The 144,179-nt window shown below is 41.2% G+C and overlaps 3 protein-coding genes across 7 annotated transcripts in view; 2 read left to right on the forward strand and 1 right to left on the reverse strand.

Annotated features, from left to right (window-relative positions):
* The first annotated feature begins 424 nt into the window (after positions 1-424).
* Positions 425-61,423, forward strand: ELOVL5 (ELOVL fatty acid elongase 5). Of its 2 annotated transcripts, none has more exons than XM_026665253.2 (8): positions 425-687; positions 42,431-42,496; positions 45,084-45,271; positions 49,760-49,837; positions 54,597-54,768; positions 55,931-56,055; positions 57,338-57,472; positions 58,783-61,423. In XM_026665253.2, exons 2-8 carry the CDS (start codon positions 42,439-42,441, stop codon positions 58,912-58,914), a joined length of 888 nt encoding a protein of 295 aa, XP_026521038.1. In that variant the 5' UTR covers positions 425-687; positions 42,431-42,438; the 3' UTR covers positions 58,915-61,423. The 2 variants fall into 2 exon arrangements, with proteins under 2 accessions (XP_026521038.1, XP_026521037.1); XM_026665252.2 differs by lacking the exon at positions 425-687 and adding an exon at positions 2,111-2,406.
* Positions 61,424-86,330: 24,907 nt separating this feature from the next.
* GCM1 (GCM transcription factor 1) lies at positions 86,331-101,821 on the forward strand. Its single transcript, XM_026665121.2, has 6 exons — positions 86,331-86,432; positions 88,057-88,309; positions 97,225-97,337; positions 99,094-99,213; positions 100,428-100,696; positions 101,794-101,821. Exons 1-6 carry the CDS (start codon positions 86,331-86,333, stop codon positions 101,819-101,821), a joined length of 885 nt encoding a protein of 294 aa, XP_026520906.1.
* An 18,271-nt stretch (positions 101,822-120,092) lies between these two features.
* Positions 120,093-144,179, reverse strand: part of FBXO9 (F-box protein 9) — a 29,572-nt gene continuing 5,485 nt past the window's right edge. For 2 of the 4 annotated variants that reach the window (XM_087945818.1, XM_087945805.1), the window contains 10 exons: positions 134,283-134,382; positions 132,095-132,222; positions 131,016-131,130; positions 127,522-127,640; positions 126,069-126,159; positions 125,014-125,109; positions 124,629-124,722; positions 123,469-123,623; positions 122,718-122,804; positions 120,998-121,278 (listed from right to left, as the gene is read on the reverse strand). In XM_087945818.1, the coding sequence (XP_087801944.1) occupies positions 121,170-121,278; positions 122,718-122,804; positions 123,469-123,623; positions 124,629-124,722; positions 125,014-125,109; positions 126,069-126,159; positions 127,522-127,640; positions 131,016-131,130; positions 132,095-132,222; positions 134,283-134,382 (1,094 nt within the window). In that variant the 3' untranslated portion in view covers positions 120,998-121,169. Of the gene's footprint in view, positions 121,279-122,717; positions 122,805-123,468; positions 123,624-124,628; positions 124,723-125,013; positions 125,110-126,068; positions 126,160-127,521; positions 127,641-131,015; positions 131,131-132,094; positions 132,223-134,282; positions 134,383-144,179 lie in introns of all 4 variants that reach the window. The other 2 variants (XM_026665258.2, XM_087945823.1) reach the window with 2 other exon arrangements.

A 144,179-nucleotide genomic window follows, 5' to 3' on the forward strand; every position in this document is an offset into this window, starting at 1 on the left:
CTCCCTATCACCGAATCTCTCGTTATCCTGCCTGAATAGCGTCAACTGAAAAGATTTGTCAGTATTTTAGGAGTGGCGTTTTTCCTTGCAAGCATCTACACTCCAGGAAAGTATGCTCTCTCTATATATCATTATAGTTGTGCTTTTAAATAGTTGTGCTATAATGACATGGGAAAATACCCGAAGCTGAATACCATACATGTAAGTACCGGGAAAACTTAAGAAAACATATGGTATTTAGGTTTCTTCGGGTATTTTCCCACGTCTTAATATTTGTGCTTATATACACATACACACACATATATATGCTTTCTAAACTTTCCCTTGGCGTCACAAATAGAAAACATGCGGAAAAAGTGGGTTATAATCCTTTGGTCGGCTCCAATAAATAAATGAAAACAAAAAACAAAAAACAGGCGAGGCACCGGCTCAAGTCACCTCATCCTCTCGCCGGCTTTCAGCGCGTCAAAGCCCCGTCCGAGGTTGTTCGGTCAAAGCAGGCGAAGGGCCCGCCTCCTCAAGGCTCGAGGCCCCGCCCGCCCTTTCCGTCGCCCCCCTCCGATTGGCCACGTCCGCTGCCGGGCGAATGGGGTGACCCGCGGGCTGCGCTTTTGCCGTGGAGAAGCGGAGCTGGCCGCCCTCGAGCCGGGCAGAGAGAGAGAGTCGTTCAGCTTGGAGGGCGATCCGGTAAGTCCGCGCTTGGTCGCCTTCGAAAGTGCTTTGAAGGCGAGGCCGAGGGAGCTCGCTCGCCAACAGTATTCGTCCTAACAGTGAGGACAATTAACCAGTGGACCAGCTAGCCTTCAGGAATCGTGGGCGCTCCATCACTGGAGGCTTTTAAGAGGAAACTATTTCAACCACTTACCTGAAATAGTATAGGGGCCCCTGCTTGACAGGGGGCTGGTCTAGGGTCCAAGGTCCCTTCCAGCTCTAGTCTATTCTATGCGCTTGGCCTCCCGTCCCGAGGCTCTGCAAGGCTGCAAGAAACAAGGGTCGGCACGTCGGTTTGCACGCATTGGCGTCCTTGCACACGTCTTTCTTCCAATACGGTGCCATCCTGTCCCGGCTTCGATCCTCCCACCTTGTTTTGGGTTTTTTTAAAAACTTCTGGCAGACATTTGGTGCACTCAGATCAAGTCGCTTAGTTTCCCGCGCTGGGCTTTTTTTTTTTTTTTTGCACGATGCCTCTGCCACCTCGGGCTGCGTTCGCCAACGCGTCCCACCCCTTTAGTTTCGTTTACTTTATTGTCGTTGCACCTCGTTACAACGAAATCGAAACACTTAATTTATTAATTTAATTATTCCTTTAGTCCTTTTTAAGAGGGGAGGTGTTTGCAACGGCACATCGATTCACAAGTTAGGCCAACGAGCTGGAATCCCACCAGGTGTTTAAAAAAACAATTAAAAAGCCAGGTTAGCAAGAAGTCGGCTTATAGGCACGCAGAGGAAGCGTGCCGTATCGATTCCTAAGCGACCTAGGGTTTGTCTGAACGTAGCCTACCCCCCCAATGCAAGACATGCAATTGCTTGTTCCCGATTTCGGCGCTCCCCACCCCCGTCCGAAAACTGAAGTTGAGGGTCAGGTGCAACGCAATCGCTTTGTTCCGTTGTGTGCGAACAGCCGACGTCCTTAAACCGCCGAAATCTTTCTAGACCGCCCTCGCCAACCGTTAATTGCTTTTACCGCAGCGCCGAACAATTACAGTCAAAACCGCACGCACACACACAAAACTACCGTCTTAAGGACGGCGAAGGGTGCAATCTTTTTTAAGGACAGTTGTGCAAGCGTGGAAACATCTGTTAAACCTAAGAGGAAAAGGACGGCTTTACTTCGGAGCAAGTGCCGAGAACTTTGTGAACTCCTCCTCCTCTCCCATCCCAGCCACCCCGCCGAAATCATTGTAGGGCACCTCTTGCAAACAGGGCATAAGCGGTGTTTCCTCCCCCCTTTGATCTTTCTCCCGGGACTTTCCATTGTCTTTCAAAAAGTACCTCGGTTCTCCTCCTCGCGCCACATCGGCGTGACGTCATAATTCGCCCCCCCTCCCGTCCTTTCCTAGATCCCTTCCCAGTTGCCTCCAAGCCGCCCTCGCGACGTCACCGTCAGCCCACAATTTAGCCGAGCTCGCGCTCCCCTCGCCTTCCCCTTCTTTCCTCCTCTCCGCGAGCGGTGCCGGAGGAACCCCGCCGCTGCTTAGACCCGCCCCTGGCCCTTCCCTGCCGGCCTCTTCCAGCGTAACTGAACCACCGCCGCCGCCGCTGCTGCCGCCTCTTCCTTCGCTGTTGCCCGGATTCATCGCTCGCTTCCTTCTAAGTTGCCCGTGGCGCGGCCGAGGACGCGCGAGGAAGAAGGAGAAGCGGGATCCTATCCACGAGCTTTTATCCTTCGCGGAGGAGCCAGGCCAGGTGGGCCTCCAGGGAAGGGAGAACCAGGTTGGGGAGGATGGACGTGCGAGCTGTTGATCCGCCAGGGCGGACACGCTCCGGGCTTCGGATCTTCTTCGCGGGGAAGAGCGGGGTGGGGTGGGAAGCCGGGTCGGAGCAGGGCATCTCCGTCTCGGCCGCCGCGCCGGCTACTTCGGAGGCTGGAGCCCTTCCTTTGGGGCGGGCAAAGTATCCCAAGGTAGGAAACCTCGAGAGCCGGCCGGCTTGCACTGATCCCGGCGTGTGTGTATGTGTGTGCGCGCGCGGAGCTGAATCCCCGCCCGACAGCCATCCAGGGGCTCACACGAGAAGCGCCGGGCGGGGTGGGGATGGAAGAAGCGGGGAAGGTTCAGGCGGGGTTTTTGCAACCGGGAAGGAGCTCCAGTGCTGTGTGCTTCTTCCTTCCCTTTCTCCCAGCCCTCCGGGACGGGCTCCACGTGCATCCGCCCTTCTTTCGCCGTACCGTTATTGCTGCCTTGTGTGCGGTGGCAAAAGGCGGCGAGGCGGCCTAGGGCGAGTTGCGGAAGGGAAGCCTGCGAACCAGTTGCTCCTGGGTTTTCTCTCCTCGACCGAAGCGGTCAGGGTTGCAACAAGGGCTGCAGGCGGCGGCGCTCCGCGAATCTCTGCCGCGGCTGGAGGTTGAGCTGGCTTGGCCGGCTGGCACTTTTGCACGCAGGGCTGGGTTGCCCTCTTAAAGCAAGGGGGAGAAAGCGAGCTCCGAGGTTTTTGGAACCACAATTCCCAGAAGCCTTTGTCGCTCGTCGGGCTGATGGGAAGCCAAACCTAAAACATCTGGAAGGGCACCTGGGATGCTGCTGCGTTTAGAGGAGGAAAAGTGCGGATGCAGTTCGGTCTTCGGAGGCTTGTTCCTTTGAACCAGATATAAATCAATCCCTGGTTGAAACTCTTCGTTGTTGTGTGATGAATGTGCGCTTTAAGGGTGGGTTGCATGCAGCAGGTAGTCTTGGATTGGCACTGGCTCCAGGGATTGGGACTTTTCTAGAATAAAGTCTTTCGAGCTGAACAGCGTTTTGCAATTAAATGATTGCAGGTTTTCTGTTCTAGATCCCAGTCCAAACCTATTGATGAGAACCTATAAGCAGTGTTTTTCAACTGTGTGGACTTTGAACATAACTCTCAGATTTTCCCAGCCATCATGCAGTTTAAAGTTGCAGAGATTAAGAAACACTGGTCTATATAGTATTCAGTCTAAAAAGAATATATTCATGTATGAATATATATTGCCTGCAAGCATTCAGTCACTCTGCAAATTCTTCCAGGATTTATATACATGTAGTCCTTGACTTACCACCATTCGTTTAGTGACCATTCAAACTTTAATTTTCATGGTGGGCGTCTGTTCGCTTCATGTATGGGTTGGAGGGGTTTGAAGCGGGTAGTGATGCAGCTGCGGTATGGCTTCTGGTCAGTGGTCATGTCTCATCCGTGTGGGTGTGAGTCTGCTTTCTACGTGGAAGTGTGGTGGTAGCATCTTGTGTGGCCCTTGTGGGTGTGGGTCTGGTGTCATTCTTCATGTTAGGTACTCGTTTGTTAATGAGGGCGGGTTTCCAAATGGCTGGTAGGCAGGAGGTATCATCTTGTTTATTCATGCTGTGTGGGTGTTTTTCTATCTCTATGGCTTCTCTGATTATTCTGTTGTTGAAGTTTGAATGGTCACTAAAATTACTGAAAATTAAAAGTACTGAAAATTACTTACGACCAGTTTTCATACCTATGACCATTGCAGCATCCTCATAGCCACGTGGCCAAAATTCAAATGCTTGGCAATTGACGTGTGTTTATGACAGTTGCATTGTCCTGGGTCATGTGATCACCATTTGTAGTAACCTTTGCAGCTGGCTTTCAACAAGCAAAGCCAGATTTGCTTAATGACTGCATGGATCACTTAACTGTGGCAGAAAGGTTGTAAAATGAGGCAAAATAACTGAACGGCTGCCTGGAAATGTTGCCCTTAATTGTGATTGTAAGTCAAGGACTACTCATATATGAATAATTTTCCTTGACTCTGGCAAGTATCCCTAGTCAACCAACACATTTATATTGCAATAGTATCCACATTTTTTGGGGTTGTGCCTTGACAAGGAATTGCATTTAAATGCATTTAAACATGCTTATGATTGCTTTTTGAAACTAAAAAAGTATCTTCCATCTAATTTGCTCTAGGGTTACAGCTTGGGTAACGCTCATGTTAAGTTTTGTTGAAGTATCCGGCAAACTTTGTTCTATGAACAACAATACACTTATAAAACTTGTTAAACATTTGTCGCTCAGATTTCATTCTCCCATCAGTCAGAAAATGCAAAAAGGTACTCCTTAAGATGTACCTATGGAAATACAGACTTAAGTTAGTCAGTGCTGTGTGGTTTAGATGAAGGCAGATATCACCCCTGCTTTCCAGCAAAGAAGAATTCTTGATTGCATCAAGGGATAACTCATTAGACCACATTGCCCAAAATGTGGTCTAGCTCAGGGGTCGCCAACCTTTTGGACTTCAGGGATCACCAAACTCAGAATTTTAAATCCTGCGGACCAGAGACCTTGGGAAAATCCCCAAAAAAGTCTGCAGGAAAATTCCCCACCCAGTTTTCCTACTGATTGATCATTCTTTATTTGGGATCGCAGGATATTGTCTCCAGATTTATTCTCGGGGGCTTTTGGCTTCATGCAAGGAAAGCAGCAGAAGTCTTTCTTTCTCTCCCCCAAACTCCTCCAGAAATGAGTCTTTGTGAGACTTGTCACACCGACGCAGCCTCTTGGAGCAGGATGCCTTGCAGTGTCCCAAAGGCTCATTACTGGCGGAGTTTGGGGGAGAGAAATTAAGACTTTTGCTGCTTTCCTTGCGTGCAGCCAAAAGCAGAAGAAGAAAGAAGCAGCCCGGTGGCCAGGCAAGTTTCCCCCTCCGCCCTTTCTCCCCTCCCCTCACTACCTTGTGTTGTTCGCGATGCAAGCCTTGTGTTCCCGCACAGCCTGCATTAATTGCTTTGGGGGTGACATTTCTCTGTGGACCACCAAAATTTTCTCATGGACTGCCAGTGGTCCCTGGCCCACTAGTTGGTAACCACTGGTCTAGCTCTTCTCTAAAGGTGAATTTTTGCATTTTGTTGGTCTACTAGTTAGTTCTACTTAATTGGGGCGTTATATTGATTGTGTGTTAGGGGAAGCAGGTTAATTTTTGAAGCAACAACATCAATTATTTTTGGATTGGCAGAATTGTATAAATACCTTGGAACAGGTGTGTTGGTACAAGTATATCAACAAATTGGTAATTTGTCTTAAGATTTTATATTTAATCGAGATATTGTGATTACTGTTATGATGTTGGTCTGTAAAGTTCTTTGAGATTTACAGAAATAGTCTGCCCAAAAGGGTGGTACCACTTATTAAATATTAAGTTGCTCTTGTTGGATGAAAAGATAGAATTCTCTCTCCTCTGAGTTTAATTGCACCTGGACTCTTGCAATGGAAAAAATTTGGAACTGCATGAATCACAGTTTTGTAGTTTTGAAAGGTAACACCATTGCTTAGTCAGCAAGAAAGCTTGGTCTCATAATATAAGATCTGTCCTGACTTCTTTAAGAGAAATCTGCTGATTGTGGAAGGTTTATTTTAATTAAAGAAGAGACCAGTAAGATAATATATTATAGACCTGAGGGCTGATCTTAGGGTCCTGTAACACCATAAATACTAGAACAACAGTATTGCTCGTGGTTGCTATTGTACTTAGGTTAAGAAAAAGCACAAGAATTGTTATAATGATGAGATAAACTTGTGATAACAGTAGACACTATATAGTCTTATTCCCAATAGTTCTAAAGATAACCCCACAAGTCATGATGTTATACAAGGATGACTTCCATATTACTTGTGGCTGGAAAATGATACTTAGATATTGTGATGGCACAAGAGCTCTGGCTGTCACCTTATCTCAAAAGCGTGCAACCTCTGTAATAAGAGGATCATGGTCACTACTAGAGATTCAGTTGTAGAACCTATCTGTCCAGATACTGGTAACCACCAGTAACAAACCAACATCCTCTGCCTCATTCTATCACTTTGATATGTGAGTTCACTTATTTTGCTCACATTTATTTATTGCTAACCTAGTAATTCATGTATAAATAAATGTCAACCATTAAAGGTCGTCTGGATCTAGAAACAGACTCCACAAGAGGACTAGTACTAAGATAGGTTCTTTTTTGAGATAGGCACTTACAACAGAATCATGCAAATCTGATTGTGACTTTCTTCTTCTCATACCTCGGTTAAGTCAGGGAAAAGCCAGTCTAAAGAGGAATAAGCAACTATTGTAGGAGTCTCTTCCTAATTCTGTCTCTCTTTCTGGGGTTCAAAGGAATGTTTTTTGTTTATGTAATGTCTTGTGAATATTTCCTCAAGGTCATGTCCAAGGTTTCTATCTCAAAGGGAGAAAGTTGCTCTTGAGTTTAAAGAGGTGAAAAATAGTAGTTCAATAGTTAATTGCAACAGACATTAACAATCAATTACGCCTTTGTTTCTGTCACCTTTAAAGTATTTTGTGTGGCTACACCCTCTTTTCTAGTGCAGCTTCCAGCATGATGTAGCCCTTAGCTCAAGAACATTTGCATACTTCTGACCTACTTAGGGATTTCTTTCAGGATCCAGATGATAACAGGCAGCTTAAAAAACTCCATGATTGGTTTCTTTATCAAAGGTATTTATTGGATTTTTGTCTTTCATTCTCAGAAAGGAAGATACAGGGTTTCCTTGAATCTATTTATGCGTTTCTGTTTCCTATCTCAATGCACTTGCTGGTTGGGAGCAACTTTCAGATACGTACTTGGAGTAGTTTAGCTACTGAGGAGAAATTGCATAATCTCAAGGTGATTAATATTTGCATAATACTTTCACAGAGGTTCAGAATGAAATAATGCTTTTGCCCCAGGTAATATCCAGCTTTGCAAAAATAAATGGCTTCATTTCCTTGAGTCTGGCTTTCGAACAATACTGATTAATAAAGTGGTATGTGGTACAAAATATTTAGCTGCTGGTAATTTTGTAATGCTATACTTATTAGATAAAATTGCAGGGTATATTGATCAGGTAGGCTAAATAAATAACATCGGACATAAATGCAATAATTTGTGGGAAGAAATCTTCACAGTGTATAGATCATGTGAATAATTTAATTTGTTGCATTCTATTTAAATTTTAGCTGTTACTCTTTATTGGTTTGGCAATAAGGACCTAATTTAAGATAATATGTTTTGAGCTAATATTAACTTGTTCTACTTTTTCTTTCTATATGAATGACAGATAGCAGCTGAACTTTTTAAGGAGGTCTGCCTTCTCACAGAAGATAAAATTGAGATGAGGCATTTGAAATTAATATTCTGGCCTACCTGAATTTAATAGAAAGAATTTGAGTAGTTTTCTTTCGCCAATGGGGAGATGTTTCACCCTTACATTGACATCAAATAAAATGTGGAGCAGGATTTGTGAGATGTGAGGAAGAAGAGAACTACTAAAACTCAGCCGAGGGATGAACTGTACTCTGTTTCTGTACAAATCAAAGTCATTTTAAGCCTTTGAATTTCTGCCAAGGAATGGTGAATGTGGAATTTTTTAGCGCCTAAGCTTATCCGGAGCTGCCAATAGCAGTGGCCCAGATCTCCTAAATTGCTTTGTAATGCACTGTATGTATAAATAATGATATTGACTTGACAAGAATTGGGAACCAGATGACAGTACTTTTGGAAATCTACATTTGATTCAGGTTTGTGTTTCATAGTTTGGAGGCGATGAAAGCAGAGATGACACACAGGAAGATGAAGAAATAGGGAGGGAGAAGAAAAGGGAAAGACTGAATATAGGCATTAGGAATGTAAGCACTGTCAAACCTTGCATGAAGTCATTTTGAACAAGCAGGCTTCTCTTCACTATTTTTTCACACCAGGTTTTATAAGACAGATTTGATAGTAGGAACAAGATCCAGGTGGTTCTTTTTGCATAATAGTAAAAATGTGATTCACTTCAGGTGTAGTCCTCAACTTAAGTTGAGGATTGCCTGTATTTTGCTGTCCTTTTAATTAAACCCCAAACAGCTGTTTCTCCCTTTCCAATGATAGATGTATTTATTCACTTATTATTTTTTTGCTTTTTTAATTTATTTTTCACACTTTTGAATCACCCGTTTCCCTCAAAGAGGGACTCTGTATAATATGCATGTATTGTAAAAATGTATAATAGACAAAGAGACTTAATCCTTCAAGATTGCAATTATTGATTCAGAGTGGTTTATATTTTTAAAGATCTTGAAGAGAGTTCTTGATGGAGCAGGGGTTTTCTTTCATAGCTTATTAGTGCATGACAATTGTAGTTCAGTACAGGCCTTAGATTGCCTCCTGACTAATTTATTTATTTATATGCCACCCATCTCACTCACACTGAAATACACAAGCTTGGGAACAGGATGGAGGAGAGAAGAAACCATACAGGTAATCCTCGACTTAAAACCATAATTGAACCTAAAATTTCCTTTGATAAGCGTGACAGTTATTCAGTGAATTTTGCCCTATTTTGTGATCTTTCTTGCCACTGTTACTAAGTAGTTAAGTTAGTAACACTGTCGTTAAGTGAATCTGATTTCCCCATTGACTTTGCTTGTTAGAAGGTCGCAAAAGGTGATCACATGACCCTGGGGAACTGCAGCTGTCATAAATACATGCCAGTTGCCAAGCATTCGAATTTTGATCATGTGACTATGGGAATGCAGCCACAGTCATGTGAAAAATTGTCATAGCTAATTTTTTTCCCAGTATCTTAGTAACTTTGAACACTTACAAAAAGAATGGTTGTAAATAGAGAACTACTTGTACAATTCAAATAGAAAAGGCATTGTCTGAGTAGGTGACATCATCGTTTGTCCCATCGTTTGAACCAAGAGTAAAGTATATTTTTCTTAAGGAATTATTGGATTTGTTCCATAGAATCAACATTGCAGAGCCTTGAAATTCTGGGGAAGTAATGTTTGATGCATAAAAATGCAAGCAATACATGCCAAACAAATTTCTATTCTGGGGAATATTGTTGAAATAATGATGAACTCTCAGGCTGATATTTTTAGAAGAAGATTATTAAGTGTAAGACTTGGGGTGATATCTCTTTCTTTACACAAAAGGTTTACATATCATCATGCTAAAGCATATCTTCCTCTTTTTTTTTGCTTTGGTATGTTGTACTCTATGAATTCAGCCATGGGGATTTTTAATCCATGGTTTTGGGGCTTGTGCAATGTATGGCTGGCTAAGTGTTATTTAATTTATAAGCCACCCATCTCTCTATCCAGAGCGACTCTGGGCGGCTTTTAATGTTTATTATATGTTGAATTGTGGCGTATCCTTGTTAACCAAACCAAACCAAACCATGTCATGTTGTGCAATGTGAGCCAAGTCGTACGTTCTGTCAACATTTGAGAAATCCTTGCCAGCCATACTAAATTCTTAACTTTGAATCTAAGCTGTAATGTCATTGGTTTGGTATTGGTATGTTGCGTTACAAAACTATGGTTTATTGCTGAACTAGCAGATTTATCTAGATTATGAGTAAACTAAAGATAGTTTAATGTTGGGTCCAGCAGCATGAAGCAGCTAAAGATAGCTTAATGTTGGGTCCAGCAGGATAAGATACCTCCCATCTTATCCTCCCTCGATGGCTTTTCCTGATCTCAGGGATTTTAAACTAAAAACTTTTGATACCAGAAGAAACTGGAAATATTGGCTGCATATGTAAAATGTCACTCAGTACCTGCTTTGTTGATATCCAAATCACAGTTAAATGTTCTTTAAAATATTGTCTGATAACCAAGTATTCAGATAATATATTTTCTCACTCTAAACAGTTTAGCTGGAATTCCACCTCCATGTGACAGCCTGGATTACCAGTGGAGCTTGTTTTCTGTTTTGATGCTATTGTGTCCAATTTCCCACTTGTTTTAAAGCTGCAGGAACTGGTAGATGCAGCTTTCCCATGATCGCACATTAAGGTTGTCTTACCTCTTACGCTGCAGGAGAACCACCAGGTAGCTAACGAAGCGGATTCTCACAATTTTATTGCCTTCACATTTTCTCCTTAACAATAAATGGCAAGTTTGTACTTCTTAATTATGCCTCTGTGATATGAGTATTGTTTTTGATACATCTACTCCTTTTAAAAAGACACCATGCACTGTCTTCATGGTAGCTGCGATAAATTGGCTAATCAGCAGGTCTTCCCAGGACTCCTTGTTTTGCGGCGATTCAGAAATACAACTGCTGTTCTGAAAATTAGAGCATGTTAACAGTGTTTCTGTTCATAAATTCATTGCAGAGAATTGAGTTGTTCCTACACCGGTTCTTAGGGTATGCAACACTTCAGATTCAGTTGCAAAAAGATGCTTCAGAGTACATGGGGTCACAAACAGCAGCATCCATCTCATGAAAAGCTCATTAAAGCTGCTGTGTCTTTTTCCAGGAACATGCAGCTATCCCCAGGACCATTTAGGATACAGGTTCCTAAACTTTCTGCCATCATGCTTCCTTTTATGTAATGACAATGTACAAAAAGAAAATCCAAATACAGGCAGTCCTCGACTTACAACCATTCCATTTAGTGACCATTCAAAGTTAGAACGGCGCTTAAAAAGTGACTTATGAACGTTGCTCACCTATGACCATTACAGCAGTCCCCTTGGTCACGTGATCAAAATTCGGCCACTTGGCAGCTGGCTCGTATTTATAATTGTTGCAGTGTCCCAGGGTCGTGTGATCACTTTTTGCAACCTTATGACATGCCAAGTCAATAGGGCAGTCAGATTCACTTAACAACTGGGTTACTAACTGAACAACTGCAGTGATTCACTTAGTAACTGGAAAGAAAGGCCATAACATGGGGTAAGCTCACTTAACAACTGTCTTGCTTAATAATATAAATTTTGGACTCAATTGTGGTTGTAAATCAAGGACTGCCTGTACCCAAATGAACACTGGTGAACAATGAAAACAATACCATGACAATTCGGGAAAGGTGGATTTATTGTAAGAATGTTTTTCCCGCCTCCCCTGGACTCTGCCCACACAGGGTGTGTGCCTCACTGTTTGGGAAAAAACTGATTGAGGAGTTTAATAGTCAATATGAACCCAAATTACCCAATAAGCAATTGTGAGTGCAAGTCTTTTGATTCAGTATTCATTTGATCTCTGCATCTCGCACTGGTTAATAGCATAGTGGTCACATTGGCTTCTCAGCTCTTTAAAGGCTTTTCTCCTGGACAACACGTTGCAAGTTTCAAGACCGGAGGAAACCAAGGACTCACTGCATCCAACTGGTTCAGGAGGTGTCAAGTTCTCTTTCATCTCTTTCATAATTCATGCCACATCTATGGAAAGATACACCTCAACACAATTCCAGGGATAACCGAGGATCATCAAGCACTTCAGAGAGAAAGCTTGCTCTTTCAAGGAAAATCAGAAGCCAAGCTTATACCTCCATTGGTTGAAGTCTAAACATGAAAAATAGGGGTCCCCAAACTTGGCAACTTTAAGACTTGTGGACTTCAACTGGGAGTTGAAGTCCACAAGTCTTAAAGTTGCCAAGTTTGAAGACCTCTGATGAAAAGGAAGCAGGTTGCTCTTCCCTTTAAGTAAACAATGTTTACAAGGTCATTCCTATCCTCTTGTTTCTTGGTAGCGACCTGAAAAGACAGGACTTGCTTAGAGCAGGGGCTCTCCAAATTTGGCAACTTTAAGACTCGTGGAGTTTTACTTCCAGAATTCCTCAGCCAGTCATGCTGACTGAGGAATTCTGGGAGTTGAAGTCCACAAATCTTAAAAGTTGCCAAGTTTGGAGGCCCTTAACTTAACTATTGAATTATGGACACTTAAAGGGCATAATTAAATGCTGAAATTGAGTGTGTTGAAAAGAACAGCTAATGATTGAAATTAGCGAACTTAAAATATTCAATAAAGAAAGTTAAAGTAAAAAGACTCGAGCGCCACCTGATGGTACAGGAAAACTTCAGTAAGTTTTAAAAAGTGTCTGGTCTTCTCAAGAGTTTGGATTTTGGAACTTAAAAGAAAATAAAAGAAACATTATTGTTATAGAACCATCCGAAAAAAGACTCGAGTATGGATTGTTGAAAATAAATTCAAAAGATATTGGCTGAAATAATATACTGGACTCTGGGATTGAATATATCTATTAAAGAAGAGGATTTTAACTATTAAGGAAGAGGAAAGAAAAAGAAAAAAGGAGAAGATATAATGGAGAAACTATTTGTTGATATAAGATTGTACTTACAAGAGTCAAGATTTGATTTGCAAGATATAAGGGGCATGATAAAAATTAAACTTGAAATGTGCAATTATGTACTACAGCAATTAGAAATGGTAACTCAGCATACACAAGAACAAAATAAACCAGAGGGGGAGGAATTCTATAAAGAAGAAGCCAACATTGAAGGACAAAACGAACAACAATTATTTAAACGGGGGAAAAGGAATTAGAATTAAAAATTTGTGGTTTGATGGGATGATAAAAGGGAGAATGGTTTGGAAAATGGATAAAGGGAGAGGGGAAAAGCAGAAAAAGGAAGAGAAAAATCAAAAGAGGGAGAGAGAAAAGTTTAATAACTGGAATGAGAAATGGAGGGGAATAAGAATGGGAAAAAGGGAATTAAGAGAAAGGACCAGAAAACAAAGAGGAATAGGAAACAAACAAGGATGAAAAGAAAGTACATTGTTCAAAGAGTGAGAGATAATGGGTCAAAAAAGGATAAGGAAGGAGATTCCGCAAGGTAATATGTTGTGATGTATAAGAATATATTGAAAATAGTATTTTGTAATGTATAGATGATTCACAAGGTGTTTGAGAAAATATAATACCGTATCTGAGAAAAATATATATGTTTGTGTTATATACTAGATAGGGAGACTGATATTAAGGTAGAATGAAGGTGGTTAGCTCGAATTATTAATCAGAGGGGACAATTACATTTACAGATAAGGATTGATAAAATGACAAATGCGACAGAAAAAAATAATATGAGAAATGACAACAGAAATGAGATGAGAATTTGAGATAACATTGTAAAGCAAGATATGAGAATGTATTAATATAACATGAATTGGAATTGGATAAGATAAGCTTAATATTTAACAATAATAAGGATGATGCAATATGAAACTAAACAAATATAATGAACAGGTAACTATGGTCATGTTTGTATTGAGATGTGAAACCTGGAACCACACTGCATGGCAAATGAGAATTTTTTATTTTAAAAATAAAATTAAAGCAGGGAGAAAATTGAATAATGGAATTACTGGGTATGTTTAACTGATATTGGTGGTAGGCATTTGGAGAGAGTTTTGAAAGGTTGAAAATAAGCATTGAAGGATTATGAATTAATGTGAAATATATGCATATGAGAGATATGATTGATATTATTATTTTTGCCTATACTCAAATGTATGATATTTTGATGCCACACTGTTAATGTATTGTTGTGCATATGCAGATTGAAATAACAAATTTGGAAAAAAAAAAAGAGAGAGAAAATATCTCAGAGAAGCCCTTCCCAAGTTCACAAGAAGATAAAAGGGAAGAAGCGTTAAGCTCATTAGTCCTGCAAGATTCTGTTACTATCGCTGTTATAATAAAAATAGTACTGACCAGCATGGCATTTCTTACCTAGGCTGGTCTATTTCTAAGGGCTAACGGCATATGATAGTGCCAGTCATGGTTTGTGCAACCATATTTTGTACCATCTATAGTTTTCAAATGTTCAAGGGTAGCCCTATGTAGAACACGCTCCAGTACAAGCAAGGTAGATTAGGACATGAGCACAATTTCCCAGTCACAAGTAGTATAAAGATGTGTGCAAGATCCCCCCTAGTAATTTGCAAGCAGGAGCTATGGATTTATGGATTTGAATTTAGGTCCAAATTAGAGGCCGTCTGATCTGAGCCGGGAATACAACTCATCCAGAATTAGAGATACAATTTCCTTGGAATAATTGGGCCCACAAACCTAGTGCCAGTCCTTTTTGAAAGGATGTATTTGGTCTGTTCCTCCCCATTTAGTCTCTGACAGCCTCTATTCCATCATCTTTAGTCCAGGGATCAGATATATATTAGAGTATCGTCAACATATGGATGATTCTGAATGGTTTGTCAATGGGTGACTTTAATCAGATGTTCAAAAAGAAAGGAGAGAGGCATTCCAAAGAGTAGAGGTCTCCAGATAAATCCATCACCAGTTGAAATCAGGGATAGTTCAGAAGGTTACGCTGGCTGATGGTTTGAAGCTGATGAGAAATCAAGGACTAGAAGGGTCCAGCCCCTAAACAATCCACAAATGGAACCAACACTTTCATTCTGTATTCTGGCTGAAGTCTCAGAGCCAAGAATTGAAATAATTGCCTTCCTTGGGGTTCTTTGCAATTATAGGCCTACCACTTCCTCCACAATGTTTCTTAGAGAAGTAAAGTTAGAGACAGGCCTGAAGCTGTCCAAGACCTCTTGAGCAACAGGCATATATAGTTTCCTGCAGAACTGACTATGATCCAACTCCTGCAACCATGGGAGACCTTAACCGGACATGAAGGACAGAGATCTAACTGAGAAGTAAAGTAGTCAGACTAGAAGTGCAGAGGGCCCTATTCAGTTCCTTTGGACTCACATTCAAATGATCCCAGATCACACCACAAGACAAGATCCTTGTCACCCTTATTGACACGGTCCAGATGGAATCTCTTGAATGAGACCTATTGGGTCTGTCAAATGCTACAAGAATTGTTCGTTCCAGGTGGTCCTAATGATCATCCTTTGACAATAAACAAGTTGCCTTAAAAAGGGATACTAGGTGGTAATTGATTGATGCAGTTAGGGGAGTGAAATCTTTTCTTCAAATTACTGCTGTATAGGCTTAAAAGTGAGCTTGACCAAGTTCCCATCAGATTTAGGATAGGTCTTTTCCCAATGGTGCTCTAGGTCAGTGTTCTGCAACCTTTCCAGCTTTGTGGACTGGGGAGGGGAGGGGATTGCTCCGCATGAACAGTGGACGAGTGTGTGCAGCTCCATTTGCGCAAGTGACAGGCACATGCTTCTGCTGCTTGTGCAAATGGAGCTGTGCGCATGCGTACCCACCACTTCCATGGCCTGGTTCCAAACAGGCCACAGCACAAGTGTTGGGGACACCAGCTGTAGATATTTCTTCCACTACTTCATCTCTGAGATCTTCATCAAATCAATAATAGACTGCAGAGGAACTCTAAACAAGAGAGCCCCCCATTGAAATGTAGTCCAGAGCCCTGGATGATGCTTCATTTCTCATGCCTCCTGGTACTTTTTCATCAAAACGATACTATCTCAAATAGTTCACATGGCAAACCTTGAAGTTCTGGCTGTCCCATAAGCTGCATGGCCTGGTGATTGCAATCTGGGTAATCATCTTGCACTTTGAAGGGTTGCAGCATCCTGTGTTCATCTGATCGCCATTTGTGATCTCTGCTGACTTCTCACAAAGTCAATGGGGAAGCCAGCAGGAAAGGTCACAAGTCACTCTGGTAAGTCTCCACCCCGCCCAGTAGCAGCCATTCCTGGCCAGCAGTGCACATGCTGTGTTGGCTACCTGCACACCCTTCCTGACTTGGCAGCTGCTACACATGGCCACATCCACACTGTGCTTCACCACCCACCCACACATCTCCCCCTTCTGGCAGTAGCCCCCTTCTGTCAACTGGCCTGCTTGTGAGCTACCTGAGATTTGCAACTTTCTGCTTGCTTCCCCACTTTGCTTCTTGGAAGCTGGCAGGAAGTTGTGAGGAGGTCCTTACTTGATGACTTGTGATCCTCACTTAACAACGGCAACAGGGACTGCCAGGATTCCCATTGCTAAGCAACATGGTTACTTGATACGACATTTTCTGACTGCATTGCTTAGCGATGGAGATTCTGGTCCTAATTACCTTTGTTACATGAGAATAAAACTAAAAGGTAAAAGAGTCCCTGCAGGTTTATTCAAGTAGTTGTTGCCCGCTATGGGGAGCGGTACTTAGATCCATCAGCATGATGTCATGGTGTGCTGTTACTTTCCCAGCAAAATGGTACCTATTTATCTACCCTCATTTGCATGTTTTTGAACTGCTAGGTTGGCAGGAGCTGGAGCAAGGTCGGGAGCTCATCCCATCGCATGGCGCTTGCGTCCTGAACTTGGGCTGCCAGCTTTCCATCCAACAAGCCCAATTGCTGGCCACCGTGCCACCCTAAGTGAGAATGACTTGTATTAAATTTAGTAATTAGTAATTTATCTGGAGTATAAGCTGACCTATATTCTTCCCCTATAGCTAGTTCTGTCTGCAATCATGTTTCGATGGAATTAATGATTTATTTTGTCTAATGCTGGAATGTAGCGTTATGAAATTCCTGGGATTTTCTGCTAATCTGTGTAAACCTTTAAATGTCACGGAGTATAAAGAAGCAACAAAGTACATAAATAAGAACAGTGCACCGATGTACCTCTGTAATAAGCATTGTGTTGCTCAGTTACGACCTGTGTCAATTAACTGCTTTTTCTCCCCCTCTCCCCATATATCAAATTGGACTCATGTTTTTTTTAAAAAAAACAACAACCCATGAATTCATTTTTCATCGGTGTTGGTCTAGACAAGAAAGACCTCATTGTCAAGCTTTCTAAGCTGCAGCGTACATTGGCCTTTTCTGTGTAATATAGTTTTTATCCAAGAGATATTGTTGAGTGCCTAATAGAGTGACTTGGCAGTATTGCATCACTGAAAATGTGTACAAGTGGGATTTGTTCAGACTGTTCCGTTTATGCAAAAGCCTGTACTGTACGATAGAGGCATGTTGTGCCTTGTCAGCTCGAAGCCTGTAAATAATTTTTCAGATTTTACATTGCTTCCTTAAATTGCTCAACTCCCAAGAACCGTTGGAGGCCAGAGGGGAGGGGGAATGCACAGAGGTAGAAAGGAACAAGTCAGGAAAAAATGGGAAAACTTGCAGGAATTTATCCAGTCTAAATTTAATCCGTCCAATATTGCATGCATCTGTATAAGGGTAGGAGCTGTAATGTACCACAGTAGCTTGCACTACATGGCGCTGTCCTCTGTGCTTGTTAAAAAATATTTTAATTAAACTATATTTTAAAAAATAGGAAACTGGCAGATTGCAAAAGGAAACAGCCTCTAACAGCATTTTTACTGTAGAACTCAGATAATGGTCGAACAGACCAGTAGAAAGCAGATTTACTGGCGTGGTAGATAATTAAGCCCAGTTTTTGATAGATGGGGCCTCAAGATTGGCCATGCTTTTCTGGCAGGCATTTTTGTGAAGAGGCAAATCTTCCATGGCATCTATTATGGGAGTGTTGTTTCACAAGACCCATAGATTCTAAAAATCACTTCCTTCATTGATAGTTGTCTAAATTGCTCACGCTTTGAAGTGTGCCAAATGGCATGTTTAACCCTCTACCGAGCTGTCATACTGGTATTTGTTCAGAGCATTCTGATTAGAACAGCACTTCACAATTTTTTTTTCTTTCTTTGCCCCAAACTGGCTATCAAAAAGTCCTTTTTACCCAATGTAGGTAAAATACTTTTCAATCAATTTAAATGTCCTTTTTGTAGTTGGGTCGCTACCCACAGAAAAAACACTTTTATCCAGGTTTGACAAGCACAGAGTTAGAATTTAACCAGCTCTACTCAAAAGCTTCAATCAATCACGCAGAAACACACACCAGATTTTGTAGGAACAATCAACAGCCTTACATTTCTCCTCTGCCTTCTTGCAAGGTGGGGTATGAAGCTTACCAGTTCTCCACCCAGTAGAATGGTCTGTTTCACTGTGGCTGTGATGAAAGTTTGCATATTTTGTTCCATTTGTTGTTTCATTTTGGTTTTAAGTTGAGCACTACTTTCTGCAGTCAAATACAAACATGCATTGCTGAAGTTCAGCAGTTGTCTCAATTGTTTTGTGTTTTGTTACCATGATCTCCAAATGAAATGGATGGGCACTTTCATAATAGCAGCCTAGCCAGACTTGAAAGTGGTAATATTGCACTGTATTTTGCAAATTTTATGTTCTCTGTTCTTCCTCAGTAGTGTGTTGATCTGATCTGACCATTATCCAGCACTCTATCAGCAGTCATTTTATCTTATCTATCCATATGCTTTTCCTTGTGAAATAACGGAAGTGGTTTACCATAGCCTTTTGCACACTACAAAGTGATGTCTTTAAAGTTGTCATTAAAGTAATCATCTACCTTCATCATTTTTCTGTATTGTTGTTGGCTAATTTAGGTGTGTAAAGTGAGATGACCTTCACCTACTCAGCATACATATTTGGTGTTCTTCATTCGTACCACCCAGGAGCATCCTCATTATCACAAATGGGATTTGAAGTGGGAATGTAGCTTCCTTTCCCATTAAATATTCACAAAAGACAATTCTGATTGGTAGACCACTGCTTTATTTCAACTAACAGAATGACACAACCGCTTTCATCAAAAGTGGTGGCTTCTGTTAACGAGGTGTACTTGAGGATAATTCCTGCTATGCTTCTCTTGGAATATGCATCTTGTTTTTCCAAGGCATTAAGAAAAGATTGTGTTTTCTAACAGATTGCCCCCCTGATAATTTCACTCTTCGCTACCTTCTGCTTTTTTAAAAAAATGCAATTTAAAGTCTGGCAAAGTTGAAAAATCTATCCCTTGGGATAGATAGCAGGTTCAATTTTCTGACTCCCCCCCACACACACACCTCAGACTCTTGAAGGCAGATCTACAGAAAGATGGACTTTGACCTGTCCTCCAAGAACTGCCTGGGAGATTGATGATTATGAACCACCACACTGTTTGCTGACCTTGAGAAAAGGGCCACTTAATGGATAGCTTTAGTGCTGATCTGTTTTCAGGGCAAAGTATTATCCTCAGAAAACTCATGCTGCTCTTTTAGTATATTTATAGTAATACCTCAGGTGATGCCCAATAGAGAGATTTCGGGTGTATAAAGATTGCTGCCCTGCCTCTGCTGACCTTGAAATTTCCACTGGTTTGCTGCCTTGTGTTGTATTAAAAAAAAACCAGGCTACTTCACTTTACCTAGTGGGTTGACACCTATAAAGCCTCTTGAGGTACTGAAAATACTCACAGAAGATTTATGTGTTTATGTTCTTGGGTAGATGTAGTTGTAATCTAAAAGCATTGGAGAAGGAGTGTTTTGTACTCCTCCAGAAATCGCTTCTAGTTTCTGCAAGGAATCGAGGAGGATTATGAATGAATCAAAGCCATTTCACACAGCCATAAATGTGTTTTGTTCGGTTTTGGCTTAGAATGTCAGCTAGTGGTGAGAGACAGTTTATGGCTCAGCCAAGAAATCATAAGAAGAAAGTCAGAAATCATGTAAGCAGATAATAGTTCTTCAAGAATGACTTTTTTTTACAGGAATTAAAGTACAAGTAGTCCTTGACTTACAACCAGTTGAGTCCAAAATTTCTGTAGCTAAGTGAGATAGTTGTTAAGTAAGTCTTGCCCCATTTTATCCCTTTTTTGTGGCTTAAATTAGAAAAGGTTATAGCTGCTTATCATTTTATAAAGGCTAGAGACTTGCATATCATTTAATAAAAGTCTAGTGTTGACCGTCTTACACCTGGGTATCTTGGGTATCTGTTTTTTCCTAAGCAAGTGCAGAATCTTACATTTCTCACCAATAAAGCAAAATTTTATTAAATAAGGCCCAACATTCAAGGTTCTTTTTGCATGTCGAGCCTGCCTTCTGAAGTATTAGCAATCTCTTCCTCACTATGCGGCACCTAGTAATAACAATATTCATGGCTCATTCTGTTGAGTTTCACCAAATCAGTAATAAAAACCTTGTTTAAGCTTACATTTCTTCTTGGGGGTTTATTAGAAACACAAACAAATCATTTGAGATGGTTATATCAAAACATCTGCCTGACTTAACATTAGCATGTTCATTTTCTTAAGCTTTCCCCAAAGCATTTCCTCTTTAGACCTTTATTTGGTAATATAAATGCTTGGGCCTCTGTGTGACTGTTCTGAACTATATTTGGACAGTCTTGACAGCTGGCAGTTCCTTTTAAATCTATGCCACAAGGCTAGTAATGCCTTTGTCGTTTATTTTCTGGTTGAGACTGGTTACCAATGCCAGTTGCATTAATTTTACTTTATATAGAGAAGATCTGCAAGAAATAATGGAGGAAGAGGAGGATGATAAGTCAGATGAGTAGGGAGCACTAAAACTCACCTTGGATCTACTTTATTATACAAGTAATTCTCAACTTATAACCATTTGTTTAATGACTGTTCAAACTTACAAAGGCTCTGAACAAAAGTGATTTATGACCTTTTTTCACTCTTACAACCGTTGCAGCATCACCATGGTCATGTGATCAAAATTCGACCACTTAGCAACTGGCCTGTATTTATGACGGTTGCCACGTCCCGGGGTCATGTGGTCACTTTTGCCACCTTCTGACAAGCAAAGTCAGTGGAGAAGCCAGATTCACTTAACAACCATTTTATTAATAGCTGCAGTGATTCACTTAACTGTGGCAAGAAAGATCATAAAATGAAGCCGAATTCACATAACAGCTGTCTTGATTAGTGAAAATTTTGGGCACAGTTGTGGTTGTAAGTAGCTGTACTCTGAGACTTTTTTTCTCTCTCATGCCATCACTGCTGAACATCTAACTCCTCCTAATGATATCATCAAGCTGAGTCCGTCTAGTATAAAAGTAGCAGCCTGTGGGAGAAACCCCCCAGCTTTGACTCAGCTTCTTTTGATGACCATATGCTGGTGTCTCTGAAAGCAGTTTAGTTAGCAGCAAAAGCGAAAGCTATCTTCATCATTGGCATAGCTCCCGGGGAACCGGTGCAGCTGTGCCTTCAGGAGAGTGGGGCTCCACTCTCCTTCATCGCCGAGGATTCGGCATTTCTTCATCCAAGGGAGACTTTAAGTAGGGAGTAACCCTTGATCCTCCACCACTGTCTTCCCTCATCGATTTCGGCCGCCACGATCGTAAAGATCGCATCAGCGATAACCGCCTCTCAGCTGATTGTTAAAACCGCGATTTTCCCTTTAATACCAATTTTGCTGTTTGGGGCCGTTTACAGCCTAAGGAGCGATTTAACACTTGCGTAGCCTGTAGCTCTTGCGAGCAGCCATTTTGGAGGCTTTTTCTTCAACCACACGTGGCAAGCGGCCATTTTGAAAGCTTCTTCTAAAGCAAGTGGCAAGCGGCCATTTTAGGTGGCATCATCCCCCAAGGCCAGCTTCTACCATTCATAAGCTCCTATTCAGGCTACTGTATAGGCAACACATAGTGAGGATCGCTTCCAGCACCTTTGTGTCTGTTTATGCATAGAATGGATCAAGACAAGGTCCACACAGAGCCTTCAGGCCTGATCTCTCAAGGCCCCCAAGCTGGCAAAAGAAAGAGAAGGAGACAACGCTTCCAGTCTGTTCAAAGGGAGGTGGCGGCCAAGATTAGGGCCAAAGCCTTGGGCCCTAAGAAAACATCCCAGGCCGAATTAAAGGCAGAAAAACAAAGATATGCAGCCTTAGAAAGGCAGTTCAACAAAACTGTTGAACAAATGAGGGGTCAACTACAACAGGCTTCCCAACCAGCCAATCCTCTAGTTGTTCAGCCAGCTACTTCTAGGGAGAGGGAACATACCTCAGCTCCTCTTAGCCACCTCCAATCCTGGTCCCCAGAGCAACCTGAAATCCAACCAGGACCTCAAGATTTGAGCAGGTCAGGTCCCAACTTCGCCTAGACTCCTTGGGATCTTTCTTCTTCATCTATCCCATCCATGGCCCAAAGCAGCTCTTGATCAAGACCAGGGGCCACTTTTACACCAACAGCAGCAGGTCTTTGGCCCCCAGATCCTCCATCAAGTGGCAGATCTTCTGACATCAACGAAGTAATCTACTTAGCCATCAGACAGCGTCTGGCAGAAGGACTTCAACACATCTTCAGGCCTTCAGACAGACCTCAGCCTTCCTTCCCAGATTTTCCTCTAGCTCAGATTCCCAAAGGTGACTACCTCGCCATGTAGAACAAAGGGCTCATCTTACCTATGCGGAAGGAGTGGACCTCACTCAGGGAGAGTATGAGGTGCAGCCCCTCCCCTGATTTTGATCTGGAAGAGGGAGAAATCTGGGACCCCAACCTCTCGGAGGAAGAGGAAGATCTGAGGCCTGATCAGCCTTTTTCGGCTTCTGTATTCAAATCCGCTTTATTCAAACCTCTCCTACACAAGGCACTGGTCACAGCCCAGTTGTCGGAGGAGAAAATTGCCCCCGAGCCTCAAGTGGTATAATCGGGGCATGGGGATTCCCTTTTCCAAACCCATTGTTCATTCGGAGGTCCTTCCTTCCCCCATCATCTTTCTTGACTTAGTCAAGGAACAATTTGCCTTCCCCGTTGCAGGCCCCCGCCCATCGTCCCAAGATAGGCGATTCTACAACGTGGGTCCTTCCTTAGCTATGGCTCTGGCACTTCCCCCAGTTGTGGCCTCCTTCTTCTCAAGCACTCCAACTGACCCTGAGGACGTACTAAAGGCAGAAGACAAATGCTCTGAACAAACACTGAAGCATAACTATCAAGCCTTGGCTTGGGCCATCCAGGCCTTGACTGCTGCATCATTTTTACAAGGTCTTCCATCCACTGGCTTTACGCCAACTTCAAGGCTGCATACCTCCATCAGACTGTAGGTCGCATCAAGACCTCAATAAGATCATAGCAACAGCAGAGTTCTCGGTGGACGCCACCCTCAACGCCGTCAAGTTCTCTTCCACATACATGATATTCTTCCGATTAAAATCGAATTCCGATTTTCATCGCGCCCCCCTCCCCCCCTTCTTCTCCTCCTTCCTCTCCCCTCGGAGGTCCCCTGAGTCAGGAGCAGGGAAGCAGCTGCCCAGCTCCGGAACTGATCCACACCACCGGCTGGAAAGGAAGGGTGTTGGTGTGTGTGTGTGCGATTTCTTGGCGCGCAGCGCTGGGTCTCTTTTGGCTGGCCCCGAAAGAGCGCACGTGGGGCGGGCGGTGGAGATGCGGGAGCGAATGCGAGAAGGAAGCGAACCTCGTTGCAAAGTGGGTTTGAAACTTGCACTCCAGAGGCTTGGAATTAGTCCGGGTTTGGGGAGGGGGAGAACGGAGAAAGGCGAGGCTGGGCTGCTCCAGGAGGAGAAGGTGGAAGGTGCCCTGGGGTCTGAGCCGCTCGCAGCGGAAACCACCCTTAGCCCGACGCGGGAAGAACGAGCGAGGTTAGCGCCCGCCAGCCCGTCCTTCCCGCCTCCGCGGCTCGGTTTTCCCTACCGGCGGGTCCTCCTTTCGTGCGGAGGGCTGTGGGGGAAGGCGCTCGCCCGAGAGGATCTCTCCCTCTCTCTCCCTGCAAGGTCAACGTCTGCGCTGCGGAGGAGGGCAGGAGGTTCCTCCTGCTTGCTGAGAGGTGAGGAAGCCGCGGCTCGCCCGGCGAGAATTGGGAACGAGGGGCAGGAGGAGGCACGCACACACCCACAGCTCACTTTCCCAGCTTTGCCCAGCCCTCGCGGCTCTGGCGCAGCCCTGGAGGGCAGCGAGCGCCTCCCCGCCGGACCCTCCGCTCATCCTGCCAGGGCCGCGCCAGAGCCGCGAGGGCTGGGCAAAGCTGGGAAAGTGAGCTGCGGGTGTGTGCGTGCCTCCTTCTGCCCCTCGTTCCCACCTCGCCGGCGAGCCCGCTTCTCACCTCTCAGCAAGCAGGAGGAACCGGCTGCAGCCCTCTCCTCCGCAGCGCAGACGTTGACCTTGCAGGAGCGGCGGGTGGTGCGAGGGGCGGGCGGGCGGGGTGGGCGGGCGGGCGGGCAATTTCTTGGCGCGCGGTGGGGGTCTCTTTTGGCCGGCCCGATTTTTTTTCAGAGGGGAATATCATGCCTGCTTCCAGGGCCATGGCGTCATCAGTGGCAGCTAGGAGACTGCAATGGCTGTGAAATTGGCAAGCGGAGCCTCGACAGAAGTGGAAACTAACTTCTGCCCCATGTACCAGTGAGAAGCTGTTTGGAGATGCCCTTGACCATTTGTTCTTGAAACAGAAGACAAAAGGAAAGTCCTTTCATCAACAGGAAAGAGGGCAGATTTCCACCCTATCCCATACCGGCCTCCTGCATTCAGGCCCGAAAACGCTTTTTGCTTCTCCAGATCTCAGAGACTGTATTCTCAGTGTCAAGATCAACTCCATGAGGCTACCGGCAGACAACAAGCTGCAGGTAAACGGCCCTTTCATGGGGGAGGGGGTCACTCCTTCCGTCGCTCTAAATCTCTTGTTCTCCCCTCCCATCGGAGGTTGTTTGGCCTCCTTTGCTTCTAGATGGGAGGAGTCAAGGACAGACGCGTGGGTACTCAATACAGTAAGGTCAGGGTTACAATTAGAATTTATATCACCACCCCCAGAAAAATTTCTGCTCTGCCCCGTTTCCCGGGACACTTCATGGAGGGCACTTATGGAATCGGCCATTAGTCACCTGGTTGATATAAGGGCCATTCAACCAGTCCTCAAATTACAACGTGGACTTTATTCTTTGCTTTTCGTGGCCCCTAAGGCCTTGGGGGGGTGGCGAGCCATTCTCGATCTAAAATTTCTGAATGAGTTTATCCCATATAGGCGCTTCAAAATGCAGACTACATTCTATTCTGGACAGCGTTTTGGAGGTCGATCTCCTCTCTTCCACTGATCTCATGGAGACATACCTCCACATTCCCATCTGGCCTCATCATCAACAGTTTCTCCGTTTCTGTTACCAGAATTCCCACTTTCAGTATCGGGCGCTTTTGGGCTCTTGTCTGCCCCAAGAGTCTTCACAAAGTTACTGGTGGCATTGGTGGCTTCACTCTGGTCTGTTCCAGTGAGGATCCAATGCTACTTGGATGACATTTTGATCCTGTCATCCTCCACCCACTCTGCCCATCTAGATCTTCAAACCACTTTCCATTGCCTCCAGTACTATGGTTTTTCCATCAACTCCAAGAAAAGCCATCTCTTCCCAACAACCAGATTGCTCCATCTGGGAGCCATCATTGACACAACTCTCTGCCAAGTTTTTCTGTCTCCAGCCTGAGGACAGAGCCTTATTGAGATCATTCAACAGGTCCAACGTCAACACACTGTCTCCCTGTCGCTGTTGTCCAAACTTTTGGGCAAAATGATCTCATGCATAGGCATCGTTCCGTGGGCACAGCTACATTCACGGGCTCTACAATGGTTCCTGCTCCCCTTTCAACGAGCAGGAACCAGCCACACATCTGCCAAGGTCCTGCTCTCTCCAGAGGTCCGCCGCTCCTTCAAGTGGTGGCTTTCCCCCACCCCTTCCAAAGGGTCTCCCGTTCAAGGAACTGGACAGACTGATCATCACCACCGATGCAAGTCTCCTGGGTTGGGGAGCCCACATGGAGGCTCTCATAGCTCAAGGGATCTGGTCCCGGTTAGACAGAACTGGGCCCATAAATTGGTTAGAACTCAGCCATTTATCTAGCCCTGAAACATTTCAGGGACAGGATAGTGGGGTCCCATGTGCTAGTGTTGACAGACAACATGGCTGCAAAGGTGCATGTTAACCGGCAGGGGGGCACAATGTCCAGGGCCCTCATGAGGGAAGCCGAAAGGTTGGGGAGGTGGGCAGAGAGACGTCTGCTGTCTATCACAGCAGACCACATCTCGGGAGTCGACAACTCCCAGGCCAATTGGCTGAGCAGGAGCCTAGTCAACCATGCAGAATAGTTCCTTTCCAGTCCATTTTCACGGATCTGTCCCTCAGGTTCGGGACCCTGGAATGAGACCTCTTCGCCTTTCCCCAAAACGTTCAAGTAAACAGATTTTTCACCAGGTTTCCTTGTCAGGGAGCGGAGGGGACCAATGCACTTCGGAGCAGATGGCCCACCGGTCTCTCTACGCCTTTCCCCCTCTTCCCATCATTCCAGCGGTCATTCAGAAGATGTTGGAGGAATGGGCAGAGCTGATTCTCCTAGCCCCCCATTGGCCCAGGAGACCCTGGTTTGCAGATCTGGTGAACCTGTCTGTAGCCACTCCCTGGAGGATTCCAGACCACATGATCTCACTACATCAGGGGACACTGCTCTACCCAGATCCCCAGTGGTTCAAGTTGACCGCGTGGCCATTGAGCGGCAACTGTAAGAGAAGCCAATCTCCCAGACTAGGTCATCCTTACTATCCAGGCGTCTCGTAAATCTTCTACAACACGTAAGTACAATGCCACCTGGAGGGTTTTTTGTCATTGGTGTCACAGGGAAGGTCTCTCTCCTACAGTAGCGGGGGTGCCACAGGTCCTCCATTTCCTCCACGATGGCCTAGACAAAGGTCTGGCTCCTAACACTTTACACCGTCAAGTAGCGGCTCTTGCTTCAGTCATCTCCTGGGATTCCTTTCCTTCCTTGTCCCATCAACCTTCAGTTCAGAGATACTTAAAAGGGGCTTCCAATCTCCACCCTCCTGTGGTTCACAGGTTCCCATCCTGGGACCTTCACAAGGTCCTCCAGGCCCTAACAGAACCTCCCTTTGAACCCCTCAGAAAGATGTCCCTTGACCTTCAAGGTGTTTTTCTTAATAGCCATCACTTCAGCTAGAAGGGTGTCAGTTGGCTGCTCTATCTATATGGCAGGACCTCTGCACTTTTCACAACAATAGAGTTGTTCTTCGTTTAGGCCCTACCTTTGTACCCAAAATAAATTCTGTATTCCACAGATCCCAAGACAGTTGGGATTCCTGATTTTTGTTCACGTCCACACCATGCCCTAGAGCGCAAGTGGCACACCTTAGATGTTAGAAGGGCTCTTAGAATTTATATCAAACGCACTTCAAAGTTTAGGCTATGTTTGTATCCTTTTCCCCTTCCCACTGGGGGAATAAGGCCTCTCCTGCCACCTTAAGCAGGTGGATCAGGGCTTGCATCGCACAGGCCTACAAAGCCAAAGCTCTGCCAGTACCACATGGCTTGACAGCACACTCCACTAGAAGTGCTGCAACTTCGGCTGCCTGGGCCACCCAGGCCACCTCTAGAGGAGTTTTTCAGAGCGGCTACATGGACATCCCCGTCTCCGTTCATCAGACACTACCTCCTGGATTCCTACGCCTCCACAAGCGCAGCTTTTGGCGGACGGGTTCTTCAGCAAGTGGTGCCTTCTTTGGAGTGAGAGACCAGACGAGGACCCTCCCGAGGACATGAAGGCTTTGGTATGTCCTATCCTGGGCTCTCGCAGCAGCATGGAGGAGAATGGGCGTTGGTAAATTTACCTGAGAATGCCCTTTCTATCTAAGCTGCTAGAGAGCCCAGCCCCTCCCTTGTTGCGTCCAGATTGTGGTAAGGTATGTTATGGTTCACGATTCTGTTTTGGCTTTCAGAGACACTCACTAAAGTCTGTCAAGTATCTTCGCCAAAGCTGGGGGGTTTCTCCCACAGGCTGCTACTTTTATACTAGACGGACTCAGCTTGATGATGTCATCAGGAGGAGTCATACCCATCCTGGGTTCTCTAGCAGCATAGATATAGAAAGGGCGTTCTCAGGTAAATTTACCAACGCCCATTCTCATAGTACTTTCTAATATATATGTATATTTTTTTACATAGTGTGGGTGTAGCATTATTGTTTATCATTCTTATTTTTCTTACTCCACCCTGTTATTGATAGTCATGAAGTATGATTATCATTATTCTGTTAGTTTGCATGAGAGCTTCGGCACCCGAGGCAAATCCCTTGTGTGTCCAATCACATTTGGCCAAATAAAGTATTCAGTTGTATTGTAAATTGACTGTAGATTTTGAAAGGGTATGTAAGTGTGTATAATTAGTGGTGTGCAGTTCACATTATTTGAATAGCTTTTACAAATATAGTATAAATATAACTCAATATATTAGAATACTTTTTGCTAGTGTAGACGTACAGATAGATCTATTCTCAAGATTCAGGTTTAATAGATTTTAGGCTCTGTTATTTTTTATAGATTAATAAACTTTTATAAAATTAAACACCTTGCTCAGTTTAGTTATATAGATTTTAAACATGTTTTATTTATATTTCGCTGGTTGTTTTATTGAACTATAGAATATCCTGGCCATTTGAATCAACCTGAAACAAGTTGATTCAACAGATCCTAAAAAAAATGGTGAAAGTTCATTATAATTCTATGTCTAACCTTGGTGTCAAATCAGAAGAAAATAGCTGTTAAACAGTCCTAGAGAAATTGATGTTATAACAGGAAGAGAATGCCTGAAATCTGGCCTTAAAGATCTATAAGCATATAAACTTGACTTTACTGCACTTTTAAAAAGTCTGGGATAATGTTATATTGGTAATGAAACATGAAATAGTTGTAGGCTTTTAAATCTATATCTGCCTTAACATATTTTTAAAAAACCTGACATTTATTCTCCATTAGAATGAAGTAGTTCTGTAATGGGAATAGTAAATTATGATGGAGTTAAAGTGGTAAACAGATCAATACATACATGGTGACAGTGTACAATTATTTAAAAAAATTTGAATGTAATTTTCCAGATGTGCCATAGGATTATTATGGTCGATCACATAGCTATAGGTTTAGCCTGGATTTGGCATTTTAGTCCACCTCTCAAATCCTTCCCGAGTACTCCAATAGGTAGAAGTTGTTGCTTGATGGTTTAAAGATACCATGGCAGGATAAAAGCTGTTCCAATTGACTGCTGATATTGTCAATGGCGAGAGTGTTCTAGTACTGCTCCAAATATTTTGGGATTGTACTCAAGGCATTTATTATTGTTGGTACATCTTGGCTTAATTTTGCCACAGTCGTTATTTACAACTATTTGTATCTTGTGGTTCTCACCAGCTCAGTTGACTCAGCCTTCCGTCCTATGGTCAGAAGCTGTTTATAAATCTAATTGCTCTTGCTATTTATATGGCAGGTACTTACCTGTTTGAATTCTAAAGCCCCAGAACACTTTAGCTTCTTCATTTTTTTTATTACTTTCTCTAATTTGTGGTCCCACCAATTCTTGCTTGCAGGTTAATGATATTTCTTGCAGATCTTCTAATCCACTATTGTGGCTACTTTGTCATGCTGTTGTTTGTAGTTGTATATACTACTAATATACAGTACTAATATACTAATATACTGTTGTATATACTACTAACAGGAGCATACAAAACATTTTCTAGACCAATACTCGAATACAGTTCATCAGTCTGGAACCCACATTACACATCTGATATTAACACAGTTGAGAAAGTCCAGAAATACAGTATTTCACAAGAAGAGTTCTCCACTCCTCTACTCGTTGCAGAATACCTTATGCCACCAGACTCGAAATTCTAGACCTAGAAAACCTAGAACTACGCCGCCTTCGGTCCAATCTAAGTATAGTATATAAAATCATACATTGCAATGTCCTACCTTTCAATGAATACTTCAGCTTCAACCATAACAATACAAGAGCAAACAATAGATACAAACTCAAGGTTAATCGCACCAAACTTGATTGCAGGAAATACAACTTCAGCAACAGAGTGGTCAATGTCTGGAATACTCTACCTGACTCTGTGGTTTTTTTTTTCCCCAAACCCAAAAACTTTAACCTTACACTGTTTACTATTGACCTCACCCCTTTCCTAAGAGGTCTGTAGGGGGCGTGCATAAGCGCACCAACGTGCCTACCGTCCCTATCCTATTGTTTCTTTTATATTTTTTTATTTTTTTTCTTATATGTATCCATGTATGTTTTTACTTATACCTATTATCTTGTAAGCACTTGACAAATAAAATAAATAAAAACCTGTACGATCTTATTGAAGCTAACTAGGTAGTTTCTGTTTCTTTAGATTCTTTGCAGAGATGGCCTTTGCTATTTGTTGCTGTCTTCTCAATTATGGCTTTGTATACCTTTGTTTTTAAGGCTTGGTCTTGTGTAGCTAGAATTAGCCCCTGGGTTTCCCAGGTCTTTTTATCTGCTTTCCTTGTTGTTATTTTTTTTTTTAATGTACTAACCATTGTAATACTTTGCCTTGCCATGTCTCTTTCCTATCCTTCATTTGGTCTTGTTTAGTCTCTCCTGTATCCAGTAAAGCATTATTATTATTTTTACTACTACTACTACTACAACATTTTCAATCCTGTCCTTATTGCCTAATACTCCTCCTCCCTCTTCTCCCTCTTCCCACAACAACAAATCCTGTGAGATGAATTGGACTGAGAGAAAGTGATTGATCCACAGTCGCCCAGCCAGCTTTCATAAGGCAGCACTAGAACTCACACATTCCTGGTTTCTAGGTAACACCCAACCTAGCTCCAAATTATTTTTAAAAAAAGATAATGATAAAGTCCCCATTGGCCTTACTATTAGTTTCTAATGGCTTACATACAGAAGCAGCACATAAAGAGTTACTGACTTTTCTCTTGACAGCCATCTGCCAAGTGCCATAGGAAGATACAAAATCTGAATGAATACACACTTAATTAACCAGATTAAGATAAATAGAAATATTAATTCTAGGGATAATGTTTCTTTAATATGGTCGATATATTTGATGTTTATTATCATAATAGTGAAGTTAAGAATATTGAACCCCCAATCATCCATAATGATTTATTGGCTGATTTGTTGGAGTATTCATGGATAAGAGGTATATTAGTGTTTATTGTATAATTAGTAGTAGTTTTTATGTAGTTTAATGTAGTCTATTTTTTCTTTCGCTATACTGACAGATCTCAAACTATTTTGGATTATTCAATTTCTGTTTTTTCAGTGTCTGAGCATGAGTTATAATGTACATTATAAGCTGATTGTGTTTGTTTATAATACTCTATTTTTACAATGAAAATAAGCGTCTAAAATAAGAATAACAAAATGATGTATTGGGAAAATCAAGAACATAAATGAAGCAGACAAGCCATAGGAAAGGGAAATCTGTAAAGTCCCTGTGTGTAAACCATTATTTATTTATTTCAGTTTTGTTAAGGGCATCCAATTTCAAGAAGCCTCCTGGCAGTGTGCAATAACTCATAAATAAATATAACTAAATAAATAAATAAGCAAGCAAGTATCAAATTTGATGAAACCTCCTGGCGGTGTGCAATAACTCTGAATGAATGAATAATAAAAATACTTCCTGGACCAATACAACATTCAGGAAAAAAACATTCAGCAACAGCTTAACTACAACCTGGGAATAGAGCCAGGTGTTATGTAACTTGGAAACCAAGGACTGTGGCAGCCATTATTGTGTTGTTGTTCCAGAGGTCAGGGGCTACAATAGAGAAGGCATGCTTCCTCAGTCCCATAAGATGACATTTTTTAGTTGATAGGATGTGTGGCCAAGTAGAGAGCCCCAGAGCCCTCTGAAGAGTTTGATCTGATGACCTGAGGAGTCATGTCTCAATAGTAAAGCCCAGTGGTGGTATTCTACCAGTTTGGCCCGGTTCGGCCGAACCAGTAGCTCCAACGATCAGCTGTGAGCGAACTGGTTCGCTCCAACGGTCAGCTGCTGGACCCTCCCACCCATCCCGGCTCTATACTGACCTTTATTTTCTGCTTTTCAACTTCAGCTGTGTCATGCGGCACAGCCAATTGCCGCGCATCAGCTGTTTTACATATAGGGCTTGCAGCAGAAAGTGAGTTGCAAACGCTGTACATGCGCAAAGCAAAGCGCACACTCACACCGAACCAGTAGGAAAAAGTTTTAAAACCCATCACTGGTAAACGCCTATCTGACCATCCTCTGTTTATTAAAAAAAACTTCTTTCAGTGAATTTGAAGGGTGAGACTTGATCACCTTCAGTAGGAAGCAACCTGTTTGAACCAGCTTCAATGGGTTCGCCCCCTTGCCTCAGTTGATACTGTCTTGTTTGTGATTTTTAAATTGAGTATTAAAAAGAGTTAAAGGCAACGGTTGCGGAGAAATTTCAGTGCCTTGCGATGGAAGAGTTAGAAACACAACTGGAATTGGAGGGAGGTGCAAGATTGCATCTCCTACAGCAGGGGTGGACAGATACGGCCCTTTTTTGACTTGTGGACTTCAATTCCCAGAAAACCCTGTCTTCTACAGCAGGGGTCCCCAACCACCGGTCCACGGACGGTACCGATCCATGGAACAAGTCCTACCGGGCCGCTGGTTTGCTGGGCGCCGCCATCTTTTTTTGATGAAAAAGTGCTTCCGGTGAGCTTTTCCGGGTAGAAAGCTCACCGGAAGCACTTTTTCATCAAAAAGATGGCGGCGCCCAGCTGATGCCGGCACCGGGTCGGCGCCCAGCTGATGCCGGTACTGGGCCACGGCCCAGCTGATGCCGGCACCGGGCCGCGGCATAAAAAGGTTGGGGATCACTGCTCTACAGCATTTTTCAACAGGAGCAGAATTCTATCTTTAACAGCAGAATGAAACAGGTTTCGTGTCTCACCTTTTGAGACATAATTATGCAGGAAGCTTTGCTTTGTCTTTTGTCATCTTCCTTATTACTGGCACTTAGGAGTAAATATTATACTTCCTGTAAAATGATTTTATTGGTTGTTCAATTTGGACTTTCACTCAAGGCTAAATGTAGATATGGAAAGGTGTAAGCGAATTGTAGCTCCAAGGCACGTAGATCCAAACCCCTCCCTTGTGGTCTTCAGATCTCTTGTGTGCAAAATTAGCATCTTGAAGCCAGGAGTTTAAATTCTTTTTTTTTTTTTTTTTAAACGCATAAAGTAGTATTTCCTAGGGACAAAAAAGAAAATAAATTTGGTCCCCAACTGTTTTGTGGGCTTGTTTGTTCTATAGCAGCCTACATTTTGCTCCCAAATACTTCATTCGGACTTAAGAAATCACAGTGGGGTGCACAATAAGGGAGCACAAATCAATGCATTCAGAACACCCTGATCCATCCCAGCAGGTGTTTTTCCTACATTGGAGCTCAAATCCATGTTATGACCTTTCTTGACGCAGTTTTTAAGCCAATCACTGCATTGATAAGTTAGTAACCCAGTTGTTAAATGAATCTAGCTTTCCCGTTGACTTTGCTTGTCAGAAGATTGCAAAAGATGATCGCATGACCTTGGGAAATGGCAACGGTCATAAATATGAGCCAGTTGCCAAGTCTGTGAATTTTGTTCACATGATCATGGGGCTGGCTGCAAAGGTCATAACTGCGCAAACCAGTCCTAAGTCATTTTTTTCAGTGCTATTGTAACTTTGAACGGTCCCTAAATGAACTGTTGTAAGTCAAGGACTACCTGTATAGCAATGTAGTGTAGAAGGGCATCATATATCTACTGCTCCTTTGGGGGTCAGAAACTGGCGCCATACCATATCTGATTAGAGCAAACATCTGTATGAATGTGCGGACCTGACGTTGAAAATTATTCAGAAAGGTTGAGAGTGCTCACAAAGCAGCTCTTGAAGTCCTAAAGATGCCAGATCTTCTTGAAGGCCTGTATGTCTGTTTCAAAGGCTGTTCTCTTTGTTCTGCACCAGGGGTGTCAAACTCACATTGTCATCATGTGATGTATCACGACTTTTTCCCCCTTTGCTGAACAGGGCATGGGTGTGGCCAGTGCTTGATGCATCCATCCCGCGGGCCACAAGTTTGACAGCCCTGTTCTACACCAAGAGTGTCTAACCTTGGCATCTTTGTGAGACTTGGGGATTTCAAGTCAGAATTTTCCAGACAGCATTGTTGAAGTCCACAAGTCTTAAAATTGCCAAGGTTGGACACGCCTGGTCTATGCATATGTGTGCATGAAGAGAAGCTTCGGTTTACTAGAGATTCCAGCTGAAATAGGGTCAGCATATGAACCTGCAGATGATGAAAGGCAATTACGTATCCTTAACAATTTAGATCTTATTGTTGACTGGAGGGGAGAGGTTGTTTGCTTATTCTTTCCTTGTTTTGGTTGTGTGACTACTCTTTTTTAAAAAATAAATACTTTATTTAACATGTTAACACAATTACAATAAAACAAAACATTCCGCTTCTTGCGACGTGAGCAAGGCAGTGTTCACTTAATTTGACATCTCTCAAGTTATGTAAAATATATAATCATTCACACTTATTACATTGATATGTAACACAAATTTTCATGCAATTAATATATTACACAAGTATACCTAATTGCAAGGAATATTACTAACTTCCATCATACCTTATTATTTATCTTTCTTCTGTTCATTTCATGCCTGCCTTCCAACCAGCTGTACCATAAATTCCAGATCTTGTAGTACTCTGTCTCCTGTTTGTTTTAAGTTCCATTGACAACCTGGTGTGACCACTCTTGAATAGGTTACCCTGCACAAGATCAAATCAAATGATGAACAGAGAGTACAGATAGTCCTTACAACAGTAATTTTACTGACCATTCAAAGTTACAACGGCAGTGAAAAAAGTGACTAACAACTATTTTTCACACTTATAACTGCTTCAGCATCTCCTTGGTCACATGATTAAAAATCCAGACACTTAGCAGCTGACTCATATTGATGACGGTAGCAGTGTCCCGAGGTCATGTGCTCCCCTTTTATGACCTTCTGACCAGTAAAGTCATTTGAGAAGCCAGATTCACTTAACAACTGGGTTACTAACCTAACAACTGCAGTGATTCATTTAACAACTGTGGCAAGAAAAGTCTTTAAAAATGGAGCAAAACTCACTTCACAAACGTGTCACCTAGCCACATAAATCTTGGGCTCAATTGTGGTTGCAAGTGAAGGACTCCCGGTATGGGTTACCATCTACATCCAAGTTGGTAGATGGAAGCTTTCATGATCTGAATAACAAATCATTAAACAAAAGAGGTCTAATTATCTTGAATGGCAGCGGCCATCCTGTTTTTCCTTTCTTCCCCTCAGTCCTCCCCAGCCTGCTTTACTTTTGGAAGGCATTTTGGACTAATTTTAGCAGTTTTGGAGAAACAAAACTTGTTTTGTAATAACAAAATCCCCCCCTCCTTCCTTGTGATTTTGAGAACTATAGGTTCATTAAAAGGACAAGAATTCAAATGTGTGCAGTAGAAAACAGGAAAGTTCATCTTAGTTCTCTTTAGGATCTTTATATTCACAACAGACTGGTGGGTTTTTTTTTTTTGCAATTTTTATTTTGCAATCTTTTTGCATGAAACTATTGCTGCAAATATTGTATTGCATGAGCAACTCCTTTGTCAGAAAAACCTCAGTGCCAAATGCATTTTTCTTGAAAATGTGTGAACGGTATTGAATAGCAGCTTTGTCTTCAGTTTTGTTTTCCTTTATATGCTTTGGTTCCTGAAAGCAGTGCAGTTGAAGGGTTTTGAATGCAAACTTTGACATTGGGTAAATACTGAAGTGCTTATAGAACAGTATACCTAAGACTACCCCACTTTGGTCAATGACAGTATTATGTAACAAAATCAATTGCTGTTCTGATTCAGAGCCGCTTATCCAAATGATCACATGAAGGTTTAGGTAGCAACCAGATGACTCACTTGGGAACTCAAAGTATCCCATTTCAGCAGGAAACAAAAATACCATCTATATCTGTATTAATTTTCAATGCGACCTTTATTATAGCTGTGTTAGCACAATGTGTTTTGTTGTGTGTTTGCCTTTGAGTCAGTCTTGACACTTGGTGATTGCCCGAACTAGTCCCTGCAGTTTTCTTGGCAAGATTCTTAGGAGTGGTTTGTCCTTGCCTCGTTCCTAGGGCTGAGGGAAAGCGACTGGCTCCCAGGTCATCCAGGTCATCCAAAACTCATGGTTCTACCATATGTTTGTTTTTTTCAGGGCCTTAAGGGGCCCGGGGCGGCGGGCAGGCGGGGGGCCAGTCCCATACCGTTAAACCATTAACAAGCCAAACTGGAAAAGATTTCTGCTGGAGTATCCGCCGTGGGTGGGGCGGGCTGCTTGGAGGGTGGGGGGGGGGTGGGGGGGGGGGGGGGGGGGGGGGGGGGGGGGGGGGGGGGGGGGGGGGGGGGGTTTAGGGGGAGGGGGGTAATTTATTTAACAAGCATAGTTGGGGGGGTTGGTTCCGGTTACAGAGCTCAAACTTTGTACCAACTGACCCACACCGGATGCACATCACTAGCCGCATGGCAAGGGAAGCCCGGGGGGGGGGTTTGCTAGCACCTAAAAAATGATTTGGCTGGGCTTCCAGGCTAGTGATTCAGTGGTGTCTTCGCCGAGGGCAAGAGCCTGTGACACAACTTTCATGACTTATGCTAGAAAATTCATTCTACATTCAAGTCCGGACCATGCATCTTACATATTCCATACAGCTCCAGTTATTTAAACTAGATATCCTATCCCCATCATACTTGGCTTCAGCTGGACCAGAATATTAACAAATATCAGCTCTGTATGTGCATATTAATATATGCACTCTCTTCCTTAGCTTTTTTTTTTTTTACACAAATCAGAGTATCTTGTGACCTTTTAAGCCTTTAGGGGTTGGCCATTTTTATTTTCATTTCCATTTCCAAAGGATATGCAAGTATCTCATTTTCTTATTAACAAAGTGGTGTCCTGTGTATATTTGATTTAAGATTTTCAGGCATTTCTGTCTTGAAGGAGATCCAGTGTACACAGTATTTTTAAAATCAAATTCTGCTTTTTTCAACTACTTTATTTTGAAGCATTTTATGTATGCTAACAGAGAGATTCTAAATCACAGGTGTCAAACTTGATCGTGTCATGTGATGTATCACAACCATATATATATTTTTTTTTTGCCTTTGCAGAGCTGGGGTGGGCGTGGCCCATGAGTGACACATCTGGCCTGCAGGCTGCCAGTTTGACAGGCCTGTACTAAATATATTTCCTTCTTAAAGGAAGTTAAAATCCGGGTACAGATAGTCGTTGACTTAACAGCCATTTGTTCAGCAGTTGTTCGAAGTTTCATGGCACTGAAAAAGGTGATTAACCACCATTGCAGCATCCCCATAATCACGTGTTCAAAATTCAGGGAATAGGCAACGGTCTTGTATTTACAATGGTTGCAGTGTTCTGGGGTTGTGTGAATTACTATTTGCAACTTCCCAGAAAGCTTCTGACAAGCAAAATTAATGGGGGAAGTCAGACCTGCTTAATAACCCTGTGATTCACTTAGTAACTGCAGTGATTCACTTAACAACCATGGCCAAAAAGGTCATAAGAATGGGTGAGACTCACTTAACAACTGGCTTGCTTAGCCATGGAAATTCTGGTCACAATCATGGTCATATCTCAAGGACTACTTGTATTCTAAACTATATGTATATCAAATATCAATTTTACATGTACCTTAAAGCAGTGGTCCCCAACATTTTGGGCACCAGAGATCGATTTGTGGAAGATAGTTTTTTCCATGGATGCAGGGCGGTGTGGGAGGAGTACACAACAGATCCTGTGTATGCACTGTTTTACTCACCTGCTGCTAAATTCCAGCTGAGTGGCCCGGTTTCTAACAGGCCATAAACCAATATCAGTCCATGGCCTGGGGGGTTGTGAATACCTCTATTAAAGGAAGTCATTTAAAGTCAGCTTGCTTTGTAAATATATATGCAGTACATCTCTGTTAATATCTCTTCCAGTAAGGTTCATCACTTGTTGACTCTATGATGTTATGTAGGTGTTGTGCAATGTTATCAAATGTTATCGTTTTTCAGATTTTTCTTATCTTTCTTTTTCCTTGCATTCTAAGTTAAAACCCTATCATTACCTGGCCATTTCTTGACCCAGCACTAATCGGGGCCCACCACACTAATGGTCTGAGCCCAACCTAGATTGACTAAGGGCTGCCATTTGCTAAGACAGACCTATGTTATATCCCAGAAAATTTATTAATGTCTGGATTAAAGACCATTTATGCACCCCCTTTTCCATTGAAAAGCATTCATTGACTGTTTGCACGACATGTTAAGTCATAGTAAATTGCTGTTTACTCAACCTGACTTTCTGGGTTTGCTCATAAACTAACTATGAGATCAGCTCTCAAAACATTTTGAGCTAAAATACAGATAAGTAAGTATTGGTTCTGTTGGTGATACAAACACAGTCAGTATGTCAAAGAGTAATATCATTACTGGGCTCAAGAGTAAGCAGAATTAAAGGAATATACTTATATGTATAATTTTTATAGATTTTTTTTTACAAAGTTAAAATCTACACATCATAAAAAGAAAAGAATAAAAAGAGAAACAGGAAAGATAGACCAAAAAGTGAATGACAATATAGATGAAAGAAAGAGAAGAAAGAAAATATGAAAAAAAAAAAAAACCTTCCTCTTTATTCTCTTTGCAACTCTTACAAATACAAGAAGTAAAAAAATCACCTGATGGCAGTGGTGGGATTCAATTTTTTTTACTACCGGTTCTGTGGGCATGGCTTGGTGGGCGTGGCAGGGGAAGGATGCTGTAAAATCTCCAGTCAGAGGGTGGTGTTTGCCGGTTCTCCGAACTACTCAAAATTTCTGCTACCGATTCTCCAGAACTGGTCAGAACCTGCTGAATACCACTTCTGCCTGATGGGCTCTAATCACCATTACTTCATTTTTTTAAGTCTAATATCAAACTTTATTATAGCTTAACATTTTAAAATAATATTTCTGTAGAAGATAAGTATGTTTTCTGTTTTTATTTCTTCCTTATAATTTGTAACAATGTTAGTTACCCGGAGTCAATAAACATGAGATGGGAAGTCATACAAATTGAACTAATAAATAAAGAAATACTTGGGAAGAATTCAACTTTAGAATATTCTTAAAAAGAATCCTTGCTCTTATTTTACTGATTCAACTCGACTATTTCTTTTGCCTTGTCAATAGGCCGCTCTCACAGTCTTGAAGGCTTATAATAAATATTCAGAGTTATCACTAGTGGAAAGTATTATTTTTTTTTGTAATCCAGTCCAATATTATTTATGTGTGATCCTGTTTTGCAAAGCAGAAATCTTCCCAGGTAGCACCTGACATTGGAAGGCTAGTGTTGAAAGAAGACCACAAAGCTTCTCCACCATTAGATACTTCCGAGATGTATTTTTGACTACTGGGTCGCCTCCCTTCCCTGATTACATAGTCATAAGATGTAGGCTTTAGCCAAAGTTAATTTGACAAGGTCAGCTCCGCTAGCCTAAGTGATGAGGCAGCTTTATATAAAGTCACAGATTGTTCTGCTGTGTTATAGTTCCGGAAGATCAAGCTGCTCCTAAGATTTGTATGAGAGCCCTCCATTAATTTAAATACTGTGGTGCCCTGTCCATTCACACACACATAAAAAAAAGACAAAGGTGAGTCAGAATTATTTATAAAACAGAAGGGCAAACAGTTGGAAAAACACCTTGCTTAATTTTTTTTTTACAAAACTCTAACTAGAAAGCGGGTTACACCTCTTTAATTTCAAGCTTTGACTTGTCAGTCGTGTGTTGGTGTTTGAAAAGAGTAGAGATGGTTTCCCATTTATTTATTTATTTATATTCATTTATATTCATTTATTTAGGATATTTGTATGGCAACCTACACTTGACTCTGGGAAGCTGAGAAAAGAAATAGGAGCAAAATAAAACACAGCCAGTGATCAAAAATGTAAATAATTTAAAACAGCATTGAAAAGCAGCTGAGAATAATCAAACTCAGCACAATCGGTATAACCAGACAACAGGCTCACCCAACTATTGTTGCATTAAAGATTAATTGTGGTCAGCGATATTGTGTTTAGAAACAGTAGTCTTACCAGTTTTTCTGTAGTTCCTAATTACCAGATTCCAAAATATTTTTGCTGAGACACCTCACACTGTTAACTATGCTTTTAAAACTCTTTAAGAAGATTATTCTCTCTCTCTCTCTCCCTCTCCCTCTTCCTCTCCCCCTTCCTCTCCCCCTTCCTCCCCCACTTGCAAAGGTAGGCAACCTAGTGTTCTCCACATTTTTTGGACTATAACTCCCATGGCCTTCAGACATAATAAGTGCTATGGGGTTATTTGTTATAAAAAACATCAAGCCATTATTACCAGGCTGCCCACCCTTCAGCAAATATCAATGTAAGATTAATTAAATCTTTTTTAACCTTCATTATAGAGAATCCTTTGTAAATTCAGTGTACAGTTTAGTTAGAACAAGTCCTAACTTTGTGTTTACTGTCAAGGGAAACGCAGCAAGTACAGTTAGTACAGAAAATACAGCTACCTATCATGTTTCTCACAAAATAAGGCCGGGCCTTTTTTTTTTTTGACCCCCAAAAAACGGCTAGGCCGTCTTTTGAGGGGTGACTTAATTCCTCCCCGTTGCATCCTCTGGTGGGTGGGCAGCGACAGCTTGGATGTTAACCACGGCATTAGTGGGGCACTTCGTATCGGGAGACCTTCTGCCACTGTTGCTTTCCCTTCACCTTTGCTGCCGCGGCGTTTAGAGCAACGCCGTGGCGTTTGGCACAGCCACGTGTGGCCAGCCAGGGCTCCTCCCTGAAACTGGAGCCCGGCAGAGACACTCGGCTTCATGTGCTCCTGTCGCCGCCTTCCCTTTGCCTTCGAAGCGAGCGCCTCCCCAACAGACCTTCCGCTCATCCCGCCAGGGCTGTGCCAGAGCTGTGCGGGCTGGGCAGAGCCAGGAAAGCTCTGCCTGCAAAGCAAACGAGCCGGGCCAACCTCAGCTTGGCTTCCTTCCCAAGTCCCTCCAGCGCGAACTTGAAGGGTCCATCGGGAGAGGACCCAAGGCAGTGATAGTGCCCACCCGTCCGTGGACAGGGAGGCGAGGTGATGGCAGTGCTGCTTCTCTGGCTGGCAGAGAGAGCCAGAAGCCGCCCGTTCTTTCCACCCCTCACCCAGCCTGTCCCCGTCCCCAAGCATCTCCAAATTTGCCGGCAGTTCCAAAACGGCATGGAACGGGCATCAGGCCAAGGCGCTGACTCGGCGGGGCTCAGCTCGGAGGAGGACGTGGCGCAGGCCATCGCCTTGCCTCCTGTCCACGGATGGGTGGCCGCTATCACTGCCTCGGGCAGCCTTTCCCAATGGCCCCTTCGGGTTCGGGCTGGAGGGACTTGGGAAGGAAGCCAAGCTTGGGTCGGCCCGGCTCTTTCGCTTGGCAGGTGGGCGCACACCCGTGACTTGCTTTCCCGGCTCTGCCCAGCTCGCACAGCTCTGGCGCGGCCCTGATGGGATGAGCAGAGGGTCCAGCGGGGAGGCGCTCGCTGCCTTGGTGAGAGCTCTGCTGCCGGGAAGGAGGGCCCACCTGTCAGCTGCGCTGGGCGCCCCAGGTGAAGCTCTTTGCACTCTGCCCGGTGCCAGGCAGGGATGGCGGCTGGGTGCTTCTCCCGGGGTGGGCCGATCCTGCGCTGCAGCCCCGAGAGATTCACCTCCCCATGTGGGGTTGGGCTACCCTCTCGGGCAGGGGAGGCTTTGTCGTACTGGTAGTAGGGTGTCATTTTTAAAAGAATTGGCTTTGCCTTTGAAGGCGAAGGGAAGGCGGCAACAGGAGTGCCTAAAGCTGAGTGTCTCCGTCGGACTCCGGTTGCAGGGAGGAGCCCTGGCTGGCTGCGCGTGGCTGTGCCAAACGCTGCGGCGTTGCTCTAAACGCCACGGTAGCAAGGGAGAAGGGAAAGCAACGGTGGAGGAAGCTCTCCTGATACCAAGTGCCCCACCAAAGCCAAAGTCAACGCAGGCAGCACCATATTCGGGTATGCAACAAAAGTATTTCCTAACGGCAAGCCCCCCGCCATTTCCCCCCATTTCGTATGTTTAATATAGGTCTTAATTTGGCTTAATTTGATTTTATGCCGATAAAACATGCTGGGCCTTCCTATTGGTGGAGGCCGTATTGTTGGAGAAACACGGTAATTGTTCTGTTCTGAAATGTTTCAGAAAGACAAAACAAAAATGTATCACGGCAGTTCCTATAAAACTGCACCAGATATTCAGAACTATAGTTAAGTCTTAATTGGGTCTCAATCAGAGACTTCTATGGGAAAAGTAAACTTTTTTCCCCTCTTCCTTTCTAGGTGATACAATGGAATCACTGGATACAACAATCAATAGCTACCTGGATGTTTGGCTTGGGCCAAGAGGTATGTATGTAGCTCATTTTGTTTTGAACTGTTAAGAGCCAGACAGGGTCTAGTCTCTGCTTGCTTTGGCTGCAACAGCTTCAGGCAGCTGGAGGGCTGTTTTCCTTTAAAGTTTTAGCCTCTCTCAGCTCTATAGTTTAAAGGAAATAAGCATGACAGCTCCTTTACCAACAAGCAGTTGTTACTCCATCCAGTTCTAAACTACAAGAAAATAAACTCCTCCTAGAGGTGGTCCTCGACTTACGAGCACACTTGACCCCCACATTTCTGTTACTAAGTGAGACAGTTGATAAGTGAGTTTTTGCCCCATTTTACAATCTTTCTTGTCACGGTTGTTAAGTGAATCATTTTAGTTGTTAAGTTAGTAACACGGTTGTTAAGTGAATCTGGCTTCCCCATTAGCTTGGCTTGTCAGAAAGATGATGGCCATGACCCCAGGACACTGCAACCATCATAAATACAAGCCAGTTGCGCTGCATCGGAATTTTGATCATGTGACCATGAGGATGCTACAACGGTTGCAAGTGTGGGAAAGTGGTCATAAGTCTTCCCCACCCCCTCAGTGCTATTGTATCTTAGTATGATCACTAAATTAATGGTTGTTTGTTAAGGCCTACCTATCTTTCTCGATTCTGGCATTCTCTCAGTCAGACTGTAAATTCCTTCTTGTTGTAACCAATAGATGGGGCATTTAATAACAAAGAGCCAGTTTAGTGTAGAGCAGTGATGGCTAACCTTTTTGGACTCCTGTGCCAAAAATTGCAAGCGCGCCAGCACACCCGTACTCGCGTGCCGGCACCCATAATGCAATGCACGCGCCCCCTCCCCACAACCCCTGTGTATGCCCGCGCAATCCTCACCCCTATCCCCTTACCTGCAGTGCCCCTCACAGCTGATTTTTCAGCTGGTTTGAGGCCTTTTTCAGCCTCCCAGAGGCTTGGAAAAAGCCTCTGCAAGGTTTCTCAGGCCAAATTATAGGCCCGTTTCGTCACTTCCGGTATTACAGTATTATAATTTGGCCTGAGAAGCCTTGCAAAGGTTTTTTCCAAGCCTCTGGGAGGCCGAAAAAAGCCTCAAACCAACCGGAAAAAAATCGGCTGTGAGGCGCGGGCATGTGCAGTGAGGTAAGTTTGCCTGCAGCTCACATACCAGCACAAATGGCTCTGCGTGCCACTTGTGGTATGCGTGCCATAGGTTCGCCATCACGGGTGTAGGGGTTAAGATGCTAGCCTAGAAACCAGGAGACCATGAGTTTAGTCTCACCTTAGGCATGAAAGCCATCTGAACGAGTCTCGGCCAATCCCCAGGAGATGGTGAATTCTACTCCACCTTAGGCATGAAAGCCATCTGAGTGACTCTTGGCCAGTCCTTCTCTCTCAGCTCAACCCACCTCATAGAGTGGGGGTTGGGGGGGAAATTGGAGGAAGAAGTATTAGGTATGTTTCCCAGCTTGAATTACTTCATAGAAAATAATAAAGTTGAGATTAAAATGATTAGGGAAGAACGGACAGCAAGGCATTTCTTCTTACACTGATTCAGTCTCTTGACCTCTACAAGTAGGATGAAATAAGTACATCCTGTTGCCTCTTAAATACACTTCATAGAATTCCTCAGGTGTTTATTAGTCTTCTTCTGTATCCACAGCCAATTAGAAGTTAGATCAGCATAATCAGCGCAGCATTTATTCCAGGCATTCAGACTATTGCATAGATTAAAATTCAGTAGTGCCACATTCCACACTGACTTTGGTATCTGAAGTATTTGCATGGGAAGCAACAGCCACTTACATGGCTTTCATGCTGAAAGCAGGACTTGAACTCACTGTCTTCTGTTTTTTTTAGCCTGGTGCCTTAGACCAAACTGGTTCTCATTTGTTTAATTGTAACAACAAATGAATGGGAATTAAGACGAAGCTCCAGTATTCTTAAATATGAACGGATAAAAGTTTAAAATTCTAACTCCTGGGAGACCACTTTGAATTGACGAGCTAAAGCAGTTCTTCCCAAGAGAATTCAAAGCTGATTATTCAAAAATAATCTTTAATACTCATTATTTTGCTGCACTGCAAGCTTTTTCATCAGTAAAACTGCAAGAACAGCAAATTGAACAGCAAGTCGGTCACTTTGTCTCATTTAAAATCCCTCTTATTAAAAAACATGATCCCATAAAGGAATGCGGGAGATAAAATTTAATGGAAAATGGAGAAATAAAAAAACAGCAGGGGCTTGCAGGTACTTTGAATCAAGTTTTTAGAAACAAATACAGTACGAAAAGTGCCATATCAAGTGCTCCTCCGGGGAACAGCATTTTATAAAGTAAAGAGAACATAATTAGTTGTACTTCCCTTAGCAACAGCACAGTTAAATCAGACTTCATATGAGAGGGGGAGTGTTGTTGCATAAATAAGAACAAAAGACCTTTTTGTGTATTTACCAGCTATTATTCCTTCAGTTTCTATGACTGAAGCTTTCCTAAAGAGATGAGAGAGGGAGGTGTTGGAATCCGGAATGGACAGCTATTTTCTAGGGTTAAATCCCTGCTGACCCAAAGCACAAATAATAGTAATAAAAATTGTTTTCTATTTCAGATCCCAGAGTAAAAGGATGGTTTCTCTTGACGAACTACAGACCTACCTTTCTCTTCTCTGTCTTATATTTATTAATTATATGGCTAGGACCAAAGTATATGCGGAACCGACAGCCGTTTTCATCCAGGGGAGTTCTAGTGGTCTACAATATTGGACTTACTCTTTTGTCCCTCTATATGTTTTATGAGGTAAGAAAGGAAAAAGTTATGCCTCAGGCCTCGCAGAAGGAGGGTGATTTTTATTTAAGCCTGCAAGACAGGACAATTCTTCAGATTAAAGAGAAGCTATACATGAATTGTATGTTTGCTGTACACTTCCACTATCTCGTAGCATATAGTTCGTGTGTTCATCTTTATTTGTATATAGACTCCACAGACTTGCCATTTTAAGAAGGGATGGCTACTGAAATGCTATTTATGAGTATTTAAAGAAAATTAAGTGTGGGGTTTAAGCAGATAACAGGAAGGGATCCCTTGCAGGATTGGTACGCTTAGCAGCTATTTGTGCAGCCAACATTCAGAAATCTGCTTGGGTCTGGATATAAACAAATCAGAACTTCCATGCTATTTGGAGCATAGCTGGTATTTTTACAGGGTAAAACGTCAATATCCTCCGGTTATCCTCCGGTTTGTGGCATGCTCTACTCTGTATTGGAATTCTAGGCCACTCCCCCCGCCCAACAAATAGGACAGAAAGTCTTTGATGTTGTCTCTATACTTGTTTACATTGCTCTTAAAGAATATCTAAATGGGAAATCTGTGTAAGATACTTTGGTTTTTCTCATATCTTTGGGGAAAGACAGTCAAAACTGTAGGATAAATAAATTTTATAGAAAAGAAAGTGAGTGGATTCCATTAAGGCAGGATTTTATCAGAGAAATGGGATGGACACTAATACAGGGTTTTTCTTGTTATCTGAAGTTTCCAATGCAGTTCTCAGTGCCCCTCCGCTCCAAGAGTTAGGGAAAACAGAAGAGCTTAAAATCTCATACTTCCTAAAGAAAAGTTTTGCACCTATTGTATATATTTTTTAAAAACCTAGCAGGATTTGCATTCATTAAGACAAACCATTCATTTGAAGGGCGTTTTTTTTGCCCATGTGAAAGGGTAGTTTTTTGGGAACTGGCAAAGAACACTGCAAATTGCAGTCACATGAGTGCAGAATGCAACGAGTCATAAAGGTCTTCCATGTAAAATCAGGTCATATGGCTGCAAGGGTGCACTGTGACCATTAAAGTTGGCTGTGGAGGTGTTACAGGCTGTAAAGCACCCATTCTGTAGCCATCATAATTTTGAATGTTCGTAAAATGACCAGTCGTTAAACAAGGATTACTTGTAGAGGAGTTTAAGACTGAATGAGGTCAGGTGATTCCAGGAGCATCATAGCTAATTGGGATTTGACCATGGATCTTCCCTGTCATAGACTTGCAATCTGACTTATATCACACAAGACAGGCTCCATGCCGTTCAAATTAAGTGAAACTTTCAAATCAACTGGACTTTCTGCTTTTTTTCTTTGAAGATATTTTGCTTCTCATCCAAGAAGCTGAAGAAGCTTCTTGGATGATAAGCGAAATGTCTTCAAAGAAAAATAAGAAAGTCCAGCTGCCTCTTAAAAAGACACCTTTGGGACAACCATAATCTGGATGACTGAGAAACTCCATAGACATGTAGAACTAGGTTTCATAAGCTGTGAGCTATACCAGGGGTCCCCAACCCCCCAGCCATAGCCCACTACATGACGGTGAGCTATCCAGAACCAGGCCACCCAAAGTGGGGGGGGGTGTGCATCAGTTGTGTGAGCAGTGGGTGAATCAGTGCGTGCACACTTGCCCATCACTTGCACAAATGGAGCTGTGCACACACTTACCCACCACTCACACAGAACTACTACCACCACCACCCCACTGGTCAGCAAAGCTAGAAAAGTTGAAGAACTCTGAACTATACTGTCAGGATTCCGGCAGTTGTCCTAATTAAATCATGAGCCTCAAGCCAAGCTTCAAAAAAATTTAAAAGATTTATTAGGAGCAACATGTCGGCATTAACCTAAATGAAGCCAACTCTGGCATACATAATTTACAGTCACCTGTGACCTTGTTTCCCCCCTTCCCCCTGGGTGTATCATAAATCAGATTCTCCAATGAAGCACATTTATGGGCTGGGTGTCATCAATCACATTCTCCAATAAAGGATTTTTGCAGGTAGAAGATCTGGTAGCCTAGCTACAATCTTTGTAGATAAGGGTAGAATGTAGTTCTGGTTGTAAACTGCTGTAATGCTCCTTCAGATTTCTCCCCTTTGTTTATGGCAACTCAAAAACAGGCATAGGAATGTTTTATGAGTTGACATTCGGCTCCCCTCACTTCTTGAAGATGACCTGTACAAAGCAAAAAATAAATTGACTGCAGGCATAGAATTTAGGGTTGCAACACCCCACCCCAGCTTGGTTGGATTTTCTGCATGGAATCTTGCTATAAGGCGATCGGCCTGGATGTTCCTATCTTTACCCAAGATGCCTCTGATAAGGGGTAGCCCGTCCACTTGATTAAATATTGGAGTTGTCTCCTGTGCCACCTCGAATCGATTCGCTGCACCTCATAATGGGTTTGGCCTATGACCACAAGGGTCTGGGGCCTCACGAGGTAGGGGCCTCAGGGTTGACATATATCACTCTTGGGAAGGTGCATATAGGGTCTAGAAGAAGCATGAAGAACCTTTTAGTTACATTGCTGCAATAAAGCCCACCTTTCACTAATTCATTGGTATTGTTTCCTTTGTTCATTTGTGTTCATTCTGGTGTTTGGATTCTTAGGGGAAGTGTGTGTACATTGATACTATACTAAAGGAAAGTATGATGGCCGAACATTTAGGAACCCCTGATCTCACAAATGTAGGTTAATAGACAGAAGCAAGTTTATGCCTTCTTAATGTAAATTGCTTCAAATATTATGGTTAATCATTTTGACTCCTTTTGAAGAGTTCTAAAAAAAAGCAATAGAAACATTGATATTGACCTGCAATTTATTTTGGTTTTTTTTTTTTTGCTCATGATTAACTTAGCTGGGGAACATAGAGGTTAGTCCAATTTAAAATTATAATTGTTTCCTGTGCACATCAGCCAAGAGACCTAAAAGAGAAGGTTAATGGGAAGCATAACAAAAGAATAGATTGGAGTATAAACTCTCATTCTATTCAAAGATAAGATATATCACATTAACATACCAAATTCCATGTTTTAAAGGGTGAGAATTAATTGTGGTGTGTTTCTGTTTCTTCTTTTCTTTTGGTAAATCAGAATGTTGTAATCTTCCACATTTTGAAATCATCAGAACCTGTTTGACCAAAGGCATCTGAAGCATGAAAGACTTAAGTATAAGAAATGGAATATTTTAATATTAAATAACTTTAATATCCTAAAGCCTATTTAATTCCAAACTATATTAAAAGCACTTTGAGTGGGGATTGTCTTTGACCCTCAGGTCAAACCTTCCTCCATGTAATATCAAAAGGTTTTTGTGAGCACCAGTTCAGACTTTGCAAGGATTATTTGTCCTTCCTCCAACTGCTCTTCAGAAGGAAAGAGAAGAAGATATGGCAGAAAGATAGAGAAAGGGTGAATCTCCCTGCTTTACAGGTAGTCTTTGACCACAATTGAGCCCAGAATTTATGTTGCTAAGCAAAATATTTGTTGTGAATTTTGCCCCATTTTATGACCTTTCTTGCCACAGTTGTTAAGTGAATCACTGCAGTTGTTTAGTTAGTAACATGGTTGTTAAGTGAATCCGGCTACCCCATCAGAAGGTTGCAAAAGGTGATCAGATGACCCTATCTGTTGTGGTTATCCGGCAGCAGGTGCGGACGGCTGAGAGCGAGGACTCAGATGAGGGGTCAGGACCATTAGGGAGTGGGCTGCTGCTTTCAGAGATTGTGGGAGCTGGCAGCAGCGATGAGGAGGTTCCCGAGGAGCCTGTGCCAAGTGCGCGGGCATGCAGGGCTGCTTGCAGGAAAGAGCAGCTGCAGCAGCACAGGCGTCTCGGGAGTAAGGCTGCAAGGTAATGGCCCCTCCAAGAAGATAAAAGCCAGCTGTGAATTGGACGTTCTTTGCAGGAAGCAAAGACATTTTGAAACTCGAGCCTCGTGGACGTTGCAGTATCTTAATTGGTATTGGAAGACTCTTGTGTTGTAAAATATTTCTAGGTAACCTTATCTGTTATACTTAGCAGCCTCGCACAGTTTTGGAAAGGCTCATGCTTATCAAAGTTAATTAGTTTGCAGCAGCCTTTTAACCGGGGATTCGTAAGAATCATTAAAAGGGTTTCTGTTCCCTTTGGTTTGTGTTTGTTTTATTGGAAAAGGGTTTGGGTCAGAACACCATCATAAATATGAATCAATTGCTAAGCGCCTGCATTTTAATCGTATGACCCATGGGGATGTTGTAACGGTTGTGTAAAAACAGTCATAAGTCACTTTTCTCCTTGCCGTTGTAACTTTGAACAGTCACCAAATGAAATGTTATAACTCGAGGACTGCATGGGGTAGGTCCTACCCCCAGTTCTTCTTTTTCTGGGTTGTCTTGGATACGATTTGGATCCTTTCATGATTTGATGGTATCACTTATAAGCACCTATTCAGGTCCTACTACTGTCTATTGACCAAATGTTTGTTTTGCTCTAGCTGGTGACGGGAGTATGGGAAGGAGGATACAATTTCTTCTGTCAGGATACGCACAGTGGAGGTGAAGCTGATTTGAAGGTAACCTTCTAAACTGATTCTGCTGCTTTACTTTACCTCTTGAAGAAGAGGGTTCCTACAGGTGTGAGCGTGCTGGTTTGCAAAGGACACTCTTCTAGCTCTGCCCTCCCAACCTGGTGTTTTCCAAATGTGCTGAGAATTCACTCCTCCTCCAATTCTAGTTAGCATGGCTGAAGTCTACTTTATATGGAAATCATCGGTCAGAAAAGGCGACTGAGCCTTTAATGTCTGTTGCCTGCTAATGCTTTGCAAAAGGAAGCAACGCCTCATGCAAATATCTCTAAATCAGGCCTGTCAAATTCACGGCCCACGGGCCAGATACATCACACGCTGGCCATCCCAGCTTAGCGAAGGTGGGGAAGTCCTGATATGTCATGTGATGCTACCATGACAATATGAGTTTGACACCCCTGCTCTAAATAAAGACCTGTGATAAAGAGTTGGAAGACAAATTTTGCAGACGGTGTCTATAGATTTCTCATTGTTCAAGCTATCGAGGTTTTAGCAGTAATGTAGCCCCATAATAGGCCTTGAGCAATAACTTGATTTCTCTTTGTTCAACTGGGATTGTGGATGTGTGTGGCTCTTGCATGGGAACGATTTACTAATATGTCTTGGTTGATTGATGTTGGAGAAGGAGGTAAAGTAGTCTGCAAAAAAAAACCACCCCACCCTCGCTTGGTTTGCTTTTATAAATTAACGGGGTGAGGAGGAAGTCAGAACTGGCTGCTTGAAAAGCAATATGACTTGGGTGGTACTACACTCTAAAACTAAGGATTTCTTTAATTTATTAGCTTTTCTATTTTAAAAATATATTGTGTAAGTTGTTTTGAAGAACAATGTTACTATTGAAGTAAAACTGTAACAGTAGTAAATAGTAATATTTACAATTAGTAAATAGCTTTAAGCAGCCCAGTTTCCTAACAACTATTTGAGTCTGATTTGGATGGAAGGGCTTTATAGGTTATTAAGTGTTTTAAGGCTGGGTGAGGAATGGAAGTTGGGCCTTCCTGAAACAACAATGCTTCACCTGCAAAAGTGTTTAGAGCAAAAACACAATTATTGGAACCAATTCTTTCCTACAAGAAATAGAATGTGGAATGTTTCTGGATTACCCAGAAAGATTTTGGTTACAAACAAAACATTCTCAAACAGCAACTCTTAATTAAGTAAAATCTGCAGTTAACAAAATAATCCTTTTAAAAATGCAATGTCCCTTTTTAAAACTTGCCTTTGCTCACAGTATATTGCCTGAACATAATATCATCCATGAAAACCTGCAGGTGCATTAGAAATTCAAGTGTTAATCCTTCATTTTCAGCCCTTGTGTTTCATGATACACTTTTGATAAACACACAGGTATTTCCATGTAACACTTCAAATGGAACAATACTTGGAACTAGTGGCAGGGAGTTAAATATCTCATATTCACCTTTAGGAAACGGTGCAAAAAATCTCTAATGCACTGCTCATTACCTAATCTGATAAAATTAGATGAAAGACAGGAGCAACACCCCAGTGTCTCCCCCTTTCCCAAATTAGGGAGTTCATAACAGTTTGCCTGCTTTGCAGAAATGGGGAATACATTCTAATTAAGATCTCGAAAGTGTTGTCAACATGATTTGTTCTAGGAAATCTTGCTCTCCTTTGGAATATGCACTTCTGATTTCCTCTTCTGATTTATCTGATTTTTGTAGATTAATATCTTGAAAGAAGACAGTCTTCCGTATGTGTAAGGTTATTTTAAGGATGAAGAGATAGGTCAGAAAGTTTGAGCAACCCTCCTTGAGTTTTCCTTGAGGACTGATGAACTTCCATTGGGAGCTCATGCATTCCATCCAGTCCTCACCCCTGAATCCATTCCATTCTTAAGTTTAAACTTGTTTTTTGCTTCTCCATTTATTTTGAACTTTTCTTAAATTGTATTTTGAGGTTGCTGTCTTGCTTGTAATTGCTATCATTAATGCTATCATTTTTTTTTACGTGTCTCCTTGACAGGGCTCTATTCTAAAAGTCAGGCTAAAAATAATTGTAATAAAATACATTTTTAGACTTTCAATTTCAAATAGCAGTTCCAGGAATCAATAGACCAAGCTCATCTATTTGAAATGTTTAGCCTTTATTTTGCGAGGTTTTAAAGCCTCCTTTAATCTGATATGGCATTTAGAAATATCATTGATATGCTCCTAATGGTTCTTTGGAGGCAGTAGATAATCACTGAGTACTGCTATTTTTTTTAACCTCATTTTAAAAAGAGCACATCAAAACAGGCCCCATTGGAACTTGGATATAAGCCATTATCTGTGCAATATTCAAACGTGTGCTTTCCCAGTTATAAACTGATCAACATATGATTATTTCAGCAGATATTGTTTTGAAATTTCAGTACCAGTATCCTTTTTTTTAAATTTGCAAAAATGCTGTTTAGGAATTTTTAGATTGATTTGCAATCCGAATCCAAAAATGTCAAATTTTTGCTTTAGACACAAAACAATTTAGAAATCCTATAATTTCTCTGTACTCCCCATTTCTATTATGCACTCGGTATCGGTAGAGGAGCCAGGTATCTCAACCTGGCCTTTTTTTTAATCACACTAACAAGGAAGTACCAGCTCAGATCTTCTTCCCAAGTTAAAATATTTACTAGGAATTATCTGACTCGGTTAATTACATTTGAATTGAGCATCTATGCTGCCTTTCTTCCAAACAGAGTACTGTATCATACAGGGGGAATATGTCAAATGTCACAACTACCATATTTTTCTGTCTATAAGACGCCCCCGTGTATAGGACGCACCCCCCCCACACACACTTTTCTTACCCAAAATTCAGCAATCAATATTTTAAACATTAAATAGAAGGCATTTATTTTACAAAGTAAGACATTTGCTTACCGGTACCAGGATTTGTGTGTGTGTGTGTGTGTGTTTTCTGACATTTTTATGGGCTTAGAACGCTTCGACATTACCACTCCCTGTCACACTGGCTACACGCTCTCCGCAGCATCAGCTGACAACAGTTACATAAGGCTCATGATTGGAGGAAACCTGTTAGCTTGTCTCTGCAATCGGAAGTTTCACTCGTGAGGCTAGTTTGCAGAGATAAGGTATCGGCAGTCTCGCAACCGCGGTTCACCAGTCACCCCACTCCCACCCCATATAAGATACCCCTCCATTTTTAGGTAAATATTTTTAAGAAAAAGTATCATCTTATACACAGAAAAATGTGGTATATTTCTGAGAGTTGTAATATTCAAAAGACAGTTTTATGACTGAATAGTTTTGGAACTCGTAGGTAACCAAATACCACTGTGGCTCTTGGGATAATTGCATGCAAAAGGAATAAAAAGCTTTTCAAGACTCTGTAAATGGTGTACGGTTGACCTCTTAATCTGAGACTCTCCAGTTGTTTGCGACTCAGTCCCATCCATTTCTTTCTTTTCATAACCAGCCATTGAAATACTTCTCTTAAGTGGGGGAAAAGTGATTGTGAAATCTTCAGAGGAGTGGTGGTCAGGGAACGTTTTTAAAAATATTCTGAAACATTAAAATGAAGGGAGCTAGTGGTTAATTCTCTACATTAAGTTATATCAAGTATCTCTTATGCAGTGATAGATTTGATAACCTACAGAATATATTTATCTTAATTTTGTAACCTTAGAAAGAAATGAGCAAGCAATACACATCACAACTTACTGAAAGCTAGTAACAGTAATAAAGCAGATATCCCTTAAAATTGCTGAAATTCCAAAATTCCCCGAATCTTTAAACCTAAAACATCCATAATCCTGGATAATGCCAAAGAAAAGAAATTAGTCTTGAGGCTTTTCCTAAAAGCTTGTACTGCATTCTTTGTTTTGGAGTTTCAGCCAAAAAGATCCCCTTCCCTCAGATACCCATTGTATTGTTGGAAGAGAAGGTCAATCTTCTTGCCTAATTCTTTCATTTGTTTGCAAATTCCTTCAGCCTAATGATTCTTTGTCCTGTAACTTAGTTTTAATTGAGTCAGATTTCAACAAGGGCTCCCGAAACAGTCTAGCTTGCTATTTCATAATATGCTTGCCTGTAGCTTGCTCAAAAGCTAGTTCTCTCCCTTCATAATCAACCTTCCTCTGGATCTCAGTCTCTCCAGCCGGGCAAAAGCTTAGGGAATACAATAGCCTTAACTCATGTTTGCTCAGATTGTTCAGGGATCTCTGTAGCAATGTGAGGATTAAACATTTCCCTTGTGAGTTTTGATGCACCTGAGCTACAGTTTAATTAGCATAAAATTACAGTGTCTTTTGCTTTAGACACAGCTTCGTTTTTATACCTATAATCAGGTAGCTACTTCAGACATGCCCAAAGTGTTTGGACTACACAGTAGAGCCACCTCTCTCTTTCCTTTGAATAGCTTTCAGTGTAAGATTAAACACCTGGTTGTGAAATAGTCCTGTGTTTGGAAGCCCAGAACACTGTTGAATCAGGCCACGGTCTACAGTGTTTCTCAACCGTGGCAACTTGATGATTGGTGGACTTCAACTCCCAGAATTCCCCAGTCAGTGTTGCTGACTGGAGAATTCTGGGAGTTGAAGTCCACTGATCTTCAAGTTGCCAAGGTTGAGAAACACTAATGTAACAGACAGTGGATCAGAAGGAGCACTGATCCACTAGGTTCTTGTCCAACTAAGATCTTCCTTTGAGGCAGAGAATATACCCCAAAGTTTTATTTTACATGTATCTGTGGATCAAATCATCTGAACCATTTCTCCTCTTCCCAGATTATACGGGTCCTCTGGTGGTATTACTTCTCAAAGTTCATCGAATTTATGGATACTTTCTTCTTTATATTACGGAAAAATAACCACCAAATCACCATTCTTCATGTCTACCACCATACAACTATGTTGAATATTTGGTGGTTTGTTATGAACTGGGTGCCTTGTGGCCACTGTAAGTATTCTTGTGATTCAGGAAGGGAGATTGACTGTGTGCGTATAATATTGTATTGTTTGTCAGAAGGTTGGAAAAGGTTAATCACATCACTCCGGGATAGCACAACCATCATAAATAGGAGCTAGTTGTCCAGTGCCCAAATTTTGATCACATGACCACGGGGAAATTGCAATGGTCATAAGTATAAAAAAAACCGTCATAAGTCAATGTTTGCACTGCCATTGTAACTTCAGATGGTCACTAAATGAATGGTTATAGGTCGGGGACTACCTGGATATGTATTCTGTTCACTCACCAAATTGAAGAGGTTTTATTTCTAATTGTTTATAAGGCTTATCACGCTTGTCATTAATTCGGTAAAACTCAAAGTTGAGGCTGATTGATTAAAGGTTAAACTCCTTCACAATAGCTAGCTTTTGTCCTTGTTTGCTACTTCTTTGTCTTTTTTTTCAGCTCTGTATTTTGCCAAATGTTTGTCCCCCGCCAACTTGCACTGTGCTTAGATGTTCTGAGTTACAATTGGGAGTAGATATCGAGATTATCAAAAACAACGCTAGGCAGGAGCTATCAAAAAGCTTTTCCATGCTGTAGCAGCTATACTTCAATGTCACACTTAGAGATACTTAGATGTTCATGCAGTGTGGAGGCTCCCATACTGCTAGCATCAGATGCAACCAGCTCACATCAAATAACTGCATCTATTTGCACCAGGCTAGCAAATGAGAGAGGTGAGGAAACAGTCACTGTGCATTCAAAGTTCACCTCTGGTAGCTGCTTAGATGCAAAATATGATGTAAATAGATGTGTCTTCGATCTCCATTGTTATGTAGATTGACTACTGATTGTAATAAATGTTGATGTGTATGGCTAAATAATGGCTTGTAAACAAAGTCAGTGTTCCATTACAATTTGTAGCCGCTCCCTGGAAACCACAATCTTAAGTGGGAGAAACCTCTTATAATTAACAAGTTATAATTACAACCAGTTCAGATTCAGAGATGACATTAAATGACCTTTCTTTAGTGTTTCCAAGGTTTAATTTTATTCTAATCTTGAAGTTTTAAAGGTTTGTAAAATATTAACTTTATAATTGATTTAGTGTATCTTTTAAAACAATGCCTTTCATAATTGCATTTCCCCCTCTCCTTACCACCTGTAGCGTATTTTGGTGCCACTCTTAACAGCTTTATTCATGTCCTCATGTATTCCTACTATGGACTATCTGCTATCCCATCTATGCGTCCATATCTCTGGTGGAAGAAATACATCACTCAGGGGCAGCTGGTGAGTAGTAGTTTGCTTTTTTGAACAGATAGGAGCAAGTTCTTTTTGGGAAGAACCAAACATTTATACGTTTGTGTGACATCTTAACTCATGTGGCCACAGTTGCATGCTAACTAAAATTTCCGGTTTCTGATTATAGTTAAAGCTGTTTATCTTAAGCTCAACTGTGGGCTGTATTTGCATATTGTATTAAATGTGAACACACCCAAATTCATTGCATGACCTGATAATAACCTGCATAACTCCAGGAAGTTCAGTAGCTCCGGGAATAGCTTGAGGAAAAGTTCAGTAGGCTGCCCTATTCTTTGATTTTTCACAGCAATTTTTAACAGGTGCAGAAGCTCCAGTATATGCCTCACCCTTTAGTATACGTACAAAGGCATGGACAACTGAAGAGCTCCATTTGATATACAGGTAGTCCTCAACTTACAGCCACAATCGAGCCCAAACTTCCTGCTGCTAAGTCAGGCACCTTTTAAGTGGATTTTGGCCCGTTTTACAACTTTTCCTGCCGTAGAGTTTAAGTGAATCCCTATAGTTAAGTTAGCAACACAATTGTAAGGGATTCTGGCTCCCCCACTGACTTCGCTTGTCAGAAGCTGGCAAAAGGTGATCAGGTGACACTGCAGTCATCATAAATACGTGCCAGTTGACAAGTGTCTGAATTTTGATCATGTGACCATGGGGATTGCTGCAAAGGTCGTAATTGTGAAAATAGTCATAAGTCTCTCTTTTTTTCTAGTGCTTGTGTAACTGTCACTAAATGAATGGTTGTAAATCAGGGACTACCTGTGCTGCAAAATAAACACAAGGATCTTGATGAGGGCACTGTCAAGTTGGCCACTTTCAACATGTTCATTGTTTCTGGCCTTTAAGTGGAATTACGACCAGCCAACTTGTTGCCATGCTAATCTCACTCCTGAAGGCAGACACTCAGTTTCAATCTCAAAATGATACCTTGAGACTCATGACAAGATATCTTTAAGCTCATTTGCACAACATCAACTTTTATCTTTTTTGGGTAACCTCGCTTCATGTTTTTACACACTAGATTTTGAGTTTAATCGAACGTCAGAAGTATCTTATCTCCTAGTTAGCCTGATCTTTTTGGAATGGAGTTGCCACCCCATTTTCCTTAAGGAATGACTGGAAGTTGTGGTGCAGATCTTAACAAGAGCATAAGAAATGAGTGATGATGATTGTGATTGATTCCTGCTCTGTTTGGCTGCCACAACATGGTATTTATTTCTTTAAATAACCATTTTCTCCTCTTACCCAACAGGTTCAGTTTGTTCTGACAATCATCCAGACAAGCTGTGGGGTCGTTTGGCCTTGTCGGTTCCCTATGGGATGGTTATACTTCCAAATTGGTTATATGATCTCCTTGATTATCCTTTTCACAAATTTCTATGTCCAGGTAAGTTAAGTCAGGTATTTCCCAGAAGAATGGGAGTGGGATGGTCATCACCAGTCTGTTTCTTCAATTTGCGGACAGTTGGATCCTAATATGGGAGAGTATTTTATTTTATCAGTACTGCATTTATCTATCGATCTTTAAGGCAGATATGTCTTCTTCCAGTTTCAGGATCATACTGGGAAAGCACACAGTTGCTTTAAGAATTTATAGGCAGGGCTATTTTTATGTCCCCAAATTTTTTTACTGCCACTTCTGTGGGTGTGGCTTGGTGGGTGTGGCAGGGGAAGGATACTGCAAAATCTCTATTCCCTCCCCACCCCACTAACCTGCTTTCCAGCTCCATTCTCCTGTACAGAGCAACAAAAAAAGACCCAGCTGATCAGCTGAGACTTGGGAGGCAAAGAATAGATAGGGGCAGGGCCAAGGTCAATCAGAGGTGGTATTCCAAAGTACTCAAAATTTCCGCTACCGGTTCTCCAAACTACTCAAAATTTCTGCTACCGGTTCTCAAGAACTGGTCAGAACCTGCTGAATACCACCTCTGCTTTCCAGCTTTGTAGACTGGCGGGGTGTGTGTGTGTGAAGAAGGGATGGTTTCGCACAGTTTGAGAGCAAGCATGCACAAAGTGCAGCTCCATTTGCACGAGTGGTGGGCACTGTGCAGTTGGAGCACACACATGCTCACCAGCTTGCTCGCACAAGTGGGAATGCGTGTGTGTGCTCACCCGCCCTTTCCGCAGCCCGGTTCTAAGCAGCTCATGGCCCAGGAATTGGGGACTCCTGCTATAGAATGCACTAAATATTGTTCTAAAAGATTATATAGCGAACTAATTAAATGAAACTTTTAAAGTAAGTGTTGCATGGTTGGTTTGTGTCGTCCGTCCGTCCGTCCCAGTTGTTATTTTGGTGGGGGTCTTAAGTTGTTTTCAACTTATCCTGGTTCTGTGTCCCAAATTTAGGAGGATGAGATAACATCTTGAATATAGTGAGGAGCACCTTTGCGTCTCCTGAAATTAGAAGAATTGAATGAGCATCTCCCTACCCATAGCCTGTATGAAGAGAACGTTCCGTTCATGTTTTACAATAAACTATAGTTTATTTTTCATTCCTGTAAGGGAGACTGTAGTTTGAGAAAACTTTAATTCTGATAAAAAAAAATCAGACTCTGCCCCTTAAGACAGTCTGAGTAGAGGAAAGCACTCATGTAATTAAAAAAAAACACCCTGATTTTCCCCTTCTCTTTGGTACTGTGGCAAAAGCTATTACTGACCTGTCTCTCTGTGTTTGTGTGGTTGTTTTTTTTTTTAAAGACTTACAACAAAAAAGCAGCCTCCAGAAGGAAAGAATATCAGAATGGGTCTGCAGCTGCTATGAACGGGCACACAAATAGCTTTTCTTCTTTTGGGAACAATGTGAAGCAAATAAAACAAAGAATGGATTGAAGACCAAACTGAAAAACTATTCTGATATCCCAGGCAACAACAACAACAAAATCTGATTGTAAGCACAATATGTGTTGTGCACTGATAACTCTTGACAGCTACTGTAACTATTCCTGCCTAGAATAGTGTTGATTTATGTAGGATTTAACCAGTGCAAAACATCCTAGAAACTATCCATAAACTAAAGTTGATGACGTTGATAATCCTGGATGATCATAGACTGAAGCATAAAATGTGGAAGGAAGTATTGTAGTATGACAGACACTGCTGTTGCCTTACTAGTTGATATAATAGGTGCTGAATTAGGATTCACGATTCCAAAAGTGTAATTCAGACTCATATTTTTAACTGTAGATAGTGCATGTTACTGTAATTTATATGACAAAATTCAGCTCTTTTTTCTTTCCAGTAGTTTAAAACACACATGCCTTAAATCAAAATAAAAGCAGGGCCTAAAATCTAATTACCAGTTTGAAAATGTATGGAACTGTTTCATTTCTAAGAGGGCAGCTTCTCAAATGGCATTTTGTGCCCTGGTACGGATACCCAAAGGAGAAGCACAGGGTCACTGATGAAAAGTTCACATACATGCATACATGTGGATCTCCCCACACGTTCAAGCATACAGCCTCATTTCCTGTGGAGAGATTGTATTTCCAAATCGGCGATACAGTCTCCTTAATTGACCCTTTTCACAAATGGCTGTCTTCAGGTCTAGCATATAAAAATGTCTATCTACCATACAAGTGGTAACCCCTGGAATGGAGAGCAATCCCCCTGCAAACCCTCCACACAAGCGCAGTATGTTGTGCATCCCGATTTGAGGGAGGCCTCTCCTTCAGCCAAGGTGCAACGTTTAATTCCTTCCAGAAATCAAAAGAGACACAGTAGGCTGTTTATGATGTGCGGACACGCTCAAAGGCGCTCGTGCTTCTATATATGCTCGGTTTGAAATGACACCAGTGCTTTAAAAAAAAACAACAACACAGCCATTTAGTTGGACTTGCTCTTCTTGTTTTCTTTTAACAAGTCTTGCAGCGGTTCACCTTTTAAAAGTAATTTTTGTCTCTCCATTAACTTTTAATAAACCATGGAAACTGTGCATTTGCTTTGGCAGTGTCTAGGGAGGCTAGCCTGCTACCTCTCTCCCACCAAACATTTACAGTGTTGCATCCTGAAAAGAGTTGCTGTTTCTTTTCAAAAACGACCGGCGACATCTGAGGTGAAACCAGCTGTAGGGTTCTCCTTTTCCCCTTCAGGAAGGCGCACAGCTCATTCTTTTCCCGTTTCATCGCCGTGTCTTTCCCTCACTTGAAAAACCATAGAAATGAGAGTCTTCAGGTTGGGCCATGGCGAGCCAAGGAAAGGGATTCAGTTGTGAAGCAGATCTCTGAAAATGGCAGGTGTTGAGCAGCATATTCTCATGGCGTCGTTTCAACCGTACTTCAAAGCTATTCCTGGCCAAATTTAGCGTTTGCCCTGTTTTTCCTAGTTTTTGCCAATTGGTTGTAATTGCAATTTAAGAAAACTTTGGGATGAACCCTGACTTCTCACTCTCCCCCCAACTTCCTCTGCAGTATTGAAGCTGGAGTTTACTTGAGAATGAATAGTGTAGAGCAGAGAAGGCTACATCTGTTTAAGGGAAACTTTTCTGCAAAACAGGGGATCTGCCCCAGTGCAAATAGGAATCCTTCCATTCACACAAGCAACTCCTGGATCCAACTCATTGACTTTAGAAATGTGCCTCTAGTAAATGTTTTCCAGTTTTTGCCTTTTCAGAGTGTTGCTTTAGTTCATGTCAGACTATATAGTTATATGAAAAATTCTTGGAACAAAATGAGGTTTGTTTCCTTCATTTCTTCTCCAGTTCCTTGTGTCGTTGGACATTTATTTCGGAAATGCTTGTTGAAATCTCTGTTGTAACCACACAGAGATATATACAGTGTTGGTTGATAGGCAGGTATCTGTAAAGAAATATACTGTGTAGAATGGTAGTGTTTTAATCTATTAACATGCTAACCTGTACTTTGTATCAAGCCATTCCCTCTGTCCTTGTCCATCCAAATTTATATATTAAAGAGTTTTATGATTTTATATTTATACAGATATGAGTTTACCATGTTCTTGCTCAGCTAATGTTTGAAACTAATTATTTCTCTTTATCAGCTTTGCATATTTGATTTGTTTCTTCTTCGATCAATCCCTCCCTCCCCCGATCCTTTCCTTTCCTGTTTCTGAATGGGACAGCACTGATTTACTTTGTGTGTGTGCCTCTAAGTGTGTGTGTGTGTGTGTGTGCGTTTAATGTTCTCAAAACTTATATGTACATGTCTTGGTTTCTAGGTATTGATTTGCAAAGTTTTTGACATATTTCATACAGCAGCTTTACCATTCAAACAAAATATGCTGTCTAAATATGTGTGTGCTAAAAATAAAAAAAAAACCTTAGCTTGTCAGAAATACCTGCTATTGTTATGTTTTGTGTTTAATCATTAAATCATTCTTGATACCTGTGCTTGTGTTTTAATATATTGACACTTTCATGGACCCAATGCAGCGTTGTAACTCATCTGATATTTAATACTTGTATTTTTACGTGAGAAATTCCTTCCTCCTCCCCCCACCCCCACCTTACACACCACCAATTACTGATGAACATTTTCCCCTTTTTGATAATTACAGGAATAAATAAGCCACAACTTAACTTTCAAAAGGAAAAATGAAGTAGCATTCAGCAAACTGACTTTTAAAATGTCTCCGTTTTAATTTTTCTCATGTGTTTTTCCCTGTTGTTTGCACAGAGAAGAAAGTTCCCACTGGCATTCATAAAAACTTCCCTCTTGCCACAAGCTGATTCCAATTATGACAAATGCAGAGGAAAAGGATTGAAAAGGCCTTGTGCCTCCTGTCCTGGCTTGAAGTAGTGATTCTGCCCTGGGAGTTGTTCAATATCAATAAGGAATGTCATCTGAGTCAGAAACTGGGTCAGATGCAAAGCCAAGGAGATTTGAAAACTGCAGCTCACAGAGGGATCTTTATTGACACCCAGACCTAAAGCAAAAGGAGTCTTATTTAGGCCTGTATATTCTCATTCTCTCCCTCTTCCTCCAGATTCATATTTGAAAGACAAGCTGTTTTATAATACCAAAAAGCTCACTGAACAGTTTTTAACAGTCAATACAGTGACAGATAATTGCCTACACTATACTTAGCTGATATTTTACTGAAGTATTTTAATAAAAATGTTTTTTAAAACCCTGTTTTGTACCCTAAAAACCCTTTCAGCTACAATTCCATATCCACTTAACTTGGAAAAGGTCCCCACAGCACTTGGTCAGGTTTACATCCGAGTAGGCCCTGAGAGAGGCTGTGTTCCTGGGCAAGGGAGGACCCTTGTTCAATGGAAAATAATTACTGTTTCCTTCCATTGAATTTGTTTCTAAAGTGACGGGATATTTGTAGCTCAGGCTTGAACCGGGGGATCGATCTTCTGTGCTCTGTGAAGTTGGTTGTTTTGTTGTAAAAGTTTCATTACCAAATAAGATATCATCAGTACTAGTACTGGCAGGGTAAGCTACTGTATATAAACAAGCAATCAATCCACGCACACTGATACTGATGATGCTTTCTAGTTTGGTAATGAAAGGTCTGCAAGAAAAGCACCAAGCTCAGAGAACACCAAGGACCTTATTGTTCCTAAACTGCTCGAGAATTCAATTTACGGGTGCGGAGCAATTCTTTTTTTTACAGTCTTAAATGAAATCAAAAGTCCTTCCTAAGCTGACCACCTCCTCCAGGTGACATCTTCCCTAGAGGACACAAACCTTTCCCCTTGGTTTAGCTAGCGATGGGAGACCGTCTCTTTAGACCGTTCTTTTCCCCTTCCAGAGATTGCTTTGCCTGGTCAATGAGAGAAAATACAAGTGTTCCTGTTCACTTCCTTGCCAGATTGCAAATTCATCATTGCCGGTTTCTTTCAGTTTATTCAATGGCAATTGGATCTGTAGAGTGAAACAGCATTTATATCATTTAAAGTCTATTTCTGAAAACCTGCTTGGTCACTACTCATAGGGATAAGGTATGTACCAATTACTGTTCCTGCACAGTAATGGATTAATTTCTGATGAAGCATCTCACAATATTGGGAAGGTTGCAGGACTGTTTCTAACAGTCAGCACAATAACACATAACTGCCACCTGATCAGCTGATGTTTTGCTAAAGTATGTTAAATAAAAATTTAAACTTTCCTATTGAGGTAATGCATGAGAAATTAGTAAGGCTGGTATGACCAACCCTGACTTCAAAGCTCCAGGTGGTCATTAGATGGCAGCAATGATTTTTAGAGAGGCTTTTAGCTTTTTTGCTGTCATTTGAAAAATTGGAATGTGGCAGAATCTCTTGTGAATGAATCAACAGACACTGATTACACAAAGGGTGGGTGCTTTGCATATCTTTTGGAGATTAATACATTTTCACAAAGGAAAATAGCTATTTGCATTATATTTGCATACACTACATTTGATGTTCGTGCTCATTAGCTCTTAAACCGTCTCATGTCAGTTTTCTCCCAATATATTATGTGATCTGCTGGTTACTGCTGAAGGACAGCGTCAAGGTCCATGTTCTAGCTTAAGGGTCTTTAATCAAATTTCAATGGGGGTTGAAAAATGTGGCATCCTTTCAGAGAATACGCCTTCAAACAGCTGTCATCTCCATAAAATATCAGGCACACCAGGGATCATATTTGTATGCTTCCAGTAGATAACTGGGTTTTCTTGGCTTCTACATTATACTGGTGTTAAAAACACACCTGGAAGATTAAATGGAAAAAAATTGAGCTAATCATTCATGATGTGGCAATGGCAATAGTTTTAGAAAGTCACTCTAATTTCACCTTATGGAAAGGTTTCGTTTCTGAGGAGGAAATGAAGTTGGGAACATAGGCCCACAAAAACGACCCTGTTCAAGACAAGAGTATACTTGGTGGGGAACCATAATTGATAGCTTTAAATCCATGGCCATTTATCTGTTGGGCACATCTCTATCAGCATATCCCAAATGCACAGCTGTTATTTATTGATACAAGATGCATTAGTCCATTGCTAAAGCTTTTAGGAGAGTTTCAGTGGGGTGCAGGAGGTGGAGTCATGAGCAATCTTGATTGGTTTTTTTTTTTTAAGCATGCCCATTAGAAACGCCTCTGGACAGAAAAGAGTGGAAACCATGAGTTCTGGTCCCTCCTTAGCCATGAAAGCCAGCCGAGTGACCTTGGGCTAATCACTTTTTCTTAGCCCAACTCACTTCACAGGGTTGTGGGCAAAAATAGGGAGAGGGAGGAATATTAAGCTTACAGTATTTTCTGTCTTATTTGTAAAAATAATAGCGGAATACAATTTTTTAAAAAAAACAAAACTAAAAATCATAACCTGCCTGACAGGGCTGCAATTCACTTGGACAAACTAAGTGAAGGCCATTCTTGTCAGGCTCCAAAAACCGAGAAAGACATTCATCCAATTAGATGTCTTCATTGTTCTCCCATGAGCTGTTCAGAGCATCCAGTAGTGGGAGGTGCTTCAGCCTCTGCATGTCTAGGCTGGGATTAATTTGTGGAACGCTCCTCCTCCACGGTACTCCTCCCCAGCATTCCCCAGTTTTTGCTCAGCCTCATGACAGATAGGCAGTGCTTGTGATTCTTGGCCGAAACAGGAAAAATTCTTTCGTTGCCAGCAGGTTTGACAGTTAATCAGCTTGTCTTTAGCCTTCCATTCCGATTTCTCAAGTTGGCTCGCATTGTAGAGATCGCAGCCAGACAGGTCCGACTTAGGGAAGCACCAATTCGCACCCCAAAGCAGCAGGAGGTTTTTCGGCACTGCTCCGCGCCCCCTCTCCACAGCCAATATTTCTACCCCTGCCATTTCGATTGATTGCCGCGGCGTTTTCTTTTAATCAATCAGCGGCATGACTTTTCGCTCCAAACTGAGTTATATCACTCTTCCCCCCTCTGAACGCCATTTGGAGTGGAGGATTCAAACACTTGGTACCTTCCACCCTTCCCCGCCGCTTAGCTTCTTAGAAAAAGCCATCGGAGGCTATTCATTTACAAGGCGGGAGTGTGCTGCTGAGGAGCGCGCCAAAAGATTAATGGCCGGAGGCCAACTTTTCTTTCAAGACCTCGTGGCCGCGCGCCCATATTCATTCTCGTGCTGTGTGAGGTAGCTCTGCTCAGAGCAGAGGTTCCCTTCAGATATTCTGGGAACCATTATACCCTCATCTTGGTTTGTTCTTCATTCGAGGCTATTCTTACATTTAAATTGTTGGCTTAACCCTTACAGCCCAATCAACCCAGCGGCACAACAGCGAGCACCCATGCCTGTGTCCGCCTGTGCAGGGAAGCTGTTGAAGGCCTCTACCCTTATCAATCTAGGCCTTTAGGCATTCGCAATTTGGCTGTTTGGCTTTGCTCTGCACATAACATCGTGCCACTTAATTAACATTCTTATACTTATTATCATATATATATATATATATATATATATATGTTTTCTGAGGTTCTCGGGGTATTTGTATGTGGATCTTTGGTTATCGGGTTTCTCACAGTAGATTCAAAGTATCTGGCAATGTTTTGCTTAGGCCAGTGCAAGCAGTTTGCTTGCACTGGCACTAAGCCAAGCACCAGTGAAGATGGCAGTGGCACCTCGCCAAACATTGCCTAGATACTTTGAATCTTACGCGAGAGAAACCCGAATAACTAAAGATCCATATATATATATATATATATATATATATATATGTGTGTGTGTGTGTGTGTGTGTGTGTGTGTGTGTGTGGTTATAATAATAATAATTTTCTCTTCAGTATATTTTAATTTCAATAAAATATTATTACTGAGATACGACTCATTTTAGATAAGTATTATTAAAAAAAGAGAGAGAGAGAGAGAAAAGGGGGCAATAAAACCATCATCAGGGCAACCAGTCTATCCTCAGATCAGGCCCCTGGGCCTGCCAACCGCCTTCACAATATTGCATTGTATAACAAGCATACTGCAATTCCAATTTGAATCGAAATGGCAGACAGTAGCAGCTCTCAGACCTCATCCTTGAAGGCAAAAGCCAAATCTCAACACAAACCTAAGCAGGCTAAGGGGAATTCTAAAGCCTCAGAAAGGGATGCTATCAGGCGCCATAAAGCTTTACAAAAACAGATAAGCGCACTCGGGAGGCGCACAAAGTCTCACAGGACTTCCCCTCCTCCAGCCCAGGTCCGTCTACCTCTTCCCACCCTCCTCCTCCCCTAGATCTCTCCCTCTCATCCAGGCGCAGCTTGGCTCCCCAAGGCCAACAGGCCCAAGTGCCTGGGACACCGACCATGCGAAGGGCTCCCGAAGCCACATTCACTCCAACGGCTGCTGGTCTTTGTCAGGGCGATAGTCTTACTGAGAAGGTTCCAGAGAGGATGAAAGCCTGGATGGAGCTGGCAATCCGCCAGGGAATCACAGCGGGGCTTCAACATACAGTTATGACCAGGGAATATCCTGTGATCACCGATCATGATTCCCAATCGCTGAGGTCATTGACCAGGTCGGAGCAGCACCATACCCAGGTACTTTTACAGGGGGAGGTCCCCCTCCAAGGGCCGACGGAGGAGGAGGTGGAGGAGGAAGAAGTGGATCAAATTGATCAAATGGAAGAGACTGAATCAGGATCAATACACGACAGCGAGCCCCTGTCAGAACCAGACCCCTTAGAAAGGGGAATGTCTGAGGATGAGGGCCTTGTTCCTGACCAACCTGTTCTTACAGGCTTATTCCGCCCACAGCTTTTCAGATCTCTCTTGTTTAAGGCAAAAAATATTGCACGCCTAAACAAGTCGACCCCTTCCACCACCCCAACTCCTTCGGAAGAGGGACCAGAGGATCTGATTTTCAACCAACCAGTAGTTGAAGCAGAGGTGATCCTAGTTCCTTCCATGTTTTCGTACCTGGTACAGAAGCAGTGGGCCTCTGCAGCGGTGTACTCAGCCCCCACTGGATATGACAGGAAATATTTCAATTTGGCCCCTGATTTCTCAAAATTATTGAATACTCCCGAGGTAGATCAACCTGTAGTGGGATTAGCGTCCTCCTCCATTCCCAGTGATGCACTGGAGGCATTAAAGCCGGAGGAAAAACGGGCCGAGCTAGCCCTACGCAGAGCCCATCAGTCTGACGCGTGGGCCATCAGAGCAGCCACGGCCGCCTCCTTCTTCACCTGTTCGTCTCTCAGATGGCTCCTCCTCTTACAGGAACATGTCCCTAATTCTAACCTTAGAGCGCACCAAGATATTGCTAAACTTATTGCTGCTGCTGAATTCTCAGCTGATGCAACATCATGCAGTCAAGTTTTCATCCAGGGCCATTACTTCACATGTCACAGCGCGATGCTTGCTATGGTTAAAACATTGGCAAGCCGACTTTAAGCACAAATGCAAGCTGGCTTCATCCCCAATTGTGGGAGACAGACTGTTTGACCCTTCCCTTGATCCGCTACTAATCGAAACCCATAACAAAAAGAAAATTCTTCCTTCCCTTTTTCGGAAGTCAGATCCTAGGAACCCCCAGTCCTTTCGGAGGGGATCCTTTCGATCCTTTTACCAGGGATCCTTTTCACCCAGATACCAGAGACCCCCATCATTCAGACCAGGGCAGCAGCCAGATAGGTCCGACTTCGGGGATAGGAGCAGAAGGGATGGTCAATCCAAAAGATCCTTTTGGGGAGCAGGAAACAGGCCTTTTTGGCGTCCAAGATAACTCCCGGGACCCAACCCCCATTGGCGGACATCTTAAATTATTCGCCGACCAATGGGACTCCTCAACCTCTGATTCCTGGGTCAGAGACACGATCAGATTTGGCCTTGTGCTGGAGTTTCAATCCACTCCCCCAGATTTTTTTATGTCATGCCCTCTCTCCAGAGACCCGGTTAAATGTAATCTCATGGAATTGGCTATCCAACACCTACTGAATATACGAGCCATCCAACCAGTAGCTACCACTCAACGAGGGCGAGGTTTCTATTCATATCTTTTTGTTGTTCCCAAAATTTCTGGGGGGGGGGGTGGAGAGCGATATTAGACCTGAAACATCTCAACCGTTTCTTAGTATATCACAAGTTTAAAATGCATACCCTGCAATCTATCTTACTTGGCATCAGAAAGGGGGACGTCCTCACATCCATAGACTTGACGGAGGCGTACCTGCATATTGCTATTCGGCCTTCCCACTATAATTTTCTGAGATTCTGTTATAATAACCACCATTTTGAATATGTGGCCCTTCCTTTCGGACTAGCTTCTGCCCCTAGGACCTTCACGAAGGTTCTCGCAATGCTAGCTGCTCATCTCCGGGACGTCCCCGTACGACTCCAGTGTTATCTTAATGACATCTTGATTTTGTCATCTTCCGCCCATCAAGCAGTCAGAACACATTACAATCCTTACAAAAGCATGGCTTCTCAATAAATTGGAAAAAGAGTCAATTAACACTATTGACTCAGTTAACCCATCTGGGGCCTGTCATAGATACAGTGGAAGGCAAGGTTTACCTGTCACCAGATAGACTAAATAGCATTCAGCAATTAGTTAAGGAGATCAGGGGTCTTAAGAGGGTGTCCCTAGCTGAACTAACAAAATTGTTAGGCAAGATGATCTCATGTATCTCTATCATCCCTTGGGTCCGGCTCCACACTAGATCCCTCCAGTGGTTCCTGCTCCTATACCAGCGCTCCGGCCGAAGCAACTCCAAACACAAGGTCAGGGTACCACCAAAGGTCCTTATATCTCTCCTCTGGTGGACCAGACCAGTCATCAACAGAGACTGCCTCTTCAAGGAGCCACACAGACTTACCATCACCACCGATGCCAGCCTGTTTGGATGGGGAGCTCACACTCAATCACTTACAACCCAAGGCCGCTGGTCCGCCATAGAACAGTCGTGCAGCATAAACTGGCTGGAGCTTTGAGCAGTACACCTGGCTCTCCACAGCTTCCTTCCTCGGGTACGCGATCAGCACATACTAATACTGACCGACAACGTAACAGCCAAAGCTCACATAAACAAACAGGGGGGCACACAGTCAAAACATCTCACGCGGGAAGCGGAGCTCTTGTGTCATTGGGCGGAGACCAACCTACTTTCCATCAGAGCAGAGCACATTTCGGGTCTGTCGAATACACAGGAAGACTGGCTGAGCAGGGCCACCATCGATTAATCGGAGTGGCACCTCCATCCCTCCCTGTTTCAAGAAGTGGTCAGGACATTTGGACAGCCGGTGGTGGACCTGTTCGCTTCCCCCCTCAACACTCAGCTCCCGAGATTTTTTTCCAGGTACCCCTCGCAAGGAGCGGAGAACTTCAACTCCCTCCGCTGTCGTTGACCCCCGGGACTCCTGTATGCATTCCCGCCCCTTCCACTGATTTCCAAGGTCATCCAGAAATTGCTAGACGAGAGGGCGGAACTACTTCTAGTAGCTCCTTACTGGCCCAGAATCCCGCCAGCCAGGGTTTCGTTAACTCAGGGGCCCCTTCAACATCCAGACCCTCAATGGTTGCGCCTGACGATCTGGAGGTTGAGCAGAGTTGTCTGAAGAGCGAAAAGTTTTCCAACAGAGTTGTCGCCACTATCCTAGCCGCCAGACGCCCCTCAACAACTCGCATTTACAATGCCACATGGTCCAGTTTCTGCAAATGATGTACCGAGTCTCAAATTGATCCCACGTCTCCTTCTGTGGCTCAAATTCTAGAGTTCTTGTAAGAGGGACTTGACAAGGGATTATCGCCTAATACGTTGAAAAGATAGGTGGCGGCCTTGGCGTCAGTTCTCACTTGTGAAGGCGTATTTTCTCTTTCCCATCATCCATGCATACGGACTTTCCTTAGAGGAGCCACAAATTTACGCCCTCCAGCGGTACACCGTTATCCCACCTGGGACCTTAACAAGGTTCTTGTCGCGCTCACTAAGGGCCCTTTCGAACCCTTGAAATCGTCAAGTCTACAATTTCTGACGTATAAAGTAGTTTTCCTTGTAGCGATCACTTCTGCTCGTCGTATTTCGGAGATTGCAGCCTTGTCTATCAGACAAAATCTTTGTGTTTTCCATGCTGGTCCTTCCAAGGTGGTCCTTCGCCCTGATCCTACATTTATACCCAAAATTAACTTGGCTTTTCATAGGGCACAAGAGCTGATAATTCCTAATTTTTGCCCCAGACCATCCTGAGGGATGGAACTGCAATGGCATAGGCTTGATGTGAGGCGAGCATTGCAAATATGTATCAACCGCACAGCGGCTTTCAGAAAAACAGAGACCTTATTCGTGTCCTTTCAGCCCAACACTCAGGGATGCAAGGTCTCACCTTCTACGATAGGCCGTTGGCTATGGGCCGCAATAGTGAAAACATATCAGACTCAATCCCTGCAGGTGCCCAGGGGCATAACAGCTCATTCAACAAGGAGCACTGCAACATCAGCAGCGTGGGCCACACAGGCACCAATAACTGAAATTTGTCGAGCCGCAACTTGGGCCTCCCCATCGCCATTCATTAGACATTAGACAGAAGAGTTCTGCAACGGGTCCACCGGGACCAGGAGGAGATTCCAGGCCAGACAGAGTCCCTCCCATAGGACAGGCCAAGCTTTGGTATGTCCCACAACTGGATGCTCTGAACAGCTCATGGGAGAAAGGGCGTTGGTACTTACCTGACACTCCCGTTCTCTTTGAGCTGTGAAGAGTATCCAGCCCCACCCTTTTTTTACGTCTGGTGGGGTCCTATTTCGGCCAACGAGTTATTAGGGCATTGAGGACGAGGGCGGTTATTTCTCTCATCTTCGCCAAAACTGGGGAACGCTGGGGAGGAGTACCGTGGAGGAGGAGGAGCGTTCCACAAATTAAGCCCAGCCTAGACATGCAGAGACTGAAGTACCTCCCACTACTGGATGCTCTTCGCAGCTCAAAGAGAACAGGCGTGTCAGGTAAGTACCAACGCCCTTTCTATCTACACCTATAGACAGAATCTTGCCAAACTGAAATTAACTACTGTCTAGTGAAGCATGTACTCTGGGAATTATTATTTTTTTTTACAAATTTTTATTAACTTTTAAAGACATACAAAACATACAAAAATTCAAGACATAAAAACATAAAAAATCTCTTTTCTGAAAGTTGCTTAATCCCAGGTCAAAACTCTTGGTACAGACACACATTCAAATTCATATTCATTTTACATACCATTCCATATCTTATTACATTTTCATTTTTCTATATAGCTTCTCCTTTCTTTTAAATTTTCTCAATTTTATTTTATTTATCTCCTCTCAATTCAAATCATAATATTTATTCTTTGTCTGTTCTATTTCCAACTATCCGTTTATCTTTCTTCTTAAAAGAAAAAAAAGAAAAACCTTCTCCTGTACACTGATTGGAGTGTGACGCCTATGTCTCTTTCCCCTATATTTATAATACTTGATTTAAAGTACATAACTTATGTTGGGATTCTGTCTGGTACATTCTAACATTATACAATATCATCAAAACCAATACAAATCTATTCATTAATATTAATATTTATACATATCTTAAACATCTAGCACATTTCTTATCAATTAGATCACATATTTCTATGGGAGCACCTATTTGCCATCTTAATTCCATCCCCCACATCACATATTATAAATCATTATTACATTACATGTTCCCCTCTCCTTCTTCAAACCTCTCATTTCACGAATAGTTTCACTATTATAACATAGCCTAATCATTGGTATTAACAATCATTTATATCTTTAGACATTTTACACATTTCAATTAATTATCATACCTTTATGGGAACACTTCTTATACTTTCCAAAATTATTCCCCCCCACATCACCGATCTTAAATCATTATTTCATTAAAGTACTCCCCTTTCTTAACAAAAATTTCACTAAATTATACTAAATATTTATCACATTTTAAATTACATATTATTTCCAATCTTCTATAATTATTTCTAAATACAAATATAAAAATGCAATCTTATGTACCCTTCTAGAATCCCTTTTCCAATAAAATCTATCCATTATCTCTAAAAAACTTTTGTTTTTGCATTTTGCTCCCCACCATTAAAGCTTCTCATTCCTTCCTTTCTCCCTTGCTTCTTCTTCTCCTTATCCTCTTTACCCCTTTGTCTCTCCACCTCCCTTTTATCCTGTTTTCCCTCTTTCTGTTGTTTCCTAACACGATATCCTCTTTTCACCTTATTCTTCTCTTTTTGGATTGTTTTCCCAGGTCTTAAAGTCTTCTTCTCCTTTTTCTCCTCCTTCTTTTCTTCTCCAACCAAAGTCACATGTTCTTCAAAATGGCTTCTTCTTTATCCTGCTCATACGATTTTACATAAGCACAGACCGCCATTTCTATAAACTGAAAAAGAGTGCCAAAAACATCTTTCCCTTCTTGCTTTTCTCTTTCATATTTTTGATGTATAAATTCTAGTTCATCCACAACTGATGCCATTGTACAGAGAAATTTTTTTCAAAACAACCACCCAAGTGCTTTTAGTCTGAGATAATTCTCATAAAATCCAAAGTCATCAAACAGTCCAATCAGCTGATTCTTTTTAATACTTTCTCTTTTCCACTTTCTCTTTTGGGATAAAGTTTGATCACAAAGTTCTCTTTAAAATATATCTTTAGGAAATCTTATTGCTGTTTAATAGCTCTTTAAAATTAGCTCTTTAAAATTTTAGGCAGTCTTCTCCTTATTTTCAGGTTGCTCAATTTTTTTTTCCTCTCCCTTCCCACTCACAGCCAAAAAAAAAAAATCTTCTTCTTCTTTTTTTTTCCCCTTTGAATATTCAGAAATCCTTGCTCCTTCAATATTCATTTACCTCCAGAACAGATTCCCGGTTTCTCTTATGGTTCCACTGCTGTCACGTTAGGGAGGAGAGTGAAAGGCAAGAAAAAAAAACTTACTCTTTTGAAATGTTCGCCGCTTGTATCTCTTTCTTGAAACAAAATATCCTTAGCAGCCTTCGAGGTTACAGGAACTCTCTCTCTTAACTTTATCCCAGTCAGAAGCAACTTCCACAGCTCTTCCCTCTTCCTCCAGCACAAATTTTACCCGGCTGCTGGCTTCTTTGAGGCGGCCATTGCTGACCGCCACTCATCCACCTCAGGAAAAAGGGGTTATTCCGGCTGGAAAGGGGGTCTGTGTTACCCCAAACCTCTGTCCGGATCCCCTCTCTCTTCGACTGCCTCTACAAGGCAGCCATAGCCCCAGACCTATTTAGATCAGGGCACCTTGGCAGCGAACGCGGCAGGGATCGCAGAGGCGCGAATTCCTGCCGCTACCGGCTCCGCGCAAAACCGGAAGCCACTCTGGGAATTATTAAGGAGGGGCTGTCTTCATCCACTTTCTGTCACACAGATTATCTGGACTGAGTTGTCTCTTGCTCCTCTGGAATGCCCCCTCCCTCCCGGGAATCCAATCTGATGAAATGCCCCTTTGGGGCAAGCCTCACCTCTCAAAACAGCTTCTTACAGGAGTTTCTAATGCCTACTGTTGCTTTCTTTTCTCTGATTAGCACAGGAGACCAGGACAGCAGACAGCCTCATAACTACGTGCTTTATTTCATATTGCTTGCGATATCCTGATGTGATTGCTTATCACACTTGGCTGAGTCCAAAACTAATGGAATATCTACCTCAGTTGAGAAGGGACATCTTTCGTCTCATGCTGAGAACAAAATTCATCTTTCCCCAGCTCAGGGGCATTGAGGTTCTTCCAAAGCAATCAACGTAACTGGAAATGGCCATTAAAAGGCTATTAGGCTAAAAAAAAACACCTCTTTGCCAATTTTATATTGCCTTTAATCTACTGGAGTGGCCTTTGCTCTTGCAGAAAATAACCACATGCTTAAGAGTTTTATTCCAAGTGTCAGGCTTTACGGATTGTCTGACAAAAGCATCGCTTTTGTGTGTTCTCCATGCTTCGGTAATCCAACTCTCTGTTATTTCTATCTCTGTAATGACATCTTTTTAAGGTACCTCAAAAGTAATGAAATTAATTTTGTAACTAGATACTATCAGGTTTGGATTTCAAAGTTCCTAGTTCCTATAACCAGCCATGACTGGGAAGAGCTCCATTGCCATTTAATGGCTACAAGCAGGGGTGGGATTCAAATTGTGGTTGCTAAGCGACTATCTATAATTCCTTCTATCCAATGATCTTCCAGATTTTCCCATCTGGATTAACTTGGCTGGCTCAAGAGTTAGAGAAATGGCAGAATGAGAAAATACAAGGAGGAAAAAACCCTAAAGCAATATTTTTCTAATCTCATGTTGATGCTTATGAAATAACAAACTTTTAAAAACCTTTTATGAAGAAGAGCATTCTAGCTTGGTAAAACTCTTCAGTATTGAAAAGCAAGGTTGCTTTGCATGAATAATTGGATTACACTTTTTAAAAATTGTGCCTATTTTTGAACTTGCATTTGTTTTGTTTTTATTTTATTTGAGAACGACACGATTATTTTGTTACTGTACAAAGAACCTCCAAATACATTGTATATGCTAATAAAAATAGTAGAAAATAATACAATGTTCATTGGTTCTTTTTAAATGAATAAATATTTGACCATAGACTACTGTAGAGGTACCAGTAGGAGAAGCGTGTGAATTGGTACCCTAGGGAATGCTCAAGAAAGTTTTGTCAAACTGTTAGAAAGTCATTTGCAGCAACAACCAACTTTTCCCTTTGTTTCCCATCAATTTTTCCTTTAAGACTATTTGTCAACATTCCTGAATTCAGGCCAATAGATGAAGGATTATTCCCTATATTCCAAATGTACATTATATACTATTTAACAGCCACTAATAACAATATTATCAATTCTTTCTGCAGCTAATTTTCATTTGTTTCCTTAAATAAGGCTAACCTAAAGTCTGGCAGTGTACAGGTTGTCCTCAACTTAGAATAACGTCCTTAGTGACCGTTCGAAGTTACAACAGCACTGAATAAAAGTGGCTTATGACCATTGTTCACACTTATGCAGCATTCCCATGGTCACGTGTTTTACATTCAGATGCTTGGCAACTCACTCATATTTATGATGCCTGCAGTGTCCTGGGGTCATGTGATCTCCTTTTGCAAGCTTCCGACAAGCGAAATCAATGGGGAAACCAGATTCACTTAACAACCATGTTACTAACTTAACAAGATTCACTAAACCAATGTGGCAAGAAAAGTTGTAAAATGGGACAAAATCCACTTAACAAATTTCTGTTAGCAACATCAATTTTAGGCTCAGTTGTGGTCATAAGTTGAGGACTGCCGTATTTAGGATACTCACATGTAGCATTAGTGTTATTGATATTGTATAATCAAGGGACTCCCTGTATCTGGTTCAATTATTCACACTATTTCAATGAGTGTTTTTTTAATCAAAACCTTAAAATTTTCACAGATGATCACCAAACAGGTTGTAAATGGGTTCCAAATTCAGATTTTAAAATAATCTTATGTTGAATAATCATTGGTAAAATTCCTACTGCACCAAACGTTGAAAGCGCACATGACAAAAATGTGATGCTTCCCATATTGTAGCAATAATTTAAACAGTTGGATGAGGAAGAATTTTCTTAATGTCTTATTCACTTGTTCTGGTATCAATAACAGATATTTAATAAGATTTTTTTCTGTGACAAAGGGAGATTAACCAGGAGAAACCTAAATGAATTACAAGCAACAATGCTGCCATTTTCTATGAAAAGGAAGAGACTTGAAGCATGTGGAATATACATGAGTTTCTACCTCATTTTATGGATTTCCCCAGTCTTCCTGCAGTGTTGTATAAGATTAGAAAAAAATATACAAAGTGTACATTTTTAAAATTTATTTTTGTTGTTGAATTTACAGTATATTGTTGCCTATTAATCCATGACGACTCAAGGTGGCTAACAGATTATAAAACTTCATATAAAACAATAATACTAATAAAAAGAACCAAATTAAAATAATACAATATAACATAATATAATAAATTCACCCACCAATACCCCACTCAGGCGACAGCAGATAACACGAGCCATTTAATGGGCTCCATCGTGCTCTGGATTCCCCAGTCCTGGAAAGCTAAAAAAGCCTGACTGGAAAAGACAGCATCCCCATAAACATAACAATGTGCTGCAAATTCATTGGTGACATCCATTTTCCATTACGACTTCATGGGGACCTAATGCTAACCAGGGGTGGGATTCAAAAATTTTAATAACCGGTTCTGTCGGCGTTGGCTTAGGTGGTGGGTGTGGCTTGGTGGTCATGTGACTGGGTGGACATGGCTTGGTGGTCATGTTATTGGCTGGGTGTGGCCAACTCAGTATCACTCACATCTCCTGGTCTGGCCTCTCATGACTGTGGGGATGCTGCAACAGTCGTAAATGTGAAAAATGGTCATCAGTCACTTTTTTCAGTGCCATTGTAAGTTTAAATGGTCACTCCACACAAACAACGTACCAGCAAAGGAGGGGGAAAATACTCCAGACAAGTTCCTGAGACAGGAAGTCTAGGCCTGCCAAGAATGTAATAAGGGTTAACGGAGAGGCAGTTTCTCTAAGCAACACCAGAATGTTTCCTTCCTGCCTTCCTTACAGGATTAGGCCAGTAATTTCTTCTAACAACCGGTTCTCCAAACTGCTTAGAATGTTAACAACCGGTTCTAGCGAATAGGTGCGAACTGGTAGAATCCCACCCCTGACCTGAACCCTAAGTGGGTTTATCCTCCAATAGGATTTTCCCATGTGTTTAACCTGGAAAGGTAGAAAAGCCTGACTAAAAAGTCAGCAATCCTTTAAACATAGGGATGCGTTGTGAATTCATTGGCGACATCCAGTCTCCACTATGAGTTCATGGGGACCTAACCCTGACCTTAAATGGGTTTACTCTCCAATGGGATAGTTTGTGCATTTTACCTGGAAAGCTAGAAAAGCCTGACTAAAAAAAAAAATCAGGTAGAAAAGCCTGACTGAAAACAATGAATCCCTCCCTAAGGATAGAGTTGTGCAGCAAATTTATTGGCGACATCCATTTCTCTCTCTGAGTTAATGGGGACCTAACCCTCACTCTAAGTGGCGTTACCCTCCAATGGGATATTTCCCTGTATTTCACCTGGAAAGCATGACTGGAAAAGTCAGCATCCTCCTAAGCATACCAATGCACAATGAATTCATTTCAGACTGGCTTTTTTGAATTTTCCAGATGAAACATATGGGAAAATCCCATTGGAGGATAAACCCACTTAAGGTTAGGGTTAAGTCCCCATGAACTCAAAGTGGAAGGTGGATGTCACCCAGAGGTGGGTATTCAGCAGGTTCTGATCAGTTCTGGAGAACCGGTAGTGGAAATTTTGACTAGTTGGGAGAACCGGAAAATACCATCTTTGACTGGGTATTTTACAATAGCCTTCTCCTGCCACGCCCACCAAGCCATGCCCACAGAACCAATAGTAAAAAAAATTGAATCCCACCACTGATGTCACCAATGAATTTGGAGCGCATAGTTATGCTTTGGAGGACGCTGACTATTACATTCAGGCTTTTCTACCTTTCCAGGTAAAATACAAGGGAAAAGTCCCATTGGAGGATAAACCCATTTACAGTTATGGTCTACTCATCTACTCACACAGGGACTCACCAATGAATTCAAAGCATAACAATGTGCTTCTACTTTATTGGCAACATCCATTTTCCGCTTTGAGTTCATGGGGACCTAACCCTAACCCTAAGTGGGTTTACCCTCCAATGGGATTTTTCCATGTATTTTACCTGGAAAGATAGAAAAGCCTGTCTGTAATACTCAGCATCCTTTTTAAGCATAACGATGCACTGCGAATTCATTGGCGACATCCATCTTCCACTTCCAGTTCATGCAGACCTAACCTTAAGTGTGTTCCATCTCCAATTGCATTTTTCCATGTATTTCACCTGGAAAGGTAGAAAAGCCTGACTGGAAAAGTCAGCATCGTCCTAAGCATACCGGTGCACAACGAATTCATTTTAGACTGGCTTTTTTTTTTGAATTGCCAGATGAAATACATTGAAAAATCCCATCGGAGATGAAACACCCTTAGGGTTAGGTCCCCATGAACTCGTAGTGGAAAATGGATATTGCTATGAATTTGCAGCGCATAGTTATGCTTAGGAGGACGCTCACTTTTCCTGTCAGGCTTTTCTAGCTCTCCAGGTAAAGTACATGGAAAAGCCCCATTGGAGGGTAAACCCACTTACAGTGAGGGTTAGGTCCCCATCTACTCATACAGGAAGTTCCCAATGAATTCGAAGCATAACGATGTGCTTCCACTTTATTGGTGACATCCATTTTCCGCTGTGAGTTCATGGGGACCTAACCCTAACCCTAAGTGGATTTACCCTCCAATGGGATTTTTCCCTGTATTTTACCTGGAAAGCTAGAAAAGCCTGACAGGAAAAGTGAGCATCCTCCTTAAGCATAACTACGCGCTGTGAATTAATTAGCGATATCCATTTCGCTCCACAGGTTCGTGACTGTTCTAGACTAGTGCTTTCATCACTAGAGCAAACTGTCTTAGTGTCCCTCCCCCCATTCAGCTGTGCATGGCGGGCTGAAGTGGGTCTCCCTCCCCCCGCCACCGGCCTTACCTTCTCAGGCCAGGCAAGGAGTGGCTTGGAGGGCAGGCCAGGCCAGGCAAGGAGAGGAGGGGGCCAGGCATGGCAAGGTGCCCCTCAATGTGAGTAATGTTGAATTGGCCACACCCATCCAGTCACATGACCACCCTCGCCATGCCTAACCAGCTGGTCATTAGGGCAGGAAACTGGTTGTTAAATTATTTGATCACGACTGTCTCTACCCCAACCTTTTTAATTTAAATACATTGTTCTGGTTTTCACAGGTTTCTGCCTGAAAAGTGCACTCCTGTATGGACTCAAGTATACTCAGAATGAAGCAAAGATTTATTTTGAAAGCAATGGCGAGAGAAGGTTGATAAGTGGAGCTCCAAATCTATTTGTCCTCATTCTTTTGGAAGATAGAAGAACTCATTTATTAAGGCAGAATCTGAATGTTATGCTTTGTTTTGTTTTGTTTTCAAGCAAAGGAATCAAAGCAGAATACAAAAGGCATTTACCTGAGGGAAACAAAATGTTAGACCTCACTTGATCCAGAAATACACTGAGGTTTGTCACTTGTTTTCTTTGCCAATTCTTTATTTAGCGAGAAGGAAAAGAAAATGTTAGCCTCAGTCCATCTGTGCTTTAGAAACCTTGCAGCAACAACAGCAGCATACCGAAGAGAGCCTGGACAGGAAACCTCCCACCGGATCAAACCAAAGGCTCATCTGGTTCAGCATCAGTTTCCCACAGAGGTCAGCTGATGGCTGTGGGAAATCCACCAGCAGGAGACGAAGGCTGCAACGCTCTCCTCCTGAAGTTCCCCACTGGCTGCTGTTTAATAGCACGGTCTTATGATCACAGACTGCCTTTGGATGCCTCAGCAGAAACGTTCTGAATTCCCAAACAGTCAAGAACCTTTGAGAAATATTCCCCCGGGTCAGAAAAGAAAGCATTGGCCCTCTCAGAAAAATTGAGATTGAAGAGCTAGTTCTAAAGTACTACAATCCCTTAAGACAGGGGTATCAAACTCGATTTCATTGAGGGCCGCATCAGAGTTGTGTTTGACCTTGTGGAGACTGGGGGGGCACGGTCAGGGGGGCATGGCTGGGGTGAGCATAGCCAGCTTGATGTCACTCGCTTCAGGGGCACCTGTGGTGTCCCGGGCAGAGTTGGGGGGATCCATTGTCTCCAGCAGAGGAAGGTGAGACCAGGGAGAGTGCCAAACTCTTGTTGTTCAGAGCAAAATCGCCATCCCTCTCAGGCCACATGGAGGACCCCCCCAGACAGCTTTGCAGGCTGTCCAGAGCTCTAGGCAGTGGAGAGCAAGCACCAGCCCAGCCCTCGAACTCCCAGGGCTCTGTTTTGGGTCATGATGGCCTCCTGCAGCCCTCTGCCACACATGCGGCCCTCCCAAGCTCCATTTTCACTGGCAGAGGCACTGCGGGCCGGTCCTTCACTGTTTCCAGGGTGACCCCGGGGGCCAGATCTAAGCAACCCATGGACTGGATCCAGCCCGCGGGACTTGAGTTTGACACACCTGCCTTAAGATATGCCAGGTTTATGTGTTGCTCTAAGTCTAGGGGCTGGCTGATGAATTCTGGGAGTTGAAGTCCACAAGTCTTAAACCCAAAGGTGCTTTTTCAAAAGGAAACTGGACCTCGCTTTTCCTTGAAGATGTTTTGCTTCTTGTCCAAGAAGCTTCAATCCCAAGTCTCAAAGCTATGCCAACTTTGGAGAACCCTGCTTTATGCCAAGGACAGTTTTATTGTGCTTATTAGATGCCTTTGCAGCCACTGAATTTCATACTCTATGCTGATATAAAAACGGCTGAATTCATTTCATGTTAAGCTGTGATGCTGAGGTCCCACAGCAGCCATGGTTTGCAAGTTGCAGTGCGTAAACCCAGCTGCTGTGGTTTGTCAGCCATGATGTACAAGGGATCTTGGAAGCCCTGCTCTGCTGAGACTGGTGCACAACTTAGGGGGATCATCCTGGACTCACAGTTCCTGCTCGAAGGACATGTGACCGCTGTGGCTGAGAGGTCCTTTGCGCAGCTGCCCATCATGTGCCAGTTGGGCCCTTTCCAGGATCGGGAGAGCCTTCAGAACGTTAGTCACACACTATTTACCTCACAAATGGATTACTGAAATGTGCTCTACATTGGACCACCCTTGAAAATACTTGAAAGCTACAGATGATCCCTAAATACAGCAGTGCAGGCAGTGCTGGTCATGGCTTGTTGTGTCCCTGTGATTCCACTCCTTTGTGAGCTAGTTACCAGTTGGTGTTGGGGTATAATTCAAGTTCACTCATAAAGCTTTTCATGCAGTGGTGGGATTCAAATATTGTTGCCACCGGTTCGGTGGGGCGTGGCTCGGTGGGCAGGCTTTGTGGGCACACGCGCACCAAATGTGCATTTGGCACAGGCACAGAGGCATTCTAACTTGCCTCCTGCAAGCCTGCATGATCCCGGTCGCTTCAGCAGCTGCCGCGCGGCACTTTTCTATGCCGCACAAAACAGCCGCGGTTCAAATCCGGCAGATAAAAGTGAGTATGGAAGGCCCAACACCAGAGTGGCGGAGAGGACTGGTTCGATCTCCGCTGCTCATCGCTCCTACTGGATCATCAGAACCGGGCCGAACCGGTTGAATACCACCACTGCTTTCATGGCATGAGCCTGGTTATTTGAGGGATTGCCTGTCTCCAATTGTTTTTGCCCATCCGTGCAATCAGGCAGATTGGGTGTCTTCCATCAATTGATAGGATCCAGGAAATGTGCCTTCTCTATCCTGGTGCCTGCCTTCTGGAATGATATCCCTTCAGAGCTGGCCTTCAGAAGCTGTGGGTGCTTCATCACTGGAGGTTTTTAAGAAGAGACTGGACGGTCATTTGTCTGAAATGGTATAGGGTCTCCTGCTTGTGCAGGAGGCTGATGACCTCCAAGGTCCCTTCCAGCTCTATTATGATTCAGAGATCCAGATAGCTCCCACCCTGATCACATCCAGGAAGCTACTACACCCATTGGGATCAAAATTCCTGTGGTTAAGCAAGGCATTTGTTAAGTGAGCCAGGCCCAATTTTTTCTTCCGGGTTCTGTGGCAAAGTGAAGCTTGGAGCCTGCTGGATGGGTTTTCTTTGGTTATATGCTGTTGCTTGAATCATTCACGCTTCTTTTTTTTTTTGGGGGTGTTTTTCCATGCGATCCTTCTCATCGGAAGCCACTCAGAATTGTTGGGTGTCTGGCAGCCTATAAATGACAGGAAGGCAGAGAGGAAAGCAGGAAGGCAGGGGGTAAAGTTGTGGGTGGATTTGTAGCCTCTCTTGAGCTCGAGAACCTGAGATTTTAAACATGTACTCTACACATTGTTTGAAGCAATTGCTGTGAGCTCGTGTATTTTGTCTATTTATTAAATTTATACAAGCAGTCCTTGACTTATGACCACAATTGAGCCCAAAATTTTAAGCAAGACAGTTGTTAAGCGAGTTTTCCCCATTTTACAACCTTTTTGCCATGGATGTTAAGTGAAACACTGCAGTTGTTAAGTTAGTAATGCAGTTTTTTAAGTGAATCAGGTATTTTGTTTATTTATTAACTTTATACAGACGGTCCTTGACTTATGACCCGTGGTGCGATTCTTATAATGCAATCATTGGGGATAGCATCAGCAACATATAACTGATAGAACTCAGCGGTCTTTCCCAATTTAAATCAAAACGTGCAAAGATTGGATTCGCTTAATGACCCCTTGATTCCTTCAACAACTGCAGTGATTCATTTAATAACCCTGACAAAAAGAAGTTGCAAAATTGGGCCTGGCTCACTTAACAAATGCCTTGCTTAACCACAGGAATTTTGATCCCAATGGGGATCGTAAGTCGAGGACCAGCTGTAGTTAGAGAGAGAGATGTGGGGACAAGCCCTCAGAGCGTCCTTCCTTTCAATCAAACCTTCCACATTTTCCACATGTGGTAGTAAAGTTGCAAAATTGTAGTCTGTCTATCGCAATCCCCAGAACATCAGAAAAGATTTCAGATCTACAGAGCCCCTTTCCAAGGGTGGGTTGCTGGGAGTGTGCAGAGGTTTGGGAGAGCCCCTAGCTAAGATTCTGCACAGTTTGGAGAATCCCCAAATCCCACTCCTGGCTGGCGATGCCCACCCCTCCTCACCCTCCCCTCCCCTCCCTGGAGTCTCCATGCAGCCCGTTTTGGATGCAGATAAGTGCAGGGTGCGCGCGGAGGCTCAGGGAGGGTGAAAAATAGGCCTCATGGAAGTTCAGGAAGGCCGGAAATGGCCTGTTTCTGGCTTCCAGAGAGCCTCTGGAGCCTGGGGGGAGGCCATTTTCACCCTCCTGGAGACTTGAGGAAAACCTTTAGGTCCCGGCAGGGGTATGATTCTACCGGTTCGGACCAGTTCTATAGAACCAGTTGTTATTATTCTGTGCAGTTCAGAGAACCGGCAAATTGTGCCCCTGGCTGGCCCCACCCTCTCCGCCCTCCCTTCCCCTCCCAGTCAGTCCTTATCACGCATCCGTGACATCGCGTGCATGCCCGACGTTGCTGACTGCGTTGTCCGCCCTGTCACTCCTTAAGGTGTTTTTTTCTCCCTCCCAACGATCAGCTGTTCCTATGATCAGCTGTGCCAGGATCCCCCTCACTATCTTACTGCTTCTCCCAGGAGGCTTGTCTGAGGCCCAGGAGGCAAAAAGGGGCACGCAGGGGGTTGCTGTGCGCCCGCCCTGCGTTCCGTGTTTTGCCTTCCTGGGCCCCAGGGAAGACTTCTGGGAGCAAAAGCGCCCCCCAGGAGGCTTCTCTGAGGCCCAGAAGGCCTGCCAAAAGGGGGGGGGCTGCAAAAACAGCCATGCCTACCCAGTCACATGGCCACACCCACGTAGCCACGCCCATGTAGCCACTCCCACAGAACCGGTTGTTAAAAAAATTTGAATCCCACCCCTGGAGCACCGGGAGGGCAAAAACGTCCCCCCCAACGTGGTGCAGGAGGCCAACTAGGCCACCACACCATGGCTACTCCCACCCAACAACCGGGCAGAGAACCCTTTGCTAAAATTTTTGAAGCCTACCCCCTGCCCCTTTCCATTTGCACTCCATTTTTTGCTTCAACGGGATTTGACTGCATTCCGCTTGACTGAAGCTTTGCTGAACTGAAGGCTACCAATTCCCACATGAGTATTATTGCTGGGAAAACATTCAAACCCCCACAAAACCTAATTTAAAACACAATCAAAAACAGCTCGCCTTGTGCTACCTAGTAATATGGAAATGCTTTGAGAATGAAAGAAGAAAAAGGGTATTTGCTGCCATCTTTTGGGGTAAAAATACACTGAGGTAAAGCACAGTTAAAAGAATTCCAAAACTTTTTTTTTTTTAGCACCAGAAATAACTTGCAATGAGATGTTGTAATCACAAAGAGCTCCGGGGATGGTTGGTGCTCTGGACACTCCCATAGCCAGTTGTTGGGCTAGGAGGGGGCTACTTATTTTTCAGTTTGTTCACAAGGACTCCCTGATTGCTATTTCACTTAAGGAATGAATACTAACACAGAAGTAATCAGAGAAGGAAAATCATCTCTAAGTAACTTATAAATTCTCCTTAAAAGCCGTGTATGTGTCTGGCCAGATGTATCCCACCTCCTTATTTTATGTAAGGAGTCCTGATGCAGCTAAAAAGAACATACAGTAGTGTTTTATTATACTAGTATTACTCTAATATACTGAGGGAGCGGGAGAGAGAGAAAAGAAAGGCATGTGGCAAAATGAACTATAGTACATGTTTTTAACCAATCAGCTCGGTTTTTAAAGTTATTAAACCATGATCATCAGAAAACTGATTGGTCTTTCCATTACATTGATAGAGTCAGGCCATGAGCAGGGAGAACATCTGAGAGAGTTAAGAAATATGAAAAACGAATGAATGAACGAATAGCTGAGGTAACCCGGTGATCAGAACGCAGTACTGCAGGCTACTTCTATTGACTCCCGGTTGCCTGCAATTTGGCAGCTCGAATCTCACCAGGCTCAAGGTTGACTCAGCCTTCCATCCTTCCAAGGTGGGTAAAATGAGGACCCAGACTGTTTGGGGCAATAGGCTGACTCTGTAATACTGCTTAGAGAGGGCTGTAAAAGCACTGTGAAGCAGTACCTAAGTCTAAATAGTAATTCCATGTCTTTACATTATAAAATGTGGTGGTTTTGTTTTGCACCTCTCCAATACTAGGTAAATCCTTCAATATTCATATTGCAAAATGATGTTTGGAAAGATAATACAAAATGACCTCCATCTTTTTCAATCTTACCACTTGTCCCAAAACCATATGAACAAACTTATGAACACAAATTAGAACAAAATAATAGTGGGGCTGGCCTATACTATCATACAGATTAGTCCTTGAATTATGACCTTAATAGAGGCCACAAGTTCAGTTGTAAGCTGTTATGGTCATAAAGTAGGTCACAATGTGACAGCGCCTGATTCTATGATCTCTTTTGCAGCGATTGTTAAGTGAATGCTGCAGTTGTAAAGTGAAACCATTGTTCACTATGGGGGCATTCTTTTTGCCAGAAACTAGAAATAAATGCCCATTTCTGGCAAAAAAAAGGTCATAAAACATGGTCACATGAGCGAGGAATGATGCTAATGGCCATAAAATTGGGCAGTTGCCAAGTATTATATCACTTTTGATATGATAATTTTGAGAACCAGCTTTTTAAACACAAGTTCTGACATGTCCTTGAAAAAAATGTCAGCTTAATTTCATTTTAAGATCATAAAAAACACACTTAACATTCTTTAAAAACCATCAGTCTTGATGTGTTACTATGGGGTGGGGCATTGCAACTCTTTGTTGCAAAATTTCCAAAAATGCTTACATTTGTAAGCATGTTTGCTCAAAGGTCTTTTACATTCCAAAAGACAATTGAAGACCTCATACTTTTCCAAAACCCTGTAAATTGCACACACATACAGAGAGGGGGGGAAGGAAGGAAGGAAGGAAGGAAGGAAGGAAGGAAGGAAGGAAGGAAGGAAGGAAGGAAGGAAGGAAGGAAGGAGCAGATTCTATCTCCCACTGTCACAACCCCAGACCAATTAAGCAGTATCGATGATAAATGAAGGCACATATATGTGTTCCAGGATAATGGTGCAGGATCCAATCTAGGTCAGTCATTAGGACCAGAAATTTAGTCTTCCAAAGTTTCGGACTCATACTGGAGCCCATCCTCCAAGAACTTCTTTCTCTCTACCAGAATGTAGAGAGAACGCTTGATCCCAAGTCTCCCTCCTACCCATCAATCTTACATGTTTTACTATTAGCTAAGATAGGTATGGGGTCCAAGAGAGGGAACAAGAGCTACCATAATCCTTGTCATTGTTTTTGTAACGAATAGTACAACTATACCTTAAGGCACATAATTTGAGAGTGAATTAAATGTAAAATAAGAGAGAGCTCTGATTCCTTAAATTCCAGAACAATGGAAAGGACTTCTGCTATAGATCAGTGCTAATGCCATCTCCCAAACGCAGCACTCTTGTCTAGAAGCTACAGTTTCCATGGTCTTTGCTGCTTGCAAAACTTTTAATGGAACGGGTTTTTCTAGCAAAAGAATACTGATTTTATCTTTTATGAGCAACCTATGATTTAGCTTCGGGAAATTGCTTCCTGGCCCTAAACTGCTTACTAGCTGGGACTGCCGTACCACTTCAAAAACTGAGAGTGGAGACTGTTCTTGTTACATCCAGGGGACAAATCCTGACATGTTGAGAGTTGCTGCTGATGTTAGCATGGAACAAGAAAACTTGTCTTCTAAAAATGAGGATGTTCTCAGCTGGGATATTAATGACATCAAACTTCCCAAGGTAGGTGGCTCTAACATAATGTTTATTTTATGCAAACTTAACATTATTATTTTTCCATATTTTGAAGAAACCATGGTCTATCTTTAGTCACTATTATTAATGCAGCATTTATTGATATTATTCGATATACTACTACATGCATAAGGTGGCAGCACCAGGCTGACCTTACCTTACTTTGGAAGTTAAGTGGAATTGGACCTATTTGGTATATGGTGGCAGCACCAGGCTGACCTTACCTTACCTTGGAAGTTAAGTGGAATTGGACCTACTTGGTATATGGATAAGAGGCTCCCTGATAGGTAAAAAGTTGAAAACTACTTCAGAGAAAGCAATAGCAAACCATTTCCATTCCCTTTTCAAGAAAATTACATGGACATGTCCAGTAATTCACTAATTTAATTCAGAACACGTTGAAATGGAATGGGATGGGATGGAACGGGATGGAATGAACTGAGGAAGAAGGCTGTGCGCTGAAACTAACATTGTTACTGTGGAGTCATATTAAACAAGGCTAAGGAAGCCATAATATAGTCTTAGGTGTGATCCATTCAGTACTATCTGAATGAACTATCTGTATTGATCTATTGCAGTGTTTCCGAATGCTAGCAACATTAAAATGTCTGGACTTCAACTCCCAGAATTCCCCAGCCAGCATTCACACCTCAAAGTTGCCACCATTGGGAAACACTGATCAATAGGATGAGTCAACATCCAATCCATTGTCAACATTATCATCCAAAGCTAACATGTAATTCAAACTTCCATTTGAAACTTCTGAAATTCACTGGTTGACCCTGATGTTACAGAGAGGTGTAGAGAATTCACCAAATATTGGTGAGACCCTATTAAATTGGTCAAAAAACAGAGAGCTGGGCAGCTTGTATTCTCGTTCCAGCAATTGTTGCTGTAGTATTGCAACATATTTTTTTCCTATTCTTTGGCCAAGCTAATAGCCACAAACGAATGTGTCATTTTTCTGAGGAAAATTGCTGCATCAATTTGCATTTTCCCCTGTGCACACATGGATTAAAACCACATCTTGCAAAAAGACATATATATTTGGAATACTTGAAGATGAGTGTAATTAACATTTCTCTTCTTGGGGAATGTAATTAACCTAGTTCTGTTATTTTTAGACATCCTAATATTTAATGGCCTGAGGTCAGCAGGTAATAATGCATGAATTAAATATAGAAGTCAATAACGTATTTAAAAAAGTAGCTTGAAATCTACTTTTGTCCTTGTACTTCCATGTCATGATATTAAAACAAGACAAATATTGTGGTTTGAACACAATCAGTCTTGAAACACTGAAACTGAAGAGATATTCTCTTATCACGCTTAACTAAATTTCCAGTGATTTCAGTGAAACATCCAATCTTATTACTGTATCTATGGCTAAAGATTAAGGGCCATGGATGGGAAGTTAATACCTAAATAGGTTCTCTTCCAACCTTTTGTATATTTTCCAGCAAGTCCTCTTCCTGGGTATGTATGTAGTCTAAACTTCTCAAAATCATCTCATCCTGCATCACAAACACAGAAATCTACAGAATGAAAAACAGCTGTATTACTTTTTTCTCTTTCTTCATTTCAAATGTACAATTCTTTGGCTTCCTCACAGGATGTGAAACAGATAGACTGGTTTCAGGAATGGCCCGATTCCTACCTAAAATACATCTACAGCGCAGATGATAAAAATGCTCAGAGGCACCTGAGTAGCTGGGCCATGAGGAACACCAACAATCACAACTCGCGCATATTGAAAAAATCCTGCCTTGGTGTGGTGGTCTGTGACAGTGATTGCTCCACTTCGGATGGAGGGAAGTTGCACCTGAGACCAGCCATATGTGACAAAGCCAGGCAGAAACAGCAAAGTAAGTAGGGACAAGATTCTTCACCTGTACTCCTTGAGTTGGCTTCTTTTGCATAGAAAATATTCTCAAGAATCACCCCTGTAAGATCCCTTCTACTTGCAATCCAACTAACTTTAATCACAAGAACCAATCTAACTGCTACCACCACCCCCTTTAAAAAAAAATCTGCAATGTAATGTTAAGCTCCTTCAAAAGTTCAGTGGAGATTCCACTGAAATAAATTAATGCAAAATCTTCAAGATGATGCACCGAGTAACAGTAAATCATTGTGCTGATGGGAGAAGTTTCAACCTCAACTGATTTTGGCAGTGGAAAGAGAAATATCCAAAATGTAAGTATAGCCCATCACGTCAAGAGACTCCAAAGGTTTTATTTTTTTATGGTGACCACAAAACACTTTCTACAATGGTTACCAATTGGTGAATTGGGGGATCAAAGTTTGATGAGGATATCCTGAAAAAACTTTGACTCTCCCCTCAGGTGAGACCAGGGACAAATGGATAAGAGGCAGGTCTTTGGTAGGCACATGTGGTGGAAGTGTTTAACCTCAGAGGTTCATGTAATTCTTCTACCTCATGTTCAATTCCTACTGTTCATAAGGCAATTTATGGTATGGTTTTCAATCAGCTGATAGTTTGGGGGCATACATATTGTCGTCGTCATCATCATCATCATCATCATCATCATCATCATCCCATAAGCTACCAATTGGAGCAGATTACCGCAATAGTAAATACATAAAATTAAGCATAAATAAATACTAGAGAGCAGGAGAAATCTTGTTCTTTCTCTGTCTGTAGATTAGCTTTAGAAATGAGAAGAGGACTATTCCTTTATTTTTATTTTTTTGAGTTATACGAGGCTATCTCTTGCGTTCTGAAGTAGCTTCATTAAGAAGATCCTCTAAATGCATCACAAAAAATAATTTACACAATTACACATTTGCCCAATTTCTTCAAGGAAAATTCCTTAAGGGCCTTCGGTAGTTTTTTTTTAAAAAAAGCAAAACCTAAGAACCACAATTAGGAGTTTTATAAAGTTTCCTGACACGTACTGGAGACAGGACCACATGAAGATATTCAAAGAATTGTCAGCAGTGAAAATTTTTTCCCTTATTGACGTATTTCTCCCCTATTCATACATTCTACTAATACATGGAATAGGACTAAGAGAATTTGTCAGTCATATTGTCTTCAAAGCACTTTGGGGCAGTTATGGTTACTCTTTCAATATTTTATTTGAACCACCACTCGAAATGAGAAAGATTTCCAAACTATTGTGCTGATGATTCCATGAGATATCAACTTCCCAAGAACTATTATCCAATGGAACGGAAGCATCTTTCTATTTAAACAATTAGCCCAAGGCTAGGCAACTTTGGGGGATAAGTGGACTTAGTTGAAATTGAAGAGCTTGTTGGGGTTGTTTTCACTGACCAGCTGTCATGAGAGAGGCTTATACATATACAGAGTGATTGCGTGTAATGTATGCGCACTGACCAAAAGATACACTGCCAGGATTCCTCCTATCCCTTCTCTCATTTTCTCTCCCTCTCTCCTTCCCTCGCTTTCATTTTTATATCAGGACACACTTTCAAACAAAGCCCTGTTGTGCAGTCACAGTCTCCCATTTTATTTTATTTTTAAGGATGTCTGTCGGATGTACCTAGGTTCGAAAGACATTTTTGTAAGTAACGGGAGTTTATTTATTTATTGATTTGATTTGTCAATCACTTACAAGATAATAGGTATAAGTAGAAACATAGTTATGAATACATGAAATGGATACACATAGGAAAAATAAAAAGAAACAATAGGATGGGGATGATAGGCAAGTTGGTGTACTTACGCACGCCCCCTACAGACCTCTTAGGAAAGGGGTGAGGTCAATAGTAGATAGTCTAAGGTTAAAGTTTTTGGGGTTTGGGGAAGAAACCACAGAGTCAGGTAGAGTATTCCAGACATTGACCATCTGTTGCTGAAGTTGTATTTCCTGCAACCAAGTTTGGTGTGGTTTACCTTGAGTTTGTATTTATTGTGTGCTCTTGTATTGTTATGGTTGAAGCTGAAGTATTCATTGACAGGTAGGACATTGCAATGTATGATTTTATGTACTATACTTAGATTGGACTGAAGGTGGCGTAGTTCTAGGTTGTCTAGGTCTAAAATTTCAAGTCTGGTGGCATAAGGTATTCTGCTACGAGTAGAGGAGTGGAGGACTCTTCTTGTGAAATATTTCTGGACTTTCTCAACTGTTTAATATCAGATACGTAATGCGGGTTCCAGACTGATGAGCTGTATTCAAGTATTGGTCTAGCAAATATTTTGTATGCTCTAGTTAGTAGTGTGATATTACCAGAGAAAAAGCTATGTAGGATTAGGTTAACAACTCTTTATGCCTTTTTGGCTTTGTAGTTACAGTGGGCTCTAGCACTTAGAGTTGCCATCCATATTGCATCTATTTATATTCCATATACCTATTTTTAAATATAAGAATCCTCGTGGAGCAATGAAGCAAAATATGAATAAAATTGACTAATGAAACTTAAAAAAATTAAAGAGGATGAGACAGTGTCAGCAACATTTGGGCTGGAGGACCTAAAGGTAGAATAGCAGATCCAGGTGAACCCATTCACCATTCTTAGCATTCTTAGCAAAGGAGAACCTGAAGAGTTATGCGGCAGAAAAAGAGCCTATGAAAAACAACGCAGAACAATATTTCAAGGAAAGGAGCAAAATGGTTGTCAAAACAAGTTATCATGATAGACAAAAAAAGAAGACGGAGGAGGAAAGCCTTGGGCTGCAAGAGAGATGCTGAAGGCAGATTCTTAATGTCAAACAATAAAGGTCAAGAAAAGATCTCAATCAAGAAAATCAATAAATAAGAAAGAAATAATAGGGAAAACAATAATGAAAGTGATTTTTAAGGTGACCGCCAAAACCATAGAAAAGTTTACAGTTAAGGTAGGGATACTCAAGAATAATCACAGTGGAGATCTAATCCAAGAAGATGAGGTTCCAAGAAGTTAAAAAGATTACACCGAAACCCTTCACAAATTGGACTATAGAATAAATAAATATATAAAATAAATTGTACATAAATTGCCATATACATTCACATATAAGATTACATATAAATTTTAAATATAACTTATCCAAAAGATATATACGATTGCCTGCCTTATGTCTTATAACCTTGGGTTGTAAGCACACAAGGAGAGAAAAATGCCCAATCAACAAGCAGGTTTCAGGTAAAGAAGAGGGACGTGAAATCAGATAGCTAACATGCATGTGTGCGGAAATCTCTCTCTCTCTCTCTCTCTCTGTGTGTGTGTGTGTGTGTGTGTGTACACACTCTCCACTCTTGTTCTGCACTATAAACCAGTTTCATGAAATTCCATCTGATGGAGGCACTTTTTCCATGACTTCCCATTGGACAATTCATGACTGCTGTGCCCTCCCACCTGTCTGTTCCTAAAAAGCAGTGGCCAATCACTTTCTTTCAATGTGGGTATTCCTAAATAAATATGCTTTTATATGGGGATGCATATTATGTATATGTGTGTGTATGCACATCCATATACGTGTATGTGTACATGTACGTGTATGTGTGTGTATTACTGTATATGTATAGTATATATATATATATATTCAGTGTAATTGTATATTAGCTTGTATGTATACATATGTATTCATAGATATGTGCATACCCATGCAGAGAGACAGAGAAAGATATGCATGGATGTGCAAATATCCATGAATCTATATCTACATCTACATCTACATCTACATCTATATCTATGTATACTATACTAACCCAGTTAAACTGAAAGTATATACAAAATGGCACAACAAGTTTTAAAATAAATTTTTTTCTTTCTTACTGCCTTGCTGATCTTTCATACTTCTATGAATGCTATAGCACAATGGTGGCAAACCCATGGCACATGTGCCACAGGTAGCATGCAGAGCCCTCTCTGTGGGCATGCATGCCATCGTCCCAGCTCAGCCGCACTGTACATGCGTGCGCACCTCTCACCGGCCAGCTGGCCTCCAGGTCTTTGCCGCACATGCACAGCAGCGGGGTACATGTGTGGAATATGCTCGCACACATGGGGGGGGCGCACACATGCATGGGTGCATGAGCAGGGCATACCTTGCATTTTGGGTTTGCGCTTGTGCTTTGGGCTCTTGGTGCCCAAAAGCTTCTCCATCACTGCTATAGCATATCACAATGGTTGCAGCACTTTCTTTGTAAGTAGAAGATTCCTGGATTAAAAACCTGGGGGAATTGTTTATAATTCTTTTTCATTCCTTGAACTTTGTACATCTCCCTTGGCTTTTTTCCAATAAGTGCAGTGATTCACCATTTGACAGTTCTGTAGTCACTTAAGGCAGGGGTCCCCAACCACCGGTCCGTGGACCAGTACCGGTCTGTGGAACAAATCCTACCGGGCCGCTGGTTTGCGTTTCTTGTTTTGACGAAAGTGCTCCGGAGCTTTTCTGGGTAGAAAGCCACCAGAAGCTTGTTTTGATGAAAAAGTGCTTCCGGTGAGCTTTTCCGGGTAGAAAGCACACCAGAAGCACTTTTTCATCAAAACAAGATGGCGGTGCCCAGCTGATGCCGGTACCGGGCCGCGGCATAAAAAAGGTTGGGGACCACTGACTTAAGGTAGGAGAGCTTCAGTTACACAGAAAGGAAAACAGCAATTGGGGAGGGGAAGGAGAGCCTGCTGCTACCTTCAATCCAGTGGTGGGATTCAAATTTTTTTTACTACCGGTTCTGTGGACGTCACTTGGTGGGTGTGGCATGGCTTGGTGGGTGTGGCTTGGTGGGCATGGCAGGGGAAGGATTCTGTAAAATCTCCATTCCCTCCCCACTCCAGGGGAAGGATACCACCGGTTCTCCAAACTACTCAAAATTTCCGCTACCAGTTCTCCAGAACTGGTCAGAACCTGCTGAATACCCACCTCTGCTTCAATCCAAAAGGCAATGGTTATACTTATTGTGATATTATAGCACACATGATAAAAGCAGTTCTAGAAGACGTTAGATACTACGGTAGCCATTGATGTACGGTACTTGAGGGGTGTTTCTGCCTCTGAGAAATAATCAACGAACCGCTGTGTTTAGCCTGCAAAGCACATCAGTCAAAATGGACAGGAGTGTTTCAAAGTAACACTTTACAATCCAGCAAGAAAATGGGCCCAAAGTTCACATTTGTGATGGAAGGGAGGTGCCTGCCCTCCAAAAGTGGTCGCTGCTCTAGTCTGGCAAGAGAGCAGCTAGTCAGTAACACCTGAGACAAGACCATGAATGATATTTCGACAATAACAAAGATGAGAATAGCTATGGCAACGGCCTTTCCGAAGGTAATGTGATTAGGAAAGTCGACATTAAAAAAAGTGTGAGAGAAAGAAAACAGAGACATTGTGGTGGGATTCAAATGTTTTTACTACCAGTTCTGTGGGCGTGGCTTGGTAGGCGTGGCAGGGGAAGGATACTGCAAAATCTCCGGCCAGAGGTTGTATTTGCCGGTTCTCCGGACTACTCAAAATTTCCACTACCGGTTCTCCCAAACTGGTCAGAACCTGCTGAATACCACCTCTGCATTGAACTATTGGTTTGGAGATGAACATTAAGTACTACAAGATTGACTAAGCCTCCTATCCTTCTGAGGTCGGTAAAATGAGGACCCAGATTGTTGGGGGCAATATGTTGACTCTGTAAACCACTTAGAGAGGATTGTAAAGCACTGTGAAGTGATATATAAGTCTATTATATTGTTACTATGGTCTGCAATAAGAACCAGTAAGTCCTGGGCAAGCTAAAACTGACTAACTGCTTCTTCTTTGAGGTTATGATCAGCAAACAGAAAATCAAATCTTTTCGGTATCTGATGCTAACGGATGATGGCCCATCATGCTGGGCATGATTGAAGAATGTAGAAGGCAGAAAATTCAACAGGTGAAGTGGATGGATGGGATAGAACAGATTACTAAAATCCTTTTGGAGGTATACAGATTGTTGCTGGATCTATCTTTGTTCCTCTCCAGGTCTCCAGGATTTGCGTCTGACTCGATGGCACCTACAGGTGGTCCTTGACTTACGGCCATTCCTTTAGTGACCGCTCAAAGTTACAAAGGCACTGAAAAAAAAATGACATGACCAGTTTTCACCTTTATGACCATTGCAGACATCCCCATGGTCATGTGATCAAATTTCAGGCACTTGGCAAATGGCAATTTATAACATGTGATCCCCACTTGCAATCTTCCCACTGGCTTCCCACAAACAAAGTCAATGAGGAAAGCCAGATTCACTGAATGACCACATGATTCATCTAACAATTGCTCTGATTTGCTTAATTGTGACAAAAAGGTCATAAAACGGAACAAAACTCACTTAACAGCTGTTTGGCCTAGCAACATCAATTTTGGGCCTCAACTGTGGTCATAGGGTCAAGGACTACTTATAATGAACTAATCTCTTTCTCTCTCTCCACTTACTTTACAGATGTGGTGTATGCTTTGCTGTTATATTTGAAAACTATTTTTAAAATGTTAAGTAATTTAAAGCATATTTTTACAAGCTGATGCTTATCGTTAATAGTGTTGTAAAAAATATTGCAACAGTAGAGAAGTCAGATAAAGTATAACTTTCAGCTACCAAGTTCTTTTACAAAACAACTTGAGGCAATTTTGGAACGCTGTAAATAGATACTTCTTAAATATTATTGCTTGGAAAAATATGAAGAGTGGTATTTATTGAGGCTATAATCGTATGTCCATTTATTTCAAAGAGTTTTCTTTCTGGGTAAACATAATTGGATTTATGTTATGAAATCATGGATAGGTAGAGTAGAGTAGAGTAGAGTAGAGTAGAGTAGAGCAGAGCAGAGCAGAGCAGAGCAGAGCAGAGTAGAGTAGAGTAGAGTAGAGTAGAGTAGAGTAGAGTAGAGTAGAACAGAACAGAAAAACACTTTATTTGGCTAAGTCTGATTAGACACACAAGAAATTTGTCTCCAGTGCAGAAGCTCATGGTGTACATGCAAAGCAGCAGAATAATAATTATCATCATCATCATAATACAAGTAAGATGGGGAAATAAAGAAAATAAGAAGAATAAGTGATAATATACAGCCATATTGCATAGGTAAATATACATAGACATTAGACAATACTGTGAGAATTAGGTGTTCAGCAGACTGGTGGCATGAGGAGGGGCGGGAATTGTCATTACATAGTTGTCTTAGCATGCAATGCCCTGTACTGCCTTCCCGAGGGGAGGAGTTGGAACAGTTTGTGTCCAGAATGTGAGGAGTCAGTGGATATCTTCTCAGCCCTCCTTCTGACCAGCGCAATACACAGGCGATTATTTTTAAAATACATAATAATAGTGGAATAGCAAAAGTTACAGTTTTATAGACTATGGGTGTTTTTTCAAAGGAAAATCTTTCCTTAGTTAGGTAGGATATCCCCTGCTAAATGGGCATGGGGTTGAATTCTGGAAAACAAATTCTATAATTTGTATGACTGGAACATCCTTTATTTCTAGAACGAATATTTAGGATTTATGAGTAAGTAAAAGTGAACAAGTTTCAACAATATTTAGTGGACAGAACAATGGATCGAAATAATTCCATTTGTTTCAGTGGGGGTTCTACACATTGTTACAAATCCAAGGTCCGCTTGTAGACTTATTTTAATCCAATTCTCTTTATACAGGGAAAAACTGCTCCTGGAGTTTAAGAGGTGTTTTGAAATGTATCTCATGCTATATGAAAATCAGAAAGTTCCTGTACAAGTGAAAGCACTTTTATATGTACAAGTCAAGTATCCTTGAAAAAGAATGTAATGGAAATAAATAGTACATACCAGAGGGTTACAGTGGCCTAGTGGTTAAGATGCCGAGCTTATCAACCAGAAGGTTGGCACTTTGAAACCCGAGTGCTGTGAACAGGGTGAGCTCCCGTTGTTTCCCCAGCTCCTCCCAACATAGTAGTTCAAAAGCATGCAAATGTGAGGAGATCCGAGGTGGTATTCAGCAGATTTTGACCAGTTCTGGAGAACCGATAGCGGAAATTTTGCACAGTGTGGAGAACCAGTAAATGCCACCTCTGACTGGCCCCGCCCCCATCTGTTATCTGTTTCCAGAGTCCCAGCTGATTGGCTGGGTCTTCTTTTGTTACCCTGCACAGGAGGACAGAGCTGGAAAGCAGGTTAGTGGGGTGGGGAAGGAATTGAGATTTTACAGTATCCTTGCCCTGGAGTGGGGAGGTAATGGAGATTTTGCAATATCCTTCCCCTGCCACGCCCACCAAGCCATGCAACGCCCACCAAGCCATGCCCACAGAACCGGTAGTAAAAAAATTTGAATCCCACCACTGGAGTAGATAGATAGCTACCACTTCAGTGGGAAGGTAACATCACTCTGTGCTCCTCGGCATATAATCATGCTGGCCACATGACCATGGTAGCCTCTTCAAACAGTGCAAGAAATGGAGTGACTAAGAAATGGAGATGAGACTGTGCTCTAGAGTCAGACACAACTGGACAGAGGAAAACTTTTTTTTTTTTTTAACCAAATAAATATTATTCCAATCTGGATCAGGAAAGCTAAAACTTTTGCACTGGATGATGACTTTTTCTAATTATACCCACTTTTCTTCTTATAAAAACCATCTCTAGATTTGCAAGTGTCGATTATCAGACTTCCTCGCTTGAGCAGCTGTGGCCGCTGCTCAGATTTCTGGGACTGTAGTCCATATATCTGGTAGGGATCCAGGTTTGGGAATTTTATATTAAATTATGACTTCGAGGCTCATAAGGATGATTATTGCTATATGACCCGAAGACCGGATTAATCTTACACTATGTTTTGAATGTCGTTAAAGAATGGTCTATATCCTACAGGGAAACCATGTCCTAATTGTAATGGTCCTTTGAAATTGATTCCATGTCGAGGCCATGGTGGATATCCTGTAACAAATTTCTGGAGACATGAAGGACGGTTCATATTTTTTCAGGTAAGCAAAACAAAAACAAATATTTATTTCATTTAAAGCAAGTGAGTTCACATGGGCTTGTTTTATTCTGATGATGCGCAATGCATGATATTGAAAGGGTAGGAACAAAACCCTGGTAGGAACAATGATGGAAGAGGACTACGCCTTTTGGGTTCTCCTTGGAAGCTTCCAATATCCATCACATTGGCCAAAGTGGAATCCAGGATGTAAACTAATCAGGTGTTTGTCCATCAGGATGTTCTTAAACCAGCAGATGTTTGGTCTTATGTTCTGCTATGGGGGTTCCAAGAAGTCTTTCTAATTTGCTAATTTATACAAGTTGGGTCATACCAGCAACTGCCAGAAGGTTTTTTGAAAGAAATGACACAAAACTCGACACAATACCCTCAACTAAATCCAGAAGAGCTTCTAAACTTCTGTCTTTGTTCCCTGATCTAGAGAGACATGGCCATAGTGTGTCCCGGTTAAATCATTAGAGCCCAACCATGTCCTTGATAGCAGTCTTCCAATATTTGAGGGGCTGCCACAGAGAGGAAGGGGTCAAGCTATTTTCTAAAGCGCCTGTAGGCCAGACAAGGAATAATAGATGGAAACTGAACAAGGAGAGATTTAACCTGGAAATAAGGAGAAACTTTCTGACAGTGAGAACAATCAACCAATGGAACAGAAATTGCCCTCGGATGTTGTGGGAGCATCATCACTTGAGACTTTCAAGAAGAGATTGGACTGCCATTTGTCAGAAATGGTGTAGGGTCTCCTGCTTGGGCAGGGGGTTGGACTAGATGACCTACAAGGTCTCTTCCAACTCTGATTATCTGTTATCTGTTATCCTTAATTATTAAAGATAAATCCCATTGGGCTATCTGGTAGCCACAGAAAATTCCTTGGGTCAACATTTCCATCCAAGCCTATGTTAAAATTCAACAGCACAAAACACCATAGGCCACTTTGCACTCTTTATTGAGTTTATCTTGATTTGCAGTCAGTTCATGAAATCAAATTTCTTCCATAACATTTTCCCCAAACTTTGAGACAACAAGCCCTCGAAGGCCCCAGCTAGGAGGAACAAAAATGGTTAGGATTTTTAGGAACTGTGGTTCTAGAAGGTAGAAGATGATAAATTGGAATAAGGTGCTCATATTTTAAACATGATTTGATGCTTAGACATATTTAATTGGAGACCTTTTTCCAATATGATTCCTGAATCTGAAACCATACATACATACATACATACATACATACATACATACATAAATACACACACACACACACACACATACATATTAGAACTACTGTTGAACTAAACAGTACCGAAGTATATTATCCTATCTAACTAAACAGTACCGAAGTATATTATCCTATCTAACTTCTAATTTTATTAATTAATTGCAAACAAATTATAGCCTGGTTTAGATAAAATCCATCAAGAAGGCTAATCATTTAAAAATAATTCACAGTCTCTGTGAAATTTTAAAAACTACATGCATTTTACGGTAATATTTTTTTTTAAAGAAACAAACCATATAAACAAAGAAGCTTGTAGAAGAATGAGATTTCTTCTTCCCCACACAGGGTGAAGGAACATGTACTTTCAATTAAATAAATAAAATCAAGAATTGAAGCAGATTGACAAATAACTTGCGGGTCATTTAATTTTGGGGCCCTCAGGCCATTCTGGAATTTACACTTGATCTGCATGATGCTATGTTGTTTCCTGCATTGATATCATTATGTCTCTCTTCATTTATTTGTTAAGTCAAAGGGAGCTCATGATCACCCAAGACCAGAAACCAAACTGGAAGCAGAAGCAAGAAGGTCAATACAAAAAGCATATATTTCAACTTCTCCAAGACTGAAGAGGAACAGAGAGATGGAGGTAAATGTTCACGGAATCCAATACCCAAATGACCATGTACTGTTACCACAGATGGAGTTCCTGAAGCTGAGCATCCAGCAAGGACTCAACATGTCGGGGGAATTGATTGAAGGTTTGGTATTAGTATAGCTCGAGTACATATTTGCCTTCCCCCCTGGAGTTATGTTCCTCAATTGGGATGGTTCCTTTGGTGGCAATCAAGTGACAAGAAATGGCAACCATTTCTTTAGAAGGTAATAATCCAAAAAGAAGTTAAGCTAAGAGGCAGCACTTAGTCTAACCTCCCCCCGCCCCAAAGTCACACTAGTTAACACTTGTAATTGGAGACCACATACACACATATACACACAAAACACCAAATCCGTCAACATATTGCATTGTCATTGTTACGTTCATCCAGTATGTTTTTACATATTTGCAAGGCCTGCACATATGATAAAACGAGCCTCGATTTTGACTACATTTCCAACACTTATTAGAAATCCCTTTATACATTTTCGCTAGTCTATCGGGGTCAAGTGCCAATGATACATCATTTTATAAAAGTTGTCTTTCAAGACATAATATAATGTAAATTTTAGTCCATTCGTTCATGCATTCTTCCATTTATCTAGCATTATATTATACCCAAAAAGGTTTGCCCAAAATTTTGGGTGTAATGTCATTATTAAGTTAGTTACCAGTTCCCTGAGAAAGGAATAGCTTTCATTTGCTGAGACCTTTCTTTCTGGCTCTATTTCTGGGGGAGGAAATTTTACATTTTCTCATTAGTCCTACCCACAAGCAACTTATTGCTTGGCTAAAAAAAAAAATACAGCAGATGTAACCATCCAGCGCTGAAAAAGACAGGATCCTGCTTTAAGGTCAAGACAGATGTAGGGAGAAAATAGAGAAAGCAGAAAAGGTAAGTTAAAAGTTCTTCGTCATGGAGAACATGACTCCCTCTTTGGGGTAAGTTGACTGATCCTATCTGGCCTCCCCCCACCCCCCAACAACTGTCAAATTTGCCCTTTTTCTGATTTTCACCATCTATGTGAGAACTGACTCTCACAGTAACTGAGACCATTTCAAAGGTTGAAAAGTCCAAAGAGCAGAGTGACTTCACATTATAATTTGAGTAAGAACCCAACTTTTGGAATTCAGCTATAATTTAGCTTTGAGAATGAATGGATCTTTATTAGAGCTGAATTGTAATATGATGGATTTCCCTTAAGTCCCTAACAGGAGAGATGCAAAGTGATGATACTTTATTGTTAATTGTTCCCAAACATGAAGAGCGAATAGCACACAGTAGCTTCAGTGGATACTTCAGAGAGAATCCATCTCAAGAGCTAAATAATTGCTTGACTTTCACCAAAGGCTTCAGTTCTACAAAGTTGCCCTATGTATTAGAGCACACTCAAGATATGGACTATAGCAAATACTTGGACAAGTACAAGCCAGTTGGAAGCAGTGAATATGATGGTGGAGAGCCAGTGGAATTGTTAGCTTCTGATTGTTTTGAATACGTGGAGCTGGAGAGCTGGAATCAAAACCTTGACTTAGGAAGGCATCTTCTTCCATCAATGAAATATGTCAGTGGCTCTACTACAGTTCTGCCAGGTCTACCCAAGGAGACACTATCTTCCTTTAACACAGTAGATTTAAGTCCCCAACATGTTCCTAGTAGGTGGGAATCCTCAATGAAGGTTGGTTACCATTCCTTCAGATCTCCTGGAAATATACTTGGGGAAGGTATATCTGAAATCAAAGCACCCTTGTTTTGTAACAGTAACCATTCGTTTTGCCAGCTGTCTCCAGAGGATCCTTACCTTGTTGGAGACTCTGCCCATCACTATTACCAGAATTCCTTGCCCCTCAAAAGGAATGAGTGGCCCAGCGGTGAAGAACAAAAGTATACAAATCTCGACCACTGCAACAACGAGAAGTTTTTCAACTTCTTTCCTTTGTGGTGAAGCTCTTTTATCATCTCCCCCAAGTTGTGAGGTAGATTCTCAACTATTACAAACATCGTGTTGCCACTTGAGTCTGGGTGTCAGTTAAGTTACATCCTATGTGGGTATTCTTTTATACTTTGTGGCTGAATTTATGATTTTTTAAAAAATGCGTCCAGCAATTTGTGTGAAGTATTTCACAGCGAATAAGTTGGCTATATTATGCCTGCACTAGGGGATTAATCATGAAAGTACAGACTGAGAGTTCCACTGATTGGATGCCTTCCTCTGCATGCAGTAAGCCCAGATGCTTCACCTATGTGTGTATCCATCACGTTTTAAAGCTATTTTTTTTCTCAGAGTGAGAAATAATTTTTAATAAAAAATATAGAATTAATTTTAATCAGAATGACCATTTACAAGTAGACTCTCCTTAGTATGTATCAATCTGGCGTGAGAAATGAGACCTACTTTATTGTTTTCTGCCTATGGTACAGGAATCTCCCCAGATTGGCAGCTTTCATTTGATAAAGCCCAGATCAGGCTCAGAGGCATTTGGGGGAGGGGATGGTTGTCAGACTTTGTCCTCTTGTATTAATGTAGGGAGCCTGGGCTGATTTCTTGCTTGAGCCCTCTTTCCGTCCAGGATGGCTGCTCTCAAACAGTACAGCTAACTTGTCATGTTTTCACCTTTTGCTTTGAGCAGCAAGATGTAATCTAATTTCACAATGGCATTTTTACATTTTAGAATTCAAAATACTGGTATTCATTGCTGTTTTGGTGCTTTGATTATGATTAAAAGGATATTTTTACACCTTAATTTATTGATTGTCCATGAAATTGTCATAATGACCTCTGAATATCACATATTAAAAACTGTCCTGGTGCAGACCAAAATGATTTTTAAAGTGCTCATTTGTAAGTGGTTCATTCTTTGTACACAATAGAAGACTGTCCCTTCATTTGGAAAGCAGAAACTCAAAAGTTGGCAGAGGGAAAATACAGTCAGATCAGCCTCTATATTTTATGCCCTTGAATTGCTTATCCTATCATCTTATGGCATAACTTTCCTTCTTTCATTTTGAGGGGCTAATTACTCAACAGAAAGCAACTCAAAAAGCCACATAAGCCAACACAGTTCTTACCCAACTTGTACTTAATGGGATGGGTACACATTTTACTGCTAAAATAAGAGTTTAATAATTTAGTAAATGGTTACTATAAGGATGGCCAGAACTACAACATTAGTACTCACATCAGATCAGATGTTGGAAGAAGCCAAAGAGTTTAAGAAACTAAAGATCTTGGTGTGATGGAACTGCAACCCATAATTCTGGCTGAAATTATTTAGATTTCCACATTTACCATGTGTCTATCTCCTGTAATGGCTGCCAGGAAGTGTGGGGCCATGTACATCATATTTCAGTTGTCTTCTGGGTTCTTCTTCTTTTTTTTAGTGCAGATGGTTTAAATAAACCTTAATAATCTGCTTGGTGTCCTTGGAGTCCCAAACAGTAAATGGCTGTGGAGATTATCTTGGCACACATTGGATAATTGCAGGCTGTTTACCATAGCGTAGCATTCCTATTTGCACCTTAAAACATGTTACGACTAGGAGGAAACTGGGCAAGCATATACATGGCTACAAACATTTGATTTATCATTCTTGAATGATATACTCCCCTTTTCTACAGTAAAATGTTGGTCAATGCCAAGTAAATGGATAACAGCACTTTTGGTAGGATTTCTAAGTTTAAAATTGAAAACTGTACATATTCAGAGGTTTTATAAAGAGCAACAAGATTGTTCTTATTGAATGCTCTTTTCACTCCTTCAACTTCACGTGTCACATTTCCATTCTCTCTCTCTCTCTCTCCCTCTCCCTCTCTCTCTCTTTCCCTCCCTCCCTTTCTCTTTCTCTTTTCCCTGACATAATTTTTCCCTTCCTAACAATAGGGTGTAATGAATAGATACTACTTCTAAGAAGCCTTAAATTACCTTGCAGAAAGTTTTTGAAATTTAAGCCAAAAGCTTCATGTGTACCCAGAGCCAGAGTTGCTCCATTCTTCTTTAAACCGACTATCTAGAACAGGACTGTCAAACTCCCAGCCCGTGGGCCGCACGTGTCATTTTATTTTATTTATTTATTCGGTTTGTCAATTGCTTACAAGATAATAGGTATAAGTAAATACATAGTTATGAATACATGGATACATATAAGAAAAATAAAAGAAACAATAGGACAGGGACGGTAGGCATGTCGGTGCACTTATGCACGCCCCCTACAGACCTCTTAGGAAAGGGTCAACAGTAGATAGTCTAAGGTTAAAGTTTTTGGGGTTTGGGGAAGAAACCACAGAGTCAGGTAGAGTATTCCAGACATTGACCACTCTGTTGCTGAAGTCTATTTCCTGCGATCAAGTTTGGTGCAATTAACTTTGACTTTGTATCTATTATTTGCTCTTGTATTTAGCAAAGGGGGGAGGGAATCCCAATACATCATGTGACACTGTTGTGACAACGTGAGTTTGACACTCCTGATCTAGAAGAAGCCAAGATGAAAAATGAATATTGGGTTCAAGGTGTAACGGTCCACTTAACAATACATCACATTTCAGTTCTGGGAGAACATAGTGAGGAATTGTTCACATTTTTCCTCAGCTAAGCTTTTATGGCTATAGAGTGCAGGTCTCCAAACTTGGGCAATTTTAAGACTTGTGGACTTCAACTCCCAGAATTCCCCAGTCAGCATGGCTGGCTCGGGAATTCTGAGGGTCAAAGTCCACAACTCTTAAAGTTACCAAGTTTGGAGACCCCAGCTATAGAGGAGTTTCTTCATCAAGGCTCTTTGGATGACCCTGAATCCATAGTTAAAACATCTTTTGTGCATGCGTTGCATATGTGCAGAAATATCTGTTGGCTCCTGGAACTGCTCAACAAGAAAGCAACCATTTTCAGTTTAGACTAGGAGGTGATGTGGCTCTGTGAAACAGCTTCAAGAAGATGCTGCACAAAAACCTCTGTGACAGGATGAAACCTCAACATTTTCAGAGTTTGTAAATGTTTATCTTGGGTATATGAGGATGGGCACGGCGGGGGCATAGTGGTTGTGTAGTTTGGGCTCGAGATCGACCTGGTCCATCTCCTTGACGTTGGCCGGTTTGGCCAGGGCTTTGGCCATCTTGAACACTGCGGGCCCGCACTGTGTTAGGAATACGGCCCTTTTCTTCTGGCCGTTGGCATCCTTGAGGTTGCTGCATTTGAGGAACATTTGGAATCTATCGGTGTAAGATTCCCAATCCTCAGCAGCAGGGTTGAAGGGTGCGGGTGGCGAGGTACTGCCGGCCATGCTGTCTGTCGTGCTGTGCTGCTTCCCCACGTGCTTGGTTGGTCTCTTGTCTCACCATCCCACCTTCGTCGCCAGTGTTAGATCGGGGTGGATCGGTTCCCAGAGAGACGCGAGACCATAGTAACTTTCAGCTCTTTATTTGTGTCCAGTTCAGTACAAGAAAACTGGAGCTGCGGCAACCCTTTATATAGGGATTGCTCGTGGCTCGGCGGCCAATGGCAGCGCTTTGAATCTCCCGCGATCGGCTCGGCCAATCGTGGTAGATTCCCAGCACACCAATCACAGCCGCTGAGTCAACCAATCCAGTTGCGGTCCGTGCGGACCAATCAGGTGTCAGGGTTTGGAGTATGCTAATATAGCACACCAAGGTTAAAGTTTTGGGGGTTTGGGGAAGAAACCACAGAGTCAGGTAGAGTATTCCAGACATTGACCACTCTGTTGCTGAAGTCATATTTCCTGCAATCAAGTTTGGTGCAATTAGCCTCGAGTTTGTATCTATTGTTTGCTCTTGTGTTGTTATGGTTGAAACTGAAGTATTCATTGACACGTAGGACATTGCAATGTATGATTTTATATACTATACTTAGATCGGACCGAAGGTGGCATAATTCAAGGTTTTCTAGGTCTAGAATTCAGAGTCTGGTGGCATAAGGTATTCTGCAACAAGTAGAGGAGTGGAGAACTCTTCTTGTGAAATATTTCTGGACTTTCTCAACTGTGTTAATATCAGATACGTAATGTGGGTTCCAGATTGATGAGCTGTATTCAAGTATTGGTCCAGCAAATGTTTTGTATGCTCTAGTTATTAGTGTGATATTACCAGAGAAAAAGCTACGTAAGATTAGGTTAACAAGTCTTAACGCTTTTTTGACTATGTAGTTACAGTGGGCTCTAGCACTTAGGTCATTAGAGATGAGTACTCCAAGATCCTTGACAGAGTTTGGATCATCAACAAGGTCTTGACTGTATTTTATTTTCTGATTTTTTTTTGCCAATATGTAGGACAGAGCATTTATTTGTTGAGATTCGAAGTTGCCATTTGTTTGACCATTTTGATACATAGTCAAGATCTTTTTGAAGGGTAGCAGTATTGTCTGTGGTGTTGAATAGCTTTACATCATCAACAAAAAGAATGCAGTTGCTCTTGATATGATCACAGAGGTCATTTATGTAGAGTATGAAAAGAGTTAGTCCTAGAACACTGCCTTGGGGGCCACCACTGTTGACAGGTACTGCATTTGATGGGACTCTCCCAATTTTGACCATTTGTTGTCTGTTTGACAGGAATGCTTCTATCCAGTTATGCAGGTGTCCAGAGATACCGTAAGATTTTAGTTTTAGGAGTAGTTTGTCGTGTACCACTGAATCAAAGGCTTTACAGAAGTCTATGTAGATTGCGTCTATTGCTTTGCCCTGATCGAGTTGTTACAGAACTTGGTACAGAATTTGGTACAGAATTTTCACCTCTTAGATATTGGTAGGGCTGGAGTTCTTTCCTTCTTCCCTCCCTCCCTCCCTCTCTTCCTTCCTTCCTTCCTCTCTCCCTCCCTCCCTCCCTCTCTCTCTTCTTTCTTTCTTCTCTTTAATGGGAAGAAACCTGATCCCAAGATGGCTCTGATCACAGGAAAAATTGTGATTTCCTGAGATTCAGGAAAAGACTATTTAGAATTTTAAAAGGAAAAAAACACACACAGAGAGAATCTGTCTTTGAAACAAACCACAAGCAAACAAAACTGTTTTGGAATAGCAAAATACGAGTGTGCCAGATGATATTTATCTAAATTTAAGTGGCCAAATTGTCAACCGATAAAGATGTTTAGTTTGCTGTTAGCTTGTTTTCAAACACAGCACTACATAGAACCCATGAATGTAATTAGACCCAGATGTGAAAGGTGATAAATAGGGGTTACTTTTTTATATGATCATTTTGGCCAGAAGACACAGTCCCTCAATTTCAACTCATCTTTTGGAGATCACCAGGACATGTCCACATGCATTAATGGGAAAATGGTTTCTCTCTCTATTTTCTGGGATGTTTTGTGAACTTCCCAGTCTTCCTGGGGTCCTAGTAGTTGAGTGGTCTTCCCTTCAAGTACTCATCAAGGCCTGCTATGCTTAGCTTTTTTGAGATCAGCCAAAGTCAGATGGATCAGAGCACATGGTGCTATTCAGGTTGTACAGGGCCATGAGCTATGGATCATTATCTCTTTGTATCAATAGAGCAACAGATATACCGAAAAATAGAGCTTTAAGTGCCCTGTCCCATGAGGCTGGACAAGGTGATGGAGAAATAGCGACAGGTTTGTTGGTTTGTGGATTGGTTTTTAGTGTAGCAGTTCTAGTAGATTATTATACTAAAGTGGCTCAAAATACCACCCAAGGACAACATATCCTCATTCCAATGTCCTTAAAATATTGCCATTCCCCCGCAGACTGGCCTTAAGCAAGGACTTCAGCTGCTGTAGGCTTTCTTCAGCACTCTGGAGATAACCCTTGGAAGAATCCTTTGAAAATCACCAGATAGATTAGAGACTCACCTCTTAAAACACCAAGGCCTCATGCAAACCTCCTCATGCAAACCTTGGGTGCCCTCCTACCCAGAAAGCTATCTAAAAGTTGCCACTACTTATGCGCCATATTCCATTTTTTTAACATGACAGTGAGAAAGCATGGAATACACAGTAATAGTCAGGCCAACTGACTTTGATAAAAAAAAAAATTAAGTTATATATGTTAACTAATTGTACTCCTGTCAAGGGCTGCTTTTTTGAATGTGGCCCAAGATTCAGAATGATCTTTGGCCCCCAGGAGATACACACATCTAATAAGGATGTATTATTATTGTCATTGTTATAAGTGGACCATATTTTTAAATCATAGTTGATTAGGAATACCATTGCAGAGTTCTTCTGCAGAGAAGAAACTTCTTTCCTAATGGATACATGCTTGTTTGATGAATTAAATTTACATGGCTAATATTATATTCCAAAGTTCAAAGTAATAATGAAGAATGGCTGAAGGAATATGGTGAGATGGACAGTAAATAACTTTAATAAACAAATATAACAAACAAACAAATAAACATTGAGTCTGAAGATAAAAAGACTTAATGGGGAGACATTATGACCATGTTTAGGTGTATAAGGGAAGCTTACAGGATGATGATCATGAAATATTTTCCATGGCCATAGAAAGGACCAGCAATAACGGGTGTAAGGGCAGCTACCTAGTTTTATTTTAAATAAAAGGAGAGACAGTTTGGTCTTATGATTAAGGCACCAGGCTATAAAGCAGGGGTGTCCAACCTTGGCAACTTTAAGACTTGTGGACTTCAACTCCCAGAATTCCTCAGCCAGCTTTGCTGAGGAATTCTGGGAGTTGAAGTCCACAAGTCTTAAAGTTGCCAAGGTTGGACACCCCTGCTATAAAGCAAGAAACTGTGAGTTCAAGTCTCATCTTAACGATGACAGTCTTTGGACCAGTCACTCTCTCTCTCAGCCCAACCCACCTCACAGGGATGTTGTGGGGAAAATAGGAGGAAGGAGCATTAGATACGTCTGCCGCCTGGAGGTTTTTATAAAAATAATGAATAAATAAATGAAAAGCTTCCTGATGGTGAGATTTGTACAACAGAGGATCAATCTTCCAATGGAAACTGGAGGTTTGTAAGAATAGTCTGGATAGTAACCTCTCAAAGATAGTTACATGTTTTTTTTTCAGTATGTTGCAGAGGGATGGACTAGATACCTTTGGATTACCTTCCAATCTATAATTCTATGATTCTAACCATTTAAATTTTGCCGGTGCAGAAACACATCCAAGCTTATGGATCTCTTTTCTAGGATGGTTTCAAATGCTACTTTGTCTAAAGAGTTTGTCTGGTTTATCTGGACTGAAGTTTTTTCCTTAACTCTAACTTGTATATTATTTGTAAGCTATTTGGAAAATACCTTTTGTTGCATAATACACAATCTACTCAATCCACTCTTTCCCTGAGGACAGCTGGTCATAAACAGAAATTTTCAAGGACATAAAAGCATTTCAATTTACAGCCTGTAACTTTCTGTTCTTACTGGCTTCGCCCAATACAAGTTGAGTGATCGTCTGTAATTGTCATATTTCTTCTTAAACACTAGTGCAACTCAAGCAATGTTTCCTCAGTTCTATGAAGCAGCACAGAAACTGACAAGAGAAAAATAAGGGAAATTAAAGTAGTCTGACCACCCTGAAACATTTGGAGCAGAGGTGTCAAACTCATGTCATCACAGCAGCATCACGTGACATATCGGGCCTTTTTTCTCTTTTGCTAAACCTGGTGTGGGCGTGGTCAGCACATAATGCATCTGGCCCTCAGGCCTGGCGTTTGACAGCCCTGATTTGGAGTATCATTCCCTTTTCTTGACCAGTGCAATGTTTTGAATCAATCTAGGTCTGAAATATTAAGAATATTTAGCAGTCTTTGAGGCTTAACAGGGAAGAGAGAAAAGAAGCTTTGGACATGATACTGCCCAAAGAAAGCACAGTCAGTGAGCAAGATTATTTAACACTGAATTCTTTGACATAAGAATCAGGAGAAAAACGGGACTTCCAGTTTGTCGACTTCGCGAGCGGCAGGGATTTGCGAAGCTGCGCGATCCCTGCCGCGCTAGCCGTTTTTGGGGCTCCGACCCAGACGGGTACGGAGCTAGGCTGCCCTGCAGGGGCAGCTGAAGGTAGGGGGGATCCGGAGAAGGGTTTGGGGGTGTTGCAGACCCCTCCCCGGCCGGCAGAACCCCCTTTTCCCAGGACGGTGCAGCGGCGGTCCGTAATGGCCGCCACAAAGAAGCTGGCAGCCGGGTAAGAATGCGCAGGAGGAAGTGGAGAAAGTGCTTGAGAGGAGAAAGTTTTTCTTGGTTCCTAGGACTCTAAGACATATTTAACAAAATTCCTGAAAAGTATGACTTTCTGAATGATACCTTCGAGAAGAGGAAAAAAGCGGCAGTTTAATGGTGCTGAAAGGATAGCTTACCCTCTTTTTTTACGGAATAAAAAGTGAACATTAAGAAACCTATTTTTTTTTAGGTGAAAACTGGCTCTAAGCGGTGAGTGGGAAAAGAGAGGACTAAAAAAAAAAATATTTGTATGCTAAGACTTTGTTGGAGGAGATGCCTTAAGGATTGAAAGACTAAAATATATTGCAATAAGATTTTAAGAAACAGATTTGGACTTTCTTTTTCTTTAATTGATACTACCCCAGGAGGAGAGAGTGGGAACTCTGTTTTGGACTGATTGAGAACTTTGGGATTGTCTTATTTTTCTTTTGGAATATTCTGGCTGTTGTAAGAGAAAAGAAAAGAAAAGAAAAGATTTATAATGGCTTCTTCTATTGAGGAACTGAGAAAAGATTATGAGCAAGCAAAACAAAATGGTAAAGCTGGTTTGAAAGAAGCCTTCCTTTTTTTAGAAATGGCGCTTATTAATTATCAACAAACATTGCAACAGATGAAGACAGCAGAAGAAGAACAAAGAGAGGAAGCCATCTTTAATAAATCTCAGAACTCGACCAAGAGGGAAGGAAGAGGAAAAAGAAGAGAAATAAAGGACTTAAGATTTAAAAAAACATTTAAGAAAGGGAAAAACAAGGTGCAAAATCAATATAAGGATGGTAAACAAAAGGGAAGAGGAATACGACAGAGAAGGGAAGCCAGTGAGGCAGAGGCTAGAAGAAGGGGGGCTAGAAAGGTTTGTTGGGGGAAGAAAGAAAGGGAAAAGGTGGAGAAAAGCTACAAAGTTTTGAAATTAAATGAGAAAAAAGAAATTTTTTTTAGGGATAAAGGATAAGTATAATTTCTTCAAAGAGATTTTGCAAGGTACATAAGATGATATTGTAGTATTGTATCAGAAATAGAAAATTTAAATGGCTTGAGAGTTGATAAGAGATTAAAATGTTGGAATGTTAATAATGATTGGTTTGAAAATATAACATGAGGGGAGATTTAGAATATTAAACTTTAATTAAAGAGTTTATTAAGACTATGGTATTGATGTTATTATAAAACTTTCATTATAGTATTTTGTTTTTAATATTTAAATCTATTGCTTAACTATGTATTTAATTGTTTTAGACGTATTATTCAGTTAGAATGTACCAAGCAAAATCGGATTGGGTAGTTTAAAGATTAATTTGATTAATTTAGTGGGGAGATAGAAAGGCATCATACTCTGATTAGTGATTTCAGGAGAAATTTCTTTCTTTTTAAAAGGAATGAGACAAAGGTATAATAGAGAATGGACAAAAGATATAAATATAATGACTCAAATTAAGATGATTAATTAAGATAGAATCAAGAAGAGTGAAATATGTGGAGAAGTTAATATAGAAGACTTAGAATGGTAAATAAAATAAGTAATGATATGTAAGATGAGCCTGAATATAATTGAAGTCCATGAAAAGAGAGATACCTGGGTCCAAGTTACTTTCCAAAAAGATCTTTTTTATGTTTTGTGTGTTGTGTGATTATGTTGTTTTTTGGGGGGAAAATTAATAAAACCTTGTAGAAATAAAGAATGAGAATAATGGTAACTAAGTCAGAAAGAAGTAGATGAAATAATAATAATAAAATTGAATAAGAGTGAAGAGAAATAAAGGGAAATTGGATAAGAGGTTTTTGTATGTTTATATGGAAATGGTTTAAAATAGAATTATAGTTTATCTGACTTGTTAAATTTATAATGGAAAAAGGTTTAAACATGTAATGGATAATGATGACTTGTATGTTTTGAAAATCAATAAAACTTGTTTAAAAAAAAAAAAGAATCAGGAGAAAAACAATAACAATAGCAATAGCACTTAGGGTTGTCTTCCACTTTACAGTGCTTTACAGCCCTCTCTAAGCAGTTTACAGAGTCAGCAGGTTGCCCCCCAACAATCTGAGTCCTCATTTTACCGACCTCGGAAGGATGGAAGGCTGAGTCAACCTTGAGCCTGGTGAGATTCAAACTGCCAAATTGCAAGCAGCCGGCAGTCAGCAGAAGTAGCCTGCAGTACTGCACTCTAACCACTGCGCCACGACAGAATGTTTTATTGGATGCCAGTTTTTAGCCTGAAGTGTTAAAATGACAATTTTTCATAACTTAGAGATTGTAATCCATTAACATTAAAAAAAAAAAATCTGCCTCTAGGGAGAAATTTCACTTTCAAAAATATGATAATCATACACACTTATAGTTACTATCCCATATATATCATAAAAAGCCTTTTAATTAGAACTCCAAACAAAGAAGAAAAACCAGACTGAAATCATCTCTGTTTTGTTACATACCCAGACAAACATTCATCTCTTCTCTTCATATTTTCTTTAGCTTTTCAAGTTTAACTAGATTTTTCCAACCATTGCCTTTAATAAGCAATCTTACAGAGAAGAAAGTAGTTAAAGTACCCTATGTTGTTTGTACATACATGTGTCTGTGTGTCTGCACACCTATACAAGTGAGTCTATAGTTAGAAGTCACAAAATCAACAGCATTTTCCACATAACTTTTTCATTTTGACTCTAGCTGTCTGTTGCTGATGAAATCCAAGTATATAGTGAAGTTTTAGCCTATGATTCATCAATCTTCTCCCTGGCTAATGACAAAATATATTGCAAAGGAGTTGCCCAAGAATTTTCTGGATTTTATTTTTTCAGCAAAAGCAAAAGGTCCTTTGCCGGGGAAGGAGCATCTTGTGTACATAATATGGAGAAAGGACAAGAGAAAAAAAATTGCACACTTCCTTTTCTCTAACGCACTCCGCATTTTCCATTGCAATCTCTGAGGCTTTTTTTAAAAATCAGGTGTTCACGTATCTCTAGTGTGGTGCCTGATTCATCCTTTCATGTTCACATGCTTCCCACAATGAAGGAAAATGAAAACCTGAATTTGATTGAATTGACCTTTTATTCATCAAGTTATTCACCTGAAATTAACTTGACTGTTCCTATGGTTAGGAAGAGAGAGAAGAACAGAGAAAGTAGATAAACTTGAGATTCTACTTGTTAATTGTATATAACAAGAGAACAGTAGGGCTAACTTCCTTGGGATTTCAAAAGTGCACCAAAAGAAATGCTTTAGGGTTAAAATTCTCAGGAGCCCATGGTCTACCACAATTAATTTGTTAGATGTGGGCGAATGAAGAGGCGGACACGCGATGAACAGGTAGCGTCTTTATTGCAGTTTGGAAAACACGAGTGTGAACCCACGGCTGGCGCCGGCTTATGTAGCCGGCACTGTCCAAAGCTTCAGCCACTGACAGGGCTTTGTTTCCACCGCCAGTGTCTGGGCCAATTGGTGGAGCCTGGCATCAGACTCCTCTTGGATAGCCATATAAGGCAATACTCAACAGAATTCATGGATTTCTTACAGCCTGGCAAAGTGGATAGTGGTTTACCAAGTATTGCAAGTACAGAACAGCTGCACATTTTTTCTTTGGAGTCCTGAGTGCTCTCTGAGCTTGGTTGTTAGATTGCAGAAATTTCATTACCTGACTAAGTAACATCATCAGTGTTTTGTTGCCTATTTATATACAGTAGCTTTCCCTGCCGATGTTGGTTGGGGCTGTGGTTTTCTCTTTAAGAAAGGATTAAGCGGGGATTAACACCAGACAAAGATCAAATGGAAAACAATTCCCTAATGAAGGAACTACTGAGAAGAAAATTACACCTCCACCCACATTGGCAAGATAAGCTAAGGGCATTCTTACTCAAATATGATTTTAAAATATGGTTCGCTCATAATGACAATAATGCATCCTTATTAGATGTGCGCCTCTTTGTGGGGTACAAACCATTCTGAGCCTTGATCCATCTCTGGGAAAAGTAAGCTTGGCTATGTTGAAGGGAATCCTATATTGATCCTTTTGGGGAACTCCAGAAGACAGAGATTGCTACATTGTGTTTCTTTTTTGATAGTTTGTTGTACAAACTTTACCCATACAGTTATTTTATGGTTCAATATCTTGTGCAAGTCCAAGTCACTGTGATCATTCTGTGAATTATGGCTTAGTGTGAATACAACCTGAATTATTGCACCCTGTTTCTTTAAATTTCTTCTCTTCTCCCTTTATACAATCTACATACAACCTGTCTTCATATATGCCACATCTCTCAACTGCTTCAAATCTCACTGTGCCTCTGGCCCAAAGTTCTGGCTCACTGAAAACTATGAGGTCTATTATGTCAGTTGAAAAACTGGAATTCTCTCAGGCTTTTCCAATTTAGTGCCTTTCAGCTCTTCAGTTAAAGGTTCCCCTTGCGCATACGAGCTAGTTGTTTTCGGCTCTGGGGTGGTGCTCATCTCCTTTTCTCAGCCGAAGAGCCAGTGCTGTCCGAAGACGTCTCTGTGGTCATGTGGCTGGCATGACTAAATGCCGAAGGTGCAGAGAACGCTGTTACCTTCCCACCAAAGTGGTCCCTATTTTTCTACTTGCATTTTTACATGCTTTTGAACTGCTAGGTTGGCAGAAACTGGGACAAGTAGCGGTAGCTCACTTGGTTATGCGGTGCTAGGGATTCAAACTGCCAAAATGCTGACCTTTCTGATCGACAAGCTCGGCATCTTAGCCACTGAGCCACTGAAGCCCTAAATCACCCAGTCCTTAGACTTCACAGGGTTGATATCCAACAGTTCTAAAAGATTTTACACTGAGGCAAGAAAAACCAAATACACAGATATAGAATAAGAGGCACCTTGTTCAACAGCAGTAACTGTGACAGAGATCTAGAAGTCCTAAGGACAACCACTCAAATATGAGCCAGCAGTGTGCTGCAACTGCCCAAAAGGCTGATGCAGTCCAAGGTTGACAGAGGGAATCAAGATAATGTGAAATGTTAGTACCACTTTATACTGCTTTGGTAAGAACATACTTGAACATACTTGAGTCCAGTTTTGGTCACCATGATACAAAAAAGAAGTTGAGACACTAGAAAGAGTGCAGAGAAGGGCAACAAATGCGATTAGAGGACTGGAGGCTAAAACATATGCAATTGCAGAATTGCAAACAATTGCAGAATTCGTATGTGTAGTGAAAAGGGCTACGAGCTACGGGACAGCAGTGTTGCAATATTTTGTGGGGCTGCCACAAAGAAGAGGGGGCCAACCTATTCTCCAAAGCATCTGAAGGCAGGACAAGAAGCAGTGGATGGAAACTAATCAAGGAAGGAAGCAACTTAGAACTAAGGAGAAATTTCCTGACAAACCAATTAATTAGTAGAGCAGCTTGCCTCCAAAAGCTGTGAATGCTCCAATACTGGATGCTTTTAAGAAGAGATTAGACAGCTATTTGTCTGAAATGGTATAGGGTTTCCTGCCTAGGCAGGGGGTTGGACTAGAAGACCTCCAAGGTCCCTTCCAACCGTATTATTCTGTATTAGAAGCCATTAAGTTGGCCAAGAAATGATGCGGAGGTGTTATATTAGGTGTCTTTAAATCATAGACTGCCATCTACTGGCAATTTATAGTCACGTTTATAAAAAATCAGTTCTGTGGTCCCATTTTATTTTCACCCAGCCATATCCCTTTTTTTATTGAGCTAGTTGAGGGTTTATTCTCCGAACTTGTGGGTTGGTTTCTGAATGTTTCATTATCAGATTAGATAACATCTTCAGTGGAGTCTGGGGGATCCCTCATCTCACACCCAAGGTACAGATATTTGCCACTATTGCATAGGTGACTGATGTTTAGATCTCTCTCAGTGTAAACTCATTTACCTTTGTTCTCAGTTATTCCGTTTGATAATTTATTTTGTACATTTTGCATATATCACAGTCTTGCTACTTACATTTCTTGGTGTTTTTTTTAAAAGTTGAGCTCCTAATCCCCTCCATATTTTTGACATGTTAATATCTCCAAATATTATTTGTAAATGTTGTTTCTTAATATATAAGTTGTCTAGTAATTAAGCTGGTTTTAGAATATGTATAGCCCCTCCCTTTCTCTATGTGGTCAAGGGGTATTTTCACCTATTCCACTCCTTCCTTCATCCCATCCATTTAAAAAAAAACAGTCTGAAATGGATGTTTGCTCACGTTTGTTGTCGCTTCAAATAAATTGATTATCAGGGAGGGGAGAGAGAAAGAAAGAGAGAGAGAGAGAGAAAGAGAGAGAAAGAGAAAGAGAGTGAAAGAGAGAGAAAGAGAGAAAGAGGAAGAGAAAGAAAGAAAGAAAGAAAGAAAGAAAGAAAGAAAGAAAGAAAGAAAGAAAGAAAGAAAGAAAGAAAGAAAGAAAGAAAGAAAGAGTGACATAGGCCTCAAAGCCACTTAATCTCATGTGGTTCCTGTGATCTGGGAATCTTTTGCTCAAGGTTTAACATTCTTTCAGAAGGAGCCTGCTAGAGCCATGTTTATAAATAGTCCAGCTAACAAGTAACAGGAGCCAAGCAGTTGTGAGGTAGCAACCTGTTATTCTGGCAACTGCACAAGGCACTAAACAACAACATGCCCCTCATCTACTTTACCCTGCCTGACATACAGAGGACAGTTAAGGGTGTTTTCCTACCAGCAAGTGATGCTCAGAGTCTTTCCTTAAAATGTCCCACCTTTAGGCAGCTAGGGTGGCACTCCTCCTTGGTCTCATTGCCCACCCTTAACTGTCCTCTGTATGCCCAATGAAGTAGCACAAGTAGGCCAATGTTCTGTCCTCCTGTCCACTGGTGGTCTAGAGAGGAAAGTATTTGTGACTGTCCATGCTTTCTTGCTACATCATAGACATTTGGATTTTGCAGTCTTAGTGAGTGAACTAATCCAAGGGTTGTTTTTTTCCCCTTTGGAAAGAAGTTTTGCTTTGAAACATTATATTTCATCTTCTTATGGCTATTCAACACTTTTATTCTGCTCAGGCGTTTTCAGTTCTGTTACTGAAGGCTTTAAATCAACGTGTTTATAAAAGAGGTGTAGCAGATGAGCAGGAGTCTGCAGCTGTAACCAGATTGGATGTCATGGATGGTGCTGACAAAGGGGGAAGTCTGATGGAGTACAGTAAAATGGCAGTTTCCTTGCAAGGAGGGAACACATTGAAGGAGGGGCACGAGACAAAAGACAACACAGCTGAGAGCTGGATAGAGGACAGGAAGAAAATGAGAGCGGGATGCATCACACATTGGCCACACCCACCCCTGGTTTAGTGAAGAGGGGGAAGTTGAGAAACATCATGTGATGGCACTGTGTCATCGTGAGTTTGACATGCCTGCCCTAGAATCTCCCAGGGTACATCCATTAAGATGCGAGTAGTAACAATTTAGTCTGGCAAGATTCTGTCTATTCACGTGAGCAAATAAAGAACCAAATTTTGCCAGGATTGTTCCATGTCTTTCCTGGACTGGGTCTAGCATCGTTAAAACCCTGCCCCTTTTTAGCATGTGTCGTAAGTATTGTGCACACATAAAAAGGTGGGGGTTCTGCTTGATTAGTCATACTTGAATCCAACGACCATTGCTATAAAAGGTCCCTGCAAGCAACTGTCATCTCCCAAATTTGGCCAGTGCTAAGTCATGTTAGTACATCCTAAGATCAAATGTGAAGCAAATAAAGGTAGAAATACCTCTAAAGATTGAAACTTAGCAGAAGGCCCACTTGAGGGATCATGGAGCCTGAAACTCTTCTTCATTATAGTTAAATAAAATCCTATCTGTTGGGCCACAAACAAGGTTTGTTTTAATTACACTTATTTTTTTTTAAAAAAAGAACTGGAGCTATTGCAATAAAAGCTGACCTGAAATTTTCCAGAACGAACCATTTGATATGATAGAAACTTAATCAAGGGTGCTGCTAAGAACCCTATGGCTCCATTCTCCAGAATACATTCCAATAGGACGTCCCCCCCACCCGATATTTTATTTCACAACACATTGTTTTGTTATCAGTGAGACAGAGAGATACACAAACATATGATTTTAAGGAGAAATACTTTACATTAATAAATATTTCTGGTCACATGGCATTTGTAGCAGTGAAGCATGAAAAAACATGATTTTCACTCGTAAAAATGTCATTCTGATAGAGTGACAGTTTCGTTGTTGAATAATTTTGTGTGATTCTTCTGTATTTTTATTTTGCAATACAAAGGTATAAAACTTACCAGCTTACCATTTTTATTATCCTGTAGGGTCATCTGATAGCAGTGGCAAAAATGAGGGCTTCTTCATCCCAGACCTTTAAGAGTCAAGGTCACTCACCTCATTTAGGAGCAGGCATTTCCAGCCCTACCACTCTTTTCAGTCTTTGCCCTTTTCCCTCCCAATTTGACCATTTGGTCAAGTGTCGATCTTGGAACAGTAGGAGATTCAGAAGATAGGGGAAAGCAAACACACTGAGCCAAAATGATCACAGTGGCACAAACAGATCCATGCCATATGGATCAACATATTGTATCTTAATCAGAAAAATCACTAAAGATGGCTAAACCTTTTGCACGATACATTTAGATGTTACTGGAGGTGATCTGTGTTAGGTGTGTGCAAGTTGGTTTTGTTTCACCTCAAGATGGTCTTCATGTTTAACCAGGCTACACATTTTGCCTCTAGATATTTTTTCATCAGTCTAAGACTTCATTTAATAATTCCAGTTGCCAAAAAAAAAGGTGCAACAAAAAGAAAATGGTCAGGGACTATTTTCCATTGACACAGGATGTAGGACCAGAAATGGTGATGTAAGTTGCAGCTGCCTAGATTTTGTTTTTTAAAAAACTTGATGGTGATAGCTGTATAACAGGGGTGTCGAACCCGTGGCATGCCCATCTTGGTTTAGTGAAGGGAAAAGAAATCATGATACATCATGACGTGATGCCATGAGTTTGACATCCCTGCTATATAAGGTGAAACAGCTTAAATATGGAGCTTTAGAGTTCTCATCTATAGATTTTTAAGAAAAAACAAGATGTTAACCCACCTGTTAAGGATGGGTTAATTGGTTTTCCTTCAAACTACAGAACCTTGAATTGGATGGTCCTTGTGTGGTGCCTTCACAATTCTATCATTCTAGAAATCTTTTTCCTCTCTGTATGTCTCTAGAAAGATACCTCATTCAGTGTAAAAGAAAAAAAAAATTAAAATATACTTACAAATAGGGGACAAGATGAGCTAAATTTGCTGCAGGGAGCACATAGACTGGAAAATAATTTCCCTACAACTTTACCTTATCAAATCAGGGGACAAGCCTGCTTTAGAACTTTAAGTCTCGTCTCCTGATTTGATAAGGTATAGTTGTAGGAAATTTTGTGACTGCGCCCTGGAGATGAACTGGCCCTGACAAAGCATTAAAGACATGGCTTGTCACCAGGTGATCCAGGTGCATCTGTATCAAGGTCCATGCAACAGTTGCATTGATGGGTTTTTTTAACATCTGCTGCTTATTTTGTGATGTTCTATTGTTTGCTTGAAAGATCTCTGGAGATGAGGAGGGGTTGGTGGGGAGCGATGTGTGGAAAGTCTGCCCCAACAAGCCAGCATTCCTACCACGCACAATTGGAAATGGGGATTCCCTTTTGAGAAGGGCCAGCCTCCTTTGTGCAGGATCAGGGAGCATTGCTCCCTTGCCTTCTCCTCTTGCTCTCCAGAGATCTGTCAAGACAGAAGTTGGACTCGGAGGAAACTGCTTCCTGAAAACTTTCTCCTCCATGCTTCCACATGCAGATCGCCCTCTGTCTCCTGCTTTGCTGGGAGGGGGCACCCAACAGGGAAACGCCAATGATGTCAGTTTCCAACATCGTTGGAATTGGGAGAAAACCGTCGCCTTTAGCATTCTGTGTGCACGCCACCCACACACACATACCATTCCAAGCTTGGGAGACTTATTCACATCTGAGATAGCAAACTGCCAATCATGCCTGGGCTTGGGGAGAAGGCCCTCTCCTTCCCCTGTGGATAAAAGACCCCAAACTTGGAATGCGGTGTGTGTGTGTATACATGCACGCTTGGCTACCAGCAGTTTGGAGAGGCGAGGAGCTTGTGTTGCACCGAGGTGTCCCCACACTGAATTAGCTGGTGTGATTTGTCCCGGCCCAGCCCAGCCGTCCCAAATCAGCTGTGCCCAGTGAGTGGCATCAAGCTTGCCACACACACCTAGTCGTAGCAACCCAGCTGCGACCACCCAGTCATGCCTACCCAACCACACCGACCTGGCTGCTGTGAGTCGCTATAATCTTACATGCAAATGGTCCTTTGAGGGCAACCATAATGCTGATGCGGCCCTCAATGAAATTGAGTTTGACACCCTTGCTTTAGGGCAAGTAATAATTCAGCTGAATCAAAAGACACCATCCATTTTGTTGTTCTAGATTTCAGCCAAGACAAAATCTGGAGAAATCTTACAAACTGAGGCCAAGTCTAGTGGGCCTTACTCTCTTCCTCTACACGGCATGTGTACCTATTAATTCTCTCAGCGCCTAATTCCCCTTTGCCATGTTCAACTCATCAGGCTTCTTCCCCAATCTTCCCAACAGGTTACTTCCCTTAGGAATTGATGGCATACAGTGCAAATGCCTTATCGGTCCTGCAGTCTTTTATTACTTTCATGATGGCCTTTGGCTGATTTTTCCTCAGGCTGGCTAGTAACTGGCACTCAGCATGGCAGACAACACAGATCATGGAATTTCAAACAAAGTGACCTTTATTTCATTCATATGCTCCCCCCAAAATGAAAAAATGACACAACTTGGTAAAAGAAAAACATTTAGAACAGTGAGTTGTATGAGTAAATACATATTTATGATAGATGAAATACAGCAGTCACATCCAATTCCCAAATTACATACGCAGGAGAAGCAACACACAGTACCTGAACATCTGTAGGAGTCCCAAAAGAAAAGGTTAAGTGTTACGAAACACCCAAGAGGTGTACAGTATTTTTAGCAGTTAGGAGAAGAGCTAAAAACAAAACAAAGCAAAATGCAGCCCTGTTTGTTTGCATAAGAGAATTCAGATAATACATTTCCAGGATCCAGAAGACAAAGGCAACCAATCCAGCAATGTGACTGTCCTGTCATAATCTACTTAAAACCTAATAACATCTGAAGTGATTATGATTATTTAAAACCAAGTAATTAAAAAAAAAGACATCTGAAGCTGAACTTTCACTTTTTGCTTTTTCTTGTTTTTTTTCCATAAAGCTTTTATACTGAAATCAGTATTTCTTCCTGAAAGGTAATCCCAATACATGAATTTCTATTATACATTTATAGGCCACGCACAGATGCAGGACAAATTCTTCACATTTTGAGCTTTCCCCAAGCACGCACACAATGTTTTATGTACAGCAGTATGTTTATAACAATTCCTGAACTTAAGGTGCATAGGCAGATGAAGCCTTACTTTGTAAAGAGAACAGCTTATAAATTTTGCTCATAAAATGAGATGGCAAAAAATGCCTTGTATCTTACAAAGTCTTTTCACAACATAAACAAGTTTAAAATAAAGTGTAAAGTTGACATCAAAACCAGAAAGATAACCCTGCCACCCTAAATTAAATGTATTTCCAGTATATATTCTTCCAAAAAGATCTCCCAATTTTAAAATAAAATTTATATATATATATATAACGTGTGCGTGCACACACATGTATACACACACATCCATCCATCCATCCATGCACGCACACACACACACACACATTTATAACTTAAGTGTTGTTTGCTGTAATTTCTTTCATGCAAGAAATATAAGCTTCTTAGAGAGGCCTTTCTGAAACTGCAGTAAAGCTCTTCACGCGTGCAAAGAACAAAGGGGTGTACATCTTGTCAATGTCAAAAGAAGAGACTGCTGTCTCACCAGTAGACCTAAAAAAGAGGGGGAAAAATGATAAACCTGTCTTTCTTATTTCTGGACTAAAAGGAAGAGAACTGGCTTGAATAATATAAATTGTACCTATTTTCTTTGCATGCTATGTAAGAAAATATTTTATTTGAAACCCAAGCATTTTTACATATACTGCTATTTTGCAAAATGGAATTAGACACCAAAGTTCTGCAGACCTTAAGGCTTTATTGGGGAAAACCCCCAGCATGGTTCAAAAAAACCCTATGGTTGTAATTGTACTGCAAATAAATGGCTGCATAGGATTTTCATGGTTAAAAGAGACTTTGAGGCATGAATGCCACTTTCCTATGCCAATGATTAAGAGAATAAATTTGCAAATTATTAAAATACTGCAAAATAATTCATCAAGAATATCATACTAATTTGTTTAATTTAGTATCTGTTTATCTGATCTGGCAGGATGGGCATGTTACAGGTTCTTCGATTAAACAATGTCAACTATCAAGACCTCAGAAGCCACCTGCTCTGTAGCAACTCCTGCTCTCTGGAATGAGGTTTTCTCTAAAATCTGAATGTTTCGCATCTTAGTATTGTGACAAAGGGTCCTGCAGAAGTGGTTCTGCACCCAGGCCTTCGTCAAGGGTAGCTGAACCCCCCTTTATCCATTGTTCCTCTTCAGTTTTGTCATTTTTATCATCTTTATTGTTTTTTGTTTTTTCCTTGTTTTAAAAGTTTTAACAATCTGTAATCTACCCAGTCATTGAGAATTGGGCACAACATACATTTATTGTATGGTCAAAAAGTAAGCACATGTTTATTCTGGATTTGGTATTTTTATCTATCTATCAGGTCCTTCCCAAGGAGCTAGGATAGGCAGTTGTTGTTTGGTAGTGTTTAAAGGTATTGTTGCAAGACTAAAACTATTCCAAATAAAGATGCCTTATATAATGTTCAGAACTGCACCCAAGGTATCTATTACTATTGACATCACCTTTTCTTTTGCCTCAGCATCTAATATCCAGACTTTTTCTATTTTGTTACTGATAATTGTTAAGCCTGGGATTTTATGCAACTGTCTGTTTGAATTCTAAAGTCTCATAGCACTTTGGCTTCGTTATCTTCTATTACTTTGTCTACTATAAGGTCCCACCAGTTCTTGCTTGCAGGCAAGTTATATTTTTGCAGATATTCCAATGCACTATTGTTGCTCTTTGTGAAACTATTGTTTATAATCAGTCTGTACAACATTCTTGAAACAACTAAGTATTTTTTCAGCTTTTTTGTAGAGCTGACGTTTGCTTTCTTCTCAATTCTGATTTTGTATACATTTGTTTTTAAGGCTTGGTCTTGTGCAGCCAGAATTAGCCCAGCATTTCAGTTTATCTGCCTTTATGGTGTTTCTTTCACTGAGTTTAGACTTTAAGATCTTCTTCACTCTCTTGATGTATTCACTTCTAACCTTGACTTCAGTGAGCTTGATGTTATCAGCTTGAAGGATTCCCAGGTATTTGTAATGTTTGTCTTCATCCAGTGTTGCGCAGTGATTCTATTTTGGATGGTGTTTTTCCATAGAGTTTCAAATTGTCCATGTAAAGAAGTGAGATAAGTCTGGTAAATGTTTTTGAATTTTGATAGCCCTGGGCGGATTTGTTCAATATTATTGACCGAATTAGATTTATTTGCCTGGGAAATTAAAATTGGTATTCTGCTTCATCTGTGAGAAAATAAAGTATGTAGCAAAATTTCAAACTATCTAATTACAAAAGGACTTAAATTCACTCAATGGAATTTCCCCTTCTTCTCTTCTTCCTACATATTTGTGTACAACCAAATTCCTCAGTCACTCTATTCTGCTGGCAATATTTGTTTGGTCAGTTGGATAGAAATAACTAGAAATAAGGTAATATATGGGCAATTATTACCTTTCAGATAGTTGCATTTATTTTTATGTTACAAAATTTACTCTGCTTTCTAATCTTTCAGGCTCGTTTAAAATGTGCTGATACAGACATTTCTTATTATATAAGTGGTATGATTATGTGCTGTAAATGTTCACAAGATTCCTTCTGTTGCCAAGTTTTGTTACATGTTGTATGTAGGCATTAAAAAAGCTTGTAAAAAGGAAGAAAGAAAATATATTCTATTAGCTAGGACTGAAAGATTAGATTTCAAGGACAAGTTTTTTTATAACATTTGGAAAAAAACCTTACTTGTAAGTTATGTGACAAGAATGATGAATCCAAATGAGTTTATTAAATTTCTGACGGCCACTGGAATTCAGCTGTAACCCTACATGAAAACTGTGATCAGTTTCTTGCACAGGGACACGACAGAAATATCTGAACTTGTGATAGTCAATTGGTTTCTACATAACAAACAAGAAAGGAATGGGCTGTCAAGAATATGCAGCAAAAGATAGCTACTGAATCTGTACCCTAGTTAAAAAAAAAAAAGTTACATCGCAAAGACATTTTTATTTCTGCAAAATATTCTGGTACTAATCAACCATAATCAGCAATATCCTATGCTAATGTATAAAATCAAAATACAATGATCCTATTGTGAGAAATGATAAGCACACAACATGTTTATTGTCTGAATGAGAATTAGCATTCATACAATCGTTAAGATATATTTTTCTACATCAGTTTCTTCTATGAGTCTATGAATGCTGATTTTGATTCAGACAAAAACAAAGTCTGTGTTTATAATAAAGTGTATTTTTTTACAGTAATATAAAATATAACATGATACTTAAAGGTAATATAAATATCCTACTAGACTTTTAAATGTTGATGTGAAATTATTAAGCATCTATAAAAATTACTGAATGGTAGAAAACAATTTTTTTTTATTAATTTCTAACAGTCCTAGTCTTCAATTTCCCCCTCAGCTTTCAACACTTCCTTTCAGTCTTTTCTTGTTCACCTTCTAGCCCTTAATTCCAATCTTAATTCCTATGCCTCCAGAAGGTAGGAAAAAGAAAATCCATATATATTGCAAAATAATCAGTTTTCTCTTTAAATCTATAGCTTGCATTCGCTAGTTCAAGGCAGTAGGAAGCAGAGCAATTAAAATTATAAAACAATGTCCAAAGATGGCTGCAGAACCCTTATATTTCACTACCTTCTGGATGTAATTTCCTCAAGAGTTTTTAATTTGTTTTTGAACTCTTCCAAATTTAAAAAGAAAAAATTATGCCGAAAGATAGTTTCCTTTAAATTCAGAGCATAAGGAGAATATTTGGAACTACTCCAAAGCTGTATTTTTACTTAACAAATTATCCTAAAGTACAATACTTATTTATTGCACTCTTATTCTATTATCAGTTGATTACTGTTGACCATCTAATATTTTCTTACATAAATACCTCTTCCTTCTTCTTTGTCATTACAGCAAATACTTTGGTTTGATTGTCCGTATCCTGGGAAAGGCGGTAATGTCCAAGTAGGATTGCATCAGTTCTGAGATTTAGAAGGAAAACATTTCATGAAAATATATCCATTCAAGTGCTAATAAAAACACTGCTGAAATTAAATTAGGTCCTAGAATACATAGGATTTAAATTAATAATGACCAACTTAAATCCCTATGATTCAAAGAGTTTTACTGAAATTATAATTAACTTTGATCACTGCATTCTTTATCTAAGTAATGAAAAATAATAGTAGCTTTACTGTTAACCTAATTGTTTTTCATTAAAAATATCAGGATCCAATGACAATATAATTCTTTATTACAGATGTTGAAGGTACCTTGTGTTTTTAGTCCGTAATCGAGGAACAATAGACTGAGGTTCTTCTGGAGTTGTTAGCATCATTGCTTGGCCATCTGGGAAAAATCTCAGGTACCTAAAACAATTTTTCAAGATTTTCCCAATTTGGGTTTGTTCACAAAAATGTATTAAAAATAACAATAAAATGAAGAAACATCTTTCACAACATACACATTTAATTTAAAAACAAATATTAATGTATAAATGATAAACGTAAGGATCCAAAAGGCCTTGAACTAACTTCCAAATACACCTAAATCCATCAAATCCTGCTCAGTTTCATACAAAAATCAGGTTAGTTGTATGCCTGAATTAGAAGTAACATGCTCATATGCATATATTACCCACATGGATGCAATGAGCAAAATGCCATCCCAATCAAATGTGGGACTCTGGCTTTGTCCACCAAAAGAAGCAGATAATATATGAAGTATTAATCAACCAGGAGTGTTTTGTATCTTCTGAGTACAAGAGAAAGTCAATTTTTAATGTGGCTTTTCCCAAAGTCTCCAAGTATAAAGAAATTAAAGTGAATGATCTGGATATGCATTTAGAAAAAAGCTCTGAAATCTCACTGCATACGAAGAATCTTATCACAGAATGCACCGAAAGAACATGTCAAAAGAACTTCATTAACTATGTTGATTCAGTTTTGTTATTGGAAGTATTCCAGTAGTGGGATATCAGCATGAAGATACTAGGGTATCAAATTATGATTCAAAAGCAGCTCATTTCAGGATTTAATTTACACACTTTAAGCAAACTCCATATATTCATAGCCTGGGAGTCATGGAAGATTCAGAGTTTGGAATCCCCACACAATTTTCTCCTAGTAATTTTTAAATATGTCTAAAAGCAGAATTATAAACTTTAGTCATAAATTACATGGCTCCAGTTATCTAAACCATCATTACTTTTTACACACAGGTAATCATTTGAATTCACTGTATATCTTGGATTGCAGCATTATATGTGAAATGCATTGGAAGGAAGGCAAGAGACATAATTAACTCAGTTATTTTAAAATGACTGTACCTGTAGTAGTCCACTTGGTGCCATGCTCGATAGAAACCATCAAGAGATTGTTCTCCTTGACGAATGTATGTTGTCTTGCTGATATATACCCCTATAAAATACAGAGTTACCTGCTTGTTAACCTTCAAATATTCAATTATATATCTTTTAGGATTCTGAAATAGAGAACATATTACAATTTTCAATCTTCTTTGCACACATTTAATTTACCAGTTATAATCTCATCTATTGCAATTACAATATAATTGCATTGAATTCAATTACTATATCATGCATTGAAAATTCAAATTATTATCTTTAAGTTGGAAAGTCTTGTTACATTTTTAAAATAAAGATTGTTGTGCAAACAAAGGTGTTAGGAGATATATAGAGCATCTACTGCAAATAATACAAGAAACTGAATTCTACAGAGGTAGGAGAAAGACAGATCCTTGGTGTTTACACAGAGATTAGTTGTCTCAGCAAGACAAGAGTTACATAAACAGTTTCTCCTCACCCTCCACTGTAGGCTCACCTCAACAAGTGAAGGGCAAGAATGGGATAGGTGGGACTAGTGCAGTTTTGTACTATTCTCCTTTAAACATGAGGAAATGGTCACATATAGAGTATGGTAGGCATAATGTCTAAACAGGACAGGTGCTAGGCATACTTTGCCTGAGAATAAAGTATTTCTAATTATTAGAAGTCACATATAGTAATAATTCATGCACTCGTGCCTAAAGGCTTCTGCTGAGCTTTTTACAATTTTCTCTTGTCTTTTCTTCTTTGTACCTTCATCTCTATATTAGTTTTCCTTCTTCTCTCATTTCACTTCATGTCTTATTGTAAATGTTTCTTTCCTTCCTGCCATTTCCTCTAGAGTACGATTCCTTTTTTGTGTTTCTTTCAACAGAAGAATACTTAAGTGTTTGCATGAGTAGTTTTTGTTTGCACACAGAAAAAAGTCAATTAAATTTTCAAATGGGGCACTTTATTTACAAGCATTTATTTTAATGAATAATTCAATTTATTAATTTTTTTTCATGATCCTTTCTTTTATTGTGATGCAGCTTCTGGATACACACACACACACACACACACACACAATTGAAACACCTTTATTCAATTAAAATTTTCCTTATCATCCAGGAAAACTGTGACCTTGCCACATTTTTGGGGGGGAGGGTTTCATTAGCAATTCCTGGAAATATCCTTCCTGAAGAATAGCTCATCAAATGCAAATATCACAATTATTCTATTCAGTGAGAGGTTATTAAAAAAGTGATTATGTGTTCTTTAAGTGGGACTATGTTATAAGGCCAAAGCATATATTTAGAATGCCAATAATTATTAGTAATCCCAAATATACTTGCCATATTTCCAACCAATCTTTCTATTTATAATTAGAAACTATTACTGCAATTATATGGCCCCTACCTTTCCTGATTATCATTACAACACTGCTGTTTCTTACCATCAAATCGAACTCTAGGTCTTTTCACAAACATTTCCCTCCATGAGGTATAAGGAATCGTTTTATTACATGTCCTGCCCCAAACCTTCAAACAAGCCTGACGCCAGATTTCAGGGTCCCTGGAAAAGAGAGTATAATCTGATTATAAAAATGTTAACACAAGCAAGAGTATCAGAAATGTGTGTGTTACAGGTTATCAAACACTGCAAATGATGATTGTATGTCTTTAAATGATACTTTATTATTCAATTTTTTAAATAAATTCTGGAAAATTGTACTTTGATAAGATTTAATTCATCCTACTTCCCCCTTTATCAGTTTTGTATTGTGGGTGTACATGGACATATGCTTTTAAATTAATTAGACTAGAATCAATATACAATCTATGCTAGAATTATCCTTAAAACTCCCCTCTTTCTAGTATATATGACTGCATAAGTGTTATTCATGCCAAATCAGAATAACAGAGCTTCTCATGCCACAAAACTTTATGGAATACAGTAATAGGTTTTAATAGGTTCGGCACAGTTTTATTCAGAGGTTTAATTCAAAGTCACTTTTATCAAATTTTTGAACTGAATTAAACTGCATAGGAAAGTCAAAACAACTTTTTTTTCAAATTGATTTGAATAGTCATATTCAATTAGCTTAACAGATGGAATGAAATCAGCTATTTGAAATGGAACCAACCTGAAAACCTCCAATAAATTTGTCAGAGGAGAATCCAAAGGTTGCTTAGAGAACTAGAGAGAAATTGCCTCAATACTGTTCCATTTACGGAAACATATAACATATAACGGAAACATGACTAATCTTCACACTTTCATAACTTTCTGGAGTTTTTTAATGCTTGCTTTTTATTTTTTTACTTTTATGATTTTAAAATTACAATCTTAAGGTAACCTTATTTTTCCAGAACAAAATTAAAAGAATTAGTGACCGAATTACTTACATTTATAAAGGCATCATTTAACTGCATTAATAGTAATTCAAATAAGTTTATTTTTAAGGAATAAACTTATTATTTTACACTAACAGGTTTATTTGGTAATTGGCTGGAAATGATGCCTGATAAGTAAGTTTTTAGTAGTTTTAGTGAAGCTTCTTCTTTAAAAATACTTTTTTCCCCAAAAAGTTTTATTAATTTTTAAAAAACAAACATAAACAAACAAAACACAAAACATGAAAACATAAAACATCTTTTTTGAAAGCAGCTTGATCCCGGGTTACATCTCTTCGTACCGACACAAATTCAAGTTCATGCTCATTTTTATATACCATTCCATATCTTATTACCATTCTACATTTTCTATATAGCTTCTCCCCTCTTCTAATTCTCTTAATTCTATTTTATTTATTTCATCTCAATTTAAATCATTATACTTATATCCTTTGTCTGTCCTGTTTCAGCTGTCTATTATCTTTTCTCATTAAAACAAAATTTCTCCTGTAATCACTGATTGGAGTATGACGCCTTTATATCTTTCCCCTAAATTTATAACACTTAATATAATACAATAACTCATTCAGATTCTGCTTAGTACATTCTAAAGCTACACACTATATTTTAAGAAAAAAAGAAATTATAAATGTATAATATAATTAAAACAACAATCCATACCAGTTCAACTCTATCATTAAAGTTAATATTCATTTAAATCTTAAACATTTTACACATTACTTTTCAAATAGGTATCATGCTTCTATGGGAACACTTATAAATTTTGTGTAGTTACTTCCCCCCCATTTCACTTATATTTTAAAACATTGTGTAATTAAAACGTTCCCATTCCTTCCTAATCCAATTCTCTCATTTATTTCATTTCATTTATTTTGTTCAAAAAAATTTCACTAAAATACACTGAGTATTTTATCCCATTTTTTAATCATATATTGTTCCAATTTTCTAACATTATTTCTAATACAAGTATAACAATACAATCTTATGTACCTTTGCAGAATCTCTTTTTCAGTTATATTTTTACCCATTATCTCTGAATAAGTCCTATTTCTTTACATCTTGTTCCAAACCTTCATAGCTTCTCTTCCCTTCCTTCCTCCCTTGCTTCTTCACTCTGCTCTTTTTACCCCCTTGTCTCTCCACCTCTATTTCCCTCTTCTGTGTTCCCCTTTTCTGTTGCTTTCTGACATTATATCTACTTTTCACCTTATTTTTCCCTTTTTTGGTTGTTTTTTTAGGTCTTAAATTCTCCATTCTCTTTCCCCCCTTTCCCCTTTCTTCCCCAGATACAGTTACTTGTTCATTAAAGATGGCTTCTTCTTTGTCCCAATCCTCTTGTTGCGCAGTCCTTTCTTGTAGCTTCTCATAAGTGCAGATCACCATTTCTAAGAAATGAAAAAGGGAGCCAAAAGAGCCCCTCCCTTCTTGTTCCTCTTCTTTATATTTTTTAAATTCCATTTTCAGTTCATCCACAAGTAATGCCATTGTAAAAAAAATTTAAACAACCACCCAATTGTTTTTAATCATTCAAATATAGTTTCCAGAAGTCCCAGAGTCACCAAACAATCCAAATACACACAAGCTGTTTCATTTAACACTTTCTTCTTTTTTCACTTTCTCTTCCTGGGTTTACTATTTAGTTATAAAGTTCCAGTTAAGATGTATCTTTTAGAAGTCTTGTTACAATTTAACTTTAGATTCTTTTAAATTCCAAGCAGCCTCCTCCAGCCAAATCTTGCTCTTATTCTTTTCCTCTCCCTTCCCACTTACAGCAAAAAAAAAGTTTTTTAAGTGTTCAGAAATCTTTATTATCCCCTTGGCATTTAATCCAGTTTAATTACCTGTTAGTGCCAAAGTGAATTTTTCTGATTTCTCATTCATCTGCTGTCAACGTAAGGAAGGAGAGTGAGGAAAAAAAAAACTTTCCCTTTTCATTTTCATTCGCTGTTTCCGAATCTTCTTTGGGAGCGATGTATCTTTTATAAGATTTAAATTCCAGGGTATCTCAGTTGTTGCTTCTTGTCCCGGTCAGCAAAAACTTTCACTTCTTAACTTCCTCCTGCACTTTCTTTTCCGGCTGAGTGCTTCTTTGAGGCGGCCATTTCTGACCGCCGCTCTACCGCCTTCGGGAAAGGGAGTTTAGCCAGCTGGAGAGGAAAGATGCGGCTTCCCTCGACCCTGCTGGAATCTCCCCCCTCTTCGCACACCTCTACGGGGTGGCTTAGCCCCAAAGCCGAGTGGCTCAGGACGCTCCAGCGGCGAGCCCAGGCAGAAACCGCGCACGATCGTGGATTCCTGCCTGCCGCCAAAGCGCTACAAACCGGAACCCCTTCTTTAAAAATACTTTGTGTATTATTAGTTGACTGACCACATCTTTTACCTAAGTCTTCAAAAAACTCAGTAACTTTTAGAAAAAACCTTATTTTTATAATCACAAAAAATTAGTTGTCACCACTTATTTTAAAAAATCTTAAAATTACTCACTTTTATCTGTACAAATGAAATTTTTATTGCACGATAGTTTCAATTTTACCTGGCACAAATGTAAAAACCTCTGCAGACCAGTGATAACTGTTCTAAAGATCTCAGGTCCAGATCGCTGGAAACTACCCATCGAAAAATATACATTAACAGCTCCATAGGCAACACTATAGGGGAAAAATGTAAAAATTAGAATAATTCCAGTAGTCTGATTTGGATCCATGCTAAAAAAAATCCCAATGTGGGGGAGGCTCTTGACATCCAAATTACTGGCTTGGGATGGAATTTAATACTGCTATTACTTCTCCTCCCTCTTATAGCCCTTGGCACCAAAAGCTAGTAAACAACAAAAAGCAACTGGAGAATCATTGAACTCTCCAAAGTAAATTTGGGGGGATATGAGAGGCTTTAGGGAAAGGTCCCTTCTGCTTCCAAGGATGAACGAAGGATTCCACACTTAATGTGGTACTATATTATACTAAACATTAATGCATCTTCAAACATAGTGTTTTTTAAAAAATTACATTAAGCATGGTATTTTCATCCAAACAGCTATTTTTGCAGGTTGCTGAATCTTTCATAAATCATTCATTTTACCAAAATAATCACTCTGCATGTCAACATGTTTACATGTATTCTAATGACAATGGAAGTGAATATCTAAAAATGAAAAATTTTTCTTTCAATTTCAGATAACAAAATATATGGTAACAGCATGTATTTATTTTTTTAATTGTTAGATTTAGAATTCTAGAACAAGCACTTACAGCAACTGTCACAATTAACAGATTCTTTTTATAAATCGGCATTCAATTAGGACCCAGTGAAATTTAGTACAAAACGTGTGTTATAATTTATAAAATAACTTTAAACAAAAAAATTTCTACAGATCACTATATTTAGAATAAATTTCTTATGCTAAATGTATTTACTACCAAGAAAGCATTGTTAAGCCTGCAACATATATGAATTATAACAATGAAGAAGGAACTCTTTTATTGCTAAAATTTATAGTTCCTGTTAAACATCTCAAAATGTTTTCTTCTGTTCAGCATGATTTCTGAACATCCCTTTCATGATCTTTTGCACTAAAATATGCTCACTAATTGCATACAGAAAATGTTCTTTTACCTGAGATATGAGTCTGACTCAGATTAAGCTCAGGCTGACATAGTTTGATGGATGATTCCTGAAGAGTGAGTTGTTGAAAGTAAGAGAGAAGGTCAGCCATTTTGCTATCATCTTCATTATCTTCAATGCTAGAAAACACAGGCATAATATAAGACAGAAAATCATAATACAGGAATCTCTGGGTTACGAGTGTTCCCTTAGCAAATGTTCCTGTTACACGATAAGCGCTCCCTAGCGTTTACGAACAAGTCCCAAAAGTAACAAATCTTGCAGTACCATGGCAGTTGTTCATCCTTACAAACAATCACACTGATGGATATAATATTGCCTTAACAGAGAATGCTATAATGGCTATAATGCGATAATGGCTTTTCCAATTGCCATTTTCCCCAGTTTTTAATCTTTCAAAGAGTTTTCTTTTATTACTACAAAAGCACACATTTGGATTTTGTGAGTGGGAGAACGAATATGACCACAATTGAGCCCAAAATTTCTGTTACTAAGCACCAGTTGTTAAATGAATTTTGCTCCATTTTACAATCTTTCTTCTTCTTAAGTGAATAAGTTAATAACACAGTTAAGTGAATCTGCTTCCCCATTGACTTTGCTTGTTAGAAAGTTGCAAAAGGTGATCCCATAATCCCAGGACACTGCAACTATTTAAATACATGCCAGTTGCCAAGCATCTGAATTTTGAACATGTAATCATAGGGATGCTGCAACGATTGTGTGAAAAATGGTCATAAATCACTTTTGCCGTTGTAATTTTGAATGGTCACTAAACAAAGTCAAGGGCTACCTTTATTTTTTAACTGCGATAGGAGGGTTGGCTCCTTCACTTCATATTGGATTTTCCATATTGGAATAACTGTGTATGTATCACATTGTTTTTGCCTCGTTTGGGAATGCTTTTTTGCTTCTTCTAGTTTCGTCACCAATAATATAGGACAAAGTAAATTCTGTTAGAAAAGTGGTAATTTGAGACCAAGAACACCCTTAAAAATTATGATGATTCAATAGATTTTTTGGTCTAAAAAATTAGACCAAAATATATATGTAACAGTAAACCTTTGGAAACTACCAAAGGAGGATAGTTTTTACCATGTAAATTCAGAAGAGTATCTACTACACTTGAGCTATTTGTGAATTTACAGTCTAGTAATAGTCTAATTCACTAAGATGGGTTTACTGGGGTCATGTCCATCTAATACCACCACTATTTTTCAGAGTATTACATACTTTTTCCACCCCCAAAATTGGGTGGAAATGTCTGTGCGTCTTATATAGCAAATGTTGCCGAAGCCCCACCCACCCACCGGCCTCCACCCTTTGGCCTCTGCCTCCCAGCAATTTGCCTCTTTGCAGCAAACAGCCTGTTTCAGTTTCAGTTTCAGCACAGCCTGATTAGCACAAGCAGCTGATTGTTTGGTTGGTTTCAGGCTGCAGGGATTGCCATTGCCTATTGCCACCTCTGCACACCCCATTTTCCGCCCATTCCGATCCCCGTCGCCCAGAACAGGTGGAAAATGGTACACGCAGAGCCGAAAACGGGGCTGAAAATGGGGGTGCAGAGGCAGCAATAGGCTATGGCAATCCCTGCAACCTGAAACAGCTGATCATCGGGAGGCCGATCCAACTGGCAATCAGCTGCTTTTGCTAATCAGGCTATGTTGAAACTGAAACAATTAACTCTAGCCTTAAAAAACAAAGAGTCCTCAATATACTATAATAACTGGAATTCCTGATATAACTGGTTAAATCAAAGATAGACTGTTTATAAGAGAAACTTAGTCGAGGGTAATTTAAGTATAGATACCGATAAGATGTGCGTATATGATACAATTTAAGAAGAAAAGATCTTACAGACTGTCAAAAAGGATATTGTTTTTTAAATGTTCCTCTTCTCTCTCTTTTTTTTCTTCCCTTTTTTTCCCTTTTCACATTTCTCTCTTTTTTCTTTTTTCTGGCCTTCGTTAAGGCCTTGTTTTTTGTGTATATGTTGTAGATCTGTTTTTTAATTGTAAACTTAATAAAATTTATTTTTAAAAAGAAAAAAGAAACTGAAACAGGCTGTTTGCTGTAAGGAGGCAAATTGCTGGGAGGCAGAGGCAGATTTTTTTTTCTTGCTTTCCTCCCCAAAAGCTAGGTGCGTCTTAAATCATACATGCATGCATACATATATACTTACTAGCTTTTCCCAATACTGTCGCCTTCTGGAGATCTGGTATAGGTAATTTTAAACTCAATATCTGGGACCAATTGCATAGCCAGACGGTAAAATTTGATAGCTAAAAAATAAAAACAATGCTTATTTAAATTGTTCATATACTTTGGAATAACTATTTAGAATGAACTTTTAAAAATCAGTGCATTAGCAGAGTTCTTATGCAACTCTTCTTTCTGTTGTTATTATACTATTAATTCAAAACATATTCTGCAAAATATGATGGTAGGAGAGTACAATCACCGTAATTAATTAAAGGCCATTTTAATAGTGTAAATATTTAACCTTTTCCATACTTTTTACAGGTATTCATAAAATGTGGTGATGAAGCTGGGGGGAGTGGAGCAATGGATTGAATCAGCAACAAGGATCATTGAGTAGTTAACAGACAAGGCAAGGTAAGTACTCAGAGACTAAAGTGTAACAATAAAATGGGCAATTTCTTGGGCTACTTAGCATATTTGAAATGTTGAAAACATATTTTGACCACTGTCTGTATTAGTATGATCAATCACAAAGCACCCATTCACTGTAAGATGAACTGGTAAGATTGAGGCCTTATCGTCCATCTAATATCCCAAGGTGCTTGTTTGAATACATGAGGACCAGAAACACTCTTGGAATAAAGACTATGAGGTTGCTGTTTCTGAGCTCTGTAGGCAGTTTCTTTCACCTCATAGCTTTTGCTCTGCTACAGTATGCATTGTCAGCTGTGACGCCTTCTATAGACAGGTGTGTGCCTTTCCAAATCATGTCCAATCAGTTTCATTTACCACAGGTTGACTCCATTCAAGGTATAGAAATATGTCAGCAACAATGAAGAGAAATGGGAGGCACCAGAGCTAAATTTCACATGTTGTTGCAAAGGGTCTGAATACTTATGCCAATGTGATATTTCAGTTTTTTTCTTTTTAATATATTTCAACATTTATAAAAAGGGTGTTGGTACTTACCAGACACGCCCGTTCTCTTTGAGCTGTGAAGAGCATCCAGTAGTGGGAGGTGCTTCAGTCTCTGCATTTATAGGCTGGGCTTAATTTGTGGAACGCTCCTCCTCCTCCACGGGACTCCTCCTCAGTGTTCCCCAGTTTTGGCGAAGATGAGAGAAATAAACGCCCTCGTTCTCATTTCCCTAACAATTCGTTGGCCAAAACAGAACCCCACCAGATGGGAAAGGGGTGGGGCTGGATGCTCTTCACAGCTCAAAGAGAGACGGCCGTGTCAGGTAAGTACCAACACCCTTTCTCCCATGAGCTGTTCAGAGCATCCAGTAGTGGGACATACCAAAGCTTGGCCTGTCCTACAGGAGGGACTCCGTCTGGTCTGGAATCTCCTCCTGGTCTCTGTGGACCCGTTGCAGAACTCTTCTGCCCTCGGGATGGTCTGAGGCAAAAATTAGGAAGTATCAGCTCTTGTGCCCTATGAAAAGCTGAGTTGATTTTCGGTATAAATGTAGGATCAGGGCGAAGGACCACCCGGTCAGTATGGAAAACACAAAGATCTTGTCTGATAGACAAGGCTGCAATCTCCGAAATACGACGAGCAGAAGTGATCGCTACCAGGAAAACTACTTTATACGTCAGAAATTGGAGGCTTGACGATTTCAAAGGTTCGAAAGGGCCCTTAGTGAGTGTGACAAGAACCTTGTTAAGGTCCCAGGTGGGATAACGGTGTACCGCTGGAGGGTGTAAATTTGTGGCTCCTCGAAGGAAAGTCCATATGCATGGATGATGGGAAAGAGAAAATACGCCTTCACAAGTGAGAACTGATGCCAAGGCCGCCACCTGTCTTTTCAACGTATTAGGTGATAATCCCTTGTCAAGTCCCTCTTGCAAGAACTCTAGAATTTGAGCCACAGAAGGAGAGGTAGGATCAATTCGACTCTTGGTACACCATTTGCAGAAACTGGACCATGTGGCATTGTAAATGCGAGTTGTTGAGGGGCGTCTGGCGGCTAGGATAGTGGCGATAACTCTGTTGGAAAACTTTTCGCTCTTCAAACCACTCCGCTCAACCTCCACATGGTCAGGTGCAACCATTGAGGGTCTGGATGTTGAAGGGGCCCCTGAGTTAACGAAATCCTGTCTGGCGGGATTCTCCAAGGAGGTGATACAGAGAGACTGCGGAGGTCTGCAAACCATGGCCGTCTGGGCCAGTAAGGACCTACTAGAAGTAGTTCCGCCCTCTCGTCTAGTAATTTCTGGATGACCTTGGGAACCAGTGGAAGTGGAGGGAATGCATACAGGAGCCCCGGGGGCCAACGACAGCGGAGGGAGTTGAAGTTCTCCGCCCCTTGCAATGGGTACCTGGAAAAAAATCTCGGGAGCTGAGCGTTGAGGGGGGAAGCGAATGGGTCCACCACCGGCTGTCCAAATGTCCTGACCACTTCTTGAAACAAGGAGGGATGGAGGCGCCACTCCGATTGATCGATGGTGGCCCTGCTCAGCCAGTCTGCCTGTGTATTCGACAGACCTGAAATGTGCTCTGCTCTGATGGAGAGTAGGTTGGTCTCCACCCAACGACACAAGCGCTCCGCTTCCCGCATGAGATGTTTCGATTGTGTGCCCCTCTGTTTGTTTATGTGAACTTTGGCTGTTCCGTTGTCGGACAGTATCAGTATGTGCTGATCGCGTACCTGGGGAAGGAAGCTGCGGAGAGCCAGGTGTACTGCTCGAAGCTCCAGCCAGTTTATGCTGCACGACTGTTCTATGGTGGACCAGCGGCCTTGGGTTGAAAGCGACTGGAAGTCCAAACAGACTGGCATCGGTGGTGATGGTGAGTCTTTGTGGCTCCTTGAAGAGACAGCCTCTGTTGATGACTGGTCTGGTCCACCAGAGGAGAGATATGAGAACCTTTGGTGGCATCCTGACCTTGTGTTTGGAGCGCTGGTATGGTAGCAGAAACCACTGGAGGGATCTAGTGTGGAGGCGGGCCCAAGGGATGATAGAAATACATGAGATCATCTTGCCTAACAATTTTGATAGTTCAGCTAGAGACACCCTCTTAAGACCCCTGATCTCCTTAACTAACTGCTGAATGCTATTTAGTCTATCTGGTGACAAGTAGACCATGCCTTCCACAGTATCTATGACCGCCCCCAAATGGATTATCCGAGTCGATGGTGTTAATTGACTCTTCTTCCAATTTATTAAGAAGCCATGCTTTTGTAGGGATTGTAATGTGTTCTGACTGCTTGATGGGCGGAAGGTGATAAAATTAAGATATCGTCAAGATAACACTGGAGTCATATGGGGATGTCCCTAAGATGAGCAGCTAGCGCTGAGAGGACCTTCATGAAGGTCCTAGGGGCAGAAGCTAGTCCAAAAGGAAGGGCCACATATTCAAAATGGTGGTTATTATAACAGAATCTCAGAAATTTATAGTGGGAAGGCCGAATAGCAATGTGCAGGTACGCCTCCATCAAATCTATGGACGTGAGGACATCCCCTTTCCTGATACCTAGTAAGATTGATTGCAGGGTATGGATTTTAAACTTGTGATATACTAAGAAACGGTTGAGACGTTTCAGGTCTAATATCGCTCTCCACCCCCACCCCCCGAATTTTTGGGCACAATGAAAAGGTGTGAATAGAAACCTTGCCCTTGTTGAGTGGTAGCTAATGGTTGGATGGCTCGTATATCCAGTAGATGTTGGATAGCCGATTCCATGAGATTACGTTTAATCGGGTCTCTGGAGAGAGGGCATGACATGAAGAAATCTGGGGGAGTGGATTGAAACTCCAGTGCAAGGCTGAATCTAACCGTATCTCTGACCCAAGAATCAGAGGTAGAGGAGTCCCATTGGTCGGCGAATAATTTAAGGCGTCCGCCAATGGGGATTGGGTCCCAGGAGTTATCTTGGATGCCGAAAGGACCTGTTTCCTGCTCCCCGAAAGGATCTTTTGGATTGACCACCCCTTCTGCTCCTGTCCACTGAGTCGGACCTATCTGACAGTTGTCCTGGTCTGAAAGGTGGGGGCCTCTGGTATCTGGGTGAAAGGATCCCTGGTAAAAGGGTCGAAAGGATCCCCTCCGAAAGGACTGGGGGTTTCTAGGATCTGACTTCCGAAAAAGGGAAGAATTTTCTTTTTGTTACGGGTTTCGATTAGTAGCGGATCAAGGGAAGGGCCAAACAGTCTGTCTCCCACAATGGGGGATGAGGCCAGCTTGGATTTATGTTTGAAGTCGGCTTGCCAATGTTTTAACCATAGCAAGCGACGCGCTGTGACATGTGAAGTAATGGCCCTGGCTGAAAACTTGACTGCATGATAAGTTGCATCAGCTGAGAATTCAGCGGCAGCAATAAGTTTAGTGAGATCTTGGTGCGCTCTAAGGTTAGAAATAGGAATGTGTTGCTGTAAAAGACGGAGCCATCTGAGAGACGACCGTGTGAAGAAGGAGGTGGCCGTGGCTGCTCTGATGGCCCACGCGTCAGACTGATGAGCTCTGCGTAGGGCTAGCCCGGCCCATTTTTCCTTCGGCTTTAATGCTTCCAGCGCATCACTGGGAATGGAGGAAGACGCTAATCCCACTATGGGTTCATCTACCTCGGAAGTACTTAATAATTTTGAGAAATCAGGGGCCAGATTGAAATATTTCCTGTCATATCCAGTGGGGGCTGTGTACACCGCTGCAGAGGCCCACTGCTTCTGTACCAGGTCCGAAAACATAGGAGGAACTGGGATCACCTCTGCTTCAACTACTGGTTGGTTGAAGATCAGATCCTCTGGTCCCTCTTCTGAAGGATTTGGTGTGGTGGACGGGGTCGACTTGTTTAGGCGTGCAATGTTCTTTGCCTTAAACAAGAGAGATCTGAAAAGCTGTGGGCGGAATAAGACTGTAAAAACAGGCTGGTCAGGAATAAGACCTTCATCCTCAGACATTCCCCTTTCTAAGGGGTCTGCTTCTGACAGGGGCTTGCTATCATGTATTGATCCCGATTCAGAATCTTCCATTTGATTAATTTGATCCACTTCCTCCTCCTCCTCCTCCTCCGTCGGCCCTTGGAGGGGGACCTCCCCCTGTAAAAGTACCTGGGTATGGTGCTGCTCCGACCTGGTCAATGACCTCAACGATTGGGACTCGTGATCGGTGATCACCGGGTATTGCCTGGTCATGACTGCGTGTTGAAGCCCCGCTGCGATTCCCTGGCAAATTTCCAGCTCCATCCAGGCTTTCATCCTTTCTGGAACCTCCTCAATGAGACTATTGCCTTGACGAAGACCAGCAGCTGTCGGAGTGAATGTGGCTTCAGGAGCTCTTCGCGTGGCCGGTGTCCCGGGCACTTGAGCCTGTTGGCCTTGGGGAGCCAAGCTGCGCCTGGATGAGAGGGAGAGATCTAGGGGAGGAGGAGGGTGTGAAGAAACAGACAGGCTGGAAGAGGAGAAGTCCTGTGGTACATTGTGCGCCTCTCTAGTGCACTTGTCAATCTGTTTTTGTAAGGCTTTATGGCGCCTTATAGCGTCCCTTTCTGAGGCTTTAGAAGTCCCTTTAGCCTGCTTAGGTTTGTGTTGAGATTTAGCTTTTGCCTTCAAGGATGAGGTCTGAGAGGTGCTACCATCTGCCATTTTGATTCAAAGTGGAATTACAGTATGCTTGATATAAAATACTGAGAAGGCGGTTGGCACGTCCAGGGACCTGATCTGAGTCAAGACCGGTTGCCCTGATAATATTCTTATTGCCCCCCCCTTTTTTTTATATTACCTATGTAAAATGAGTCGTATCTCAGTAATAATATTTTATTGAAATTAAAATATTATACTGAAGAAGAGTTTTTTATTACTATTATTATAATAATAATAATAATTATTATTATTATTATGATTATTTTTATTATTGCTCTTATAAGCACTAATCTATCTATCTATCTATCTATCTATCTATCTATCTATCTATCTATCTATCTATGGTAATAAGTATAGGAATGTTAATTGAGTAACACAATATAATATAAAGCCAAAACAGCCAAATTGCGAACGCCTAAGGCCCGGGTTGATAATTGTAGGGGCCTTCAACAGTTTCCCTGCACAGGCGGACACAGGCCGCTGTGGTAATTAGGCTGTGAGGGTTAAGCCAACGATTTGAAACGTAATAAATAGCCTCGAATGCAAACAAGCCAAGACGAGGGTATAATAGTTCCCAGAATCTTGACGGGAACCTGCTGCTCCGAGCAGAACTACCTCACACAGCTCGAGAATGAAAAGCAGGTGCACAGCCACGAAGTTTTGACAGCTCAAAATGGCCTCTGGCCGTTAAACTTTTGGTGCGCTCCTCAAAGCGGCAACATCCCGCCCTGTAAGCAAATGGCCTCCGGAGTTCTTTCTGTTAAGCTAACGGTGGGAAAAAGTGGAAGTTATCACAAGTTCAAGTTCTCCACTTCGAAATGGCGTTCGGAGAGGGGGAAGAGCGATACAACTCGGTTTTGGAGCGAAAGGCTCATGCAGCTGACAGAATAAACGAGAGAAATGCTGTGGCAATCAAACTGGCAGGGGTAGAGAATTTGGCTATAAAGAGGTGGCGCGGAGCAGCGCCAAAGCCTCCCGCCGTTTTGGGGGGCGCAAATCGGCGCTTCCCCTAATCAGACCTGTCAGGCTGCGAGATCAATTTGGGGTAGAAAGCTAGAGACAAACTGATTAACTATCAAACCTGCTGGCCACGAAAGAATTTTTCCAGTTTCGGTCAAGGAGGAATCACAAGCACTGCCTATCTCTCACGAGGCTGAGCAAAAACTGGGGAATGCTGAGGAGGAGTCCCGTGGAGGAGGAGGAGTGTTCCACAAATTAAGCCCAGCCTACAAATGCAGAGACTGAAGCACCTCCCACTACTGGATGCTCTGAACAGCTCATGGGAGAATTCTGTTTTCACTTTGTCATTATGAGGTACTGAATGCAGATTAACAAGAAAAAATGAATTTCAACAACTGTAGAATCAGGCTGCAGCATAAAAAAATGGACAAAAGTTAAAGGGGTCTGAATACTTTCTGAATGCACTGTAAATCTCACCAGCAATCCTGTGCGTATGGGATGTGGATTTTTGTCCTCAGATGAACATGTGCCGTGGATTAGGTTGGATTCTTCCTGATGCTTTTTTTCCCTCAGAATGTTAAAGAAAATGGAATCTGGCTTTCCAGGATGGACTTATTTTTGGAATGAGTGATGATGGGAAGATGGAAGCCTTAAAGGACAGATTAGTTTCCAAACAATAAAGGATTTCTCCCCAGCCACTAGATGGGGCTCAGCACATGAACAATAGTATATACATAAATTATATGAAGGTAGAGTTCATTTTCCAAGCTTGTGAGTTGGTTTCCAAACATTTCCAAACATTATAATGGCTTTATGTGATCAGTAGGTCTTGTGATGGGAGGATCACATCAGATGACAGTCTAGTGAGGAGTCTTGTGAGGAGTCAGGTGTGGGTCGTTAGGTGAGGGGCTTATGATGGGGCTTGTGATGGGAGGCCACATCAGTGAAGATCATTGGGAGGTGAAGTGCTATGTGGGTTGGTTGAAGGTCAGTACTGTCCGCTAACTGGTTGTGCAGCTCATTTGAATTGTCAGGGGTTCATAGGCTGGTTATAGGTCGATGTGTGTTGATAGAATTGCTTTCTAGAATGCCAGGCTTCAATAAACCCGTATGCATGACCTGTGATAGCATGGTTGATGATTCTTGTATTGTTCCAATCAAACTGATGCTGTTCGGTGTCAGTGTGGGTAGCTATTAGGGATTTGGGATCATGGCAATTGACTGCCAGTTGATGTTCATGGGCTCTGGTTTTCAACTGATGTGATGTTTTTCCCATGTAGAATTGTATACAAAAGTATACAGATATTTGCCACTATTGCAAACTTACATAGAAGTGCAATGTTCAGATTTGCCCACCTCTGGGAGACTTTTGCCATGAGATGATCATCAACCTGAGAACAGCTACACTTCCTTCACAAATGCCTCCACAAAAACACAACCTCAAAGGTATATGCTACCAATCACCAATGGCCACAATCGCCGTGAAAAGTACCAACACTTCACCAATGAACAAAAAAACCACATGCCTCAACTCCATCTGATAGGACTAGACAGACACCTTAGAACACACGATCCACAGGGATGCCAACAAAATACAAATCCAAAAATGCAACTCACTACAGGAGAAATTCAATACCATCACCTCAAAAACCTCAAGATGACAACTCAGAATTATGGATTAGAAATCTATCCAGCAGACCTCTATCAGACGATGAAAAGATTGCCCTCACACACAGCCTCAATTTCAACCACAAAGACACTGACCCCATTGAATTCCCAGCTAACCTCGAATCCATTTTAAAATCAACCTACCTAGACCAAGAAACACAAGAAGATATCAAAAGAATCATCCCCAACGTACAACGCAACAAACACAATGAGACACTCAGGCAAAAGAAGACAGTGCTAAAGAAACTGAAACAAGATGAAAATATCATCATCCCACTGGCAGACAAAGGTGGACTGACTGTGATCATGGACAAAAGTAACTATATCAACAAAGCTGATTAAACGACACTGACACCTATCAAATAATCCACAATGACCCAACAAAACATTAAAAGACACCCTATGGAAAATGGAAAAAGAAAAATAGCTAACACCACTAGAGAGAAAGAACATGCAACCACAAGTTTTCTCCATATCCAAAAATACTCCCCAAAATACACAAGAACGGGATCCCTTTACACTCAATTATGTCTCTATCCAGAACACCAATGTACAATCTGGCAAAAACCCTGCAGGGGAAACTCTCAGACACCTGGTCAACTACTCAACCCACTCAATAAACCCCCTGGAACAATTTCTCCAAGTCATCAAGCACACCAAGATCAACAAGGAAGAAAGCACGGTTTCCTTCAATGTCACCACACTCATCACCATGACATCAACCTGGCTGACAAACCATACACCACCTACTCAGTAAACACCATACCCACAAAGATGACTCTGCCACAGAACACTCCATGTCCATAGAAACCATCATGAAGAACAACACAACTACAAATTATGTACAACAAAAAGAAAAATAGGCCTTGGCATAGACCAAGAGGGAGAGGGAGGAAAGCCTAAGAGAGGGAAGAGTAAGGGAGGGGAAGGATAGAGTAGGGAAAACAGTTAAAATAAAACCATATTTTGTGACTGTCTGTAAGATCCTTTCTTCTTCAAAAGTATCATCGGTGGTGCTTTTCTTTATCTCTGCTTCGGAGGCCCTCGGCCATAATTTTCCTAGAGATGATCTATCTTTGGTTTAGCCAATTATACAAAGGATTCCAATTATTGTAATATGATGAGGATTCTTTATTTTTAGTGCTTGGGTTAGTTTGTCCATTTCGGCGCATTGTAAAATTTTCTGAATAACCATATGTTCAGAGGGAATGGAAGATAATTTCCAGCACTGGGCAAATGCCAGTCTGGCTGCGGTTAAGATATGAATTACAATATACTTCGATTTTTTGGGTATTTGTTTATCGAAAATTCCTAGAAGGAAGGACTCTGGTTTGTACTCTATTTGTTCCTTGGTTATTTCCTCTAGCCAGCGCCTAATTTTTGCCAGTACTTCTGGGTTTCCTTGCACGACCACCACAAATGGAAGAAGGTACCTTCTATGCTTTGACATTTCCAACAATTGGGGCTCGTGTTGGGGTGCATCTTCGCCAATCTCGAAGGGGGCAGGTGCCATCTATAAAACATTTTATATGCGTTTTCTTTATAAGCTGCTGATTTCGTGATCTTAATGTTCCTGTTCCAGATCCTTTCCCATTCTGCTAGCGTAATGCTCCGTCCCACGTTTCTGCTCCACGCAATCATATTTCCTTTGACAATTTCTTGTTCTAAT

The sequence above is a fragment of the Notechis scutatus genome, chromosome 1, assembly GCF_049901735.1.
Source record: "Notechis scutatus isolate UNSWTSFEM ecotype Mainland chromosome 1, rNotScu1.2, whole genome shotgun sequence".
Lineage (NCBI taxonomy): Eukaryota > Metazoa > Chordata > Lepidosauria > Squamata > Elapidae > Notechis > Notechis scutatus.

What these genes read in the sequence shown, in the direction of transcription:
- GCM1 (XM_026665121.2), top strand. Translation starts at nt 86,331, where the DNA reads ATGTTGAGAGTTGCTGCTGATGTTAGCATGGAACAAGAAAACTTGTCT. An exon ending in GACGGTTCATATTTTTTCAG is followed by an intron (nt 97,338 to 99,093) that starts GTAAGCAAAACA and finishes TTATTTGTTAAG; the next exon opens with TCAAAGGGAGCTCATGATCA. An exon ending in GGTGGAGAGCCAGTGGAATT is followed by an intron (nt 100,697 to 101,793) that starts GTTAGCTTCTGA and finishes CTTTCCGTCCAG; the next exon opens with GATGGCTGCTCTCAAACAGT.
- ELOVL5 (XM_026665253.2), top strand. Translation starts at nt 42,439, where the DNA reads ATGGAATCACTGGATACAACAATCAATAGCTACCTGGATGTTTGGCTT. An exon ending in TGTTTGGCTTGGGCCAAGAG is followed by an intron (nt 42,497 to 45,083) that starts GTATGTATGTAG and finishes TTTCTATTTCAG; the next exon opens with ATCCCAGAGTAAAAGGATGG. An exon ending in TCACAAATTTCTATGTCCAG is followed by an intron (nt 57,473 to 58,782) that starts GTAAGTTAAGTC and finishes TTTTTTTTAAAG; the next exon opens with ACTTACAACAAAAAAGCAGC.